The sequence below is a fragment of the Pseudopodoces humilis genome, chromosome 4, assembly GCF_049639895.1.
Source record: "Pseudopodoces humilis isolate 2021_Gansu_Grassland_sample_001 chromosome 4, ASM4963989v1, whole genome shotgun sequence".
Classification (NCBI taxonomy): Eukaryota; Metazoa; Chordata; class Aves; order Passeriformes; family Paridae; genus Pseudopodoces; species Pseudopodoces humilis.
The window spans coordinates 59,638,458-59,779,080 of record NC_142203.1 but is presented as its reverse complement, the minus strand read 5'-3'; the positions used below and the strand labels follow the sequence as shown (position 1 = coordinate 59,779,080).

The 140,623-nt window shown below is 38.6% G+C and overlaps 3 protein-coding genes and 1 long non-coding RNA gene across 6 annotated transcripts; 3 read left to right on the top strand and 1 right to left on the bottom strand.

Moving 5' to 3' along the window:
- Window positions 1-24,989: 24,989 nt before the first annotated feature.
- On the top strand, window positions 24,990-83,737 carry MAP3K1 (mitogen-activated protein kinase kinase kinase 1). 2 transcript variants are annotated; one of them, XM_088054430.1, is made up of 20 exons: window positions 24,990-25,172; window positions 60,031-60,181; window positions 62,183-62,389; window positions 64,167-64,367; window positions 65,132-65,248; window positions 65,799-65,947; window positions 68,201-68,322; window positions 69,040-69,121; window positions 69,242-69,419; window positions 69,809-70,099; window positions 70,539-70,660; window positions 71,685-71,776; window positions 71,985-72,174; window positions 72,477-73,743; window positions 74,616-74,768; window positions 76,234-76,396; window positions 77,782-77,913; window positions 78,988-79,130; window positions 79,608-79,739; window positions 81,083-83,737. In XM_088054430.1, exons 2-20 carry the CDS (start codon window positions 60,038-60,040, stop codon window positions 81,230-81,232), a joined length of 4,035 nt encoding a protein of 1,344 aa, XP_087910556.1. In that variant the 5' UTR covers window positions 24,990-25,172; window positions 60,031-60,037; the 3' UTR covers window positions 81,233-83,737. The 2 variants fall into 2 exon arrangements, with proteins under 2 accessions (XP_087910556.1, XP_014116657.2); XM_014261182.2 differs by lacking the exon at window positions 24,990-25,172 and adding an exon at window positions 25,816-26,288.
- Window positions 83,738-87,017: 3,280 nt separating this feature from the next.
- On the top strand, window positions 87,018-94,594 carry SETD9 (SET domain containing 9). The gene is made up of 6 exons (XM_005532642.3): window positions 87,018-87,121; window positions 87,834-88,198; window positions 89,853-89,976; window positions 90,922-91,037; window positions 92,144-92,249; window positions 94,448-94,594. The coding sequence occupies exons 1-6, from the start codon at window positions 87,036-87,038 to the stop codon at window positions 94,533-94,535; spliced, it is 885 nt and encodes a 294-aa protein (XP_005532699.1). The 5' UTR covers window positions 87,018-87,035; the 3' UTR covers window positions 94,536-94,594.
- A 6,281-nt stretch (window positions 94,595-100,875) lies between these two features.
- Window positions 100,876-123,368, bottom strand: MIER3 (MIER family member 3). 2 transcript variants are annotated; one of them, XM_005532643.3, is made up of 13 exons: window positions 123,264-123,368; window positions 122,584-122,608; window positions 120,272-120,417; window positions 118,323-118,457; window positions 116,819-116,939; window positions 114,559-114,644; window positions 114,307-114,379; window positions 112,029-112,180; window positions 111,496-111,577; window positions 107,157-107,251; window positions 105,202-105,329; window positions 104,868-105,013; window positions 100,876-104,787 (listed from the first exon to the last, which is right to left on the bottom strand). In XM_005532643.3, the coding sequence occupies exons 1-13, from the start codon at window positions 123,270-123,272 to the stop codon at window positions 104,330-104,332; spliced, it is 1,656 nt and encodes a 551-aa protein (XP_005532700.1). In that variant the 5' UTR covers window positions 123,273-123,368; the 3' UTR covers window positions 100,876-104,329. The 2 variants fall into 2 exon arrangements, with proteins under 2 accessions (XP_005532700.1, XP_005532701.2); XM_005532644.3 differs by having other exon boundaries at window positions 107,157-107,248.
- A 263-nt stretch (window positions 123,369-123,631) lies between these two features.
- LOC148184512 (uncharacterized) lies at window positions 123,632-125,783 on the top strand. Its single transcript, XR_015772411.1, has 3 exons — window positions 123,632-123,779; window positions 124,199-124,304; window positions 124,660-125,783. It is a non-coding gene; the product is annotated as an uncharacterized LOC148184512 (long non-coding RNA).
- The last annotated feature ends 14,840 nt before the right edge of the window (window positions 125,784-140,623 follow it).

The following is a 140,623-nucleotide window of genomic DNA, read 5'->3' as shown; positions in this document are numbered from 1 at the left end:
CTTCTAGCACCTTCCCTTCCCGCACCATCCCTTCCCACACTTTCCCTTCCCGCACCTTCCCTTCCCGAACCTTCCCGCACCTTCCCGCACCTTCCCGCACCTTCCCTTCCCGAACCTTCCCGCACCTTCCCGCACCTTCCCTTCCTGAACCTTCCCGCACCTTCCCTTCCCGCACCTTCCATTCCCGCACCTTCCCGCACCTTCCCTTCCCGCACCTTCCCTTCCCTTCCCGCACCTTCCCGCACCTTCCCCCACCTTCCCGCACCTTCCCTCACCTTCCTGCGCCTTCCCTTCCCTTCCTTTCCCTTCCCTCCCCCCACCTCCCTGCACCTTCCCACACCTTCCCATTAAAATTACTTTCTCCATGAATTCCCAAAATACTCAATATAAACTCAGGATGTTGTTAAATTCCTGGTGAATCTCATCAGTGAAATAGTTTGGAAAATTCTCTTTGAGGTGTGCTTGTACAGGTTAGACCTTTACCAGAATTTACGAACCAGGGTGTTAGTGAATCGTGTCCAGCAGGCATCCTGTGAAGGGAGAAATACCCGTAGCAAGATCCAACTCTTCCAGTGGTTTTAGGTGCTGGAGAGGATACAGTGTTACTTGTCACATTTTACTGAGGTGAGATACCTTGTCTTCTGCCTCACAGCTTGTGCGAGCATGCAGTCCTACAAAGAAGCTGCAGCTTTTGGCTCCATTCAACAGTACGTGCATCTTAACACATTACTTTTGTGTAAGATCTTGGCTGAGGGCCCAGCCTTTGGGTCACCGAGGGGATATTGCACGGAGGATATTTTCCTGTATTTGGTTACACCAGTTTTTCTCATAAACATATCTGTAGTGCTAAATGCGCTTTTCATTTTTCATATTCCATATTTTCATATGTGCACCTCAGTGGATGACATTGTGTATATAACAGCAGATCACCTGTGAATGCTGATTTGCAGTGGCTTTCCTGAAGTCTACCGTTTCTTCAGTTCCATTTGCAAAAATTTGCTGCTCAATATGCCCCAATTATGTACCTCCACTCCATGGTACTCCACAGTAGAGAAGTTTCTGTGCCATTTAATGGCATTCTGTGTCATTTGGATGACACTGCTTGAGCAGGGAGGTTGGATCAGATGATCCACTGTAGTCCTTTCCAGTCCTCCCCATTCTGTGATTCTGTGGTCTCACTCCATTTCTGAGTGTGTTTCAGACTGTGCTTTGGAGTGGGTAGCCCTGCACCTCAAACCTCTCCTGTATTTTGTCTGACATTTTATCTGCAATAACTAATACACTTTGACATTCTTTTCCCTTCCTACAACCTAGTTCCATGCTGTGTGATACTTCCTCCTCCAGTCTCTACAGGAATACTGCATCTAATAACACACTTGAATTCAACTTTCCTTGAAGGCAACAAGGAAAGAATTAGTCCTGAGTTGCTGATACAGAACAGATACCATGAATGATACACAGCATACCTCAAAGAGCTGCACAAATGATTCTCATGCAACTAAATGCCTCCTTTTTAACAGATTAGGAGAATTAGCATTGTAGCACATGTAAAGACAGAAGTCTTCATCAGCTTCCTTTTAGTGCAGAAGTCCTGAGAGCTTGAAGACTGTAAAAAACATCACAAGAAAATTACCAGACTCAGCTGTTCTCCTACTGCTTGAGATAAGAGTGAGATCAAGAGCTTTTTTACAGGCTAAATCCTGCTGTATTAATTCGCCTTTTACAGAGTTTTGTCATGGGATGCAGCTCATGAAACTTCTTCAGAGCTAACTTTTCCAGAAGCTGGCTGTGTACCCTCACATCCTTTAGCTCCCCACACTTTAGTTTCACCATCACTGAAACAGGGCTAACAATATTTCCTTGTGGCTTTAACATCAGCTGCTGAAGAAAGGTACTTTGCTATTATTTAGGTAAAAGTCTGTATGACTCTGTGAGAGCTATGAAAAAATACAGAGTACTTTCCCTGAAGTGCCTAACAAAGGACCTGAATGTCTCCTAGGCAGGGAAATACTATTGTCAGCCTGCAGCAGGTGGGCAACTGACCAGAGGCTAGCACTGCTGCTTTCTAGGCACAACACCTCACAGCTCCTTCACACCGACACACAAGCCTAAAATTCTCTGGACCCCGCCCTCCCACCAGCACCTTGCTACAAAGTCACATTGCCTCACAGCTGACCTTGATCAAGATCCGGGTCCTTGTAGCCATAGAATAAGATGGCATGCACTGGCTTCTACTTAGGATTCTAGTCCAAAGAACACTTGGCTGTGCAAAATTACGAGTTCAGAGGGAATCGTCAGCCATGGTAAGTGTGCCACAGAAGCACATAGAAAAGGGGAGGTCAGATAATCCATCTGAATCAGTCAGTGGCAGGAGAAGTGGAGTCTCCCTCGTAGAGCAGCCTACAGCTGGCTATAGCAAAGTGAAATTTGAAAAAGAGAGAATGACAAAGTGAAAGAAAGTGGTTAATTTAGATGCCTTCAGATCTGAATTTCAGATGGAAGACATTGTTTCCCAGCAGACAACATATTCTAGAAACAATGCTCCTCAGCTCTTTCCCCTGAAGACTCACAAGTATGCAGCATGCTGACCTTCATGAGTTTAGTTTTGAGTGACTTGGTTGTCCCTTGGGAAGAGCCTGGGCCAAATTAGGACTTAGTAAATGCACTAAAACTATCCCTACACTGAAAGTACTTCCTGCAATACCCAAGAGCTTCTTAAAAATCTAACTTCCTGTTAGCTTGGGTACACTTGACCACAAACTTGTGTAGTACTTACACAGATTTCCTGGTGCACTCAAGCACCACAGCTGGTCTGCGAAAAGGGAAGAGTTAAATAGAACTTCCCCCGCCCCCTTTTTCCCTCCATCTTCAGCTTTCTGACTACTCACAAATGATCAGGAGGTCTTGCTCTAGAAGTGAGGTAATGCAGTTAAGTCTTCCACAGAGCTTCACAAAGAAAATGCTATCACTATATTATGAAGTGAATATAATCACTGTTTTTAGTGAGTCCTAGCTACTGACTTGTGGGAAAAGGAAAATAGTGCTATGTCCCACAGCACGGTAACCAAAACATATTTCATTTTGGAGTAGACTACTATAAAAGCAAACACTAAAAATTGCTGTATGAAAACATCAAGGTATTCACCAAAACATTTTTTATCTTATTTTTTTTTTAATTAAAATGTGGTGTTTTTCTTCCTTTCATATATAGAGAGACTTGTTTCCCAGGCTGTCTTCCTGGGACTAGGTCTTTGGGATGCAGATGGAATTTAAAATTAGGCTTATTTATTTATTTGTTCTGGCTAGATATATGACTGGCACTTGGTTGCATTGTTTCCTCTTACAGTAAATAATCAACATTTTTCTTTCTTATACAGCATTTAATTCTTCATTTGATAATAGTTTAAACATATCAGTATTAGCAGTTGTAACCATATCCTGAAGTAGACCCACTGGTGTGCAAGATACCTCCTAGTCTTCTTTTAATTTCAATTAAAAGTTTAGTAGAAACTCTTCTGGAAGGAAACATAATCACAAGCAAACTATTTTAATGCTGTAAGGACTAACACTCAGGCAAAGCTAAACACAGCTCACTGTAAATTACAGGGCAGACTTTTCAAGAGTATGAAGGAATATAAGCAGACTAAATTGACTTTTTTAACTAGAAGAAATGACAAAAAAAAAAACACAAGACAGAAAGAGAAGTCATCTAATGGTGAAATGAAGACCCAAAGTAATGTTACTATGACTACAATTGTGAATATTCTCCATATAACCATTCCAGTTTATGCCTGTCCTTGCAGACAGATTTCCAATGTGCAAGCACAGAGGATAGCAAGCTCTCTTACAGAAAAATCTGCCATAAAAAAAGCAAAAAAAAAAAAAAAAGAAAGACTGAAAACTCCACTTCCAAGTTGTCTTACAGTAAGCAGGGATAGACCTGTAGGTTTACTGAGGTCAAACAGGAGAGAAAGCAGACCCTGTGGGGCCACTGCTGTGTGTTTTATATAAACAGATATTCCCTTGTCCCGACCTCTGGGGCCAGGAAGATATACTTGTTCAAGGTCACAAGGAGAAGAGAAGATGTAAATAGAGCCTGGCAGTTTTTGAAGGAGAAAGGCCCTAATTACATGGAGACAGAAAGACAGCCTGTGTGTGGAAATCTAGCTCTGCTAGCTAAGCATGGTAGAAACTGGGCACCTCCTGAAGAGCTTTCTCATTTAGTATTCATATACAAGATAGCTAACCAAAGTGAAATCCCCTCTATTTCATTAGCAGATTCTGTTACTAAAATGAAAACAATTTCCTGGATTCTTTTCAATACAGCTACCAAAAATAGTCTTATTCCACTGCCAAAAAATCAACGCAGTCCAAATTCCCATGGAGAGAATCAGTGTGTGCTTTTTACTCTGTATAATTGCTCACCAAATTAATGCCATGTACCTCACTTGGAGTCCAGGAGCCACTACCATCATCCATAAAAAGAAGGCTGAGTAGTACACTCTTTCTTTCTGTTTGTGTGTGTTGAAAGAATGCTTATAACAAAAAGGTATTTGAGACAGTGTTGTACAATTAGGATCATTACATGGATCAAATAGAATACACACTATTCTAAAGAAAAGAAGTATTTGTCAATGTCTTTATATTAAAACTAAATAAGGTTAACGGAAGTATGTGTAGAAGTGTGAGGAGTCTGAGGGCCAAATCTCACAAGATGTCTCATCCTCCTCAGAGAATTAGGCATTTTTAGTCTTTGTAACCATCCTCAGTGACTTGAATAGAATAACTCACAGTATCAGATCAAAAAGATATATTATTTCTCTTTAAAATTTCATCATAAAGAAAAAAAACCAACAAATGAATCATAGTTTCTTCAGTGTCCTTAACTGATCCAGTCCTTCAGTCTACACTTATGGGACACTACTCTTTAACTGAGAACAGCTTTTTCAGTTGAATTTCAGTAAAAGCAATCTTTGGGGTATTCTGGATGAACCCAGATGCCTCTTAAGAGCTGCTTTAAAATTGAGTACTTGTAGCTGAGCTTGTATGTTCATCTCTGTCAGCTGAGGAAGTTTATTAGTGTGACAGGCTGTGCTATGACCACTCAATTTCTGTATCTTTTATCAGCTTCGTGTGAGGTGCTGATCTGTGCCTGCCTGCCTTTGAAATAGGACAGAATCAATATTGCTTCAATTGTGATTTGGTTCACTTTGTGTGCAAGATACACAAGAAACTCTCATCCTTAAAACTACTTCCCTACAACACAACACTGTCTTTGTGAAAGGGAACAGGAAATGCTGTGAAAATTGGAGATGGTTAAAGTCAGAAGAATGTTAATTATGTAGTGGGAAATTTGCTGAAAAAATGCTTTTCAACCTTGCCCAGTTTGGAAGGCCACAAAAATCTGCAAGTGCATGTAAACCACTTTTCAGAACAAGAAATCTACTTGCTAATGTATTTGTGTTCGGGTTTTCTTTCACACTTCAGAGGAGTAGCTTCTGAGCTACAACACCAGCATAGAGATTCCTTCTTCAGCATCTGGGATATGCCACAGGTTCTTTATGATGTCCCGTGGTGACAACCTCAGTTTCTAGGATTTTAACCACAGAAAATGTATTTCATTCAGCAACAGCATGCTCAAATAGCCTCTCTGTTTTAGCTGTTGCCAAGAAAAGCCATACTAGTGTGTTCTGACAATTGTTTGGATTTTTCTTGACTAATTGCTATACAGCTTTAACAGTACTTAATTTGATACTTCCTGTCATCATAGATGACCTATTTCCAACATAATCATTCTTAATTCTCGGTATTAGCTATGGGATCTGATGTTCAATGGTTACAAAGCTATGACCTTGCTTTATTTGTATCTTAGAACACTTGTTTGTCCATTTTTTAAATATAAAGGGAAATAAGGTCAGTTTCTGTCTCCTTTCTTTACTCCAGCTTTATCTAGTAAAGGTTATATTTGCATTTCCTCCCACTCCATATCTGAAAACAAAGCTATAAGTTCTGTCAGAAATATGCAACACACATGATAATTGAAGTATCACCTATGTGTAACCATTCCATAACCAAAGAAGAGCCTTGATCTGCTTACATCTTAGCTTCTTTGTCTTTAGTAGAATAGAATTCCAGGACAATTTTCTCATGTTTTGGAAGATTTTAGACTGCAATATTATTTCTTATTCAAGTACAGGAAGCATCTACATTGTAGGCATTCTTTCTGTCATAAATATTCAGTGAAGATCTGTTTCTTGCATACAGATGCCCTGCTCCTCTTAGCTTTGGGAAATTGTGATACCTTCCCAGGATGAATCATAAAAAAAGATTCTTGCTAGATTGAATTTCAACAATGAGAGCCTATAGCCATCAGCATAAGTAATCAACCTTGGTTACAAAAATATTTTATTATTTTTGGTAATATAATGAAAACTTCTGAATTTACACTTCAACAAATTTTTTTCTCTTTTCCTGTATCTCCATGTTCATACCATGTTTCATTTCTGGTTGTATCAACGAGGCTTAGAGAAACTGGAAGGAAACAAGTAGGAAGGCTTATAGTTTACAAGTACTTCGTTGTATAAAAATACTTACATGAATCATAAAAAAAGGTTTAAACATCGTGTGTGTGAGACATGAATGCATATTTCTTGATTGTCAAAAATCTGCATCTACTAAAGCAGTCATTAGACGTGGTTTCGAAATAAAATTTAATCACTTATTCAAAAGTTATTGAATAATTGTTACTATTTATTTCAGTATAAAATAGTATTTCCCATTTAACTTCTTACTCACAGCCTTAAACTTGTGATTTGACTCTCTTTGTGTGCAAGATGTAAGAAAAACTGTCATCCTTTGAAGTTATCTCCCCAAAGTGTGGGCAAACGACACCCTGAATTCTGTAAACATATGCTTGTAGTTACTGCACATGGGTTCAAACCACGTCGAAATAATATGTGTACACCCATAAAAGATAAGGCTCAGACCTTTTGTCTGCTTGCTCTCTTGATCCAGTCGTGGATTTTTGCTTTTGTGTCATGGCATTTTATTGCCTCAAAATGACATTTATCTGTGCTGCTATTCCTCCTTTTATCCTTAAGTATTGACTATATTCTGAGTGGCTGATGGCATTGAAGCCCTGAGGTAACTGCTTGTCTAAGGACAGAATAAGATGAGCTGCAGAAGGCAGCACAGGCACGCAATCCTACAGCTCAGCACCAGCCTCTGGTTTGTAAGGCTGTCCCATCTTCTCTGTGATCAGGGCACAGCAGCCTAGCAAGTGTGCGTTGTGCCCTGGCTACAGCTTTGCCTCTAGAGCAACACATGGATGTAGAGTAACGCACATTTTGAACAAAATTTTCCAGTGTTCACACCCACAAGCCTGCAAGAATAGAATCTGAAGTGCAGCCATGTAATGGATATACTCAAATGTGCTTCCAGATATTTTTTTCATTGTAAATACTGAAATGCAAATGATAGGGTTTTACTTCTGCTGAAAGATTAATGATACTTAAACATGCATGTACGTCAGGTAACTTATAATCCAAGAAAGTGCCTTTGTTCCTTTGAAAGTGATTCTGTCCCTTGGCTCACAGCTATGGAGGGTGCTATGCTTGGGTCCATCTGAAGTCCTCAGCACTGTTTTCAGCAGAGCTGATAAGAGTAGTGAGTTTCCTGAAAGGTAAAGTAGTCTGTTGTACTGAAATTGCAGCTAACCAGAGAGCCCTCAAATCACATGGAAGAAATACATATATGACAAGTTCTTCAATCCCTCAGGACCTGATGCCCCATAACAGATTCCTAGTCAACCGTAAAGACTTGGCAGGGTCAAGTTAAACTCTGTATGCTTATGTAGTAAGCACTTCATAAGTATCTGCAACATGATGAGTTTCACGGCCAGTTGAGTGACCTATCCAGTGTTTCCCAGACAATAGGACATGAGGAGGCATTCCAGCACAGATATCACCATCATACCACCATAAGTGCCGGTGTATTTAGGTTATTTCATCACCATAAGGCAGTGATAAAGCTTTTTATAAGCTGTATTTTGGAAAATATATCTTGCCCAAAAAGAAAGATCCTGAACTTTATATTCTCTTTTCTGGTCCATGAAAGTATGTTTTACCTTGAAAGATCACTTTACTATAAAAAACCTTCTGTTTATATTAGATACCACTGACTTCTCCCATGTCTATATTCATGTGTTACTTTATGTTTTCAAAAGGAAAATTAATCTTCCTTTGCCTTTAATATAAGTTCTATAGGAATATATTTTCCCATTAATTCCAATGCAACTTTTATTCCAAACTCCATAGTGAAGACAGATATTCCCTAATCTCTGTCTCTGCCCCTACATTATAGAGGAGCAGACCCAAAACTCTGACAGTAGAGTTCAAACAAAGCATCACATGCTGTATAGCAGTAAGAACAGCCTGATGGTTTATAAACTGTAAATTACTTTTCCTGGACATAAGGCTTTCTAGTGTATCAAGCTAAAACAAACAAACAAACAAATATATATATATATGTACATATGTATGTATGTGTGTATGTATGTATGTATGTGCAGATATATATGTATATATATATATATTGAGATTTCTTGGGAGGAGGAAAGGGGCAAACCTTTCTTTGATCACTGTTTTTTCTAGACATGTAGATAATTATTCCCCCAATTTGTGCAATGAGAGGCTGAGAATATACGCATTAAGCCTGGCATTTTCCCTGTTATGGCAAAAGGTCATATATGGTTTTACACAAAATAAACTAAATTTAGGCTATAAAGCACTTTTTGAAAAAGCCATTTCAAATTTCAAAGAAGTACTATATTATTGTGATGGAAGCAGTTATAAGGCTTCCTCATCTAAGCAGTATAGCACAGGTTATATATGACAACAGTACTAATTTCATACAGTGCTACTGCTGCAATCCTCTCCTGCCCTGGAAAAGATTGCAGAACCTCCCATTTAGAAGCATAAACTTTTTTTGTGATCGTTCCTTAGTCTCAGACAGTCAGCCATACGAGATGAGGATATGTAACCCTTAAGAAATGTAACAGTATTGGCATTTAGAAATCACTCTTCTTTAGTCTTTTTTAATTACTACCACAATCTACCCAAAAACTGAACTAGAAAGTGTTCTTACTGATCTAATTATTCTAACCCAATCCAGCCTGCAAAACGACCAATACTTTTTATTTTCAGACATGGACAGCCATCACTGACTTTTGTCCAACAGTTTACTTAATTGACAACCTCTGTATGAAGAAAACTAATAATAAATAAAACTCTTCCACAAAATGTTTTTAATTCTTTTTTCCTTCCTTGTCTAATTACAAGTGTCAGAGGGTGTATTTCCATAGACTCCAAAAATTACAGAGCTTTAAATTATAAAAACAAGTGTAATCAAACTGTCTGATTTACTGTCAATAACATTCCATTTTCTTTTAAAGTAATATGATGCTATATATACATATTTTGAACTAAGTTTTCCTAAAGAGTATTGAGTGATTAATGTGAGCAAAGGATACAGTATCAATGCACTTGATCAGCTCTCTACAGTGAATAAAGTATCATATGTAGTATCATAGTATCTTTTGTTCTGGGGTGTTCTTAAAAACATGTTTTCACTCCATTTTACACTCAGCACCCAGCTGATGAGTGTTTGTACAGGTCACACAGATTTTAGTAGTCTTTAAAACTGTCCTTATTTTACATAGTGTAGACGGAGGTCATGCATAATTTTTAACAAATTTCCTTGCTGAAATCAGTTCAGTTTATCTAAATGCAAGATGCTTCTTTACATTATTTGTGAGATAAAGATTGCTCTAAGGGATGTAATGCTTATTTCCTTTCAGATCTTGGAATTTTGAGCTCCAAAATGGCACTGGTAGAACTTTTCTTACGTTAAAGAAAATGTTTTCTTACATTGTTAAAATGTGTGAATGCATTGTGTCTGAAAGAATACTGAATTTTTGCATGACTATTCTACATTTACAAAATATACAGTTTTCTGTGCTGTGTGCATGCTGTGTGTGTGTGTGTCCATGGGTGTGTGGGTGTGTGTGTGTGTGTGTGTGTGTGCTGTATCCATATGATCATGATTCATCTCCTCTGTCTTTCTCAGCTGCTAATTCCTTGCCAAGTTTCATTGCTGGGTGCTTTGTTGTATATAAAGATTTGAAGTCAGTATGAAGCTGGCAACAATTTGAGAAATAAGTAAAAAGAGTCCAAAGCATTATTTATTTTTTAAGTCCTGGACAGTTTTCTTTCTCAAGTTAGTAGCATAAATCACCCCTTTTGGGTCTTGTGGGTAGGCCACTTTCAGTTGATGTTTCACAACATCTGTTTCACAATGCTGAGACAACAGACAAACTAGTCTGCCTTGGCAGCAGGCATTGCTATCCATTTATATTTCTTTTTAAATATCGCTGTAAAATTAGGCAGGAGGGGTTGCTGCAAATTTTGATTTAATTTTCCTAAGTTAGAGATGAGATTAATGCTTATCTCTGCTTGAAATTGCAGGAACTTTATATGAGGTATAATTGATAAATCTTGATGAAACTTCAAATGTGTCAAGCTTCTTCTCAGCAAGTACATAGAATTACTTGTGGGAGGCAGGTGGGATAGATGAGGTGATGAACCTGCGTTTAGGTCCCGTGTCATTAAGTCAAAGCCACAGAGAAGGGGATGTGCTGCTGGAAAGAACATATTCTCTGGCTCCTATTACTGGCTTGCCAAGCTGCTGCCTTGGTCTCTTGGCTTCCCAGTGCAAAAAAAAACTGTGTCATGCTTTGCTGCTGAGTGGGTGTCATAGGCCTGCAGTGGGACATGTTTGTAATTTATCGTTACATTTATAAAAATGTAATATAACAAAGACCTGTCCATCCGCTGCAGTGAGCTGTTCTGACACTTAGAATCCTCCCGCTGCTACAGGAAGACAATTTGCTGTTACTCCAAAGCACACAGATATGGTGATTTCCTTGTCTGAAGACAATAAACTGGATCATTTTCTTATTCTTTTTATTTACACAAGGAAATATTAGAAGTCACAAATATGAATGGGCTGACAGTTATATGTATTGCTTCTTCAAGGTCTTTGATGTTGCAGCCTCAGAAAACTCAGTTGTTTTGTGCATTGTGTCTTGAAACCAGGAAAACTTTGATCTACATTTAAATGCATGTACTCATGGACTTTATTTACATCATTCCGATATTAGGGAATGACACTTTTGATCATAAAGGGTGTACCACCAATCTTTTAAAATTCTGCACATGTGGTTACATAGATGCCTTATAAAATGCAAGCAGACCCTCTGTTTCTTACTTTTATTAACTGGTTATTGTGGTTGGGTAGAAGGAGGCTAAGCAGTGGTTGGACAGAAATGATGGTCATGTCTCAGTGTCCCACTGTTGTGTTGCAGAGCAGACTGGACTGTGTCCAGCCTTCTTGTCAGTCTGTGTTGGCTCATTCTCCTTCAGAAGGAAGGGACCTGTCTTATTAACATGCTCCATGCCAGCACATCCTGCTTTCAGTTGTTTTCAAAACCTGCCCATCAGAATATGGCAGCTACAACCAGCCACAGGAGACAGTCCCTCCTTAGAGCGGAGTGAGTTAAAGTATGCAGATCTATTAGGAAAATCTCAGGTCCTCCAAGCCTCATCCTACCAGCTTTTCTACAGAGCTCTGATGGGACTTGGCCATGCCAGGACCTCCCTCAGCTACCATCCTTCATGTACATGTGCCATGGGCACCACTGAGGCTTGCACTGGAAAGAGTCACTGCAGAGGAAGAAGGTGGCTGTAGGCCCTGAAAGCGTCCTGACAGGAGGTGACACTACCAGGGCAGGGACAACGGGGCATTCTGAGATCAAGCTAGCAGGTTCAGAAATTTGGTAATGCCTTGAACAGATCTGCTCCCAACAGAGAATCATGTTTAATGGTAATCCACTATGGACAAAGAGACAACCTAGATCAGAGTGCAGCTGAGTGTGACACCACTTGTCCAGAAGGATATAAACAGAGAATATGTATGTTCTCCAGCGCCAGTGTTTGGAGGTTTATGCTCCCAAAAAGTTCTAATTTTCAGGTGGTGAAAAAAATATCCATGTTTATAAAACCCCACAAACTAAAGTAAAAGAAACTAACAAGAAACATTTCTTTAATTTAAAATGAGGCAAGGAAAGAGTATTCTTCATACAGAAACATTGTAGGAAATGTTAAATGTGAGCAGGTAAAAATCCATGGCCTATTCCTGCACAGTTTTATTTGCAGCAAGTTTATCCACGTGTATCTTAATTTCCTGTACTGTATTCTTCTTTAAATATACATTGTCACAAAGCCTTCATGTCATTTTATCCTTCTGAAAGTATTTTAAAATATATTCTAGAATTTCCAACAGAAATAAGATTATTGAACTTGAAATTTCATTTAATTTATTGCATATAATTTTCTGTCTTTATCAAGTCATGTCAGATGCATGAGCTGACAGTTTGACAGCTGTTCTCCATTTAATGGTACTGTAAGCATATGATTTTTATGAAAACAAAAATCAGCAGAAGTCCTGACTTAGTGTCTTAGGATACGCCTAATATGTATCTGTTGCTTTGTATGTAGTGTTATTTTTCAGCACAAGTAAAAAAATAGTGAAAAATCTCCCAGAACTTTAAATATGACTTCTTATAATTTTGTCACTTTTCTATATCTGAAGTGATGACTTCTAGAGTTGTAAAATGACCACAGTGAATTTGTGCTCAACAAGAACTCTGATGTGCTCATGTTTGTATAATCTGCTCCTGATTTTGTCTTAATGTACGTGTATTTCTGATAGCAAAATACTGTTCTGTGAATGAGCTTATCAGGAGACACTGAATAAATACCATTAACTTCCACTCTAAGCAAAATAACTTTGATAACTTCAATAAATGCCCACCCTAATTCTGTTTTAATATTACCTTAATATTACCTAATATTCATCATCAACTGTTCTGGGAAAACCCAGAAAAGCAGTACAAGAGAATATTCATAGTTACACAGTGATAGATAGAGATGTGTGAAACACAATATATTTCACCTATCCCCAAAGAAAGGCCTTAAATTTAAGCACTTTGTTGTTTTGAAAATGTAATACTTCTACCCAAAGTTTACTACTGTGGTCAGAGCAAAAACTATATACCAAATATATATGTTTAAGATGTGGTTATATTTTTAGGTAGCAAAATGTTCCTTTAACTTCTACTGCCTTGTTCTAATTAGTAGTAATGCTAATTAAACTATTTTATATATGAAAATGGTACCTTCAGGTTAGCTATTCCCTACATAGCAAATAATATGGATGTTGGTACTTGTCTTGGTTTGTTTTTTTCTCTGAACAAATTATGTAACTGTCTTCTTAGTTCTAATTAGGCATTGATTATAAAATGAAACTGTGGTACCTTTCCCATGATCACATCCTTTTTGCAAATTAGTAGCCTTTAGAAGTCCTGGCCAAAAAAGTTGGACAAAGAAGAAGGTTACAGATTACAATGACCATGCTGATCTGCAATTTTCTCTCTTTTATTGCAAAAGAAAAGAAGAATACTAAGATCTAAAAAAGGGCTAAATATAATTTGTAATCGGAACTCAGTTTCTTATTCATCTGTAAAACTGGGTTAATGACAGCAACCAATTAATAAAATGCTTCTGTGCACAAGACCTGGCTAATATAAAAACCCAATTAATCCCTCTTCTACCGTAACAGACAGACCGTACCATAGAAAATTGAGTGTTTCCATTTTTCTGAAAAGAACTTTCCCAGCTCAGTAATTCTGCAAGGCCTTATCCATTATCATGATGGTGGGTTGGGTTTTTTCCAGGTACTACAGGCCAATTTAAATGCAAGATCTGTCTTACATCAGGACTGTTGAAGTACTGTTTGGAAGGGCTCTCCTGAGAACATGAAGGTCAACCTCCTCCTCAAGGCAAGCCTTTCACCAGCACTAAATCAGGTCAGCTGTGGGGCTGTTTAACTCAGCCTTGGAAACCTCCAAAGATTGAGACATGCCTATGTCCCTCAGGTCCAGTGATAAAAGAAGAACATTTAATAGAAAAATATCCACCAGCAGACCAGCACTTGATAGCTCAGTGTTGGGACGGCCTTACTGAGAATATAAGCTCTGCTTATCTCCACATTCTGAAGACAGTTGGAAAGTGAGGTGGTGTTTCAGTATGAATGTGTTTATTCCTTCTTGCTCCTTGTTAAAGCAGTTGTATGCTCACATTTTGGCTGATTTATATCCTGCTATAACACTGTATTTTTACTCTTAGATGATTTACTTGTATCTGAATAAAATTTCGGAATTAATTATCCGTGGCCTGGAGAATAATGGCTCTATGGAGGAAGAGAGGTTTTAGATATTTTACAGGTGCTTCCAATTTGCATCTTATATTTGCTTTTACATGGCAAATCCTAAAAGATAACCCTAAAAGATATTTTATTTTAAAAATAAAAGAAAACCCCATCACTTTTACAGTACACCCAGTAAGGCCTATTATTTTAATTGGGGTTTTTTAAGTCCAATGTGATTACCATGAAATCACTGGTACATTGTTACTATGTTAGCAGAAATTGGATCCTCAAAGCACATTCATGCCAGAAAAACTTGGAAACCCATGTGGTTTTGTGGCAGACACAGGTTTTTATTCCCAGCTTTCTACTTGCACGAAGTAAGCAAATAATTACATATGTTCTTCATCTGCAAAACACAGCAAATGACAGTAACCTACTTTATAAAGTGCTTCAAGATCTATTGATTAAAAAAAAATAATTGAAAGATTTGCTGATACTAAATAAAAGATCTTATCTCTGGAAATTACTCAAGGGGGCTTCAAATCTTCATACAAGCAGATTACTCTGATTTAAATGTATTCCTTAAACTGACTCAGTTAAATTATTGCAACTTCTGTGGTACAAAACAGACCAAAGAAAAAGCCCAAAGCAATAAGTAGAGGGGAAAAGGGGATGTATTCGTAGGTCAAGCAGTGTAGGGCAAAATTTTCTGAAGCGAGCACTTCAGTCTCAATCAGTTCTCATTAGCTTTCATCTCTTCCTATTTTAGCTTCTGATAACAATGTACAAATGAATGCAGCAAATAAAAGCAAACAAGGTCCAGCCTTTTTACCTGAAGCTAAACCACACATTATTGTGTGCTGCAATATAAACCATATTTGAAACTTTTAGTAGATTGTGTAGGCATGGAAGACAATTAAAAGGAACTGAGGAACAACCTGTGCCAGACATGAACTTCCTAGTGTATTTTAAAGTAAAGATGATTCATTTTGGCAGCAATTCAAAACCTGGCAGTGGGTGGAGGGGGAGACTTAGCCTGAAGGATAGATGGTGTTGTCGCTGTCATCCTTCCTCATAGTTTTGTCTGGAACAGCTTAAGAGCCTTTTCAGCAAAGCATGCTGAATCAACTTATTCTTGGCCAGCTCAGTTTGCTTTTTGCTGAGCCCAGTGCAGGCAAAGAGGAGGGTGTGACCAGTGCAGCCTCTTTATTCTGCAGACTTCCTAGCCCCTTGTCATAGTTTCTGCTACCCAGAACTAGTTAAAATTCATTGTATTCAGTATTCATTGCCCAGGGTGTCTTGTGATAGGAGTTGTAGCTTTTGTGGATGTTTTTTAAGTGCAGAGGAGCTGTGTTACTCGCTATAATGTAAACACTACCCCCTGTGTCTGACTCATATTTCCAAAAAAATTATTAGAGCTTAAAAATATTCATGTGGGGTTGTTTTGCTGTAACTAGAAGACAGAATAAGTACCATGGAATGTAATGACCTAGATGAATTAGTTCAATCCTAGATTACTTTTTTATTTATTTATGGGATAAGTACTTTGCAGCAAAGAGAATTAAACATTCTGCTTTAGATGGGTTGATAAGTGTTCCTAAATGCTCCTGAAGAGCATTTTGGTGCCTGAATCTAAGAGAAGCACTATCTTAACTGTAGTCAATGATATTTAGATTAAGAAATACTGAACACAAATCTCTCTCTCTTCAAAACATTACATGCTGGGGCAAAGAGAAAGGCTAAGGTATGATATGGAAGCCCTTTTATCATTTCACAATGAAATGGGCCTATGCCTGCTGTCCAGAGCACATGGTATTACCTGATATAATTTCCAGCTTAAGCCATGATTTTTCTGAGTGATAGTAAGTTGTTTCACTTGTCTGTGCTTTAGGAGTTGTTGTTATACAAACAGTGCATGGATATTTGGAGAATTACACTGTTACAAGTGTAGAGCAACCTAAACAGTACACCTAACAATGAATACTGTGTTTAAGGAGATCTTCATATCACTATTAACATACCACACACCTTTCAAAAACAATGACACAAGAATTTTAATATTCAGAAGTACCTTTCATTTTTTAAGAGTTTCTTCTGAAACTGAACTTCTCATAGGGACAACATCCAGAATCATTAAAGCTGGGCTTTGGGAAAGAGAGGACACAGATGTTGCCTTCACTGGGCCTAGGGACCAGAAGTGCAGGGAGCAGGAATGGCAGCAGAATGGCAGCAGAATCCTCCCCCCATCCCTGGTGTTTAACCATCAGGTCCATGACTCGTGCTCTGTAAAACCTTAACTGAGATTGCAAAGGAGAAGTAGACATTGCCTCTCTAATTCTTGAGCCTCTGTATATCCTCTTCTAGACCAATGAATGACAAAATACTCACAAAATAGTATGGTAAGCTTAGGCTTACTAGCAACATTTTCATTCATACTTTCCCATCTTCTGCAACAAGACTAGAATGCGAGACATCAGTGGAATTCAGACCTTTGACCTTCTGAATATTCACAATGAACATACTTTGAAGGCATCATACACTTCAATCTCAGGACAGCTTTTGCTGTCTTTGGTGTGGTACAATTACTAAAATAAGATGGTTGGAATGCCTTTCCATGTACCAAAACAAACACCTTCACATGGTTCTGTAACATGCATCTGCACCGAATATACTATGGCTGTGGTTTTAAACAAATTGTTTGACATGTTTTTAAAGCTAGTCTGCTTCATATATGAATCATTACTATTCCAAAAAGTAACAGTTTATCTCATGCTTTGTTGAGAGCAGGGGAAATAGAAACATTTTGTCTTCATAGCTATGACTTTGGCTTTCTTGACATCATCAAAATGCACTGGAACTTAACTTCTCTGTTTTCAATACTTTTAAAAAGAGGGAAGGATGGAGAAGCCAGGAGTTTACTATACATACTTCTTTAACATGCTGTCATTAGTGATATTTTAGAATGAAAAATAAGAAATAAAGGCAATACTAAGAAAAAAAGATTACATACAAAAAATTTTGTTTTTATTGACTGATTAACATACATGTTCACATGAATTAGATAAATGGTCCTGTTTTATTTTAGATGTAAAGAAGTTGTTTTACACCATTTATATTAGGGGGAAATTCTACATTTAAAAAATAGGATTATTTAACTTTCTGCAGGCTTTTCCAATTGGCCATATTCCTCTTTCATTATTTTCTCCAGTGACACTTTTCAGATGCTCTTTAGCTTTCTTCAAACACTGGATTACTTAATATGGTAAAAAGATGAGCTGTGTTGTTCTTTGATACCTAGACACTCATGGAATAGTGCATATATTACCCCAAATTCTTCAAAATCTGAAAGAGAAGCTTGTGGTGGACATGTATAGTCTTCCACAGAACAATATATTATATCAGACCACTGCATTGAAACTGAAGATTCCCAGAATACAAATGTGAGTCTTAAGAATCTGGAGGGACTTTAGAAATATTGAAAAGAAAGGGACTCTCAAAGGAAAAAAAAAAAAGATAGCTATGTACTGCTTAAAGATGCAGCAAATGGCAATCTCCTCTAGTAAAATTTAGTTTAGTTTAGGCAGGATAAGAGAATAAAGGATTGACCCGAACTAGAAGGGTGCTATAATGTATGAAGACAAAGGTACCTTTTCTTAAGGTTTAGAGAGTTTACATCTGTAAATGGATGTGGAAAGCTAGACTTTCCTCATATTTAAAATAAAATGTTGTTGAAATAATATGTGAGTGCTTCTACTGAACTAAATCCAAATAAATTTGAGTTCTCTGTGAAAAAGAAGGAAAATCTTTTGTCACAATTCATAGTAAACATGGGGAGTTAGAATATACTGTATTTGAGAAAAACTCAGAAAGTTCTGGGTTCGGGAACCTAAAAATAAGAGGGAGTATTATTTTCTTTATTTGGTATCATTAGTCTGCATTTTATTGTTACATTTGGTATCTCTCCATTATATTATACATTATATATATATTTACATATATACATGCATACATATATATATATTCATTATACATTCATATGTACATTAGTATATTGCACTAGAGGCTGAAAGAAGTTATTAGAAAGTGCCTGCAGTAGTTCTGAAAGGTATGTTACCACCCTGTAAAGGATCCTTTGTTCTGGTTAAACAGAGCAAACAAATAGTTATAATCTCAAGACTTCAATGACTAATATGTAAATATAGTCAATAATACACATTCTTATCTTGGATAGAAATTAAGGGGGAGACTGTTTTCTTCAAGATAAAGCAGACAGTTCATGTAGCTTATAATTAAGATGTTAGAAACCATCTAAAGACATCAATATAATGAAATTGGTGTATATTTGTAAACAAAATCACCTTCCAAATCTTGTGTCTAGAGGAATGAAACTAAATGCAGCATCCTTTGTTAATGGAGTTCAAGGGAAAATTGTGACATTTGTTTTTTAACTGATCTGACTTGCAGGTTTAGTGTCATGCACAGAAAACTTGATTAAGGTACTATCCTTGAGAAGCAGTTACACAACTAACTGGAAGTGGTTTGCATGGATAATACCTTCAACTGTAAATCGTCAATTATGCTCTGAAGACCATATTTAAAATGCTTTATTCAAAATCTAAGAAGCTTTGGCTTAAACCACAAAGAACAAGGAAGATAGGCAATCAGTCAAAATAAATTGTGTATCCTACCTTGGCAAGCATAAGAGTAATGTCCCGTCCCAAATCCACACAACATATTCTGTCAAGGTCATTCCTTGCTTCTCAAAGCCTTTCACAGTGCAAACATTTGAAGTCAGCTCAGCTTTGTACCCTGATAATATTTTTAGGTTACATCACTGAGATGAAATAATCAAAATGAAAACTGCAAAACCACAAAATCTAATCCAAATCTGTTAAAGAGGCAGCATATTTATGTAACACATATATTTATAGGATCTGAATGTATTTATGTTACATGCAAAATAACTGCGCAAATGTCAAAGATCACCAACTAATAGAACAACAATTTTCCATGATTTCAGTACCAACAAAAGGATGGTAAGCATGCAGAAAATAAAGGATTTTTCTATTTGTGATTCAGGCTTACTATCCAGACATCATAAAAATTACAAATTAATTTGGTGTACCAAAGGAGACTATGATGTCGAACTGCTAAAGCTCTATAAATGACAAACCTCAGGAACAGCAATCAAATTCAACAGGTATTCTTACATTGTAGAACTGATAGAATATTTTTTAAAAATATCAGTGGAGTAGATCTTAAGAACGGTCAGAAATTTGTTTTGCAAAAATATATTGTATTTCTTTATATATCTTTTGGAGACAGCTTTTCATGAATTATGAAAATATTAATGAAAATATAAGATGATGGATTTTAATACCAATCAAAAAATAGAAATGAAATGTTCTTCAGAACATTTCTTTCTTCAGAATTCCCCAGTGCAATTTTCTCTTTCCAGAAACCACATGGGAAACTTTTTTATGACTTCTGGACTCTTACCTATGTATGCACAGAAAACATTGAAGCAACACCGTGTTCAAAACACTTTCTCATTAGACAGACAAAGGGCTACTAGTGATGTCTAGATCATATGGTTTTTAAAGATGTTTAGTTTAGATGATAGCTTTGGACACTATGATTAAATGGCTTTGGAAATACTGTTCTCAGGAACTGTGACTGGCACACAAGCAGTAAAGCAGTGTTGTGCCAACTAAATTGCTGGAGGGAATAACAGAGATTTAAAAGCCTAAGGAAAAAGCCAAGCAGCCTTTTCTAAAGAGGTGGAGATGATAAAGATCTGAGTGTTTGGACATAAAGGATCCCAGAACTATTTTTAAGACCTGTGGATTCCCTGCCATTGTTACAGCTAATAACTGTTTGATTCAGTTCTACCATGGTGCCAGAAAATTGGCAGACTTGGCATAAAGGGGTTGCATGATGAGCTAGGCATGGACGTTGCTGTTGAGTTTTATTTCCTCCAACAGCTGTGAGATCCTTGGCAGGTCCACCTGCTGGATTTAGGAAGGGGAACAGCACTGCCATCACTGCTAGCCACCATGAATGGAAGCATACAGACATTACGACTGGAGGGCCAAGGTGGGATGAACAGAAAATAAAAGGAGGGAGAAAATGTGTCAGGCTGAACGCCATTACTGCACCCAGAAATTATTATTCAGATATGCCCTGGCACTGGAGAAAGCAAGCAGGGTATTTTGTGGAGAGTGTTGCTGCCAGTTCCTTGTCTGTCTGGCAATTATTCAGGGAGACAGTTATCCAGAGGTCTCTGTCAAACTGTGTCACTCTTGTCTGCTCTTCTTTTACAGGATGCTCAGAAGGATTGTGTGATATATGCTGGATGTATCCATCACACAAGACTGTTGTTTTACAGCCCACAGCCATGCTGAGATATACCAACAAGGCTTTTAATGTTTGCTGGTGGCTGAATGTTTATGTTGTTTTCAAATTACTGTCCTCTAGTAACTGCAGCTGGCACTGTGTGATTCTGCTGTTGGCAGAGCAAGGGTGATGAGCAACAGGCAGAGGAAAAGAATAACTGCAAGGTCCTCTTCAGTGGGAGTGAGGAAGTGGTCCTTCTTCCATCCTGTTCAGACAAAAGTAAAAGTGAAATTCTTGCATCTGTTTCTCTGAAATTTGGAAATCTGTAGCTTCCAGTAGGAGGGGGGAAAAAAAACCTGCCACAATTGATTAAAAGCTGTACCTCTATTTATACCTTTGACTCAGAACAGAAGGAATAACAAGCACCTAGGCTGAAAGAGATGTAACGGCAGTAGCAGCAGGGTGAAGGAAAACTGAGCTATCACTCCTTTACAGAGTGTGAAATGGTAGAGTTGCATTCCCCCAGAGAGAGAACAGATATGCTTACAATAGGTGGGATTGCTGATCCAGATAAGAACTATGCTGTCAATTTACTAGTCTGAAAGAATATAAGAAAAAGAGCTGATGGCTGCAATAATTTTGGTAGATCTTTGTAAATGATGTATAAGAAGAGGTTTAACAGGTTTTGCTCAGTTCATTAATATATTTCTTTTGAGCAAGGGTTCATCTTGAACCTCAATAATATTATATCCCTCGGCATTGTGTTGTGCCTTAGGTAGGTAAATATATTTGTTACACAGTTACAGTTGGGAAAAATTGAACCATGGAAGGATCATGACTTATTCAAGGACAGAAAAATCCTCTGTAGTACAGCCAAAAAGAATATTCAATCAAACTATCAATATTCTAAAGATTATCTGAGGTCAAAAATAGAACTGATTTCAGTACTTAATGCAAGATGTACAAACTAGTGATAAAAAAAAAAATCAAGGGAGCAGATATAGTGTACAAGGACTACACTCTTGCTTGCTGATTGCTCTGTTGCCTGTTTGTCTTTCATACTTAAATTGCAAACTCTTTGGAAAGAGATCATCTTTTTGCTTTGGATCATATGGTGGACAGACCAAAAGATTCACCATTTCATGAGTAGATACTACCGAAAAAAAATCCTGTTAAGTGTAAGGAATGTGACTAGACAATGCAGGAGTGTTATAAGTAGCATCAGCATCATTAGTTCTTAGAAAGATTCAGGGAACTGTTATTACATGTTTTGGCAGAACAAGGAGGTTTAAGTACAGCTCTTTCCTTATATTATGTGTCTAACACTTAGGTCAAAACATCACCCTCAGTTTCATGGATCCAAAAAACATTTCCAACAAAAGTTCAGTTCCACATGGATTGAAATGTGGGGGGAAAAAATAATCTTTAAACATGTTTTCCATTGAAATAATGAAGAAAAGCATAAATAAAACATTAAGAAAATAAATACATAAATAACAGTAGACTAGATATTCTCTGTGTGTAAGCAAAACCCCTACATTTTCTGTAACAGATTCCAGTTTTACCTAACATTCTCTCTCCTGAGAATTGGTACAGGATCCTGCTTTTCTGAAGGAAATTTTTTCTGAAAAGTACACCTGTTATGCTATAAAGTAAGAACAGTGCATCAGCAAGATGGCAAAGCATTTCTGCAGAAAACAGTGATGGCAGCAGGTTTTCAGTGGGACCTAGGAAACAAGCATGAGAAGGTTCTCAGATTGGTCCTCATTTAGCTGCTTGACTTTTCCATTACATGGAGTAAACAGGAAAGGATTTTGGCTTAACAGCAGGTTTGTTTTCCCTTTCTCACAACAGAAAGAATGAATAGAAGATCAAGGTGGGGATAAGTCTTTCTACACAGACTAACGAGACAGGGACAATCCCGTTTATATTCAGTATTAAAGCACTTCTTGCATGTTTAGTCAAGACCAGAAACTATGGACTGTGTTATCTCTCATATTTATTCTGTTTTTGCATGATGATGCCTAGGTTATGTATTCAGGGGCACAGCAGATTCCTATCTCTAGCATGTTGAAAATTGTTGATTATTCATTACACTGTTACAAGTTTTGTGCAACAAGGAAACTCCTTGGCTTGCAAAATCTTAGTGTGTTCCCAAACAGAAGTTTCTTTGTGTACAACAGTAGATGTTCCAAATATTGCATGATGCTAATTTGAGGCCAAAGGCCTCTGTTTCATAACAAACCCTGGGTGCCGTTACTTGTGACTGAAAACTACTAAAAGTTTCATGTTACCTTCTAAAGCTGTGTTTTAGATAGACTGAGAAATAATCTGTGCAAGAGGTAACTGAGTATCTTTCAGAGCTCTTCAGTAAGTTTTGTACTTCTTTTCAATTGGGTCAACCCGTTTGTATAAGTGCAAAAAAAGTTTTTAAGAGCAAAGGAGAGAACACATATTTCAATCAGCATGTTCAGCTTCTGATTTCAAAGCAGTAGAGCCTAAATCTGTGCATAAATCTGTGTTGCATGCCAGCAATGCACTACATCGGGTTCTGGAGTGAGGAATGGAAGGTGGGTTTGATTAGCCATTGTGCCTCCTTCTCTGGTCAAGGCACTGTGGAGAAATACAAATTTGAAAAAATAAGGTGAATATAAGGATTATAGGGAGAAAGTAATTTATTGGAATTGAAATATAGAATTGAAATTCAGCCAATAATCAGGGGATAAATAACCATTATAAGGCATGCCATGCATTTCTTAATGACAGAATAGTAAGGGTTTCCCACTTTGCATCTTATCCAAAAGTAGCTCAAAACCTTGACAGCAGTGGCCTTACTCAATGCCTTAACAGGAGTGGTGACAGCCCATGTCTCCTTTTAGCTATTTCTTATACTTACATATTTCTTATACTCCCACTGTCCCTGTATTTTATGTTTTGCCCTGTTCTTAGCTGCATTCCAGAAAACATTTCACCTCAGCGTACCTGGACATTCCTCAGTCCCCACTTCCACCCTGACATTTTCCTTTAGTTTCCTGTTTCCTTCTCCCTTGTTGGAGTCACTCTGGGAGAGCTGCTCCCTAGAATTGTCACAGACATTGTATACATCCCTACCTCCTAGATTTACTTTTATTGAAGACATGCTTTTTCTTCTCTGTATTTTATTCCAACCACTTGCTTTTCAAAGGGATATTCCTCTTCCATGTCATGAGTATTTATAAAATACCAAAAGTCATCTTCTTGTTCTGTTGAGATATTTTTAAAAGCATAGGGTTTTGTGTGGTTATTTTCTTTCCTTTTTCTGTCAATGTGATTTTATGGAGGAGAGGAATATTTGAAAAGATATAATAGTGCACTGATTTGGGAGCAACTAATTTCATGCTGAGTCTACAAAGTGGATACTTTGTTGTTATTCCCATGAGTAACTGCCTCACATTGTCAATATGTCTTGGTCTAGGAATCTTCCAGGAAACTCTCTAATTTATAGCAGAGGCTTTAGTTAAGTGACAAATGCTACCTTTATGAAACTCAGAATTAATTTACATCTGAGTTGTACATTACAAGAGAATATTAAGTGATCTGCTTATCCCAAAGAAACCATACTTGCAAGATGGCAATGAATGCAACTTTCTCACAGCATCCTTCACTGAAAAACCTGCACGAGACTGGTGTAGTGGTTGTGGCATCTTGACAGATGACCTAAATAATTCACTCAGTGCGACCTCAAGGCCTACTGATACTATTCTGCAGGTATATAGAGTACAAAGAGTGTCCTCAGGCTTTTGTTTAGAGGTAAAAACCTCTTCCTATCTGCTCTTCACATCCTCCAGCAAAGACCCTACATTTGATCAGCCTCTGATCATATACGTAAGGCAAAAAAGAATCTGCTTCTCACTCTACTAGTGCTTCAGATCAAATCACTGATCCCAGCAAACTGACCATTTGAATAATCATTGTTGAGACACTTAGTTAATGTTACACTTGGATGCCTCAAATTCTCTCTCAAATTCTGAGAAATAAGCCTGAAATATCCAGATGAAGTGCTTTGAACTGTATGACTTCTACTGTATTTAAATATCACATAGTGTCCTGGAAACAGACTTGTATGCATAGCAGTATTCAGTTTTTCCTTTTCTCATCTCAGATCAATAAAGCAAAACCACCCCAATGTGGTCGAATGAAAATCCCAAGCAGAAAATTTACTTGAACCTCCCCAAGGTTCTGGTCATGTGATGTCTCCTGCCTTTCTTCTCTCTCGCAGTCTCTCAGGAAACAGCCGCAGCGGTAGGTGTGCGTGGCAGGGTATAATCTCATCTACATGTGCATTCCTGCGCACACATGGAGCCGGCTGTGCTCCGGCAAGACATTAACACTTCTCCGTCGTTTACAGACATGGAGAGCTACCTGAGGACGAGGGGAGCGGCGCCGGCCAACTGAGCGCAGCCCGAAGGACGCGCGGAGGCTACGTGCGAGAATGTGCATTTAATTTCCTAACTCCAGGGAGGGACGACCAGGTGAGCAGGGGCACACCGGAGAAGCGATTTCTCGGCTGCACGCAGCGAGGCACCGCGGGCGCTCCGCTCCTCCTGGCCCCTCGCCGGCTGCCAGGGAAATGCTGGGGAGAGGAGAGGCTCAGGTTACGGGGATGCGAGCTGGGAGCGCTCCGAGATCCGGAAAAGTTTCTCCGCGCCTCGCACCGGGGAGCCCAGCGCAGCCGGCCTGCCGTGCCTTACCCCACCCCGGGGCCACAGGCGCCTCCGCCGCTCTCCCGCACATGGGGAGGGCCGCGTGGGGGCGGGGCCGCGCTCCCCGCTTGGCGCCTCCACCGGCCCGGGCTCCGCTCGGCCACAGGGACGGACCCCGTCCGGCTGCGGCTCCGGCTCCGGTACTAGCCCCTGCCCCGCGGAGCAGCGGCGACAGCACCCGGCACTGCTCCCGCCTGGCTCCCTCACAGTCCCGACACCTGCGCGGGGGCGGGCGGGGCGCGGCCCCGCGGCACCTACGGGCGCGGCCCCGCCCCCGGCGCCCGCTGCAGCCAATCCGCGCCCGCCGTCCGCCCCCGCCCTACGCCGTTTGCGCAGGCGGCGCCGTTTGCGCAGCGCGCTGTCCGCCGGCGGCCCCCGGTGCTCGGGAGCCCGATGTGACCCGACAGAGAAAATGGCGGCGGCGGCGGGGGATCGCGCCTCGTCATCGGGATTATCCTCGGGCGGCGGCGGGGGGGCGGGCGCCGCCGCCGCCTGTGGAAGCCTGAAGGGCGGCGCGGGGGCGGGGAGTCTCGCCGGGAGCGGCGGGGGGCTCTTGCGGGGGGCGGGTGGCGGCGGCTGCCGGGAACAGCGCTCTGACTGGAGACGGAAGCAGCTGCGCAAAGTGCGGAGTGGGGACCGGGACCGGCTGCCGGAGGCGCCCCTCTCCCTCCCCGCCGCCCCGGCCGCCTCCTCCTCTTCCTCCTCGCTGGAGACCCCCGAGACGTTGCTGCTCCACTACCTGCCCGAGCCACCGCGCTCCAGCCCCGCCAGCCCGGCTGCCTCCCCCAGCCGCTGCGCCGAGCTCCTGGAGCCGCTGCCGGCGGGGAGCCCGGCGGGGACGGGCCCCGCCGCCGAGCGGAGGGTGGAGCCGTCCCCCGCCGCGAGGTGAGGGGCGCTGGCGGCTGGAGGGGGGGGGAAGGGGCGGTCCGGGCGGGCGCTGTGTGGCAGCGGCGGGGGCGGGGCTGCTCCCGCGGACGGGGCTCGGGGCGGGCTCCTGCGCCCCGTTCCCCGCTGGCCGCGGGCCGGTAGCGGATGCGGGGGCGGCGGGAGCTGCCGCGGAGCCCAGCGCTGGGGCGCGGCGGGCAGAGCCCGCCCGCCCTCCGCCCTCCCCCGGGGCACCTGGTACGGGGCTGAGGGAGGGGCACGGCCGGGCCGGGGTGCCCCGCCGGCCGCAGCTGTCAGCGGTGCGGAGCTGCGCGGGAGCCGAGCCGCGGGGGGCGGCCCGTCTGGCTCCGGGGTACGTTTGTGTTTGACTTCTGCCGGAGTCCCGAACGGCTTTGAAGTGTGAGCTCGGGGCGGTGGCGGGGCCGGGGCCGGATGTGTCAGCAGCCATTGGGGCTCGGGGCGAGCGAGCGCGGTGCTGTCGCGGAGCTGGGGCCGCGCTGCGGACGGCGGCTGAGCGCCAGCCTTAGGTACTCCCCAGGCGCTACCTGCGCTGCCCGAGCACCTTGCTGCAAAACGGAGTAATCGACTTTGTTTTATTTTTATTTTCCACAACACCACTCCCCCCACACACAGGACTTCTCCGAAGTCAGTTTCTAATTTGCAGCTTCGCAGTAATGCAGAACTGATTTTTTTTTGTAGGAGAAAGTCTTTGAAGCATAATATCCTCTCTTTTTGTCAAGGAGAAAGTAATTTTATCGTGGCTTAGACTAGGTGATAAATTTCGGTGGTAATAATCAGTGCCCTGCTTTTTGCAGCCCGTATTTGCCTTATATATGTATTAATCGATAAGTCCATTTTCTTGTGAACTGCCAGTATTTCGCCTGTTTAACATTTGTGCAAGTAGTCAGAGGGAAAGCAAGCTTATGCCCGTGGTGGAGCAGTTCAGATGCTTCAGGACACATTTCAGCTTTAACATGTACTCACTGGGTCTTACTGGTTTCTTTCTGTGCATGTGTAGGCACTGCAGTATGACCATGTAATTTTGATGTGGAGATGACAATTTCACCTGCATCTCTTGTAAGGTTTTATCTGATGTGGACTCTGTTGTTTAAGAACTTAGTATTTAACATCCAGGCACGTATTTTAGTGATGCCTTACAGTTTGGCTAATCATTTAAACCTCATAAAAATATAATTCCTGTTTGGACTTATGACTTGTGTGTTCTTTTCAGTTGTGTCTTATGTCAGTCAAACCTCAGGAATATTTTTTAAAGGTTAAATTACCATGTGAGTACTGTAATAAGAACTGTTTTATAGACCAATGTCCTGTTTATATATATTCTTAGCAATTCAGATGGATTTTGGCCTGTTCCTAGGACAGTGTAAAAATACTTGTTGTGGTGTGGTTGTGCAGATAAGAAATGGCTCTGTACTTACAGAAGGATTAGCAGGAAATTGTAAATGTTTATGGGGAAGGGGAATGATGTACGTATTTTAGTGAGTGCCTTGTCTTTTTATAAACTCTTAGCACCATCTTTGTTTTTATAAAGTCATGAAATTATAATGTACTCTGTATTGTAATATAGTTATATCAAGTTTCATGGCTTTCAAGAAGAAAAAGAAGCTGTATCAGAATATGCATAAAGCAGTTGAGTCTCATGGTGATAGCAAGTGGGAGTTAGGCTTGACATTAGAGGTGCAGGAAGGTCAATGTATATTGCATCAGTGCTGAAACACTGCATCCGTCCTTGGTAGCTGGTCCCACAGCAGCAATGACAAAGCAGCTGTGGAATTTTTTTTCCTTTTCACGTGGACAGTTTTCTTACTGTTAAGTACCTGCATTTGGGTAAATCAGTGTATTGAGTGTATATACAAGTTAAAATACTTGTAAGTGCTTTGTGCTATTTGACTAGGAATGTTAACAAATCTTAAAAAATACTGAATGCCAAATGCTTTTCTTTTCAGTATTTGAGTGAGCCTACTCTGAGTTTATTATAAATGCAGTTGAAAATACATGACAACTTTAACAATGATTGACCTGCAGAAATACCCTATAAACACTCATGTACAGTAATCTCAGTAATTTTGTGTGCTGTGTTACAACTAAAAGAATATTAGACCAGGTAGTACTTTATGAAGCTGTTTAAAAAATTTAAAACCTTTATCTGCCCTCATTTTAATATTGACTTGTTTTAGCTGGAGGAGAGAGGCTAATTTATATGCGAGTAAAAGTAATACACATTAAATTTGCCTGGGCAGCTGTTGGATCTACTATGAGTTAGAAGATACTGTGCTTGCTCCGAAGTCCCCCTATCAGTCTCTTTGGTATTACAGCTACTTCCTTTTAAATAGATTCTCTGTTTTCGTTTGTGCTGGTAGACCTTCCTGAGCCTCAAAATGAAGCTGAGAAGGGAAACTGACTGCTGTTGAATTATGGATGTAAATATTACCTTTTTTCTTTAAGCTCTCAAGCAATTCTGCTTGTCAGGCAGTAGAGGGAATATTTTCATTAAAAGCAGGTGTAAGCTTTCTTATATCATTGTAAGAGAGGAAGGGAGCTGTCTTCCTAGGAATTACATCTTCAACGTGATAAAGCACTTCAGGTCTCTTATCCCATGTTTACTGTCAGTATATTGTTTTTGTTTATAACAAGATCCAAATAGCAAATTCAGTGATAACTGTAGTGTTGTTTTTTGTAGCGTAAGGGAAATCCATGGAGGTAAAATGCACCTCCTTCTTTGTCAGCTTAACATTATGCTCTTGAAACATTCAGACCTTAAAGTGATGTTTGTGTCTGAAATTGGTGTAGATACCTTATTACTTCCCCTAGTACAGCATTAGTTTATATTGTCAAAATCATATTTTTATGAAGACAGAAGGAAATAAATGGTGCAGTTCATCTCTTCTGTGTGCAGAAACCACATACTTTGTGACTATCATAAAATTAGGTGTTTGGCATGTGCTAGATAGTTCAGCTGCAAAGCAACCCTTGTAGATGCTTATACTGTATTTTTCTGCAGTTGCTGTTTGACACATGCTAGAGACACCAAAGTCACACTCTTAAACTGAAGTTTTGTCAATATATACAGGTGTACTAGTAAAAGCTCATCAGTTTCAGTTCTGTAGCACCTTTGATGACTTTCAAAGGAGGGCATGAATGCTTTTAACAGAGCACTGGGAGATGGAGTGGGAACAGAGGGAGGGTACCTACAATGACCACACAGCACAGCCAGAGATTTTTCTGTTACTAAAATGCTAAGTTTCTCTGTTCTTGTCAGAATAGAGAAAGCTAAGGTAAAAAAATACAGCTTATTATTGATCTTGGCTGTTCCCAGCTAAGGTAAAATATAATTTTGTCTTTTATCCAAGTCTCTCTCTGCTTCTAGTTTAAGTGGATACTGCAGTGAAAGATGATTGCCTTTCTGCCTCTCCTGTGCTCCGTGGCTTGAGAGTACTTTTGGAAGAGGGTCACCCTCTACCATGTCTGATTTTTATCACTCTTAGTTATTGCAAGTCGTAGGGTTCTGCTTAAATGGTCTGATCTGGTATGGCAGTTTCTTTGTTCCTGTGCAAAGTAAATAGATTGTAACTAACTAATCTGGAGCTTTCTGTCTCATTGGATTTAGTGATACTAAAGGTTCAGTCTCTACTGTCACTCAGTGGAGTCTAAGTACTGCTCAGTGCAATACCTGTGTGTAGACATGTGCAGTCATATCTTACCCAAAGGTCAAACATGTAGAGCGCAAGATTTGAATACCAGTTTTTCCTTCTGTATGATGGATTTGAACTTCACAAGACCTTTTAGAGTATTAACACTTTCAAAAGTAATGATGCAGTTGTGCAGAGATTTATGCTGCTGCAGGGGAGCATGAGGCAGGAGTAGAAGCAAGAATCTGGGGGTGGAATGAATGTGAGAATGCTTCTGTTGGCTTTCACTGGCTTCCAGTATTGGTGAAACTTGGCTTAAGCTTGTTTAAAATACAAATTATATGTTGCCATGTAGCTGTTTCTTAAACAAACTTGTAAAGCTAGTTTCCAGCAGAAGTGGTGATAAGAGGATGGATCTGGTTTGAGTTCTGAGTTACTAAGGCTAATCTGAGTGTTCTCAGAGGATTCTCTGCAGAGACCCAAGGGTCATCTTAATTTACTTTTTATCTGCTCTGCGCTCACTTAAAGCTCTAGAATTACAGTTCATTCTTTTGCTTAAGGCAGAGTGGACAGAAAGCTTTTTAAAGGGCTTCATTACTTGTCTCTGTGTGACTAGGAGAACATGGTTAAGTGGAGAGCTGCTTTCTGTTGCTACCCTCCCTTTTTATCTTTAACCAGAGGCAGAGTGTATTGCCTGCAGGGTTGCTTCCGCTTTCCAGTCTCACAGCACTACACAAGTACAAATGGAGAATTCTGGTTGGTGCTGTGAAGTGTCTTGACTATTTTTTTCCTGTATATTTGGAGTTCTGAGGGGGTTTTGGTGTGGTTTGTTTTGGTTTGGTTTTTTTGGGAGGGAAGGAGGGGTTTTTTTTTTTTTTAGTTTCTTGGCTTGTAGTTTTGGGAGGTTTTGTTGAGTTTTGGGGGTTTGTTTGCTTTATTTTGTGGGGGTTGTTTGTTTGTTAGTGTGCTTTTAGAAGATGAGTTTTGCCTGTAAAATGTCCTGAAAACACAGCAGCTCTATTTACTTGCTACTTAAGAGCAATTTAAAATTGGAAATTATTTGCTTTCTGTCTGGAAATTGATGAAATAGTTTTCAAATTGTCTTAATAAAATATGATAGAGGCATAACTCCCTCTATTTTTGGCTTATTAATGCCCAGTTGTATTGATAGTGTTCAGCATGTGATGATTTTAAAGAAATCTTAAAGATTTTAAGATGTTTGCAAAAAGTGTTTTTTCTTCCTTTAAACTTAGAATGTCATGGAGTATTCCTATTTCTGAGATTAAACTGTAATTCAGGTCAGTCTGTTTCACACTGTTTCCATATATTTAATTTGTGTCCCTGAAATGTAGACTATTCAAATCATTCATGGAAACATAGCATAATGGTGTCTGTTCTCATCTCTCTTGTCCTAGTATTCGAATTGCTAGTTAAATGACTGCTAATGTGATTATTATGCTGGACAATTTCAGTTCTTTCCTAGTATTTCCCATCAACAGATTTCACCCTGCTCTTGATACTGCTGCTCCTTGTAGCTAACCCAGGGTCACTGTGGAAGGTGGAAATAGTGCTGGGAAGTGAGTTGCATCTGCTTGACCTCACTGACATCTGACTGCATCTGACATCTTGTTTTCTGACCTCTTCCCCATCCTCTTCTTGAGCCTCCAGTCGTCTTGAGCAAACTGAAATGAGTTCTTACTCGTTTCTTACTGTCACCAGTGATGAGCAGGTACTTTTGAGAGCCGGTAGTTTACCCTCAAAGGTCTGCATATATGTGTTTCATTTCAGTAGGTATTTCTCTGAAATACCATCTTACACCCTGAATTTTTTGCAGTCCTGTATAACCATCTTGTTTCTGTCTCCAGGGCTGTTCCTTTCAGATGCTGAAAGAGCTTGGTCTAAATATTGAAAATGCTGAAAGGGGAAAAAACCCCTAACCCTAATTTGTTGTAACAAATTGAGAAACAGTTTTGGGTTTTTTTAGACAAATTGTTTGTGTTACCTCCCATTCTACAGCAAGTAAAATGTCTGCACAATACTATTTTGTTAATTCTTAGTATCTTTAAAAGAGAGGCTTCTAAACTCTGTGGAGAGTAAGTGCTCTGCCTTTGGAGATGTATATAGAAGTGTAAATATCTGTCAAAGGAGTGGTGAAACTTGCAGTGACAACCAGTTTGCAGTTCATGTACAGTTTATTGAGCTTGTCAGATTAAGACGGTCTAGCAGGCTAGTGTTTATTTACCACCATGGCTAAGACAATATTCTAATTGCTTTGAACTATGATGGTAATTTAATTTCTGGTTCCAGAATGTGTAGTTTGAAAATTCTTGTGTAGTCAGTGACAGTTTCTGCACTTACCAATATTTTAGTACTTTTTTTCTTTTTTTTGCTTCCTTCGTGGTTTTAGATCATGGAATTGCAAGGTCTGATATTAATAGTCTTTTCAATCTGGTTACATGTTTTAACTTTAGCATTAGATCTATAATTAGTGTCTTAAATCTTTCCATAAATAAAGATCTGAAATGTTTGTTATTTCACTAAAGGAAATACCTCTACAGAAGTCTGGCTACAATTACAGATTTCTTTGCTTAATATAAGAAATCATTGCATTTTTAATTCGCATGGAAGCTTGCTGAGACAGTGTTAATGTATTCTTAAAAACTTGGAAAGGATCTTCCATATTAAGGATCTGTATTGCATATTAACTTTGTTAGATTATTTATATAAAAAAATTATAGGGGATGGCTTCTGTAATTGGGTAAAGTTCTTTCACAGCTCATACATGAAATGGAAGTGTGAAGAATTAATTTTTTATTTGTATGGAGCTGGATGGAGTTATTCTTAAAAGTGTACTAATGTGCTTAAGTTTCTTTTTAAAAAGATAATTCAATAATGCCTACATATAGATCCAGAAAATGGTTCGTCTGTAAAGATAGAATTAACATTGATTTTTTGGGTTTTTTTAACTGTAAATTCTGAATTGATTTGTAAGGAAAGCTTATTACAGTGGGTCTCCTGATCTCTGCAGGCAAATCGAATGCCCCAGCCTGTAGAAAGTGCAAGGGCTTTGGGGTTTGTATTAGGTTTTCCATGGTGTGGAAACTATTTCTATAACAAATCAGTAAATGCAGCCAAGCTCTTCACTATCTGCCTGGCAGGGGTGGGTCCTGGTTTCTGGCAGGGTCACAGTACCCAGGAAAATTTGCTTTCTCTTTGAACCTCCAAGGTTAGGGTAGGACCAGCCTTGTTTACACACTTCCTTAAACATCTTCCTAAAATTAACTAAAATCTAGAGTCTGTTCCCTTGAGAAGAATTTACTCCGAGTTGCAGCTGCATGTTTCTTACCCTTCCCAGAGGCTCTGGGGAGGAAGAACAGGGGTACATGGAAGAGAGATCTTAAAGACATGCAAATTGTTCTGCATTTGCTTTAAGCCAGTAGTACATGAAGAGGGAGAAGAAGCTCCCACTTCACCTCCCCTCCAGCCTTGTGGACAAGAAAGCATGAAATGAGACGCCTTAAGCCATGCAGAGCTCTGGCAGAGAGCAATGCAGGTGGCCTTTGGGGTTGCCATTTTAGAAATGCCTTGTGCCAAACCAATACGGAAAAGTTTGATTTGTTTGGTTTCTCTCACTGTGAAGATTAACATGCAGACTGAATGCCCTTTTTTGTGGTAAGAGGGCACATAATAAAATAATAAATATTTTGGATTAAACTAAGATGTTTTCCATCTTTTCAAAGTTGTAGGTGCTTTCTTGTAAGGATGTGTTCAGCACTGTAAACCAAGATACACTGATACACTAAGCAAGCTGAGTGAGGAAAGGTATGGACTGGCAAAGTGTTTGACTTGGGAGATTCGTGCCTGGTCTTTGCATTTGGCTTATGCTGCACACCAGTATCCTCTGGACCAATGTGGTTACTGTTGTCACTCATTTCTGCTATATTGCTGGTAGCAAAGGATTCAATTCTGAAAAATAATGCTTTTTTCGTGTATTGATACTTCAAAACCAGTGGGTCCAAGTTGACTCTCTTAGGAATGGAAAATATAGGAAAAAGGCTTAGAAAGTACCAGAATAGTAATATAAAAAAATATGAAGTGTTCCCTGTGCCTGAGATGCTTATTATTTTAGACAAGAAGAATTTCTCAGTCCTAGGGGGTTTTTTATTACACAAAGGGAGAGAAGTCTGGGTTTGCAGACTCCTAGACTGTCCTGCAAATCCTGTCTCTTTTCTACAGTAGAAGATGGACTTCTCTTTCTGAAGAAAAGGAAAAAAAAAAAAAAGTGTTGGAAAGATTTGATGTGAACATTGCCCATTGACATGTCCATGAAAAAGGTCTTGATGACATCTCATTCAAATGTTTACTGTCTGTTCCAAATAAAGCAGTGACAGTAAATTTCCTTGGCTGTTGCTCTTTTGGATACAATTTACTAATAAGGTCACAAACCTTAGTGAAAACAGGCATTTCTCAGAAAAAGAGTGTCCTTAACCAAGGCTTAATTCATGATAGTAAACAAATGAAACTGCTTACTGTTCATCTTTCTAAACTCATTTGAAGTACAGTTATACTTGATCTTGAAATTATTATGTGTATTGAAAATTTTGAAGTATAATGTAGCTCTTTATGAAAAGTTAAGTGTACATATGGTAAGCAGAACTGTGCTACTGTCAGATTTGTCTTTTAAGCATGTGGTTAAGTTCCAGCATGTTCAGGTACAATGGTAAACCGTCTTGTCCTGGTAAAAGTGCTGAAGTATTTAATTCTCCCTGGTGTCTCAGCAGTAAATTAGTATGCTCTACTGTTTGCTTGTTCTGACCTGCTCCGAGTTGCATATTTGTGGCAGTTCTTTGCAGTTCTGCTGCTGCTAGTGAGGGTGCCCAGCAAAGCCAAGTGGAGAAGGAAAATTGCTTTGACATTTTGAAATCAGCTACATATGAATTGCATTCCTTTATTTTAAAATTGACTGCAAATGAGAATATAGGTCCAGTGCCAGGGCAAGCCACTTGCAGACCCTGGGAATCAAGACTGCAGGGGAGAGCACAGCCAGAATATTTAGATTTTTGGCTTCCTTTCAGCCTACCGGGTGGACTGTTGAGGAACTAGCAAGAGCAGCTAATAGGAAATCTGCCAATTTCTGTCATGTAGACAGAGTTCCAGAAGCTTCATCAAAACAGGTCTTTCACTTTTTCTTATTTGACAAATAATTTTTTGAAAGTACTTCTTCCCAGGAAGCAGCTTAACTGTGTGCATTAGGATTTCAACTGTATTTAATGTACTTGCATGTGCATAAATAGTTGAGACATAAATAGCTAGGACTTAGACAAAACTCAGATTTTAATCCTGTGAGGGAGCCTCCAGCAAAAACCTGAAATAGACGGGGAGCCCTATAGGCTTTATTGGTATTCTTTGTGAACAAATGTTCACTTCATGTGTATCTATTATATTTGTAATGCTGGTGTCTTAGTCTGAAAAAAAACAAGGCATTTATCACTAAGTATGTGACTAACCACTGTGGGTTTTGTTCAAAACATAAATTCCACTTCAGAGAAAAATCAGCACCCAAATTTACCACTACACCCTCCTTGGAGTTACATGTGACTCTGTCAGGCTGTGTCAGAAAGAGTGTGCTTTCTCTGCTCATCAGCTCTGTGTAGCAGCTGGCAGCAGAATGAAGCTACCATACCTGTTGTACTCATACTGGCTAAGTAAGTTCTCTGCACCTTGTGGCACTCAGCTACATAAAACTTGTTCCAGGACTTGTAAAGCTGGACTGTCTCTGATGCTTCAGGCACTACATACCTCTGTAGAACTTTGAAGGGGGGAAAAAAGGGTGCAACATCTGCTTGTAGTATGTGCTACAAAGTGCAAGACCTCCTGGCTGTAACAGAATCTCTTCATAGAAATGTGTGTTTCAATTAGCACACTTAAGCTGCTTTTGCCTAGGCTATGCTGATTGTGTTTTGGCGCATGCTGATTTATTAAATAGTTAAAACCCATGGGTTTGTCACGATTAAAACCTGGTTTCAAAAGATATAATGTTGGAAGTGGTCATAAGTAAGACTGTAACTGTTTCATTTTAGGACCTTTAGCTATAAATAGCTATACTTAAGGAGCTGAAAGATTTTGAAAAAATACTCAGTTTGTTTCATCCAGCTTATAGGGAAATAGTTCAGGTCTCTTCCATTAATGTTTGTGAGGGGAAAGACTCCTGAACAAATCTACGTTTTCTGGTTAACATTGGTACAAAAGCTACACTAAGTTTCTCTGATCATAGAGCCAAAAGTGCTAAAGCTCTGATTTGCACAACTAATAAGTGGGCAAACTGGACTGGGACAAAGCTAAAACCAGATGGAGAACTGATTTATACTATAGCAGCGTTTTCAGAGATGTGACATGTCATCTGTAAGAAAGCTCAAGTGGTTATACTACATAGGACCAGCTGTGTACTGTCTCCCCTCTGTGGGGAGAGCACAGCTCATGGGAGCTGATGCCTTAGGAAGGGACAGACTCTTTTTTTCATTAAGTATTGTCAGTTAATCTCTGGTCGAGAAGACACCATTGCCTCAAGATCTCAAAATATTTGTGCATCAGACATGATGACAAATACATTTCTGATTTGGTGGAGGTCCTTTTTCCGCTATTACCATTTTTTAAACTACTGATTTTTGCTTGAAACCAAAAATAATTATGCAGTCAAAGTTTTCAATGTAGTTATTACCAGGCGAGGTTTTTGGCATTTTTCTTAACTGTCTGTCCAGTCTTTCCTCATGTTTCTTTATAATCACGTTGAGGGAGGAAAACTTGCTCTTTTTCCCCCCGTAAATTCATTTTAGAGAACTGACATTTCACTTTATCTCCTGAAGGCCCAATATATGCTTCACTGCATTTCTGAATCTCATTGTGAAAAGACCTGCATTTTGATACTTAAAAGGAAATAGGAAATGAGACAATATGGGTCTAGCACTGTTACTCCCTTTCCATGTTCAAATAAATGGCATGTTTTTATAACTGGGAGTGGATGAAGCTGGCTCTTGCAAAGGAAGTGGTTAGTTCTTGCCATGGTGACTTTTGATAAGGATTTGTTGGGCTACTGTATACTTATTTGCACTTGCTAAAATAATCTAAAGTTAAAGGATTCTTAACCCTTTCTGTGTAACTGCATTAGTTCTTCAGTAGCTGTGAGTGGGCAGCCAAGGAGTAAGAGTTTAGAACTCTGCTGTTCCATATTCATACAGCAGCTTGTTTCTAATTTTGTGTAGGTGCATGACTGGATGGCTAATGCTTAACCCAGATATACTAAATAAGTACGGGAAGTGTGTCTTCTGAAAGCAGTGACCTTTCCTGTCGAGAGTCTGAGGCTGACTACGCAAATGTCTTTTGGTTTTCCAGGAGAGGATTATGTGACAGTGTGTTCTTCACTGGTCCTGCACTGCAATCAGCCTTGTTCCAACATTTCAAAGGCATGTTTTCTTTCTGATGCTTGCATGGACTTGGGGCTCTGTCACCCTTTGGTTGTCCCAGACTGTCTGACATTTTAATGTAGCAATTACTTAAATGGATGACATGAGTCTTCAGCTTCTGGTTCACAGTCAGGTCACTCTAGTACCTAGTAAAATATTAACTTGTTGAGAAAAGTATTTCTATAAACAGTCCATTAGTAAGTCACAAGGTCATGATTTGTTTCACATGCAGACTTTCCCCCAGCTATAGTTATACCAGTGTGTCCTGGAAACTAATTTTTATTTCTGGGTTTGTATATATTATTGTGGTTTCATTTTGATTTGAAAAGCACTTTCATACCTCCTTAAAGAAGTGAGACTGCTTTCCCAGTTACTGTCCCATATTTGAGACGCACTACTGTCGTACAAGTTCTCATGGTAAGAAATAAAATTAGTTTGACAACTTTAGTGATCACAAATGTTTGCCTAATCTTTGAGTATTTTATTAAATATTATCTGTGTGTTATATAAAATACTTTTTTTGTTCTCTTAGGCATTTGCTTTGTAAAGGTCTTTCAGAATAGTATTCTTTTGGCTGTAAAATGAGCATATTGCAAATGTGTTTCAGTGACGTTGGCTAAACTTGTAAGATGTCTGATCATATGTTGATTTTACGTGAGTCCTTTTGTAATCTCTGAATATATGGAAATGCCATTAAACTGGAGCACCTTCTAGAGTTGCAAGAGGTATGGACATCTTTTCCCCCACTTTTTTTTCTTTAAAGTAAAGCTTACATGGTGTAGATAAGTAAATAAAATTAAATCGGGTTATTAAATTGTAATAATCAGACAAATTCTGGGACAGAATTATTTCTATGTCAAGTTGCTTCAACTGAGCTTGAAAGTCCTTTTAGAGAAGTTATAGCACAATGGGTAATCACAAGTGGAACTCTTAACTCAAACAGCTGCCACAATGCTCAGACTTCTTGATAATCACCTGTTTAATTTGTTGCTGCTTTACGATTTCATGTGCTTAATCAGTGCTGATGAGTTTCTTGGTAGCACCTCAGGGAATTCAGATTCAGTTGCTGTTACTGATTTCCTTTGAGTGAAAGATACTTCCTCTATAACAAGTGGCATCACTTACCCTTTCCTAAGTTGGTTCAGTAAACTCTTGGGCTTTTATTTCCCAAATTTTTATGATTTCCATTACTATCACTTCAAGTCCTTGTGTTTCTTATGTTTAAATGTGTTGTTTAAAAAAAAAAAACAGCACTGTGGCTTAGGCTTTTTTTTGATGTCTTTTTGTATGGATTCTGGTATTAGGTCCTCTGATAGATTATGGAAGTATGGCCAGTACAAAACTGACTGAGGTTTCACTTATGGCCGTGCAAAAAACACTCATGAAACTTGAAGGGAAACTTTTTTGAGGCAGATGGGACAATCTCATCTTTCCAAATAAGAATTAATGTTCTTGAATATAATTAGCACTCCATTTTCCTTTAATTTGATTTTGAATAAAGGCAGTTATGGCTGCTGGCAAATACATTGTCACTTTAAAATCTGTAGATTGGTCCAATGAGTCTAATACAAAGAGTGAGGAATTTTCTTCAGAAGGAATTAAACAGTAAAGCACAAGGATAAATACTCTTTTGAACTGTGCAATTTAGATTTTTACTTCCTGAAGGTACTTTAACAAAACTGTGTGTATAGAGAATTACAGAAATCAGTTCTGGATGAGTTTGGCTTCATCAAATCAAAAAAGGATTAAATGAGCTGGGCCTCACCTGTGCCTTAAGTACTTGCTAGCACTTGAAAAATTCTCAGAAACCATACCATAACTTCAAACTAGAAAATTCTTCTTGCTTTTTTTTTTTTTTTTCTGCATTTTTTTAAAATATCATCCAGTTTGATTCTCTTTCATTGTAGTCTCATTTTTACAGTGAACTTTTTTTCAAAAGTAACTGTCATATCCCTTATTCAGTGATTTGGTTTTGGTGGTATTTGGGTTTTAATACAGGAGTTTGAAAACCTTACTGTACTGTGTTGCGGCTTTCTAGGTTGATATGCTTCAGTCTGAATGTTCATACAGAAAAGAAACCCCACTTTAGTTACTCAATTTTTTAAAATTAATTTTTATCTTTTAATTTTTAATAGTTCTGAATTTCTAATGTTGGTATTTGATTTACATGTCCTCTGGAAAGGAATGCCTCTTCTATTCCTTTTTCTTTACTGTGCCGTCTTTAACTAGAATTGCTTATGGTGAAAGTGAAGGTTGGTTTTGAATACAGCTGAAATACAGATTTAGCTACTTAAATGTGAAGCCTAAATTTGGAAGCGCCTTTGGGAGGCTTGACATTTTTTAGAAAATGAAACTGCTTCTTGGATACTTTCATATGAATTGGGAAGCTATTTTAGTGTGAAGGCAGGGATGGGAAGGGAGCAATTCAGGAAAATAGTCACTAGTAGACTTACACCTTTTTCAGAAATATAGTGCCCTTTATTTTCAAAGGTGAAAGTGGGAGCAAAGCAGAAGAGTGCATTTATCAGCCAGTTTGCTCCAAGTGATGTGGTTTATTCTGACTTGTTAAGGAATGAATACACAGTATTAAATGTTATTTACATAATTACTTAGAAGTTGGAGGTAGTTAAGAATCTTCCAAGAATAATGCTTGGATAAGAACATATGCAAAGATAATTTGCTTTTCTCAAAATACATATCTTTCTTGAGGTGCTTTTGGTTAAATGTTTGTGATGACAGACTTTCATCCACCAATTTCAGCCAGTAAGTTTTGGTGCTTTGCTTGTTGCACAGAGAAATTGAGATGGTTTTTAAACAGAAAATTCAGTCAATGTTAGTTTAACCTTCCTTTAGAACCCTGAAATAAAATGAAGTGGAAAAGCTCTGGAAACCAAATTAAGACACACTTGAAAGCACAGAATTCACTTACTGCCTTTCCAATTTTAGAGCATCGTGATGGTCAAAACTACATGAGATTTCATGAGAAACTAGTAATAAATTGATGTAAAAACTCACTGATATGCATTTAGTTTCAGAAATTCCTGTTAAAACTACAATGCAGAAAGAATATCTCAGTGAATTAAGTGCTGTGAAGTTACTAGGCATGGAACTTTTAGGTTAGTTCTGAAGTGAAATGATGACACTTGCAAGCCATCAATCTGCTGGACCTTTTGTAAGACAAGATGGTTTCTCTGACAGCCTTGAAACTTGTAGTCTGTGTTGGTAAGGATTTGTGTCTGCCAGTGAGATCAGGAAAGGAGAAGGGACAGGGCTTGGCTTTGCTGAAACTCTGGACCTCTTCAGCATTATCATTTATGGCCTCTTTGTGTTTGCCTTTGTTGGTGTTTCACGTGTTTTCCATTTGTTGTTCCTCACTGTACTAAACAGTAGGGAGAAGAGGAGGGACAAAATATTTCTGTAGTTAGGTTCTGTACTAGATTTTGGGAGGTGGGCTCATGATTCTGGCTTCTTACCAGAAAGCTCAGACGCTCATGCTTTGCTAGTTCAAATACAGTTTTCTTGTAGGTGCACAATTGTATATATTACTTTCAAACATAAGATTTAAAATTAAGTGCATATTCTTTCCTTATTACACCTATGTTTCAGTCTAAAACTTAATTTAAATTTATTGCTTAAATTTATTGAATTCTCTTTAACAGTGTCTGTTACCCAGGAAGTCCTGAAAAGTACATACATACTTAGATCCCATCATTAATACCAGAATAGCTCTAATGTATTTTGATTTTATGACAGCTTAACAATGTTTCACACTAGAAACTTCTTTTAATGTGCATTGATTAAAATATCACAGTTTGCTGAAAATGGTACTAACTGGTGAATATATGAAATGAGAAAAAGATTCAGACAAAGATATAATTTTCTTCCCCATCCCCCTGCCTCACCCCACCAGATACTAGTGGCATTTGTGCATTTATATTTTAAGTTAGACATAGACATTTTTGCTTACTTTTCTTACATGTGTATTTTGCTGCCCTTCATAAGGGAGGAAAACAATGGATATGTTGATTGAATAAAGTAAAAGTTCAGATAAGTTGCTTCCCACATTTTTTGACAACATTTCCATTCATGGGCTAGATTTCATATTCTTTTTTCTTCTTAGTAAGAACATTGTTTTTAAATTAACGCTGTTACATAAATGTGAACACCTCTCCTGGCTTATTGGATCCTGGACTGAAGAGAGAGTACGATATGGTGTGCTGTGGATGAGAGATATCCATAGGATATGGATAAATAGCTTACTTTCTAATGCACCATGAAACTGGAAATAAGTTGTAAATCGAACATCCAGCTGGTAGTTACACAGTAACATCTCCTAAATTAGATGATTCCTTTATTTTGGACTTTCAACTAAATGTATTGCATGTGAATGACACTAGTTTGCTTTTGGTGTAAAGACAGTAAGTTTATAGGATAAATATCTGCATTTTATGAACTGAAAAATTACTTTCATTAAAAAAAAAAAAGCAGATCTAAGGTTGTTTTTTTTCTCCTAAATGACTCTTTAAAATTACTGCTATAAAAGTCTTCTGAGATAAATTACAGGTAACAAGTACCTTGCACTATTTTTAGCTTACCTCATGCAGCTGAATCTTTAGCAGATGTTGAGTTTGCTGTGGACTTAATGCAAAGTCAAAAGGTAACACAGAGTACAGTCCCAGTGAGTGTGTTCTGCAGTGCAGGAAAACAAAGTCCTCCAGTGAAACACTTCCTGTTGTGTTCTTGACAGCTCTGTTGCTGTAAATTGTTTATTACTTAAACAAGCCATCTAAGGAGAGCTGAACTGTGACATCATATAGTAAAATTCAGTTCTGTGCTGATCATAACTTTTAAGTTTATTTAATTATGCTGTTACGCAAGTCAACTAGTGTAGTATGGTATTTGGAACAATTCAGTGCAAAAGTGATGCAAGGCTAAGTCACACATGCATTTTCCTCTTCTAGTTTTTGAAACAAACTGCTGTATTTTTACTTCGTCTGGCCATTTTAGTTTTCTTAATGTAATAATCAAATTGCTTTGTCAAACATGCTCAGGTATTTTAACAGTGCCTGACTGTTAACTTCTGTTTTTCAAATATCTGCCTCTCAAGAACTGTTTTTCATAGAAATTTTTGCAAGCTGCAGTGCAAGAAAAGAGAAGGGCTTTTTCTTCGTCAGATAAGAGAAACCAAAAGCATGCAGCTGACTTCAACAAAATGCTTTTTTGTTCACTGGCTTTGCAAGAGGAGTCCTTATGAAGCTTTCTTAAACTTTCATTAGTAAACTTTGTCTTAATGCTTCTGTGTTATGACAAATACCACTTTAATGTGTGTATTGAATTTTCTGTTTGAGAGATTATGAGAATGCATCTTTCTTGATCAGTGTGTGGTCATGTTCTTCCTAAGCTTTGCCTTTTTATTGTAGATTCCCTCAGAAATCTGAGGTGTTTTTTTGTTTTGTTTATCTTAAATTCTGCTGCCAGCTTCCCTTCATAGCTGAGGTTCCATTTCCGGTGTGATAATAAAACACTAGCACCATCTGAGTACAGTAATCTGTTCCTGTCTGCTTGTTAAATGCTGAAAAAGTGACAGTCGTTTTGATAGTTTTGCAAAGCAGGAAATTACAGACTTCTTTGTCAGAAACTTCAGTGACTAGAGCAGGAAGAGCTACTGAGATCCCAAGGAACAAGTTCCAGGACACAAAATGTTTCTGTTTTAACGTTACTGTTTGGGAGGAAGCTAACTGGACACTTGTTTAGGTTTTTTTGGTGGGGTTTTTTGTTCAGGTTTGTTGTTTGTGAGGATTTTTATTGGTTTTTTTTTGGTTTTGATTGGTGGTGGTGGCTTTTTTGGTGGCTTGGTCTTTTGTTTGTTTTGATTTGGTTTTTGTTGGGTTTTTTATACTTTTTAGTAATTATAATCACCTTCTGATTTCTTTTTGTATAACCTAGAAATCATTTTTTAACATGCCATGGTGCAAACAGATCTTATTTTTAAGAATTTGTTGCTAATATAACTGCCCAAGGGAGAACATTCATAAAGTTGAACTTGCCTTTCTTCTCCTCTTCTGGGTTGTATATAATGATAACCCTGACAGATGTGTGTGTTGAATGTCTGCTGGCACAGACAGCTTCCTTAAGAGTTTTGACATAAACTGTAGTTCTACAATTTCTCCTTCCGTCCCCAAAAGGTCAAGTAGGTCACTCTGTTTTTTCTGTCTGCCCATTTGATTTGAGTGGAACTTACTCATTGAATAATTCATTGGACAATTCTTAGTGTAGTTTAAATTCAGTTACATATAATGGCATTTCTGGTGTAACATTTTTTGAGCATTGAAACAGTGGAATTTCTTGCATCATTCTTGTGTAATAATGCTGATAGTGTGGCATTAAGTCAAAGACATGCAGTGTCTTCTGCCTACAGAAGTCAATGACCTTTTCAAGATAAACTTAGTCAAAGCAAAAATAAGGAAAACAAAGACTGTACCTGTAGACAAGTGTGTTTTCTCAATACCTCAGGAAGATACCTGAGCACTCTCCTCTCTTTTGACTTGCCTACAGGATCAGATTTGATGGTTACAGCTCTTTTAATACTTGCATGAGGATTTTAGAAGAAGCAGGAAGTTCAAGGGTGGGTGTGTGTGTGTGACTTTATGCTAATTTTTTAAAGTTATTGTATCCCCCAGCCTACAGTCTTTCTGATTTGTAACAGTGGGGGTTTGTTCTGTGACCTACATTTGCACACAAAGGTGGCATATATATTCAAATAAACAATGGGGATTTAAGGGGTTTTTTTTTAGTTTTGTGGTGTGGTGAATGAACACAATTTTTACTTTTTCCCTGAGGTCAGCTCAGTCTCTTTTAAACCTCTTAAAACTTGGGTCATTTCACATGGCATGCCTTCAGTTTCTAGATTTCAGTCTACATAGGAACCAACAGATGAAAGATACAGCAGATAAAAAATAAATCAGACAAATTAATGTGAAGGTACCTTCCTCTCATTCATCCCTGAAGTCATGTATTGGCTGCTGAAAATGAGAAAGAATCTAGTGGTAGGAGTTTCTCAGAGATTGTTCTGTGGTTTTATCACAGCATGCACAGATAGTTGCAGTTTGACATAGGATGCTGGGCTGGATGGACTTGGAGCTTGGATTTGCAAAGATGCTTCAATGGGGAGGTCCTGTGGAGTGACAGACTGTGCTGCTGGGAGCCTTATGAATGCACAGGGTCTGCACTTCTCTGTAAGCTCAATTCTTATGCTTAGTCATACTGACATGTTTCCTTTTTGTCCTGGAAATGTAGCATTTTCTTCCTACAATAAATAAGAAAAAAAGGAAGGTGTTACTTTTGGGGTAACTTCTTGAACAGAAAAGGGGAAAAAAGAGGTAGTATGACTTGCTTTCATTGTTAAGCTTTCAAATACATTTAAATCTCATGGCTGAAGGTCATAACCTCTGCTGTCCTGCTGGGTTGAAGGAAAACAAATTTCAGCTTTTGAGGACTGTTGCTTCTGCTCTGGCAACTTTATTTTAGTAATAAAATTTTCTTCATCCTACCGAACTGTAGTCTTCAGTATGGTAAGTCCCATTTCTGAATGTGGGGGATCTTCTCCACTGGAATAAATCTGTGTTACAATGCATATGTACTGTAAAAGAAGCTTGTTTGTCAGAAGTGTCATCCTGGTTTTTTTTTTCTGGGAAATTGTTGAAGCACTATATGAATTAGGTTGGAGATCAAACCCAGACCAACAGTTTTCCATTTTCTCCTCTCCAATTTAAAGTTTCAGAATATGTGGTGGTGTTCTGGGGTTTGGTTCTGAAGGCAGATCAATATCAGTAGGGATAAATAGGAATTAATAATTTAGGTAGGGAATGGGAACTCCTTAAACTGACCTTGTGTCTGCAGAGATGGTGTATGGAACTGTTTCAATAGGTTACCTACACAAGTTACAATAGCTTCTGGCCCCTCCTTCCTTTGGGTTGGCATAAATAGCTGTTTTTCAAAGCCTGGGTATTACCTAAAGTGTTTCTAGTCTTGTTACTGCTCTAGTTCTGATATTAGTGCTTGACCTAAGAGTACTCTAGCAGCAGGTTCAAGATTCTACTTGCATATAAATATTTTCAGTACTCTTTGCTGTTTGATTATTATTTTTTTAAAATATTTGGTATGTTTTTTAATGCTTAAAAGCATCTTAATCTATAAATCTTAGATGTTTGTGTCTGAGGTTGAGATCCATTACCAAATTACAAATTACAAAATTACCATTACTTGACAAAGTACCTTGGCTTTTCTTTAACTGATACAGAATGGAAGAAAGGGAAGTAAGAAGAAATGAAATTTGGGTGTGTTCCTTAAGTAGGTTTGCTTTCAGTTTAATATTCTGAAAAACCATTTTAACTTTTTTGCTTTTGTTTCCTCAAATTTTTGAAAGCTGTTTGGTAAAGAAATAAAAAACTTGCAATTTTTACTTTTTCTGTGTTGTCAGTTGGAATCTTCCAGTAACCTCTTTGAACCTCCAGTTTACACATGTTCTATGTGACATTCCATTTGATAATATCCCCTGAGACTCATTTCAGCTTTTTTTTAAAGACTACATTATCTCTAAAAATACCTTAATATCTCTTGTCACATTCTGCTTTTATATAGGAAGGTTTTAGAACTTTGTTGCAGCCTGCTGGAAGCTGCTTTATGTGGCAGAAAAATGCAGTACTTCTGATTTTTCTGTTTTATTATCTAGCTCAATTCTGGCCTATAGGGTAGACTTTGAATTTCCCCTTCGTTGTATGTGTACATGATTGAGTTGAAATATTCAGAAGAAAGTTATCAGTTGTACTTGAGTTTTTGAGGCAACATTCAGCATTCTTACTTAGTTGATTTTGTATTTTCAAGCGAGATAATTTGGGAAAATGTTTTATCTTTTTTTATGGATGGCAGATTTTAAAAGATTAATTACACTGTTGTTTTTTTCTTAATTGCCTAACAATATTTCATAATATGTTGAATTTTAGGAAGATGAATTTAAAAAATTGACCTTGGAAAGTAGTTATTTTGAAGTGAACTGCATAGAAAACAAAGCTTTCAAATGCAGCTTCAGTTTGAAATCTTATGCTAGCTTTATATGTCAAGTCTAAGTGTGCCCTGCCCTGAGAAGGGGAGCACAGCTCTCTTCATGAGTCTAGATGCACATCATACTGCTGTAACTGCATTTTCTCACACCAACTTTAAGTTTAAGTGTGGCATTCGGCAGTGGCATCGTCTCCAGTCCGTGGTTTGTCTTCCATCCAGTGCTGAATTTTGTGTCACACTGGTTGTACTGACAGTGTTAGATGGTAAATTAAAAACCAGTCTGCTCTAGGAGATGAGGGCTGCAATTGTGCTATATCCCTCTAGAGCAGGTAGATAAGTCCATAAACAAGACTGTATTTTCTTACCTTTTGTTGTTAAAGTATTAATTGTGAATTAATTGTATGGAAACTATCTGAAATCCAACATTGCTGCGGGGCAGCATTAAAGTTTAGTACATAGGGAAATCCAAGTAACTGGTAAAACATATCTGTGCATTAAAGCAGTACTCATGTTAAAGTTTCCTTGTAGGGAGAAATATATATATGATTTGCTTGCAGCAGCATACAAAGTTCTTTTGCTTTGAAAGTTAAAAGAACTATGAAAATACTGTCCTGTACATACAGCTTTGTGTAACAGGCTTTCTGCTTAACATGTGGATTTTTAAAATGCTTTATGTGTTGGTGGCAACAAAATGGAACATTAAATACCTTTATTTCGTGATCCTTTTGTAAATGAGACACCTATACCAGGGATTGACAATGCACACGTGCTTTTCCTCTACAGCTTTAACTTGCCCTGAAAGTTACTTTCTTTCTTAACAACCACCACCCCCCCCAATAAAAAACAAACCACAAAACCCCTGAAATATTCCAAGTACAGTACATGTGAAACTGAAAATCAAAGTTCTGATACTTCTTTACAAAAACAAAAGCATGCTGGCACAATCTGAATAAAGCATCTGCTATTCAGGACTGAAGTTTCTTTTGAGCAATTTTAAGTAAATTACAGAAATGTTTTCATTTCCACTGCTGCCTGAATCATACTCTCTAATTCCTTATCATGATTGTTGTTAATCAGTTGGTAGAATAAAACCAAAATATTTGTATTTTGACTTTTCCTTATTTTAGATTGTTTATTTCAAATGGATGGTAAACCTGGCATATTGTTTTTTTAGGGAGGCATATTGAGACTGTGGAGAAATTGTAGTTGGGATAATGAAGTACTTTAAGTTGAGGATGTTTTTGAAAGTTGACTTCTGAGCTAAAGGTATCAAGGGACAAATATAAATTAATGAAATGTAGCCACATGAATTATACTAGCAGCCTCCAAATCTGCACATTGAGGGAAGACATCTTAAAAAAAAAAAAAAAGAAAAAAAGGTGGATGTTGACATTTGACTTGATCAGTTTCTGTTGTAGAACAAGTACTTCTGAACAATGGACCTACATATTTCTCTGGGAATGAACTGAGCACAAATAAGAAAGGCAGGGCTTCTCTGCACAAAGGTATAGTTTTGAAATAAAGTCTGCAAATACAGACTTCTGAAAACCAAGCTGTAAAATTATTTTAGAAGGCTTTCTTAACAAGCCCAAATTTACTTAACTTGAAATTCTAATTTCAATATGGCCTTACTTCTTATGTGTAATAGTGAAATGTTCTCTTCCAGACAAATGTATGTTTATACTGGTTTCTCAAATAATGTTCCATAAGAAGTTTGAGAAAACCTTGGAACTTCTTTGCTTATATGTGAGGTTAAGTGGTGTTTCAACCTATCCAAAATGTTTGTAATTATTTTAATTTTGGCACACTGAAAAAACTTCACTTTTATGCATACCTTAATTTTATTAGTAGAGTTAATGTTATAAAAACTTTAGTACATTCAGCCTTTCTGGTCTCACAGAAGCACTACACTGCTTTCATGTCTCTATAAAGTTCAGGTAAGCCATAGTGTTTCATGGGAGCCTGACCACGTGTTTTATATCAAAATTTTAAACTAGTTCCTTTAGGTGTGGAGGCAGCAGTGAAGCAAGGAAGTGTTGTCATTACAGTGCACGAATATTTAGACTTTGTGAATCTCAGTGTGGGATGCTGGGAGCATCCCAGCATTCTTCCATATATTCCGAATATTCATGAAAGCATTTTGTTATTAGAATTTTCATTTTCTAAATGGAAGCTTAATAATAATGTATAAATTTCAGAGAACTGCTCCATCAGAATTAATTTGTAGAGGTCAAACACAGCTGTGGACAGGAGATGGATCTTGAAGATTGCATTGATGAGCTTACATGAGTAGTCCACAAAAGCCTAGTGTATAGTATTGCAGAACAATCACAATGTTTGTCTTTCAGACTATGTGGGAGAGCAGTTTAAAAATCTGAAAGTACACTTGTGTGTTAGTGGTTTTTGTTTTTTCTTTAAAGTTATGGACTTCACTGAGTGCTGCTATCTCAGTTGAAGCACTGCTTGAGGGTACTGCACAAATAGTTCTGATCTATAATTTTTCAGTGTCCTTTAGTATGGATGAATTTCATGGCAATTCTTAATCATATTTTTCTTGGTTGCTGGTTAATGGCTTGAAGTCTTTTCTCGAAGTTGTGCTTCAACATTATAGTTGAAAAATTTGGATGGGCAGAGATTTGCTGCCAGTTACCCAAAAGATGGTCTGAGTAGTTGTTGGTTTTAAGTGACTAAAAAAAAATACATCTTAAATGGGAACTGGTATCTTAACTGGTCAATAACATTTAAAAAATCATACCCTTTTGTCTTGAATGCTGACAGTCAGTTTCTGATGAAGCAAGCAGTTTAATGGGCAGATAAAGAAGAATGTGTCATCATACACTTTTTGACATACTAATTACTGCATTTATGATGACTGTTGGTATTAAATATTTTAATCAAATCCCATATAAAGCTAAACTTGAATTTTAAGTCCATCAGTTTCATTCTGCTTCCTAAGTTCCTTTTTTAAGTTTAAATAGGCGAGAGAAATATATTTATAATTGAAAACATGTTTCCTCTGCCTGAAGTATACATATATCTGTATATTCCTGTGCTCCAAATAATCATGTTGTCATGAAACCCACTGAAAATCCCTTTGGTGCTTGTCCTATAAACAAACAGTGCAGTAGTTTTCTCAATGAGAAAGTAAATGAGCTCTTTTGGAATCATAGTTATTTTGTAGCTGCATCAATGTGAGGCTGCTTCTTCAAAGACATGGGTTATTTTTTCTTTTGTGCTTGTGGGTTAGGACAAATGAAGAAGCTTTTGTTAAGTTACATTAATGTAATACCTATCCATAGTAATAAAGCAAGCAGTGAGTGCTGCTGTTAGTATTTTTGCAATAAGCATTTCAGAGATTTTTTCAGGTCAATCATTTTAACTTTTTGCAGTTGTTTGAATTCCTTTTTATGTCCACAAGGCTTGTGTTCCATGATTGCCTGTGCTTATTCCTGTTTAGAAATTTCACAACTTTTTTTCCTCCTTCCCTGATTCTTCTGGATGAATAAAAAAAAAAAAGGTAGATTTAGTTACTCTGATTTTATTTAACAATGATGTATGGAGGTTTAAGTTATTGTTGTATCTCCTTCTCAGCCAAACCCCATGCAGTTACCTTTGGGAGGAGATCTCAGAATATAGTAATAAGCAGTAATTACTCTTACTCAGTTGTGGTGCTGATCAGAGAGGACAGTAAAATACTAACTATCCCATTCTGGAAAGCCTTCCTCCATTCCTCTTCAAAAGTGTTTTGTTCAGCAGTCTGCCAACTGCACATACAGATGACATGATCATTACTCGTGTTACTTAATGTTTGTTACTTGTTTTAAAATGTTAATATTTATGTTCAATATCTTTTGTGGTCTCAAAGTCATGTATGAGGTTAGAGACAGATTTGTTCCAACTACCCTGTAAATATATATAACTAGAATGTTTGAATAATGCAGCAGTGGGAGATGAGTAAATATCTGTGTAAATTTGGGGTTATTCCACAGTGTGGTTTATACTTTCCAATAGGTTATATATTTTAATATTTTTGTACTGCCTTATGCATAGAGTAGCTTTCAGTGTGCAAAGTTGTGGTGTAATCAGTAAAGTGATGGTATTTTAGGAATTTTTGCTAAACAATCACTCCACACAATCCTGGAGGAAAGATAATAATTCTTAAAGCTGGCAAGCGTGGGAATACTAAAAAAGTGCTTGAATCAAAAATTGCCAAAATAAATGCAAGAAATTACAAGTAGCCAAAGCGTTTTCTTCTGGTGGACTGCTGAAAGGCAAAAGTGAAGGCACCACTTGCAGCTTCCCGCACAACATTTTGAATTCACATTAAGTGAATATTCTCTGATGTCTGATGACATTTTGCATGAAGTGCAGTTTAACTTCCCCCCTCCTGCCCCCCATCTCTACCTACTACTTTTTCTGTTATTAAGGAAGCCCTAGGTTTAGAGAACACAGGATGGTGGTCAGAATGAGATGCAAGAAGTTAATGTGTAGAGCTGTATGTTCTGAACACTGGTTTTTATAAACAGAGATGACAGTTTTTGGTGGCCCACAAAACCTTCAGCAGGTTGGGAACAGCAGTCAGTATGCTAACTGAAATCTGAATAATTAAGTCATCTTTATTCACCACTAGGATCTCTTTAAAACTTAGTGCTTCATGTCGAATGTTGCTATTCTTTCATGAATCTGGAATTAGAAGGACCACATATATGTTACTAGATAAAAATTAATTAGTTTCTCAAGTTTCATTGTTTTAAGAGTGTTTCAGAGATAGGAAAACTGATACCAGCTGACCTAACAGCTCTTATCCTTACATCATCCCTCAAGTACTGTATGAAGCTTCATACTGCTTCTAATTCCTCTTGCATGGTGTGTCTTGATGAAATCAGGCTATTCCTTTTCACATACTAGCATGCTTCGTGTGAGTGCAGTTTCTATCTATACAATTCAATTCTGACGCATCTTTGTAGTGTTATTTTTCTCTTTTTATGGAGGGGTGCTCATGTTTTATGATAATGTTATTCGCAGTTACTTGTGCACAGGATGTATTGTGCCTAGGAACCTGGGATTAAATGGTTAATCTGAAAACCTGAATGCAAAGGCTTTCTGATCAAATGTGGCTCACATGTAACAGTGTCTTTTGTCAAGTCACTGGTGACAAGCTGTAATTCTCATAAAGTAATGCTTCTCTTGTGTTATGCTTTCACACTGCTATGTGACTGAGTATGCAATTTTTAAGTCAGTTTTTAAACAAATACTGAAGATACCCATTTTCCTTTACCCAGATCCATATATCATATGGAAATGTGCTCACTGCATTTTTATGCTGACAGTGTGTAATTTCTAGTTAGTATCAAGAATTACATTTCATAAGGAGCATGCATTACTATAAATTAGAACTTAAATACATTGCTAGAGATATGAAGCAGCAAAGTTTTAAAATAAAATCTCAGGAATACACTGAAAATGATAAGAAAAAATGGTGCGTTTTTAAGGAGTATGCTTGCTGTCCTGTATTGGCTTTCTTGTTTTGTTATGGAGCCCTGGTTGATTATTATGGAAAAACATTTTCCTTGCCTGCTAACTGCACAGATTTCTTTTTTAAAATATTTTTTTAATTTGGATTTTTTTTTTTTTTTTTAATTCTTAAAAATTGTCTCACGAAACACTCTTTTTCTTATCTGGTAAGATTTCTGTACTTATTTTCTCTTTATTCTGTAGGCTTTAAAGAAGGCAAAATGGGAGTACTGAGGCTACTGAATATAATTTTTATATGCTCATGGAAGTTTTGAATGTCTTTTCTTGACATTTTTCTTGTTATGATAGCTTGTTGTCTTAAAAAAATATTTGTAATAGTAGCTGCCATCGTAGTTACTGTATGGTTGGCCTGTGGTTAGATTAGCTGTCAGATACCTCCAAAAGGTCTTGTTGTTCCAAAGGAGACAACCCTGTTCAGCACAGAGCACACTATACCTGCAAAGCCACTGCATATGTGAGCATTAAGGATCTACAGAACCTAAATCTGGATCTTCATGGTGAGAGCCAGTTCCCCTGTGGCTCTCTGCTGATAGAAGGTACAGCGCTCTTCAATATATATATCTACCATAAGTGCTTCAGGGTTGCTGGGGTTGTATATTTTTTACCCAGCAGTTACTCAGAATAGGCTTGCAAGGAATTTTTTATGTTATTCCTGCATTGTAGTAAAACTTTTTGTGACAGTCAGAAATCTCTATGGAAACATTTAGTCCACTTTGGCCTTTGATCAGAATTCAGTGTATGCATCAATCTTCAGAGTACAAGGTCTTTTCAAATGAGTCTCTGACTATCAGTGAGCAAGACATATCTCTCTTTAGCAAGTTCAGTGCCTGTTTAGTATGGCTTACTGTTTCTATATCATGATATTTTACTAATGATACAAATACTCAGTGTGATTTGGACTGATAAGTATGTAGACAAGAAATACAAAAAGAGGGGGGAAAATAAAGCTTTAACTTTAAAAAATGAGCACCAAATAACAAAACATAAGTTTTAAAAAAAAAGCAAATTGGGATGCTTAGAATACTAGGGGCTTGCTTCATGACGCCTAATTGCTACTTCAGTACAACTAATTGATAACAATATTAATTGCTTGTAATTGTCAGCAGTGTATGCTAAGAAACAAATATAACCCTGGTGAGAAATAATGATTATCATGAAGGCATGTCAGTCAGCTCATTCTTCAGAGTGGAGCAGGAGAAGTCCTGTTAAATTTCTTTCTGCATCTCTGGTCTCCTTCTGTGAGGTCAGACTAACCAGTCATTAAGACCTAAAATTTGTAGAGGATATGTTTATTTTCTAGAAATAACATATATATAAGCCTTCAGTTTCTCTCATTTGCTTTGTTTCACTCTTTATTTTTATGAACATATTTTGCATATGAACATATTCTGAAAGAACTTTCCAGCAGTAATCTCTGAACATTTGGTATCTGCTGAAAATTCTGCCATTTTGAACAGGGCCAAGACATTCTAAATTTTTTCTCATTTATAACTATACGGCAATCATTTAGTAGCTTGTAGCTTTTAAATTGTGTAGCTTATCTTGTCCAAGTTACTTGTTTGTATCCTATCATATTTCCACCATTCTTACTGAATGTGGAGTATGTAGTGTGCAGGTTTATCTGCTTAACCCTAGTACCTTAAGCTGATTCAAAGCATAATTTTTTTTGTATGAAATATCTGATGTTCTTTACTGGAGACAGGGACGTAAAATTTGCTGAGAAACTCTTAATCTTGTGCTTTATGTGTGGAGATATTTTACTCTTCTGTGACAGTCGCCTAATAAACAATATGAAATTTTATCTTTAAAAAATAGGACAGACACTTGAAACAGTAGGATATGTACCTGACACGTGGACATATAAAAATAATTTCCAGTGAGAACTTTTCTAAGGACTTGTATTTTGGGTTTTACTCTACCTTTAATTCAGATCTTTCTGTTAATGACTTCAGACTTCTGCATCAGCAAGGGCCATATCTGCTCTGACCTGATCTTTTCTATGTGTTGGCCAATCCCATTTCAACTAGTACTCCTAATTTGATCCAGGATAGCCTTGATGAATCTGAGGCAAAAATGAGTTTGGTGCCTAAGAGATCAAACTTCATTCTAGAAATGAAAAATTTGATTCTGTTAAAAAAGGAACATGATATGTGACAAGTGAGAATTTGTTCTTATACTTCTGTAAGAGCTGGATGACTCTGGTCTAAACTGGGGGAAGGAATTCCTAACATGTATGCTTGAGATCCTATAACCTGGTACAGATGAACTAATCATAAAGCTGTCAGTGAGCACTCCTTTTCAGTCTTTGTAATGACATTACAGCTGTTTTTGAAGTAAAGCCCAGTACTGTGTTGCACCACAATGGGGACAGGACTAACATGTTCTCTTCAGTTGGAGTAACATGAACTGGGCATCTGGGTTCTGCTGTCTGCTAGGATGTTGAAATTTGTCATATAGTAATAAATGTATGAACCTTTATAAACTCATTTTGGGTATATTAAGCAAAACTCATAATTGAAATAATTAAACAACACAATTATAATTACCCTTGGGTCTCTTGTATCAATATAAATTATCTACCTCCTGTAAGTTCTAAAAATTCTGCTCAATAATGGCATAAACTTTAAAGGTTTTAGAGATAAAGTACCAAATTCTCTCTCTAAAGCATTTAGTATGAAAGTGTAGAGTCTGAGAGATCATGTAATGTTACTACTGCTTTTCACATCTTGAAAACACCTGTGTGTAAACCCTGATCCATCTGGACTGCAAGTGGCTGATTAAATAATGATAGAAAGAGAGCATAAGAACGACTGCAACTGGCTGACTAAATAATGATAGAAAGAGAGCATAAGAACTTACTGTAATACTGCTGTGAGATGTCTGATAGCTTTTTTAAGAAATACACAGGAGAGAAGCCCATTTTATTAGCTTCATAGCAAGCATCTATTGCAAATAGAGGCTGTCATTTCTTGTTTCATAGGAGGATTTATTTTCTGTGGCTACTGAGTAATATATCTCAAAGGATTAGCTAGGTGGTTTCAGAGCAAGAAATAAAACAAGTGTTTTACATAGGTGAGTTTGACTTCATAGGAACTAGAAAATTTGTGCGGGAAATCTACCTCTGTATGTTTTGACATCTGTCTTTGGAGTTCTGAGCCTTCCTCACTGAGGCTCACAGGAAGGATGGTCCTTCCTGGCCAGGGCCTGTGAGGTTCCACTGAAGGGGATGGCTCAGTCTGTGCAGTTGGAGCTTTGATTGTAAATGTTGTCCTGTTAGCAGTGAAATATTCTTTGACAATTTCACCTTTTGACATACCAGCCTTCAAGGGAGTACTCTTAACAGAATAATACATCTAAATTTCACACTTCTATAACATTCAGCTAAAATCTCTGTAACTATTTTAGGAAGCCATGTACCTTTGTCTCTAGGAAGTAGCACATTCAATTCTGTTGTTAAGTGCCAGTTGCTGCCATTTATTTCCAGGTTGAGAAAGTTCCCTGTGAAAGTTTTCATAGTATGTGCCATACCTAATTTTTGCTTTGTTAGAATGGGTATATATGGTTAGATGATAGACGTAAGCAATGGTGAATCAGCAAGAGAAGGAACATCCATCTTGCTCTGTTTTTCATTACTGATCTTGATTTCATAAGAAGTAGTTAATGGCAAAAGAGAAACTGTGAGCACTACTGGAACTGTTAGTGGCAAGAAGTTACCTAACATACTAGTAGCTGACCTCCTCAACTATTAGTATGTTAGGTAGTTCTCTCAATTCAGGGAATAGCTAACTCTTTTGTCCCTGTTGCTCACATTGACCACTGCTTCTATGTGCCATGCCTCCTGGCCAGCTGGCCAATTAGCTTGGTGTTCTTGGGACCTGCTGACGCTTTGGTTGCATTTAGCTGGGTGACCATATTCTTAACTCTTGCTTAAGATCCTATAAGTGAGATCTTGATATCCCATCTAAGGTCACTTCCAGTTTTGATTGTTATAGTAGATGGCATTTGTATTGAACAGATTATAATATAATGTCTCTGTATTTGTTCTTTCTCATCCAGTGCTCTTGCATCAAACCTGTTGCTAACTTTGACATAGCTGCTTTGTGACCACTTTTGTTCATGATGCTTCTTGTGGTTCCCCATGGTTTGACCACTGCTCATATACAAGTTACTTTTGCTAAATTGCATCAGGTGAATGTTTAAAAGGAAAAAAACCAAAAACAAACAACTCACCAGCCAATAACTTTTTCCTCGCTATGACTGGGTACGTGTGGATATAGCAAATAGAACTTACCCTTCTTGCTGCATTGACTCCTATTTCAGAGCTTGCCTTTTTCCTTTCTTCCTGCTGCTAATAAAATGTGGTCCAGTCTGGCTGTTGGCTAAAGTCTTTTTTTACCCATATAAGATAGCAGAGAAGCCAAGACAATTAACTGTTGAGAAGTACAATGTAAGCAATGTCCAATTTGGAAATGAACCAGAGCTACAGTTGAGCTTTCATATAACATTATATACCTTTGTAAGAAAAATACTTGCAGAGAATTAGTATTCACTAAGCTATTAGAAGTAAAGTTTGCTTGTGTATTTCACCACAGTTCACTAAAATAGCACATGTACTGCATACTTTATTATAAAATACTGAATCATTGATCCACAGAAAATAAGCTGTTAGTAATCTAGCTACTCAATAGCTGCTCACAAGTCTTCAAAATTAAGACATAGAAATTAAGGACATTTTGCCTTCTCTGCTTCATAAGATGTTGCAGTAGATTTTTTCCATGCAGTGTGTTAATCTTAACAGATCGAGTTTTGTAGCTCATGAAGCAAATAATCCAGTGTGAATGATGGAATTATTAAAGTGCAGATCAGTGATCTTATGCATTAAACTCCAGTATTCATCACACTGTTGACCTTGCTCAGTACTCCAGAACTCAATTTAGAGCCATTTCTTTGGTACTTCTTGACAACACAAGAGCTGGTGTCAGTTGGTTTGGAAATACCAATACAAAGAATTCAGAAGATACTTGGAGTTGCCTTAAGGGGGAGGGAAGCAAAATTTAAAAGTTAAAATTTATCCCAAAAAAGTGTCTTCTATCCTTTTTTGTTTGACTCATGGGAAACTGAAATATTTAAGAGCAAAATCCTTGCTTCAGAGGAGTGGGCTGTTTAGAAATGTAAGGCTCCCCTGGTCGAAACATGTTCTCTGAGGTTTGTTTTTCGCTTACTCATTAGCTTTGCACTGTGATTCAAATAAAACACCACCTGAGAGTCACTTAAGTATGTGGCTATCACAAATACATGCTACTCTATGAAGATCAAAATACTCCATACACTGCAGGATGAATTCCTTGGTGGAATTTGCTCTGGATTTCTTGTTTTTATTTTGTGCTGAGATACAGTGGTCTACAGACACTAGACATTGCTGTGTAGATAAACTTCAGCTTGCCTGGAATAGATGAGGGAGAATTGTAGATGTAATAGATGTAAAAAGCAAAACAAAACAAACAAACAAACAAAAAACCCCAAACCCTGCACGTTCAGGGTCACAAGGTGAGAGCATCTTGCAGTTTTGTAGGAGCTTGGTGCAGTCACAGGAAAAGTATTTTTTCCACAGACCTAGCAGACATGAATATTCTAATGGATATTTTAGCCAAGGCTTGAGTTAAAATATGAAGTTGTTTTGATGATAGATAGATAGACAGACAGACATACAACTTAAATTCTGCATAAGAGAACTGATTTACTAAGCAAAAGCTTTCAGACACAGTTGGTCTTTCCCACCTGCGTGTAGAGAAAGCACAAGAGTTCTTTGTGCAGACAAGAGTAGATCGGTTTAGCTGTCACATGAGAGGAGGATAGCTGCTTCTGCTTTTTAGAGAACAAGTAGAGATTGTGAAGCCTCTACTGTTGTATTACATTGTTCATGAATTCAAGTCCAAGGGCCTCTAAAAGACTTTTTTTATATCAGTTGGGAAATTAATCATGGTTATATGAACAAATGAAATACTGTGTCGTTCTTTCCCTGTTGGCGTGGTGTTTTCTATCTAGTATATGAAGTATTCATGCAACTGAGATATTTCATGCACATATTTAGAGTTCATGCCATGAAATAACTACTGTAAAAAATAGAGTAATTATATTTTAACTTGCACCTATATTACTTCAGAGCTGTGCTGTTCTTATCAAATACTTTTTGTCTTTGAACAGATTTTTTTTGACTGAGGAAAAATTTTTTTTGACTGAGGAAAAAAAGAGTTGACTCTTCTTACACAGTGGTTTATTTAGCATTTGAAACTTACAGGCAAGTTTTTCATTTGGACTCTACCTACTGCTATATCTTTGTTTTTCATTAATTGTCACTACTTTTGTCTCTGTATCTAGCAGGCAATGTTATGGAATTCATTTGCATTACTTTTAGAATTAGGCAAGCATGAGTGCTAAACCTCTGAAAAAGCATTCATTCTTAGGTGGATTGTGTTTCTTCTTATAAACATTTTTAAGTCCTTAATAATTAGAATCACACAGTTCAGCATATCTAAAATTAGTTATTAACAGTAGAAGTTAGCTTTAAAGAAAATATATTTTCTTTTCATCTGCTTATTACGTTTCAGCACTTAACAGGAAGAATTATTTCCTGCCTCAAAATCCTTCGTTTCCTTTGTCTCTACAATGAAAGAAGAAGAAAAATAACTACTCTTCTTCTGACCTGCAAAAACTTTTCATTTTCTTTAAAGTACAAATTTGTGATAAATGACCTTAGTAATACAGTGCTGCTGAAGATAGGAATTGTAATTTTAACATCATTTTATTGCAATGCATATTTCAGGGAATATATTTTTAGGTCATCATACAGTACATAAATGCAGTTGTGACTGTATGGTTAAATGTTTTAAAAGCTGAGATTGCATGGAAGAAAGCAGTGGTTGTTGCTAAATTATTATATAGTCTTCCTCTTTAAGTTGTGATTTTATTTTTGGAATAAAATCTCATTCTGACAGTTGGCTTAATAAAGCTTGCTTATTTTTGAAGAGCTCTGGCTTCAAGAAGATGGGTGGGAATCATGTGCTGCTGGTTAAGAATGTGGTTTTCTTGGTGATTTAGCAGATAGCTCAACAGAATCAGGAAATCTTCCAGACTGTTCATATTTGTTTCTCGGTGTCTAACAGTGTTTTTTGCTTTTTTGTTCTTGCCAGCAATCACAAGGAACTACTTTGCTGTAGGTGAAAAAATATAAGCCCAGATGGATTAAGTTTTCATTTTACAGAAAAGAACTTGCTGTGAATTTTGCTCTTATTATAGCTGACTTTAAGAGCTCTTGAGTTATTAATCACTTGGAAAGAGCTCAGAAGGCTACTAGCCTCAATTTTGTGACTTGTGTCTAGTTTAAATATACTTTAGGCCAGGTTGGTTGGGGTCTAGTGGGAGGTGTTCCTGCCCACAGTGACAGAGTCAGAACTAGATGATCTTTAAGGGTTCTTCCAACCCAGGCCATTTTATTATTCTCTGATACTTACTGTGTATTAGTTTACAAGTTCTTTCTTTGAGCAGAGTTAATATATGAAGAGGCACTTGGTACATAGTTTAATGCTTGTGCATCTTATGATTATGGGAAATTTTCATCTTTAATTTATATTAATTTTGTCAGTTATTTGAAAATGGAGATTGCAAGCTTTGAATTGCCAAGGAATGCATGAACCATTGCAACACTTGTGAAACCTTTGAAGAATGGCATGACATTACTTAGAGGGTAATTTTTGTATTGGCTTTATATTTGCCAAGATATTAGTTTTTACGGGGTGTTCAGTTCTACAAGCAGTGGACACATTTTAAAGAACTATCCCTCTAAACAGGTATTCTGCTTCAAATGGCAGAATAACATATTAGTTATAACTCTTGAAAGGCTTCTTGCAGTCTGGTGGAAATAATGTCTTAGCAGCTGCATTGTAAGGAGAGAGAGAATAGGGTGGCACAAAGTTTAAGAATCCTGTGGCATTATACTTTAACTGAAATTAATTGTGTTTATGACTTTTTTCTTTGCTGTAGTCGTGACATGGAGAATAAAGAAACCCTTAGGGGGTTGCAGAAGATGGATGACCGCCCAGAAGAGCGCATGATCAGGGAGAAACTCAAGGCAACGTGTATGCCAGCTTGGAAGCATGAATGGCTGGAAAGAAGAAGCAGGAGAGGCCCTGTGGTAAGTGGCACTGGATGGAAGGACAGTATCTGTAACAGCTATCACAAATAAAAATCACTTAAATGTCTTTCTGTTAGAAACCTTTCTGTCTTAACAATTTCTCTACTCTTAATTATGGTGCTCCTGTCCGTTACCTGTCCATTTCCTACGCGGTGTTTGTAACAGGACAGCGTGGCTGACTTTCTGAAATGTCCCGCGACTGTTGCTGTTTATTTTTAAGCAGAGGCGTTATCGCGGTGCTGCTCTGTGAGCCGCACGCACGGCTGCGGCACTGCTGCCCTCCAGCGGCAGCAACCCAGGGAGCCGCTGCTCACCAGGGAAAACCGGCTAAAGCCAGGCGCAGACCCAAACTCGGATGTTCCTTCAGGCAGCTCTCAGCTCTGCTCAAGTGTGCATGACAGCCTTCTGTTAGCCTTTTGGGTAGTGCTTTGGCATAAATGTCTTGGAAGAGCTTTTAAGAAAATGTAGGTAGATCAAGCCTGAAATATTTTAAGAGTAGTTCCAGTTCTATTCAGCATAATGCTAGTTAATTAATAGCTATTACCTATGAATGTAGTTGCATTGGTTGATGTGACTCCCATGTAATGGGACTCCACTAATGTAAAGTTAAGATCATCTGTTGCAGTAGGCAAGTGTTTGGAGACAGCTTTTCTGGAACAGAAATAAGAAGCTTCTGTTGGGAGAAATAACACTGAAAATACCTACAAGAGCACCAAACCCCAGTACCTCAAAGGGTCAAATAACACAATTTTGACTTAAAAAATTTAAATGCTTTTGGGTTACTGAATAGCTTGAAAGTATTTACTCAGCCCACTTCCCTTGAGGTATCTGAGTGTGTTAATACAACATTTGACACTCCAGATTCTCAATTACTATAATTTGACATTTTTGATGTTTTCAAGCACAAGTAGTTTGTCCATAAGTACATGAATTTGCATTTTGATCTTCTAGACAAGGAGAAGCATTACTGTAATTGGTAGGAGGGGAAGAAGGGTTTTCACTGCCCTTTATATTTCTCTTTTATCCTGTTCACTTTTGTAACTGGGCACTGAGTCTAGATATCCCTTCCTACGCTGAGAAGGGAAAGGTCCTTTAAGTTTTTGTCTTAAAGAGACTGCTGGAACTTTCTAGGAGAGATCTGCTCTGTATATTTGAGGTGTTGCTTGGAGCTTCCTTCCAATGTTAAGTCAGGCCTCTGAAACATTGAGAAATGTGGAACTAAAACTGCATCTTCCCAATGTGACTCTTTTTAATTTGATTCCCAGAGATGTTACTCTTCCTGTGCATTATGTAGGTCTGGCTGGCAGAAAGCTGAAAGCTGTCTTGAAATATTCCAGTTGTCAGTGCCAATTTAAAATTAAGTGTTCATGCAACAAAGCACTGTTGTGTATGTACTCCCTTTGCTTGAGCACCCCTTCTACCCACATTGTGCATGCACAGTCGTTACCTCAGACACCAGACGTGGTGTAGCTATTTTACTTGTATGGCAGACAAAAAAAGTGAGTGGTTTTTACAAAGAACAGCACACTTACTTTCGCTGGATTACCTCCAAGTTTGAAGTCTTTATTTTGCAACAGTGTTGTGCTGAAGAAATAGCCCTGGTATTTTTCAGCTGGTACCATGTAGAATGGATGGATACAGTATTATAGCTTTTAATAAGAACAGTACCTGTAGAGAAGAAAGTTATTTTGGCTTCTACTGTCCAGGTGGGGAAACTGCTATTTTTTGTGGTATATATGTAGAATTATACTTTGAGAATCAAATCATTTGCTGCCACAACTAACATAGGCTGCACAAATGGACTGGAAGAAAGATTCTTGCTTTTGTATTGCATATAGATCAGTAAGCTAATCCCTCTTAGGTCTTAGTAGTCTGGCCTAAGGAATACTTGGATATCTGTATAATAGCTTAATTACAACAAAAGAATAATTGATTAATTTGCTTTGCTTCAATGTAAAATTACCAATTAATAATTTTAACATGTGGTTTAATTCCTGCAAGGTGGTGAAACCTATCCCTGGAAAAGTAGATGGATCAGAAATGAACAAACTCTCTCTAGATCCTCAAGCTGAAGGACAAAACACTGCTTCTTCACCTACACAGAAAGGAAGACGTAGTCCTTCTCCTAGCAGTTCCTCTTCATCATCTGCTAGGACAGTTAAATCTGAGTCACCAGGTGTTAGAAGAAAAAGGGTATCTCCAGTGCCTGTAAGTTTCAAGCTGTGATGTTATATTCAATATGGGTATATTCTACAGTGTTTTGCTTATAGCGCAATTGGTCCTCCCTCTGTAGAGCAAGATGCTGATACAAAGAAGTTATTACAGGTTATCACTTGAGTGACATACATACCTCATGTAGTATTATCATGTGTGTTTTCTCTTTCCTTCAGTCCTGCTTTCATCTGTTATTGCTAGGAAGTAAATGAAGAACTGTAGATACTCAGTCATGAATATATGTATGTTCTCTTAGCTTGATTAGTGTGAAGGAAGTGCTGGGAGTTTTTTTGTTGATGGGCTTTTTGTTTTGTCTTCTTTTTATTTGTTTTTTGTTGGGTTTTTTGTTTGCTTTGTTGTTGTTTTTGTTTATTTATAACTGTTTCTTCTGCCTGTCAGTTCTCGGGGCAGGTATGTTCCATTAAGGATAGGACTCTAGAAGGGATTAAAATTTCTGTAGAAAAGTCTTACTGGTATGCTGTTGTGATCCTTTATTTCAGAGCTTATCTTTATGTACACATTAGGGAAGACTTGTGTATGTACATTATTAGAAGTCTAAAATCACTATCACTGCATTCTAGGGAACCCCTAGAATAGAATGTTTTGTGCAACAGTAACTGGTTTCATTAAAGAAGATCAACAGTATATTTTGAGCAATAATATCTAACATGGTAGTTTGTTGTAAAAATGTTCATCAACAGATAAATTCACAGTGCAATTCACAGTACAATTAGAAGATACATAAGATCTAATTGATTTTATTTTCCTGTTGTTCTAAACAAGTTTTTCCAGCATCAGTTAAAATATGTTTTATTTCTGAATTCCATTCTTCTGAACTAGAGACAAGTATCACAAGTCACAGCACAGCAGCACTGGCCCTTTCCTCTTGACAAGAGAAATTTAAATTAAAAAAACAAATTGAAATTGAAATTAAAAAACCAAAAACAACCGTTTTTACTTGGTTGGGGTTTTTTGTTTTATATTAACTTTCCACATTAAAAACAGTAAAAATTGAATTTATATTTTACCTATATGATGGACAGTGAATTCATTATTAACTTTCATCCTAACATGAAGTTCAATGTATGCAAATAAAATCAGAAGATCTGAAATGGGATCGAACCATTAATGCATCTCATAATGTTAGAAATGTGAAGAATTTAAATGAGACAATCTTCATAAAAGGTTTGCGCCATTGATTTTTGATTATGGGGAAACAATATTAAAAAACCCCAAAAGCATCCTCATCTTAAAGTTGTTTTCATGGCTGAAAAGGGAGAAAGCTGTATCTTTCCTTTTTCTTTGGAATTTTCTTAAACTTTTGATCTTTGTTGGACTTGTATTCTATTTTGTAAACTGTAGTCATAGCATTTTTTCATTTATTAAGTATACTAGCATTAGAGCCTTATAGAATAATATGTTTTATTGATTAATAAGTCTCTGTTTATCTTTGGATTTAATTATATTTGATAACTCAGTAGTAATATGGTAATGCAACAATGATGAAATGAAAATAAGAAGCAATTTGAAAGACTCCTTTTTGTGTCCCAATGTCAGACAAGTTTCAGCTACAGAATTTCGATTTTCTTCTGCCCTTGAGTTTTGGGCATGGGAGAAATGTAATCCTTTTAAATCATATAGCCTAAGAGATTGTAGTAGTTCCATTAGTAGTAGATTTTGGGGACTCGTACTCTATAAATAAATAAATAAACCGTACCTATTTAAACATTTTTCTGTCCTTTGAATGCTCATGACGGAGGCACTTCTGTAGTTTCAGAGTGGACGGATAACACCACCTCGACGAGCCCCGTCTCCAGATGGCTTCTCTCCATACAGCCCTGAGGAGACAAATCGCCGTGTCAACAAAGTGATGAGAGCCAGGCTGTACTTGCTCCAGCAGATAGGACCCAACTCTTTCTTAATTGGAGGTGACAGCCCTGATAATAAATACAGAGTATTTATTGGGCCTCAGGTAGGGAACATTTTTGTCTTGTCTATAGCTTTTATCAGTTCATAGTTAATCTTGGAAAATTGTTCAAAGCCAGACTAGTTCAATTGATGATCACGGTTCTATAAAGTAATGTTTAAAAGTGTAATCTGTACTCATGTAATACCAAAATCAGTTTGTAATTTGTAAATGAGGTTTGTCTGCAGATTCTTTCTTAAAAGAAAAAAAGACTTATTCCTAGAAGTGTCTCTGAATTACATGTCTTACATATTCGCTAAAATTCGGCCCCTTAATTCCTCTAGTCACAGGATGTATATAAATGACAAACACATGACAGAATTCCCTTAAATAGTGTGATAATTTCATTAATACCATAATGAGATCCTTTTCATAGGCTTTCTTGGTACTGTGTGATGCTGTATTGGGACACATCCAGGTTGGGTAAACAGAAGCAAAAGAAGTTTGATTGATGTCATGTTGTGGATTTATGATTATATGCATAAATTCCTTCCAGTATGAAGCTTAAAAATAGCTTCAGTTGATTTAAATAATAAAGGGGAAGTGGGGAGAAAACAAATTGAAAACTGGTGTTGTAATTTTATGCTTTCATGTATGCATTTCTGAATAATATTTTAGGAATTCTCTTTTTTTGTAAGGCTAGGCAAGAGGACATTTATGCCTATCTATGAAATAATTTTTTGTTGGGGGTGGATATGTTCTATGATACACTTAAATGTGGAAAAAAAATACCAAGTCAGTAGAACCTTAGCATATACTTTTCTTTGCAGACTTGTAGCTGTGGCCGCGGGACATTTTGTATTCATCTGCTGTTTGTTATGCTGAGGGTCTTTCAACTTGAACCCTCTGACCCAATGCTCTGGAGAAAGACGCTGAAGAACTTTGAGGTAATCAATTTCTTACAGATGTAATGATGATCTAGAAAACATTCAATGATGTCTTTAGGACACTCTCTTAAAAATGCTGAAAACTGTTGGATTTCAAAGCAACAAGAATATATGTTTATAATGATATCTTTAATTCAGTCTCAGGAGTTCTGTAAATGGAAAAAAATACCTGCAAATATAAGACATAACTGCCTAAATAGAGAGAGCTGTAGTTTAGTGAGTCATTCAACTTGTGGGATTTTATATTAAAATTTATAGATCTGTCTTACTGATTTGCTAAAAGGAAGAAAAAATGTGGGTATTTTGAAGTAATCGTGTATAGTTAGGGCTGTTAGTTATTTTCAATAAGCAGATAAGTTTTTGGTGTAAAATGTTTCTTGTGATCTTTTTAGTAGTAAGACTTCTGAAATTGCTGCTGCTACTGCTAATGCATTATTGTAAAGGCGAAGATTTTTCCTGTTAGCAGTAGTTTACACTTCGGTAATGTGACTTTTAATTACAAGATATTCATAGCATAAATAAGACTGTTGCTATCTTTTTCTGATGTTAGGTTGAGAGTTTGTTCCAGAAATATCACAGTAGGCGTAGCTCAAGGATCAAAGCTCCATCTCGTAACACCATCCAGAAGTTTGTCTCACGCATGTCAAATTCTCATACATTGTCATCATCTAGTACTTCTACATCTAGTTCAGAAAACAGGTTAGTATTTTTAAAAGGAATTACAAGCTTTATTCAGAATCACCTACATTCTTTTTGTTCAAAGCTACTTTCATTTCAAGCCACATTAAGTCTCTGCATTTGCAAGCAATCAAGTCAAGCATACATTAGTCACTGTGGTACCAAGTGGGCATATTTGTTTTGTAACTTCTTTTTGGAAAATGTTAAATAGAGTTGTGAAAAGATTTTTTTTGACCCTTTATTAATTTTGTGAAACAAACTTTTGAAATCTTGAGTGCAAGACTGAAGCATATATAAACTTTGGAAGCCTATTGTGTGCATTTTTTTAAATACTGCATTTGTACAAACATTAACAAAAGAATAAACATGATTTTTTTTTTTTGTCTCCTGTCCTGCTTGTGCCTTGGACAATACACTGAAAAATATTTAGGTAAAGGTACTCTATATAAACACATAAATATAAAAACAGAAGCAAACATATGTTTTTAAAAGGGTGATTAAATTATTTTAAGAGAGCTATTAACACATTAGTTATGCCTTGTCTATGAATTAATGCCTTCTCTGTGAATTTCAAGTGATGTGTTATTCTTCCATTATTTTTTCCCTGACTACTTCTACTTGAGTTCTTCTGTACGTTCTTTCTATGGTTTTGAAAAGATACTGATTAATTTTTTAAACAAATTATTTGTGCTTGCATTATTTAATGGGTAAACTGTACATCATTTAGAGAGGTTAGACCAAAAATGGCTACCATAAATGAGGCTTTGTTTTATGTGAAGTGGAATCTAACTTAAGGAGTACCTTGCTTGATATGTTACTTTGTGACAATGAGCATATAGTAAGATGAATATATTCAGACAGGTTTATAATTCTGATATACAGATTGTGACTTTAATTTCACTTCATCTTTTACTTACTATTCCAAATTGTGTCACTGTAAATAAGTTGCAAAAATAAAGTTGTTAAATGTATAATTACTCTGGAACTACTTTTCTGGCAAGCCAGTTCCTTTTATGTTGATACTTCATGTAGGAATTTTTTTTTTTCCATAGGATTGTGAACTTTTCTGCATTAGTTATCACTTTTGTCTTGTTTTGTGCAAGTCTAAATATGTATGGTATAGGTATTGAGGAACACTGAGCATCAGATTCATTTGAGATAGAAATTTACTCAGTTCTGATAATTCCTGTGACTCGCAGTTACGTTTTGCTTACTGCTAATTCTTAAAAAATGAGTTTCTAATTTATATATATATATATACACACACACACACGTGTGTAAAATTATTTTTCATTGTAAGCTTACTTTAATGCATTTTTCCAAGGAATAAATGGCTTTGCAAACATTTGCAGAGAAATAGAAAGGAATGCATGTGTATAGAAAGAATGCATGTGCAAATTAATTTTATTTTAAAAATATATTGTTGGTGAACAAACGAATGGTGTCTGCAAAGTTTTTGAATCACACCAACTGTAACTTAAATTTTTTGCAATGGGTAATTAGAGTTTTTCACATTTAAACAATATTGCAGAAGATTAAAAATGTGTGCTTTTCATTGAATGTATAAGTTTAGAAGCAATTTTTTGGTAAATCTCTGGTTATATCCATTTAAAAATTAAAGTGGAGAAAAATAAAATAGAAACAGCAAGCAAAAAAGGGAAAATAGGAGTTTTTTTAAATATCTGTGTGGGACATGTATGTTAGTGTTCATGTGAATCTATTCCATCAGTTTCTGTTAGTGGCAGAAAATTCTTGAGTAGTTCTTTATTTTTTGAGTTTTACTATGTTCATCAAAGAATATATGCAGTTTCTTTTAAAGAGCTGAAGACTGCCTTGTGACTCCATACTTTGAAAGGAATTTGATGAAAAAGAATGTAGGTAATTTTCAAAATACAAAAATTCCTTAGTTTTTCAAACCCAAATGATAAATTAAAAAGTTAAGGATGGTTTGTTTAAAGAAGCCTTAGAGAAGGAAATGTTAAGTGCCCAAAGCTGGGCCTTTCAATCTCTAATTGGTATCTGACCTAGTTTGAAAAGATGTCATGCGTTTTGTGACTTTCCCTTTCATTTCAACAAAGTGTTGTCTGTACTCGGTGCTTCTAAAAATCTAGTTGCTTACTTACTCAGACCAAGGTTTAGGAGAATTATTCACGAATAGCCTGTAGTTATCCAGAAGTGATTGTTCCGAACTGGAAGTTAATATTTTTTCACTGTTAAAGCCTGTTCTGAATTCTGATATGCCTCTTCTACAATTACAAATGTCTCTCTTTATAGTATGAAGGATGAAGAAGAACAGATGTGCCCCATTTGTTTGTTAGGCATGCTGGATGAAGAGAGTCTAACTGTGTGTGAAGATGGCTGCAGGAACAAATTACACCACCACTGCATGTCAATATGTATGTTATCCTTGTTTTGTCAAGTTCTAGGGACTCTAAATCTGCAAAAGTACTATAGTTCAGTATGGTTTCAGGTTTATTGCTTTATGTTCAATAAAAAAACTGGAAATCTGCTCGTAAATGATGACTGTAACTCTGAAAATTTGGTATCATTCATGTACTATTGATACACCTTACTTTATCAGTTATTCACAAATCAAGTGTGTAATTCAGTGCTTTGATAGAGAAGTTACCTGCAGGTCTAGAGGTTTAAGCCTCTCTTATCTGAGTGAAAAGATTATGTCCTATTAGAACAATGTTAGGAATGGGCTTTCAGCTCCTTGTGACTTGTCATTAGAATGCATAAAAGTCATCTAATGCTAGCTAGGATTATATAATTAATTATGAAGTATGTTCATATAATACATCAAATAAAGTATATAAATATTTACAGTTTTCATTAACAAATAAGGTTTTTCTATATTTGAGTACAAAAGGACCAGAATTTCAGTTCATAACTTAAAATGTTAATCATAGTACTGAAGTGAAGCATTTCTTCATGCAGAAAAAAATATTTAAGCACCTATATTTTAATGCCCAGACTGTTGCAAGTGGTTCAGTTCAGAAGTATTAATTATAAAACTAATGTTCTTCAGTAAAACTTAGAATAGTTATGCCATCTTATGTTTTTGTATACTGTAAAACTTAAGTGCATATGATCCTGTTGCTGTATTCTAGGGGCAGAAGAATGCAGAAGAAACAGAGAGCCACTCATCTGTCCACTTTGTAGATCTAAGTGGAGATCTCATGATTTCTATAGGTGAGGATTCAGTTGGTTATAATAAACTATCTATTTCTGGATATTTAATTGATATTTCTGAATATGCTGAATTATTTACCTCAGATGTTTAATTTGTTAATCTGTGTTCTTGATCTGTAGTCATGAATTGCCAAGCCCCGTGGATTCTTCTGTTCTCCGTGTGGTTCAGCAACAATCTCAGCAGCAGTCTGCAGTTGGATCACAGAGAAGAACTCAAGATAGCAATTTTAACCTTACTCATTTTGGAGTCCAGCAGATCCCTTCTACATATAAAGATTCAGCTGAGCCGTGGATTCAGGTAATTGTATTTTGTAAAAGACCTAATAGCCTTTTGAGTGTAAAGGTGGATTCATCTGAACATGGGGTCACACACTTAAAAATAAGATAACTTACATTTCCTTTATTTTAGCCATTATTTTTATCTGACATAGACAGACCTTGATTTCAGGACTGTTAATATCAATGTCTGGAAACCAACTTCATACTTAATATGTAAAATTCTCTAAATAGAGTTTTTACTATCACAGAAACTTTTTAAAGACACTGTAACTTCAGACATATTTTTGCTGTCAGCCTTGGTGATTTTTAACTAGAAGTATCTTTCCTCTTTTTGATTGCTCTTGTCAGGTACTTAAGTTGGAGCATTACTCATTTTGACTCCTGTAATGTTGCTTTCTTCCTCGGCAGGTATTTGGGATGGAGCTAGTTGGCTGCTTGTTTTCTCGAAACTGGAATATACGAGAGATGGCACTTAGACGTCTTTCCCATGATGTTAGTGGTGCTCTATTACTGGCTAACGGTGAAAGTACTGGAAACTCTGGAAGCAGCAATGGAAACAACACAAGTGCTGGAGCTCTGGGAGCAGCTAGTGGGTCGTCTCAGACCACTATCTCAGGAGATGTGGTGGTGGAATCCTGCTGCAGTGTGCTGTCCATGGTCTGTGCTGACCCTGTCTACAAAGTGTATGTTGCTGCTTTAGTAAGTAATTGTTTACTTGTTGTATTCTACTAATTTCATAGTTACTTCATATTTGAAGAGGGAGGGAATTGGAGAAGATATGTGAAATCAGGAATCCTAGTAACTGTTGAGCACCACTGATGACTTTTAACTATCCTTTGAAAGTAGGATGATCAAAATACTCATCATAAGTGAAAGGACATAATTTCACTGGCACTTGTCGCAGTGCTACGTATTGATAGTATTTGTATGTCTTTTTACTCTCAAAGAGGAATTGACTAACTCTAGCAGTGAATATGTAGTAAGCTATTCATCCTTTGAACATTTCACTGACATTTTGAACACAATTTATGTAGAACTGAATTTACAACTCTTTAATGCTTATTTACGTCTCTTTAAAAAAGTAAAAATTGTGTAGCTAGTTGGATTTCATATGTACTGTTTTTTTCCTTTCTCTTAGAAAACTTTAAGAGCCATGCTAGTGTACACTCCCTGTCATACTTTGGCAGAGAGGACTAAACTACAGCGACTTCTCAAGCCAGTTGTAGAGACAATATTAGTTAAATGTGCAGATGCTAACAGGTATGATGTCTCATGAATTTCATTTTGGATTGTTATTGAAATATCTTAAAGCTTCATTTGTTGCTATTCATGTGTAATTAGCTGGTGTTAAAATAAAATGTGTGGATTGTAGATATATATCATTGTTTTGCTAGCCTAACTGCTGCTGGCAAACTTATGGCTTGAAATAGGTAGATTTTGAAGGCAAATGATTGTATACTTTGTTTTCATAAGGGCTTCCCCCCACTTAAAGTAAAGGAAGATGTTAGGTACACTAATGAACCCATCCTTTCCATTTCTGTTCCTATTGCTTTGGTCTAATTCTTGTGACTCTCCTTAGAGCTATTAGCAAGTACTTCTCAGTATTCTTAATACTTCAGCAGAAATTGTTACACATCTTTGCTATGAAGTAATAGCAGCAACATAACATTTGTGATTTTCAATTCAGAGTGTAATGATAGGAAATGGCTATGTAGGGTGAATTGCCCTTGGTTTGAGTCTTCCTATCATAGGCTACCCTGTTTGTTCTGCCAGACCAGCCATTTCTTCTCCTGTGGTGTAAACTAGATGCAGAACTTCACCAGCTTGAGTTTTGTTTCTGGAGGTTTAGTTTCTAAGCAGCATTTTTTCTGAAACTGCAGCTAGAGATCCCACAGCAACAGTCTAGCAAGAGAATATCTAAAGTTAATAGTGAAATTATTCATAAATTAACCACAGAACTGGTTTTATGCATTTGGCCACATTTTGCAAGAGAACAAGGCAGTTTGGGGTTTTGTTTGTATATTAGTGATAGACGTTACATTTCTGGAAGTCTCCTTGTAAAAATGTCACAACAACTGGTAGCTTACAAAGAGTGGAATAAAGTGATGTGAAATAATTTTACACGTAATTGCTAGCTGATGATTTTTTAAATATAAAATATAAATAATATTTATAAAACATAAATATGTTATAATTATTTATAAAAACATATATAAATATATGTTTTTCCTTGAAAGCATTTGCTAAAGGAGTTCTTTTTTTTTTTGGTTCCACTTTCTTACAGTCGAACAAGTCAACTTTCAGTCTCAACACTATTGGAGATGTGTAAAGGTCAAGCAGGCGAGCTGGCAGTTGGGAGAGAAATACTTAAATCTGGTAATAATAACTCTTCATATACAATTATAATTACAAGTAAATAATGCTGAAATTTATCAAGTACAAGCATAGCAAAGAGAACAGTATTCCTCTCAACAATTTGGAAGGGGACTAATTTGGGCAAACTATGAGTAATTCTGTATGATACAGTTCTTTGTGTAGGATGTGAACATAATACCTAATCTTCATTTTATCAACTTTTTTACAGGATCCATTGGTATTGGAGGTGTTGATTACGTCTTAAATTGTATTCTTGGAAATGAAATTGAATCTAGCAATTGGCAAGCACTGCTGGGGCGACTTTGTCTAATAGACAGACTGCTATTGGAATTTCCTGGTGAATTTTATCCCCACATTGTCTGTGGGGATGTCTTGCAGGCTGATACCGTAGTTGACAGGTACTTGTTTGTACTATGCATATGTTGCTCTTTGTAGTTGAATTTGTTGGTGGTGATTTCATAAAAATAGTTGTTCTAATTCCTGTAAACAAATAACATATATTTCTATGCAAAGTGTGCTTACTTTACAGAGTAAATAGTTGTCATCTTAAAAACTTCTGACCTGTGAAGCATTTTTGAAACACCAGTGCAACAATAAATCTCCTTCCTACTTCAGAAGTGACAACTAAATACATTATCTTGAAATGGTATTAGTTAACTAGAGCATATCAGTGTATATAAGACCTCTTTTCTTTTTTTAGGTATAAGAAACTTCTCTCCCTTTTAACTTTCGCCTTGCAGTCAATTGACAATTCCCACTCAATAGTTGGCAAACTGTCACGGAGAGTATTTTTGAGTGCAGCAAGAATGGTAGCAAGAGCACCCCATATTTTTGTAAAGCTGTTAGATATGTTGAGTATGACAAGCTCAACTCATTATGCAAGGATGCGTCGACGTCTGATGGCAATAGCAGATGAAATGGAAATTGCAGAAGCTATTCAACTAGGCATGGAAGAAATGCACTCTGGGGAATGCCGACATGAAGACTTTTTACAGCTACCTGTGCCAGATAACTCTCCAGAAACTACAGAAAATAATACTCCTAATAATACTGTTCAGTTATCAGGGAAGAGTGGGAAAGGTTTAAGTGACAGAAAACTGAGTGCCAGTCCAGACGACATTTCTGAGATGCTAGCTGGCCTTGCTATGGGACTTCCTGTTTCATCAGTAACCACTGAGCAACCAAAACCAGCCATTCAAACAAAAGGAAAACCCCACAGTCAGTGTGTGAACTCTTCTCCCTCATCCAGTCATTCCCAGTCACTATTCCCAACACTTCTGTCTCCATCAAACCCATCTGTACCAGCTGGCACTGTAACAGATGTCTCTAAACTCAGACCTCAGGGATTTGTTCCCTGCAAAATCCCCTCACCTTCTCCTCAAACACAGCGGAAACTTTCTCTCCAGTTTCAGCGAAACTGTTCTGAAAATAAAGAATCTGAGAAACTTTCTCCAGTTTTTACTCAAGCCAGGCCATTGCCATCCAGTCATGTACATAGGCCAAAGCCATCACGACCCGTCCCAGGTGATGTGAACAAGCAAGGAGAAACCTTAAAAAGCAGTATGACACTTGACCTGAATGATATTTCACAGTGTGATGGCAATAGCAGTGCAGTTATCCCAAGTGAAGAGACAGTGTTCACGCCAGTAGATGAAAAGTGCCGGTTGGATGTTAATGCAGAGCTCAATTCCAGTATTGAGGACCTACTTGAGGCTTCCATGCCAATGAGTGATGGCACAGTTACATTCAAGTCTGAAGTTGCAGTTCTTTCTCCTGAGCAGGCAGAAAATGATGATACTTACAAAGATGATGTAAATCATAATCAAAAATGCAAGGAAAAGATGGAAGCTGAAGAGGAGGAAGCTTTAGCTATTGCTATGGCAATGTCAGCATCCCAAGATGCCTTGCCAGTAATTCCCCAACTACAGGTCGAAAATGGTGAAGATATCATAATCATTCAGCAGGATGTAAGTATACATATGAGAATTTAGGTTAAGTTTCAGCTGAGGGTCACTGAAATTATAAAGCAGTGCTGTTATATTTCAAAAGTGACAGAAAACTTGAAGGTGCTTAAAACCCTTTCATAAGAAATTGAATATAAACAGTCTGCCACTTGCAGGTGCTAAGAGAATCCTTCCACGTTATTAACAAATGTAGAGAGAGTGTTTGCAAGAGAAACACTATCATGTATCAACATTTAAAGTGACAAAAAAGAAAGTGTAAAATTGGGGAAACTGGGAAATAAAACCAAAAATTTTAAGCAGGAGTAGAACTGTAATGAGTCCTCATACTGATTTACTTTGAAGGCAATTGCACAAAACCAAACTAATTTTCAAAAGAAAGAATTGGAAAAGATCTTTTCCTCCTATCTTGAGAGAAGATGAGAGATACTTTATTAGTCAGAAAAAAAATACATATATGCAAATAAAAAGCACAAGAAACAATAATAGAGAAAGGGATATTTTATTTGTGGTCCTTGGGGGTAACAACTTGTAAAGCATAAAATAGGAGGGAAAAATTAAATAGAAAACAACCTGATTTTGGTTCTGTTTACTGTGGGTGCAAGCTAAAGCCTTAACTAGATGTGAGACAAGGAACAGAAAAAAAGTTGTGCTCCGACTTGTGTCCTCGAATCTTGCCTTTCACCTTCACATAGTAACACAGAGGAAGCTCTGTTTCATGTTACAGAGTATGTGAATTACAGAATAGTGCTCTCATCTCAGCTGACACCTATATAACAAGGAGTTCAAGAAGTGTAAGGGAGAGGAGAGGCATATAAGCTTGGATATTTTAGAAGCTTATTAGTAAACTTGGAATTCATTTTGAATTTAATTTGCAGACACCAGAAACCCTGCCTGGACATACCAAAGCAAAGCACCATTACAGAGAAGATGTAGAATGGCTTAAAGGTCAACAAATTGGTCTTGGTGCTTTCTCTTCCTGTTACCAAGCTCAAGATGTGGGAACAGGGACATTAATGGCTGTAAAACAGGTAAAGACTACAGGAAAGTAACTCACTATCTCGCTTTCTTGTGTTTGCTCTCTCAGACCTCTTGTGTTCATGCTTTTTCTATTCCTTGTCATGTCTTCTGACAAAACACATAATTTAGAAAACCTTTATGTGTGCATGGTATTAATTTAACATGTACAAGTTTTTTCAATTCTTCTTAGAGTGAAAAAAAAAGGTATTTTTGGTATTTTTTTCTATGCCCATTTTCTTCCATAGTTCTTCAAGTGTGTTTTTGCTTCTGTCAGGTTCATAAAATGGTGACTGTTAGGAATATAGCCCAGACATCTTGATTCCAAATTAATGACCTATTTGCAAAATGGCTATTTAAAATACTTTGTCCTCACTTGTCAATAATATTTTTCCTTAACTTTAAATGGAGGAAATATAGTTTAATATTTGTTTCCTCTGATACAACTTTGCTAACTAAATAAAGGCAATTTGGAGGCAAGTATTCTTACTATATAAATTAATAGATACAGAACTGTGGCTGAGAAGAGGTACATGCTTCCGTCAAGATTTTTGAAGGTTTCAGGTGTGAGTAAATTGTTCACACTAGAGCTGCCCTAGGGCTGAATCAGTGGTAACAAAATAGAGGGAATTTTAGTCCCATAACTTTTGCCAGTTCTACAATGACCTTATACCTTTGGAATAGATTGAATGTTTTGAAATTGCTCAAGGAAAGAATATCTTTATAATATATATATATTTTATATATCTATTTTATGTATATATATTTTATATATACACACTAGATATTCTATATAATGTACTGTATACATAAATATATATATATATAATACACCAGGTATTCCTCCTTCGAAACTTTTGCTTGTGAAAAAGTGGGACTGTTCATGTGGTCTTGGAGACGTAATGGTGATTGTGATGCCTAGGGAAATTCCCTGCCAGGTGATCATTTTTAGTTGAGGTATTAGGGCATTGGTTGGACTCTATGATCTTGGAGGTCTCTTCCAGCCTAGTGATTCTGTGATTTTGTCATATTTAGTATGGATCAGAGCTGAGATTGGCTGCAATTCCATGACTTCTGATCTGTCAAGTTTCCCCTCAGCTGAATTTCTGTAAGAGCTTTAGTTATGAAACATTTATCATTTAACCAGTAAGATTATATAAGTGACACTCAGGATCCTATCTCATGCCTTTTCTTTCTTCCTTTTCCTCAATATCTGGAAATTAAGAGTTTCTTCCTAGTTTAAACAGAGGCAAAAAGAGGGATGTTTCCCCACTCTATACTTGGAGAAGTTTTTGTTTGTTCCCTAGAAGATCACTCTTAATTTTTTGTGACTGTCTCACATGGAGATATTTCTCAGCTGATGGGGTTGGAGGTAAAAATAGAAGTTACAGATGGTGATGAAAACCATCCATTCTTGTTGCTGTACTGAAAGGTGATTACAGGACTTGTATTTAGGTTGAATACCATATTTCAAAACAGGTGACATATGTCAGGAATACATCATCTGAGCAAGAAGAGGTGGTTGAAGCACTGAGGGAAGAAATAAGGATGATGAGTCATCTGAACCATCCTAACATTATTCGAATGTTGGGTGCTACATGCGAGAAGAGTAACTATAACCTTTTCATTGAATGGATGGCAGGTAAACAACTGGTCAAAATACTATTTGGAAGTGTTGCATTGTGTGAGGTTGTGAATTTATACTTTCATTGCTGTGTTGGCAACCAGTATAAAGGTCTATTTACAGAACAGCTGAAGTGGTCATAGCAATATTCTTAATGGTGCATCCTTCTGTGACTGGGAATTTTCCATACCAAATCTGTCTACAGTGAAAGCACTTGGAAACCATGAAGAAAGATCACTCTAAGTGAGAAGTTAAAAACTATGCTTTATTTCCAGCTGAAGTGACTGTCTCTCAAACTGTTGCATTTTCAGTGTATCTGTGCAGCTTGAGGTTGTTATTAAAAATAACTTTGCTAGAAAGTTTGGAATTCCTGTCATTTATTTTTGTCCCCAACTTTTTCATAAAAATTGTGTCAGGTGACATGCAGAGGCATTTAAGAACTGAAAAGTAAGTTTCAAATAATAAGTAGTTTCAAATAATAAGTTTCAAATAATAATAATAATAATAAGTTTCAAATAATAATAATGGAAAAATTAATTCAAATCTTAGATCTCTTAACTGGTAGTCTAGTAAAAAAATTTGAAATCTTTTCATAATTGTATAGAGCAGGGACAATAAAATCTCTCTGTATTTTGAAAAGTAGTTTTATTAATTTTATGAATGTGATTATATATTGCTGCTGTCCAGTTACAAAGTGGTGCTTTATACATCCTCATTTGCTGTAAAAGAAAGCATAACACCCTAACTTATGGTCAGAGTGCTAACATAGAAAGCCCCCAAGAACATGTCATTACAAGAAGTAGAGCAAGATTCTCAAAATTTAGTGTTAAACTTCTTAAATGTAATTTTTTTCTGAAATATAATAATGATAGTTAAATGTCAGGAACTGGGTTTACCTCATTCAAGCCCAGGTTGTATTACAGTACTTTCAGAGACAAATTGGAAATCCAAAATCTTGATAATCTGTTACCAGTTTTGGAAAATAGAGGAAGATACTGTTTTTCCGGGCTTGTCTGCATAGTTCTATGTATTGGATGATAACAAACATAAGATATTAAGAGGGAATGCTTGCTGGAGGTTGCACTTACCTACTGCCTCAAAAATAGTTAATGTTCTGCTGCGTACATGTCAATGTGAAGTGTGGATAAAGTGTTGTTTTTAAGGAAGTACAAAATTACTAGGAAGCATGAAGACTTTTGTCTTTAATGTGTGCAATTCCATTTAAAAAGTAATTGAGGAATGACCTACATCACTTTTTGCCCATTAAATTATTTCAATTTTTGGGGGTAGGGGAAGGAGAAATAGAAATTAGAATTAGTAATATCAAGTTCCAGTTTTAGGATGCAGTGTTGCACTCTAGTAACAGAATGTGTGTTGATAGAATGTACTGTTTTATCTTTTAGGGGGTTCAGTTGCTCATTTGTTAAGTAAATATGGAGCCTTCAAAGAATCGGTTATTATTAATTACACAGAACAACTGTTACGTGGCCTTTCTTACCTCCATGAGAATCAGATAATCCATAGAGATGTTAAAGGTGAGAATTACTGATAAATTCTTCTAAGAAGGAGTATTCAGAAAGCAGCATTTGTTTTGGCCTGAGACCATAGATACCATCTCAGGAGTGGTATTTCTACTGGGTTTGTCTGATCATTTTTAAGAAACTCTATTGTTGAAGTTAATCAAATTGCTACTGAAATTAATCAGAATGTTTGTGGCAAGCTTATGGATATTTGCTATCTGTGCTAACAGTTTAGAAAAACTGTCTTTCTCAGCTGGCTAAAATAAGATAGGAAGTTGCCATACAGTTTTAAAACTACTGCTGCTTAAATTAATGTCAGTGTTTACACTGAAATGATAGTAAAATCTGTGAACAAACCAAGGCAAAGAAGCCAGATTTCTAATGTGTGAAAATATTGTTATGAGTCTTCTTCCTTCATCCTAATTGAACATAAATACAGTTGTACCCTGAGTAACATGCAAACTTTACTGGGAAATACCAATCTTACTGAACTTTTCCCTTTAATGTCACTGTAGCTGTCCATGAACTGGAGATAGATATATTATATAATATATATTCTATAATATATATGATATAATATATATTATATATGATATAATATATATTATATATTATATATTTAGAACATATTGATGGTAAATATTTGTCTTTATTAATTCTTTTTGAAATAGTAAAACTTTAAATTGCTTGTAATTATCTTTAGAGCAACTCAGGGTTGCTTGATAATGAAATAACTTTAAATTTCATGAGGAGCTGCAGGCAATGAAAGCCTCCAGGGCTTTAGGTCACCGTTTTCTTCCGTTATACCATCTCCAGGCATTGTTCCAGAATTCTGTGTGTTTGAAAATTTGATTGCCTCTCGAAATCTTTCAAACAGCCTCAAGCTGTGTGCAGTATCATTCAGGCATAACAGGAAAGTGAGGTTATTAGACTGTATCCTTGATTTTCAGATTTCTTTGATACTGGGGTGGGGCGTGTCAAACTGTTTAATAATTTTGAAGTGCAGGAAGGAAAAGTGTCCAGTGTCTGTTCATCCTTTTGCCTTTAATAGAAAGCAAACTAGTAGTATTTTTATTGTGCTGTTGACAGGTGCCAATTTACTAATTGACAGCACAGGTCATAGATTAAGAATTGCTGATTTTGGAGCTGCAGCCAGGTTGGCATCAAAAGGAACTGGTGCTGGGGAGTTTCAGGGACAGTTGTTGGGAACTATTGCATTTATGGCACCAGAGGTAAGAAAACAATTTTTAAAGTTATTTCGAAAAATTAGTTTGAACTCTTTAAGCTAATTCATGTAGCCAAAAACCAGAAAATTGTTGTATATGCTTCAAATGTGTTTTAAATGCCTTTGTTCTAAAGATTAGGAATGATTCCAACACGGCAACAATGACATTTCTTTCTTGCTGTCAAAGTTGTTTTAAGTAGTTTGCTACAAGATGCAGTTATCACAAGTTGTTACAAATGCCCAAATAAACATTTGCTCAAAAGCTCGCCAGTGCAAGGTACTTTGCTTGCTGCTTGGACAAGTATTTTATTTACTAGATCTCTAGAACTGTGTAAATCTTCTGGCATTGACATCACTGGTTACTCTCTTAGCCTGAAATGTTAATCATAATACATTTGTTTGATGATATGTTGAGGTCTACTTCTAAACGACTTAGAGCTTAGAGACTTTCAAGCATATAATCTGATTTTTGGTGTCTGTTCAGGTCCTGAGAGGTCAGCAGTATGGAAGGAGCTGTGATGTGTGGAGCGTTGGCTGTGTTGTCATAGAAATGGCGTGTGCTAAACCTCCTTGGAACGCAGAGAAACACTCCAATCATCTTGCTCTGATATTTAAGGTGAGGTATTTTGTTATTATCAATATACTACAAAAGATGCCAAGTAATCTTGTGTATAGCAATGTGAATTTTAGAAAAGCGTGCACGTAGCAGGGGTTGTTGCAATAGCTTGTTTTTGTGTTGGAGCTGTTAGTACAGAAGCAATACTAGGACTAATATAAACATACTTTAAAAAAAACAAAACAAAAAACCTGAACAAACTGATACCAAAAAAAGATACTACATACATGATATTCAAAATCATAGAATTTCAGAACAGTGTGTGTTGGGACCTTAAAGATAATCTAGTTCTACCTTCTCCACCATGTGCTGGGGCACCTTCCACTAGAGCAGGTTGCTCAGAAATGTCTGTTCTAAGATATAAAAATACAGTGTTAGAGTTCATTTTAAATTAGGCAGAAGATTGGGATTTGAACTTTTTTTACCATAAACCAATAAACAATATACATAAACATATTTGTGTATGTATTCATATTTCACGGTGAGGAAAGTCCTTTTGTAAAAGCCTTGTGTTCCACAAGCAGATTTTGCTGAAAGATGTTTTCCATTATGGCATGCTATGTATGATTTTTGCCCCTTCCTTTGCTAGATCTTTCATCTTGGCATTCATGTTTCTTATTAAAATCTGTTATATTTAATTCTTAAAGTCCAGTTGAACTATAGGCATAAACGAAGAAAGTTACTTACTGCTGCAAGTAAATGAAGTGTTGCAGAAAACCGACATTGTATAGTAATACTCAGAGATGTTCTAAGTAAAATCACTTGTGCTAAGAGATGTCTTGGTTCTCTGTGTCTCTATGAGTCTGGTGGTGCCACTCTAGTATTCCCAGTCATCCTGCTTTAATGCATCTCAATAAAATGACAATTAATTTGGCTGGGAGAGATCTGTGTCTTTCTGAGAAATATTTACCTTTGGGGTAGTAGCAGAAATACAGTAAAGGCAGTGCACACTCAGCTTAACTTGTAGTGAAACTTCACTCAGCTTAGTCTCTCTCTGTGGTGAATCATGTCAGCTAGCAGTGAAGGCAGCTAGTAGACTGAAGAATGTCCATATGTGTGCTGTAGGAGCTTTTCCTTGTGGCTTAGAGATGATCACTGCAGGATCTTGCTGTGAGAAGAACTTTTCAAGAAAAGTATCAGGAGGGGGTCAAACTAAAAAGCAATAGGTATAAGGACAATAAACTAGAAGTAGTAATGTAATCTTCAAACTGCATTAAGAAACATGCTGAATAGAGAAAAGTTCAGATATTTAACTCATCAGCTGAAAACAGTTTGTAGAATGTTTTTGGGGTAGAAAGGGGGCTTAATCACTGACTTCTAAAAAGTTATTTCCCCTTGCTCAGATTGCTAGTGCAACTACTGCTCCATCAATCCCTACACATCTGTCTCCAGGCTTGAAAGATGTGACTCTTCGGTGTTTAGAACTTCAACCTCAGGACAGACCCCCTTCAAGGGAGCTGCTGAAACACCCAGTCTTCCGTACTACATGGTAGCTACTTGTGTGTAAGGCTGAAATACTGAAGAAAATGCTACTGAATATACAATAACTGTCTTGCAGTGCAGTAAAATGCAGCAAATTATATTATTCTGCTGGCCTCAATGATAGATACATCAAAAGCATAAGGCCAGTGGAGGACCCTACCTTAGTATGTGATTGACAAATCAAGATCTTTACCTAAACTCAGTATGCAATATTTGACAACTCATGCAGAGATTTGTAAACTGTGCCTTTTCAAACATCTGGCTCTATGTTAACATAAAGACATTTTTCCTTAAATCTGCATGATTATTTAGCAGGTAAGTGATTTTTATTTTATTTAGAGCACTTTTTCAGCAGTATTAGAAGCTGAGAGGCTCAAGATCTATTTTAATATAGCAATCACTGTTCAATTTCACATGTATATGCTCTGCAATTAGTAAGTTTTCAGTACTGGTTAAAAGGACATTCTGTATCTGTCCCTTGTAATTACATGATGTTCTCTGAGTAACAAATCCAAATATTGATGAAAACTTTAAAAAAAGTATTTGCCTTCCTATTAAAGTAAGAGCAGGCACTCATGGTTCATTGTGCATTTACTGCTGGCCATGTAATTTCTTTTGAAATCAAAGTTTGTTTTCTTTGTATTTTTAACTTTCATGAAAAGGGGATATTTTAAAATAGTCTTTAGAAAAAAAGATGCAAGCTGTGTCATGGAATATTTTCCTGATACAAGAGTTTTAAAACCAGATTTGCTGGAAATCTGGGATAAAATGCCACCTTCAACAAGGATATGTTGAAGGCTCTGATAGTATAGATTATTTAATAAACAAGATTGTTCTGTATAAAGCAACTTAGTCTGAACCATGCTAGAAGTTGTTGAGCCTTTTTTTTCATATAGCAGTTTCTTCTGGCAAATTGTGTAGAGAAGTTTCATGTCAAAGGCCCCCCAAACCCAGCTCCCATTTAAAGATTTTATGGGAGACTTTGGCATGTACTTCAGCGTGAGCAGGTGCCAAATGAGCAAATCTCATTCTTTGTGTAAAGAACTGAGGTTACATTCTCTACTGATAACAAGTTTTACCTGCTGTTTTCCTTCTGCCATACATCATCTATTTACTGTAGCCATTAGTGATAATTTAATTTGAAAATTGTTAAAAATATTACCATAAGAAAGGTATTTATTTTAACAAGAAACAAACTTGGACTTGAAGATCAAGATAAAGTAAAATGTGAAGTAAGGCTTCACCTGTAGTGCAAAACTTGTCAGTTTTTAGGAGGTGTGGGGTTTTTTTTAAACAGGTTTTTAAAATTATTTTAAAGGCAGGTTTTTAGATTCTGATGCATGTAATTCTGAAGGAAAATGGCAGCTTTTTCTTTTGCTTTTTTAAAAATGGGGATCTTTTTTAATCTAATAATGATTGTGTTTAATCCATTTTGAAAAGAAATACTGTTCATGTTATAACTCTTCAGAAGCCAGTTGGATTGTTGGACTCAAATAGAATTGGTTATTTTCAAAGACTCAGGACAAACTAAATAAGCTATAGTACCTTAAAAGTGTAAAATACAAATTGGAAGCAAGACATCTTAAAGATAAGTTTACATGAATGATAGTGCTCATACTAATAAAAGAAAAAAAAAACATGTCATTAGTTGTGAACGTGTTTCTTTTGGAAATTTTACATTCCTTTGTTTTTGAAGATTGGCAGACTTTGAAGAGTTAAAAAAATAATACCGAAATGTGAAGTTTGGTAGCTCTGTTTTGTACTTGATTTTTTTTTTTTTTGACCACTTTAGAATTTTTCATTCTAATAAGATTGTTTCCAAGTCTTTCTTATGTGCAAGCTTTAAAGGATGCACTCTTGCCAATTCATGTACTGGAAGATCAGTTGTCAGATTAATACTGTTTCTGGCAGAAATGTAAACTGTATAAACTGATGAACCTCAGCTAATCAGTATTACTATGTAGATCACCATACCTACCACATTTCAAACTCAAACTGCCTCTTAGGTGTCCAAATGCATTTGTTTGAGTTTGCATTTCCCTCGGCTTGCTGGTAATTGTGTTTTTTAAAATGGAGATGTGATGTAATATTCTTATTTTCTTTGGATCAAAGCTGGACTGAAAATTGTATTGTGTAATTATTTTTTTTGTGTTCTTAATGTTATTTGGTACTTAAGTTGTAAATAACGTCTACTGCTGTTTATTCCAGTTTCTACTACCTCAGGTGTCCTATAGAGTTTCTTTTACCAAAGTTCACTTTCACAATGAAATTATATTTGCTATGTGACTGATTCCTAAGACTTCCAGGGCTTAAGGGCTAACTTCTATTAGCACCTTACTGTGCAAGCAAATTTTACAGAAATCTCTGGGTTAAGAAATTTGGCTTCATTGTATCCTTTGTTATTTTAAAAATATCAAGATATTTTAATTAAAAATTTTTACCCCATTGAACCAATTTTATATAGTATAATTTGTACGTATTTTGGTGTTTTTTGTCTTCATAGTAAATAAAAGTTTTTGAACAAACTTGGTCCTTTGCTTACTGTAAGACAAACTCATTCCTTTACTGATGAAAATAAAATATTTCTGTTACAGTTTACTGTTTATACACCATTTCATACACTTGATATATCAAGAGTTAGTTTCCAATATTAAATTACACAAGTAAGTGAATATTAGTTTCCAATATTAAATTACACAAGTGAATATATATGGCCTATATATATATATCTTGGGTGAATTAATAAAGTGCTTAGATAAAGGGCGGCAATAAAGACTAATTTCTTTTCTTTAATCAATGATAAAGGAAGAAACTTCTCTTATGACAGCATTGTTATATATGAACCTCATTTGATTATGCCTTTAAGACAAGCATTGTTTAAATTTTGCATTATTGCAAATGTAGCAATTAGCTAGTCAGGTGGGCTGGTTAAGTCAGTTCTAGAGCCGTCAAAGTGTCTGTTGGAAGTTAATCTCTTGGTTTATGTTTCTGCTGAAATTATTCTGTTGCTTGAGATTTTAATAGCAAACATAAGCCTTTTCTTAATCAGGCATTCCATATATTGCAACACTAGGGTTTGTTTCGGTTCTTGTCTTTTCTCCAAATATTTTTGAAATTTTAAAAATTCATATTTTTTTTATGGAAACAGATTTCAACTATAGATTTTCTTGTAACTATAAATTCTGTTTTTCGAAGGACTGCACTTTTTATTATTTTCTTTAGGCATGAGCCTTTCTGCTGATAGATACATCAATTCACCAGAAAAAACTGGCAGCAGAAATCTTCAAATAAATTGCAGTATCTGATTTCTCAAATCAGGAAAATGTACTACCTGAAATGTTAGAAAATACATGGCAAGGATTAAGTAGGAGATAAATGGGTTATAGTGTTTTTTTATCTGATTTACTACAGAAGTTCTGAATCCTGCAGTACTGTGTTGTGATGTTGCAGCCTCCTTTTCAGGAACAAGGGATGGCAGAGATCACTGATGCCCAGCAGATGGCAGTAAATTTCAAAGACGCCTACTTGGGGAACCACAAGTATGTGCTCAGGGCATGTTCAGTTCTTCCACAGGGCAAAGCTCTTTGCCTGGTGTGACTTCTCTGGTGGGAATAAAATTACATTTCTGCATACTGGTCATAGGTTAAAGTCTAATGGTGTTTTTGCAAGTTCTCACTCGAGGCTAAGGAATGCCTCCAGGACCTGTTAGAGTGTCACAAAGGCTCACGTATGTCATTTCATCACAGGAAACTGGGCAGCTTGTGTGTGTGACTGTTGTGACCTGACAGCCCACCTCCCAAAGCTCTCTACTTCCCTTAGTAATTTTTCACTCATTCCTTAGTCTTCCTTAATGACCTGAATCATGCTGTGACTGCCTTACTTTTAAGAGCCACAATATGCATGTGTTGTTGTGTGGTGGACATGTGTGTTGTTTTCTGTTTATAGCACACGGCTGCGGAAACCAGAGTTGAAAGTACTGAAGTGAGATCTTTCTTCCCTGTAATTACCGAGGAAGGCCAGGAGATGTCAGGGAAGCACCTTCCTGGTAGCCACTGTGCCTTTTGCTGCATTTTTCCTCAATTTCTTCAGTTCACAATAGCCCATCGCTCAGCTCCTGTTCTTGAAAAAGATGATCAAGCCAGCAGTAGAATTGAAGTGACTATGGACACAGCTTTTAAGTGTTTGTAAAGTTCTGAGACGGGAAATTAATTCTGATAGTTACATTGCTTTGGCGGGCCTGTCTCAAATTCCCAAACCCTTGACAAAATTTCAGGTCCAGAGGAGGCAGTGTAAGCCCTTTGACTGTTTTGAGGTCTGATTTCTCTGTTTACTCAAAAACCAATTCTCAAGTGCTTCATATATTTTTAGCTGCTTTCCAAAGTAAAATACATGCATACATGTTCTTACTTTCCCAGTTCATTGGCAGTGTTCAGCTGAGCTGCAGGTAAGGAGTAGCATCCACAGATAAAAGTTTTATGAAACTAAGTATCCAAGCAGGCAAAGGACAACAGTGGCCAACGATAACAGTACCCTTATCTTTACACCTGTAGTGTTTGTAGAGAATTACTTGGGGACCATTGCTAATTTTTGAAGACCAATTGCTGAGTGATTGTTTTCCTCACTAGATTTTTTTTTTTTTTTAATTACCTTAGAGATAAGTGATGGTAGAATGTGGCACCAAAATGGCTTATGGCCCTGTTTGTAAATGCTCGTGATTTGTAGTATATCCCTTCAATCTTCATTAATATACTTTAATGCTGCTGCTTGGTGTACATCAGTCAGTGGGAAGCACCTTTAAATCTACAGAAGCTTATGATGCTACAAAGTACAACTCATGTCTCTGTTATCACAGTCAAATACTAGTTAAAAGTGTGGACAGAAGTGTAACAGGTCTCATGTCTGTAACTGAGCCACTCTTTTTATGACATGGATCACAACTCTGGAGGACAAATCTTAAGAGGAGCAGCTGAGGGTTGGGGATAGTCTCAGCTTGGAGAAAAAGAAGTTCAGATGTGACCTGCCTGAAAGGAGGTTGGAGCCAGGTGCGGGTTGGCCTCTTCTCCCAGGCAACAGGACGTGAGGACGTGGCCTTCAGCTGCCGTGCAGGAGGTTCAGGTTGGTTATTAGGAGGGATTTCCTCAGAGGGAGGGTGATTAAACATTGGAATGGGCTGGCCCTGGCTGGCCTCCCCACCCAGGGAGGTATTGGAGTCACTGTCCCCGTAGATGTTTAAGGGAAGATTGAACAATGATACAGTGGGGTTTCATCGAAGGTTGGACGCGGTCTGAGGGGCCTTTTCCGACCTAATTCGTTCTGTGACCATCTGAGGTACTAACAGTCCTTAGCATCGCTAGAAACAGGCACTGGATGATTTTGGAGAGGTGATCTAACAGTGTTAGGAGTAGTCTTAAATATCCGCTTCTAGGTAATTTTTAAACCACCCTTAAATCTGATCTTGTCTTTTTGGATTGTTCAGTACAACACAGAAGGTGCAGTGTAACATTGCTCCGAGAGAAGTGTGTGTATTTAGGTCTGTACGTGTGCACCCAGGAGCCATGCGTTTTCATTCCCGGCACCTGCAGTTATGGGTATTGCGCGTCGTTACCGCGGAGCGCGAGGGCCTGACCCTCGGCCCTGGCCGCTCCCCCCTCACAGCCCGGCTGCCTCTCGGCGCCCCGCCGGCCGCTCGCAGCCAATGGCAGCTCAGAACACAAACGCGCCGGCGTGTGTCCGGAGCGCTGATTGGTTATCCCAGTTCGCGCGGGCGCGGCTCGCCGGGGTGGGTTGTGCCGGGGCCGGGAGGGAGAGGCGGCCATGCTGCGGGAGCTGCGGCGGCGCTGGGGCTCCTACAAGTACCGCTTCGTGCCCTGGCTCGCCCTCAACCTCCGCCGCCAGCGCAGGTGAGGCGCGGGGAAAGGTTCCGGGCACCAGCCTAGACCCCGCTGCCCCTCGCCGGGTTGGTCTGCTGTGCCGCAGGAGCTCACTCGGGTTTGTTATTCAGAAGTGCTTCAGCATTGGTCGCCCCTTGGCTGGCATGAAATTCTTAGATACTTTAAAATGGTGTTTAATGTGATTGATTGATAGATAGATAGATAGATAGATAGATAGATAGATAGATAGATAGATAGATGATTTCTTGTTGGTAACGTGTATGCCCTATTTTAATTGTAGAAGTAGTGTTTGAATTTAAATTATTATGACATGGTTATAAGTAACAAAATTAAAATAAGTAATAAATTTAAACTTTCCTTGCCTGTGCAATATTTGTCTCGCCTCATTTGAAGTGTAATGAACTCTTTGTATTTTATTTTTTTTAATAAACATGATAATTATGTTTCATTTTCAGTGCTGTTTTCACTGAGCTCAGTAGGATTTAACCTGCTCATGGTAAATACACAGAGATGATTTATAGTAGAATAGTTACTGGTTTTAACTAAGCAGTCTTTTTTAGTGTTACGAACAGTGGCTTTAGCTAGAACAAGCTGAATACAGCTTGTGGTTATCTAAAACAACAGTGTATCAAAGTTACTGGTGTTGCAAAGTGTCTCCTCTCTATTTAGAAAAGAAAGTAATATATGTTTCTAATTTTTAAGTATTTTATTTTCTTTACAGGACCCTTCGATATGTTCCTGACAACTGTCAAGACAAAATTATTGCTGATGAAGACGTCTTTGAAACACTACTCAAAACATTTAAAGCTCTGTTCATAAATGACTTCAGTAGACAAGCAGATATTCTGGCCTTACTTCCAGAAGTCAAGTGTCAATATCTGGAATTACTTACTGTGGAGCAGAAGCGGTCAAAAGTAAATTCTTGTAACCATCAGAGTCAGCACCTATTTAGTCCTGAGGAAGTTTTGTTTAACACACTTGGGTTCACTGTTAGCAGAGACCGGAGTTCCCTGGTGTCTGCTGGAACTGGAGTCTTTGTTACCAGAGGCTTTGTACCGAAAGGGACAGTTGTGTCTATGTATCCTGGTAATGGAATGTTCTTATTTTTGATTAAGTTAGATGGGACTTCTAACCACCTGATCATGGAATGCCAGAGATATACACTAATTTTTATTTTATGGGGTTTTTTTCTGTCATTCCTTAACAAAATCACTAGTTAGGCTGCATGAGAATATTTATAAACTGCCAAGAGTTATTTTGGAAATACAAAAAAACAATTGGGAAGGATAATTTTGTTTATAAAAAAATTTTAGTACTTAAAGCCTGGTTTTCCAGCAGCTGCTTGTTCCAGATTCTTGAAATGTAAATGCAAGGGAGAAATTTAAAGTAGATCAGCAGTACAGTTTAATTCCTTGGGGTTTCTGTTTTGGTTCAGGATCTGAAAAATGAGGTTTTGAGATCTCCACTGAGGTTAGTAGACAATTGCATGAGATTCTTCAAAGTACAGAAGTAAAAAATGGAGAATGAAAATAAAACCTTCATTTAGCAGAGCTTTATTCCATGAGGTATGTTTGGAGGAATCAATACTTCTCTATTCCTGATTTCTTGGAACTGTATTTGCATACATTTCTTAAAAAGGTTTGTAATTCTGTCAGTATGGCCAAGCTAGCAGCTCTGCTGAGTTGCTTTGGGTTTTTTTCTGTTTCATCTGCCAGCAAAATCATCTCCCGTGGCCTCTGTCTTCTGCCAGCAGTGCAGGATTGGAGCAGCCCAAGCATTCACTGGGCAGTGGAGTGTGTTTTTTGGAGTGCCTGGCCATTGCCATTAATTACTCATGAACTGACTAATTGTCAAGTGACAGCAAGAGAGCCTACTACTTTTGCAGCTTAATTCAAATTTCAGGCAGATACTAGATGTGAGCATAGGCTCATGCAGAGTCCCCTGTAACAGCTCTTACAGCAAAACAAGAGGATTGGCTACTGAAATGACTTTTCAGGGTAGAGAAGGAACCTGCTGGTCTGGAGATGGAACCTTGTGTAAAGGGACTCCAGCTTGCCTGTGGCCTTTGCCTGGCTTCTTGTGAGACTGCAGTGCATGATTTCTGCAGAGAGGTGCTGAAGATGTAGTGGGTGTGAGGGATGCAGTACAGCAATTTCATGAAAAGTGGCAAACCAGTCAGCTGTTGCTTTCTTGTGCTTTGAAGTCGTGGCAGGTTAAATCCTTTCCTTAGATTTGGGAAACAGTGTGCTGAAATAATTTTTTCTTGGTTTGTCATTTTCCATCTCCTGGACCTAATAAAATCCCTGGGGTAATGCAGAGATAGGTTTCAGATTCTTTGCTGAATCTGTGTGTGTTTTTCAGAGTCCTGACTCAGTACTAATAAAACAGCTTAGTATCTTAAAGTGTGTTTTCCTGAACGAATACCATGGGATGTTTTAATCTCTGAAGTGCACTAGCTGGCTGTGGGGCTTTATCTACCTCTCCCAAAGATACTCAGTTCAGGCCTTCTATGATTTCTTGTGAGATCTTTCTCTTTGGACTGTATCAGCTCATTTAGTTGAGAGGGGATTTTTTACATCCCAGAAAGTTGTCTGAAAGCTTGTAGGTTTCCAGATGTCAGTGTCACTAAGTGAGAGGGGACTTCCACCCGCTGCCTGCGCTTTGAGTTTCTGTGTGGAGGGGACTGAAAGCCCATTCTGGCAGTTAACTTACTTCTGAAATAATATCTGTCTTGCAACAGGTACAGTATACAGAAAGCATGAGCCCATCTTTTTCCAGTCCCTTGGCAATCCCTTTATTTTTAGGTGCATTGATGGTGTCCTTATTGATGGGAATGATAAAGGACTGTCAAGATCAGTGTACAGGTAAGCAAAATAAATAGAGGATCGTCACTCATCTGATTTAAAACAGGAATACTACTCAGTTCCCCGTTTCTTACCCTGAATTGTACATGATTGTCGTCCATCTGTGCGTTGCTCATAATGTGAACAGCACAAGAGTGAGAGATGCTGGATGTGACCCAGCATGTACTTGTGTCTTCATCTGTAGGACCAGTGAGATGCATATTGATGTAGATACTTTCCTGTACAGAAAATAGTTCTACCAGAGCAGGATGTAGTGTAAAAGTATTGAAATGTTTCTGAGCTGTTACTCAAACCTGCTTACTTTACTAAGTCAAACTCCCTGTTCCTTGTGGAGGTACCTGAAACTGAACTGTATCACTAAGAGCATCATGCACATGCTCCTTGAACTGTGGCAGACTTGGTGCTGTGACCATTCCCCAGAGGAGCCCTGTGACTGGCCACCCTCTCAGTGAAGAATCTTTTCATAATGTCCAGTCTGAACTTCCCCTGACACAGCTAACTGGTCGATTTACCTTAAAATATAATTTGTTGCAATTTGTGTTTAAATGTGATGTGAAAAGAACTAAGACAATTATATAAAATAATACCTAGTTTGAATATTAATACTAACTAAAACCAGATTTTAATTTCTGGAATGAGTTTAAAACTAATATTGTAATAAATCTTTGCATTTTTAGAGATGAGTGAAAGGTGTTGACACTTCTGTAATGGTAGTATTAGATGTTGATTTGTGGAAGAGTGTGTGGTGGTTTTCTGCAGGTGCTTCCACCAGAGTCTGAAGGACACCACAGAGCAGTGAGAGGTATTGGTCTATGCACATGTCCTCCACCCCAGATGGGTTGGGCAGCTATAACTTTATGTAGTGACTGTGGCTGTTCCTACAGAGAAAGATAACCTATTAGGCAAAGGAGGCATGATCCATGCTAACACTGTTGGGCATTTCAGGTCTTGCAGCAGAAGAGATCAACTCGGCCCTTTGCAAATGAGTGATGAGAGCTGGCTCACAGCCACCCCGCAAAACCCACTGGCAGTGGGACAGTATGTCAACAACTGCTCACATGGTAAGTTGCCAGGTAAATTTTTCAAGTATGAGTTTGGCTTTATGGATATAAATTATTTTGAAGGTAACAGAAAATAGGTAATTGATCTTGGCGTGCAGTAGTACTGTTTAAAACAGGCACTTAGGGAGTAAAACATTTCTGAGGCTTTTTGTCACAGCTGAGTGTTAGAATCCTTCTGTGCAGCAACACTTCAAACACACAAAAACAAAAGTTTTCTCACTGATGCCCCAGTTTCCATCCTGGTATGTAGAATGAAAGGCATACACCCCAAAAGTGAGATGTGGGAAAGGATATCTGGCAAAGTATCAGCAGACTAAGACAGTAGAGAGTTGCAGATCAAGTTTCCCAGTATGGTTCGAGGAGGCTTCATGACAAAACTACACATAGTGACATGTACTGTAAGATTTTATCACGGCTCACTTTGAACTGTAAGACCTTTTTTAGACTTCCTTAAATATATGCACAAATCTAAGGAACTGTTGTTTTAATCTCATTTCTTGGAGCTGAAGAGGGAACTACTTATTCTGTGTCACTGTTGATCTTAAGTAATTCATGGGAACAGTTGTACTGTACAGAAAGTTGAATTGATACTCAGCTTCTAAGCGGCATTCGTAGCCTGCATTACACTAAAGATTCCCCTCCAAGCAGCATTCAGAAAGGTTGCTGGAGGAGCAAACCAAGGGCTGGCACAGAGATACAGGGCTGTCCCATAAAGCTGTTTCTTCCAGTCTTCATGTCAATGTAAGTGGTGATTTTCTCCCAGCCTGTGTTTCTGACATGTTCTGCCACCAGGCAAAAATATTTTTTTTTTTTTTTTTTTTTTAAATTGTAAAAGCAAACACTGTGTATTTGGCACATTTAGCAGTTCTGTAAGCTACACCAGGCACTAAGGAAGTTGTTCCTCTTTGTAGCCATGTTGGTAACTGGGCAAAGCATTGATGCGTACCTCTTGTGTAGTTCAAAATAGTCCTTTGGAGGAGTGCAATACCTCCCAACAGCGGAATGGTTTTCAGGCTTGATGAAGCATCTGGTTCTTCTGTAGCAGTACTTTTGATGTTTTTACATATCTCAAAATCCTACCTAATAACTTTTTTTTTTATTCCTAGAAAAAGCAGCAAATGTGTGTTATCAAGAGTTTGATGTGCCAGGACATTTTCCAGTAGAACTGAAACAGTATCTTCCAAACATCGTCTACAGCCATGACATAGAGAGGTTGGCAGCAAATGAAAGAGCTCATAGTTTTCTCTGATACAAGGCATATTGCATGTGTAAAGAAAAGAAAAACATGGTTGAAAAATAACAAATCATGTGAAGATGAGTTACACAAATGTGTGCAATTGTATGGGAGAGTTACCTCTCTGAATAGACTAATTTTAATTACAAGGCTCTTTATTACTTTTTCCACATTTTCATAAATGAAATCAGCTCTGAAGACAAGTTTTACAAGCAGTTGTTGCACTATAGTGCAATTCTTCTGAAGCCCATAAAGCACTAGTTGTACTTTGTCTTACAGTGCTGAGGCTTTTCAGTATATATCTCAAATCTGTTTCAGCCTTGACTAAAGCCCTTCTGAGAAAATTCAGAATTTAGGCTTCTTACTCTCTTCTCCATGTCTTCTGATTAGGTGACAAATAAGCAGATGAATTTGCAAGAAGAAACTTAAAATTGTATTGAGACAAGTGAAATACTATGCAATATAAAGACATAGACTTACAGTTACAGTATAATTAGTAAAATTACAACATACTGGTTATGACTTGAAAGTACACCTTTTTTCAGAAATTGGAGCACTTGGAAATACATTTCAAGGATGTATAAGAATTTTAGAGCAGATCATCTGAACTTTGAATGTAATTCTAGAGTTATTTAAGTACTCTGAAATTTCACTGGAGAAAGTTACAGTTCATACTGGAAAAGCGGCTTTTCTGATTAAACTTGGAGTTTGTTGAGTCAAGGTTAAAGATGCACTTGGAATCTGCAGATAATTAGGTAATGCTAATAAAATAAGCAATAGGACTAAATTCTCAGGAAGCCTGGATGTTGTACTTGAAGCGCAAAAGCCCATAAACTATGGGACTGCTTCAGGAAGGGGCAATTTTGCTCTTGCTTGGAATCTGTCCAAGAAAATACCATCTTCTGATCATCATTTCTCCCAGTGTACAGCCCCAGATGGAAGATCCCATCTGCTTCTAGGTACTTGTTTCAGTGCTGATGTATACGATGCTAACAACATAGATTATCTGGTTTCTAGACATTTTTGTATCTTATGAAGGAGTTCTCAACACTTAACTTACCTTATTTTGTATTTTTCAAACTGGCCTCCCCCTAAACTTTTAATAGTTGAGACTTGGGTTGATGCTGTTTTTCACTTCCTGGCTCACCAGTATCACCAAAGCATGTACTCTCCTTCCTAGAGAGCATACTTCCTAGAGAACATACTTCAGCTTTAAGGCATGGTCGTTTACTAAAACAAATTTTAGAGGGGTGGGTTTCTACATTTCTTCAGTGATAAACTGCCTGTCAGCCCCTGATTTCAGCTGGCTGAGAGAGCTCGAGGTGTTTAGCCTGGAGAAAAGGAGACTCAGAGGTGACCTTATCACTCTACAACTGCCTGAAAGGTGGTTGTGGTTGGATGGGGGTTGGTCTCTTTCTCCAGACAACAACTGACAGAATGAGAGGACACAGTCTTTAGCTGAAATACAGGGAAAGGGAAATACAGGTTGGATATTAGGAAGAAGTTTTGTACGGAAAGAGTGATAAAGTACTGGAATTGTCTGCCCAGGGAGATGATGGAGTCACCATCCCTGGATGTGTTTAAAGAAAGACTGGATGAAAAACTGAAAAAACTTGGTGCCATGGTTTAGTTGAGGTGCTGGGGCATGGGTTGGACTCGATGGTCTTAAAGGTCTCTTCCAACCTAGTGGTTCTGTGATAATTGACCTGTTGCTGCAGATGGCAGCAGGTTTCTGGTGCAGTTAGGTGCTGTGTTCCTGGGTGGTGGTGGGTCTTAGGAGAGACACTTAAGCCAGCTGGCACCTACGGACAGGCGTGTCCACAGGAGTGGCTTCTGCTGCATGAACTTTGCTGTAGCTTCTGCTCCTGTCTGAGTAAATGTGTCTCTTGCAGTCTTGACTAATTCTTTTCTGCTCTGAATGATTGTGTGGAACAATTGAGTGGAAACATTTTTTGCATACTCACATAGGTGGTGGGGTTTTGGTAATTATATTGGTTTTGCTTATATTTGCTGTCTGTCTTCAAGTGTTGTTTTTCCATGTTCCCTGCCCTGCATTGTGCATATTACTCTAATCTAGGCGAGGCCACTGCTTTAGCTTCTTGAAATGAAGAATTGAAAACAATTCAAAGGAAAATGTAACTGTTCGCTTTCACATGTTTTTCTTCTTCTTTTACAGCCACTTGAGGTGTGTAGTTCTTGTCACTCTCAGAGACATCAAGCAAGGAGAAGAACTTTTTTCAAATTACTACACTATTGTCAGCTGAATTAATAGATTCAAAACTGAAGAAGTCTGTGTCAATAAAATATGTACATTGTTTCAGTATGTACTTCATCATCATTTTTGTAAGGGGGAGCTGTAGTTTTACCATCCAGAGAGAAAAGCTGTAGGCTTGAATTTCTCTTAAAATAGTCTGCATTTGATGCACAGATGAAGATTTAACCATTTGCATCATTAGGTTCTCAGCTGTCTGCTGTTGTTGATATTTCTACATATTGGTGTTCACCTGTCCATGAGGTAGATCATAATATTAAAACCTAATTTCTGGACATACCATTTAATCTACTAGATTGCGCAGTTGTCTGTAACTGGGACTGTCGCAGTATTTTTCCATTTCATTTCCTCTGTTTAAAATGGGCACAGCTTATAAGAATAACTTTCCTCTTGAACTGTATAATAATATATAATGCTAATCCTCATAGTTCACAGTTACTAGGTCTTTTTCTGGTTTTCTTGAAGTTGGCATTTGTCCTAATCTTGTATGAAGCCCATTTTGGAGCCATGCTGATGGGCCCCTCAGCTGTGCCTGCACAGTGCACTGTCGTCTTGAGGCCGTCTTGAGCCACTTGCTTCAGCTGTGTCTGTTGTGGGTTGGGAGGAAACCTGTGTGCCTTGAAGCCTCATCCGGTCCTGATTCCAGTGATTCCCTGAAAGTTTCCTGGCATGTGGCAACTTCTATTGCTTTTATTCTGCAAGAGGACTTCATTAATCAGTTGCTGGTATAAACAGGGCCAGCTATTCCCACATTAGTTTTTGCTGCTGTCTGCAAACTGCTTTCAGAAAGATGAAACCAGTATTCACTGCAAAGGTTCAAGCAAGCCTCCCAATGAATTTGTGGTTGGCATAAGCTCATGAGAGAGGAGGAGTTGAGAAATGCTGTGCTTTTACAAATTGGATAGTGATTGGGGCAGCCACGGTCCCCTGCTTAGCTGCTGGGGCATCATCTTTTCAGAATGCAAAGCTTTGTGGTGTCTGCATGGTCTGCTTCCAGGCCTGAACCTTGCCTGTCACATTTGTGAGTTGTTCACTGCCAGAGAAGCCTGGCTATTTCGGCAGGAGTTAACCAGTAAAGCTCAAGGATAGTGGCATCATGGCTCAGCATGTTTTATGGTGATGCTCAGGGCAACTTCTAGTGACATTCTTTGTTGTCTTCACTGCTTGGTAAGGGATCAGAGCAGTGATCACCAGTCTGCTGAAGGGCGTGACCATGCTCCATGACTCTGAGGATTCCTGCTCTCCTGAGCTGACTCTTCTCCCCAGCTCTCTATGAGGTTATTGAGATCTCTTGATCTGTGGAGGAAGCTGGATGTCAAGGGCACTTGTATTCCTGGTGTAGGGTCTGTGGTTCCCTATGCAGCTCCCATAGCACTCTGGGAGGAGGAGAGCAGGAAAGGAGTGGATGGGTGTGTGGGTGTGTGCTGCTGCTCATTTGTCCCTTTTTCCTTGCTCTTAAAGCTGCATTTGCTCTTCAGACCCTCCCATGAGCTGATCTAAGAACAGTAACACCACCACCACCACCCCAGGCCTTCTTTGCTGTTTTGTTCTCTTCTGTTGCAGTGAGATGAAACGGCTCATAGAAAACAGCTCATAGAAGGGCCATAGTGAGCCAGTGCAGGAAGGCCATAGGTGGTGCCAGAGTTGCTGATTTGATTCCCGGGCCTTACAAAGCTGCCCTTTAGGACAATTCTATTTTGCGCATGAGGGTGACGCTGTACTTGCTCAACATCTCACTGCCTGCCAGGCTGCTCTGCTGCATGCTCCTCTCCATGCCAGTTCTGGAGCTCACCTGGCAAGACAGGACACCATGTCAGGAACTGCAGCAGGAGGGAGTGGTGGGGTTCTGCCAGCTAAAACAACTGTGAGTGTCAGGCCTGTTGGCGCAGCAGGCAGGTGTGTGCCAGCTGCAGTAAAGGAGCGGGTGGGGGATAAGCAGCCATGCTGCAGGGCAGGAGTGGGCCCATGGCTCGACACGAAAGGAGCAGGAAAGTACATTTCTGCTGGGGTATCTTGACCTCCTCCCCTGTCAGAGGGACAAGACTTACTGGGTGCTTAAAATTACTTTCCCCTACAGAGAGGGAAGAGAAATCCAAGAACTAGTAGAGAAAGTGTTTTATCAAACTGAAAGCCAGGGTTTATGCTTGTAATGTTTGCTGCCTTGCAATTTGTCGACTAAACAAGTGATTCAGTGAGGCAGCAGAAGTGTCTGGGTAGGTTTGGGGGTGAGGGTTAGATCATGCTGGCATCATGGTATTCCCGAGCTCAGCAACACTTGAGCAGCAGCCCCAAGCCTCATGTGGACCCAGAAACCCTCGGCAGTCTCTTTGCCAGGAACAGTGTGGCAGATTTAATCAGCTCTAAGGACCCTGAGTAACCCAAGAGAGCAGTGAACAGGAACATGGCACAGCAGGATGACCAGGAAGGGCTCCTTTGGCCATCTAGAGGGCATCAATAGAGGCAGATAAACAGACTCAGTATCTGGTAGAGAAGAGCCCTGAAAAGATCCTTTCAGCCCCAGTCTCATTAGTGTAAGCTAATATTAGCATAAGTTTCAGTTGTGGTGTTGCTGCATCAGCAGCTGCTGGAGTCCCTGACCCAGCCATGTCAGAGGCCTCAGGCCAGCCAGACCTGCTGATGATAGATGTATCTCTCCAGGTCATGGACTGCCAGAAGTGTCTCTCAGACTGGGCCAACAAACAGTTCTTTCGCAGAAGGCTGAAGAGATGTGTCACCAGGTAAAGGAGCAGAGGAAGAAGTGAACAAGTTATGTAGTATTTGAGTGAATGAGTGAGATTGACCAGTTATTTACAGAGATGCTACACTCTCAAGACTCTCAGGAGTCTCAAACCTCCGTGGTAGTGGAGAAGCTGATGGAGTCAGAATCCTGCAAGGTAATTAGCCAAAGGTATGTTGAAGATGAAGGCTGGACGAAGGTCACTGCATGTACCAGGAGGAAGGTTCTTCCTCCTGAAAACAATTAGGATTAGCACCTGCTACAACAGGTGCCCTGGAACTAGAAGTCAAGACAATGGATGAGGTGGATGAAGATCCTTCTGGAATAGTTGAGCCTTGTAAAACACCACCACTGCACTCCACATCACAACCACGTCTTTTAAGAGAAAAAGAGGGGTAGTTTTAATAGGAGACTCCCTTCTAAGGAAAACAGAGGGCCCAATATGCAGTTGGACCCAATGCACAGGGAAGTCTGTTGGCTCCCAGGGGCTCAGATAAGCGATGTTACTGGATGGCTCTCCAATCTAGTAAGGCTATTTGATCACTATCTGCTATTGGTTGTTCAAACTGTCAGAGACAACCAAGAAGTCTGAGGGCCATCAAAAGAGTCTTCAGATACTTGGGACAATTGGGAGTCTGAAGGATCAGGAGTACAGATACTGATTTCCTTGATTCTTCCAGTAACAAGGAATAATATGATGGACCAAGGGAATCTCAGTGCCCTGAGCTGGGGGATCACAACTGTGAGAATGATCAGCTCCCAGCTAGCCCTGAGCTTGTGTGGGACTTGGTGCTCCAACTGGATCCCTACAAATCTATGGGGTCTGATAGGATTCATCAGAGAATCATAAAAGAGTTGAGTGATGTTGTTGCAAAACCTCTCTCAATGATTTTTGTGCAGTCTTGGGAATCTGGAGAGGTTCTTTCTGACTGGAAGCTAACAAATGTCCTGGTTTTCAAGAAGGGCAAGAAGGATGCCAGAAAACACAGGCCTGTCAGTCTCACTTCAGTGCCCCCGTAAAATCATGGAAAAGATTATTCTGGGAAGTACTGAGAAACAACTGGAGGACAATTATTTGATGTAATGCATTTAGAAAAAATGGTATGACCCAAAGAATGTACCCCCGAAAATGTAGAACTGTAAGCTTCTTTCCCATATCTCTTTCTCCCCAGTTCCCCTTATTGGCTGTGTGAATGTAATCCACCCTCTTCCCCCTGCCTTCAAAAAGAGGCGCTTATCAATATTCTTCCTCTTTTCCTCCTGCTCTTCTTCTCTGCAGGACCCCAAGAAATAAAGCTGCACTTCCATCTCAGCTAAGGGAAAGGGCCTCGTTTTTAAGTTCTTCTGTTCCATACTATACTATCTCCCCGGTTTCCCTGGCTGCAGCTGGGCAGTCCATGGTAACAGAGAAGCAAGGGACATAGAAATTAGAGCAGTCACTGGTCACAGCCAGCATGGCTTCATGAGTGGGAAAGTCCTGCTTATTGAACCTGATTTCCTTTTATGACAAGATAGCACACAACAGTTGATCAAGGGAAGCCAATTGATGTGATCTTTTTGTATTTCAGTAAAGCTTTCATTGCTAGCTCTCTGTATCCTTCTGGACAAAATGCCCAGCTCACAGCTGGACAAACACATCCTGGGATGGGTGAGAACTGGCTCATGGGTCAGGCACAAAGGGTTACAGTGGACAGGGTGGTATCAGACTGGGCACCTGTCACTAGGGAGTTCCACAGGGCTCCATCCTGGGCCCTCTGCTCTTTCACATCTTCACACATGACTTGGACAAAGGTCGGAAAGGAATACTAAGTTTGTTGATCATACTAAATTTGGAGGAGCTGTTGACTCCCTTGAGGGCAGAGAGACTTTAAGAAATTAGAAAGACGGGTGATCACCAGCTGTATGAAGTTCCACAAGGGCTGGTGCCAAATTCTGCACCGGGATGGGGCAGCCCTGGCTGTACAGACAGACTGGGGAATGAGAGGCTGGAGAGCAGTGCCATGGAAAGGGCCCTGGGGTTCTGGGGTTCAAGTTGAACATGAGCCAGCAGTGCCCTGGCAGCCAGGAGGGCCAAGTGTGTTCTGGGGGCATCAGGGACAGCATCACCAGCTGGGCAAGGGAGGGGATTGTCCTGCTCTGCTCTGCTCTGAAGAGGCCTCACCTCAAGTGCTGAGGGCAGTTCTGGGTGCCACCATATGACATTCATCTATTAGAGAACAGCCAGAGGAGGGCCGTGAGGATGTTGAAGGGTCTGGAGAAGGCCGATGAGGAACATCTGAGGTCACCTGGTCTGTTCAGCCAGGAGGAGACTGAGGGGAGACCTCACTCTGGTCTACAGCATCCCTGGGAGAGGAAACAACAGGGCAGGTACTGATCTCTTCACTCTTATTACCAGTGGAAGGACCCAAGGGAATGGCCTGGAGGTGTGTCCAGGGAGACTGAGGTTGGATATTAGGAAAACATTCTTTATCCAGAGCATGGTTGGGCACTGGTACAGGCTCCCCAGGGCAGTGGCCACAGCACTGAGCCTGACAGAGTTCAGTAAGTGTTCAGACAATGCTCTCAGCACATGGTGTGACTCCTGGGGTATTGTGAGCAGGGCCACAGCCGGACTTGGATGAACCTGATGGGTCCTTCCAACTCAGCATATTCTATTATTCTGTGACTTGGCTCTTTGTTGCTTAAGCACTGGAAGGACTTCATCTTATCTTTTTAGTGGCAGAAACTAATGTTTCCTACCTAAATGGAAGTGTAAGTTAAGTAACTGATTTGAGAAGAGTTTAGATTAAATATACATATACTAAACTACAGCCATTTTTAAGACTCCATACTGCAAGGCTAACAGTTGCATCACAACAAAAACTAGATGGGGGTCAGTCATTATCATTTATTCTAGCATTGATCCTTATGCTAAACAACTATAAAAAAGAGAGGTGCAGCTTGTAACTGAAGTGTTTTGGTACTTTGTTTTGCAGACTGTGCTGACCATCATCAGAAAGACATCCTTGTATCTCTCCATCAGGGGAAGCAAAGCTCATTACTTGAAAAATTACTTTAGCTCTTTAGAATTATATCAGTTTGTACTCCTAATTAAAAAAAAAAAAAAAAATTTCTTTACCAGCGTCCAAGCTTAATGCTTGTTTTCTTGCGGAACCGAAGAATCAAGGCAAAAAGTATTTCAAATTGTTTTAAGTTCAACATTACGGCTTAAGCCAAGTAAAATTTTTGTATTCACAGCTGTAATCTAGCTTGATAGAGATTTAGAAATTTGGGTGAGTTTTTTTCCCCAGAGAACAGGTATGTGTTCTCCACAGCTTGTAGTCTGAACTCTGGGTTAACTTTGAAGCTACATTTAAGTCCGGATATTTGCTATACTTTAGCCATAATGTTTCAAAAGTAATTTCAAGAACCATTACTCATTAGCTACCTGCATCACTGCCTGCTGCATTTTTCACTCCTCTGTGCACCACCATGTAGATGGCAGCATGTGCTTTGGTTGTACCCAGAGTTCTTAAAAGTGCATTCAGAGTTACTGCTAAGTATCTCTCAAAATGAAGTAGCAAACACCGTGCAGATGCATGAAGAGCTCTACAAATAAAGAAAGGTTTCCAGACATTTATTTCTGGAACTGTACACCAGGTATTAAAGTACAACAAATACAAAATAATGCTCAAAAAAATCAGTGTTTATGTACAAATATTAAAACCAATGCAACAACAGCGACTTCCTCTTGAACATCTGATGCTAAAACATGTTCCGATTGTCACTTGATTTGTTGTTATGCACAGGGTAGTTACTTTGAACTGAGAATAACTGGAATCTCTATTTTATTAGGAAGACTATAACCATTCCTACTTTATTGTACAATTGATAGCATCTTCCTCCTTCTTTCAATGAAAAATATGAATAATAAAAATAGTAACCTTGTCATTATCTTACAAATTACTGTATTTTATTTCCCTGTCTGTAGACAATGTGCTTGTAATGCTGGGCAAATAGCGTCCCTGTTGGTCAGTTTATCCATTAGATTACATTCAAAGTTGAAATACTCATTAGAGACTTTGGTTAAATTAAGTAGTATCACTGTGTCCTACCTGAAATTTTCCTATATTTTTGACTCTCAGTTTCAATTGCACAATTCACTGACCTAATTGTACACAATTTCATATTCTTCAAACAGTACTGTACATCCTTCAAGTAAGTTCAGCAGTTTGACCATTACAAGAGGAAGACTAAACACGTAAGAACCTAGCATGGGAAGATAATGTGTGACCAACTGTGGTATTGCTATAATCACAGCACCAGTTACACTTCTACATGAATCTGCTACCCTCTTCAGATTCCCTGTACATAAAAAGGATACATTTACCAACACTGCAATTGCCCATTATGGAATTTTTGGTTTGTTTGTATGAAGAAAACACATGGCAAAGGACAAAGAATTCATCACAGTTTGTTACAAGAATTGTGCTTCACAATTTGTGTCATTTTTACACAATATTTGTGTAATAGCCAAGGCATTGTAATTTCTTCATATGGTTGAAATTCAGTTATCTCCATGCTGACTTTAAAAACACAATTCTTTTAATAAACAGTAACAAGTTCTCCATCTGAATGTTTAAACTGAGAGCAAAAAACTTAAGTCCAGCTTTTAAAAGTAAAGTTCAATAAATAGCTATTTTACATGGATAAAGTCATAGTGGTACAAATTTATGAATGTCACATCAAGCATGCACAAAAATGTTACTATACACAGAAGTAGTCAGAAAATATTGAAAGAGATATCTAAAAAGATATGAAGAATTTACATATTTACGAAATCTTGCAAATTATTGCCTCATTTTAACAAGGAATTAAAAGTAAACGATACCAGCTAGCTAGCCAACAGGCTAAGTAAGATCAGCATTTATATTAGACTACCCGGAAATCATTTTTCTCTCATACCATTTTCTGAATTTTGGTCAAAGTCTTTATTAAATAACTAAAGTGTCCATTCAACTTGCTGACAACCCAAACCTTAGACAAGTCTCTGCCTACATTAAGAGCCCAGCAATGCATAGATAAACTGAGTATATTACTGCATCAACTAATGAAAATGGGCATGTTCATTTAAGTGCAACTGGTATAAGCATTCAGTCATCTTTGTATGATTTTTCTACAGACCAGCCACTCACTGTAAACCCATAAACTTGAATGTATAACAATGGAAGATTATGGCCAGAATTCTACAAAATTCCTTATAATGGGTTGATTCATAAACAAAAGAAACAAGGTACAAAGTTCAGCACAAAACACAGCAGTAAGAAGCTGAGAACTTGGCTAAGAATGTCAAGAGTACAACACAGGGCCAAGGCTACCCGTTATTTACTGTGTACTTACTAAAGTTAAATATTTCAGATGTTTAAGTTAAGAACTGATTACAAAATCATATCTACTTTTGTCCACTGTGCTAAACTAATTTGTTTTTAATATGATAAATGTGCTATTGCATAAACACTTCAAAGCAATCTTCATTACAATGCTGTAAAGAAAACTCCATATGCTGCATCTGAAACTCGGGATGTCAATGCAGTTCACAGTATGCATAATAAATACCCTCTTCCCTTTCAAATATTAAAGTCACTAGTTTCTAATTACTCAGCACAACCTTGAAGCAACTATTAAAAATATCAACAATGCAAACTTAATCGCTTGAATAATGAAAACAAATTAGTGGCAATTAAATTTGTATTACAAACAGTGCAAAGAAAAAGTATGGAGGGACAGGGGTAATCCTACTGAAGTGGGGCTCAAGCTTTCATTAGAACACCCTGCAAGTTGCATGCTATGATGTGTCACAAGCCAATACTATGCTTGGTTCCTGCAGCAATTGAAACAAATGTTTGCAACACAAACATCCTGGATGGCTAAATTGCACTCAAGGTTCAAAATAAAGAAACGTAATGAAGTTAAATACTTGCTTTTATGGGATGCATTTTTACTCATCCCATAAATTTTGACCAAGGAAGTGAAGTGCCATTTTGAAGCCAATGACTTGCCAAAACAAATAAATGCAATCCACGCTAAATAAAACTTTCAAGCATGTACTTCAAGGTTCTACTATTACTACATAAACTAGATAGTCCCTCAAAACTGTAACACTTAGAACTGCAGTGCTCCAAACAACTTAAGATGTCTTCCAAATGTAGACTGTTTAGTGGTAAATCCTAAGCTGTGCAGACTGTAGTATTATACATCAGCTGCCTTAGGAAAGTTAAGGTACACGATTGCATTACTCTTCAAAGTTGTGGACAAATCCTATCCAAACACAATATAGCCTAAAACTCATCTGTTTAAGCTGCTAAGTTTGAAGTACACAGACGTCTATGGCAGCATGATTACTTCTGTGTAAGGTAGCCATGACCTTTAATTTTGCAACAGCATTCAAGTGTAGATCTTCACTTTTCTCATCTTAAGTCCCTTGTGCTAGCTTCCACCAACATGAATTTGCTGTTTTGTAAACTGAAGTGCTCTAGTTTAGTATCACATGAGAGAAGGTTCCATTTAAAAAACATCCTTGTATGTTTGTGCAGTTTAAAATAAAGAAACCCATCCCTGCCTTTATAAGGGGGGGGGGGGGAGGGTGGGAATGCTACATTGAGCAGGGATCAGGATTGGTACCTGTAAACATTGTTATTCCACTGCATCCATTACGGTAAAAGTAACTTAAACTAAAAAAGCCACTCCAATCCGTTCAGAACTTCTGTGCTGGTTTTGAAACGGTGGCCTCTGTCTACAGGCTTTAGGAAAAAAAAATGAAGCAGAGCTTAAAGCTGCACCACAGAGTTCTCTTAGTCCCAAACTCTGCCACACATCCTATGACATTTCCACATTTATGGACTGAAAAAAGAAATTACTCTTGATAAATCAAGATATAGTTCTATACATACAAAGACATCACTGATGTCATAAAGTTCAAACTTCCAGTGAAAGACTAAGCAAACCTGATAGCTCCCATCAAGTTTACTACTACTGCATAAAGTACCCACTGTTTCTTTAGTTTTCCACAGTCATTCTGAATGAAGGGCAGCATGTTGGTGGAGAGTGTGGGTATTGATAAAACCATTTGTCTCATTTGAAGATAGACTGCTGAAGTCAGCCACTGAAACAGCCATTTTGGCACTGGTAATATGGTGTGTGTGGTTCTCAAAGTCCACACCAAGGTTATTTACAGAAACATCATTCATGAAAGATTCTGGGACAGCAATCCCCATTTTCAATCTCTTCGCAGGTCTTTCTGCCTCCTCACTGCACATGTTCATTTGGTTTAGCTCTGAATGATAAAAGCCAGTCTCAAATAAATTAAAACAATCACTTTCACCATTGCTAGGCAAGTTAAGTAATTCTTCTGTTCCAACAGGCACATGATTAACTGGTGCTCGGGGTAAGCTGTCCATAGGAGGAAAAGCGTCATCCAGGCAGTTCACATCTGAATTGTGGCAGACTGTAGCTACACTGTTTGTCAGTGCTGGAAAACAGATGAACACAAATGCAAATGAAATAGTTGTTTGTGTAGTTCCAACCAAGATTTTTTTTTTCTTGATTTACCTGTCAACTCATTGGCAGTGATAGAGTTCAGAATGCTTAGTTGTTGATCAGGAATGGTTTCTGTTCGACTGTTAGATGTTAAGGCTGAAGAATGCACTGCTCCTCCAAGGGATTCTGCTTCATCTACTAAGCGATCCATGTAGTCTCTAAAATAATATTGCATCCACAATGTATTATATAACTGGAAAAAAAGTCCTATAAATGATGATAGATTTAATTTCAGTTGCCATAGCCACTGAAGCTTTACAGTGCAATGTCAGAAGTGAGGTGGGGGGGAAGTCTTCTACATTTACGATTTGCAACAGAAAACACATTCCAAGAACATTTTACTTACGTAACTCCTGGATGATGGTTATATTTCTTCTTTCCAAATCTTGTTTGCTGAGCAAAGTAATCATAACGTTCCGACTTTTTCCACATGTAGTAGAAAGCCACACACTCAGCAACTGTTCTGGTTCTTACCTAAAGGGCAACAAAAAGAATTGACAACATTAATGCAAAGGCTATGGTTTTGTCATCTTCCCAATTCCTACTCCTGCAATATTGTCAGTTTTTATTGTTCTGGAAAATATCTTTGCAGATTTCAAACAGACCTACAGTTTCAAATATTACATCTGTTCTACTCAATGTGTTATTAGACTTCTTTTTAAAACTAGGTTGAAACTCTATCTACCTCTGAAGTACTTATATAAATACATATATAAACATTTTTTAAACAGTAAGAGGTATCCTCTCTTACAATGGAAAAAGCTGAGCAAGTGAATGATCTAAGTGGAGTGAAGCACAAAAGACTCTGGGTATGTATTCCTTTGGGCAAAATCCAGAACTGTGGAGGCTTTGGCAACAGAGTTGTCAAACCACAACAGTAAATGCTTAAACAAAATAATATTGTAGTCTTATTGAGAAGGTATAAAGGACTGCAAAGACTCATTTTGATCTATGTTAACTGTTTGTCTTTCCCCAAAATGGAGGTGCTATGTGAAGTCAGATTCTTGGAGAAAAAGTCATTACTTCCATTTTTATCTACTTATTGATGCAGAAACATTTCACATCATCATAATATCACCCACAGTTCCAGTTTTACAACTCTATCCAATATACAACTATCCAATACAGTCTGGCAGTAAAATATATTTGAGCATTTTCACACATACAGAAACATCAGTGGCAAATCCAAAATGCCTTGGGTGCAGTAGTATACCTTGCTAGTTTAGGCACAGACAGGAAGGGGAGGAAATTAACAGGTGTCCATATGCTAATGCACAAAGGCCCAGTTAACAAAGCTTTGCACTGCAGCAGTAAGGAAACACATCTTGTTAAGCTCCTCCACACATTAAATCTTGTCTAGCTGATACTTGCTGTATGCAAGTCATATCACCTTATGCTGGATCCCAGAACTTTCCCTAAACTTTTCTTCCCTTTTGCCTGGGAAAAAAAACCCAGTAGATTTCTTAAAACTAATTCTGGTCCATAGTGACAGATGCATCAACACACATGTTTTGTTCCATGTTGGAAAACATTTTTAATCTCTGATGCATTAATGTTTATTTGTAAAGGCCATTTGATATCTGAACTATCTAATTATTTAGAATGGGTTAAACCAGGTATTGGGCACGACCAGAAGACTACTGTTGAACAGCAACCACAACCCTATAAAGTTCACCTGAAATACAGTAAAAACACCAGACTCCTAAAGAAAAAAAACCTTTAATGTAGTATCACAGGTATAAAGGAGGTATACAGGAAATTTGGAAACACTGATATTGTCAACTATTGCTTTTTGATAAAAACAGCAAAAAGCCTGATTCTTCAGGCACAGAGGAGTCAATCAGAAGCAATCCAAACCAAGACTCCTTTTTGGAGTCAGAAAAGAGAATATTATGGATGACTATACCTTACGAGAACACAGAATGCAGCCAGATTCTGTAAACTAGCATCTTCCTGGTGACAGAATAAATTAGGCAAAAATGCATTCTCCCCTCCTATAGCCATGGCATAGAAATACTGTTCACTCCTAGGAAAGGCATGAATTTAAACTGAATTGTAATACACATGCATAAAGAGAAGTAATGCCAACTGATTTCAGAGATAATATATTAACACAATGCCTAGTATTTCCAATGATGTTTGGAAATACTACTGCAAAGTACGGAAAAAATAGTTCAAAAATGCCAGATTTATTTTAATATGGTTCTTATTTCTCTCTTCTGTATGGCTTCTGACAAAAGACTGCCTTCATATAGTACCATATAATTTACCAACTCTTCCATTTAACCGTAAAATACTAACCTTGTTTTTCTGTATGAGATGAAAGTCTTTTCCATACATCAGAAGTGCATTTTCAAAGCTTCTGCATTCTTCTTCTGTCCATGCTGTCATCTCTTCTAGACAATTATAAAAGTAGCATGAGAAACTTGATTTTCCTCGCTAACATTTTACAAAGAATAAAATTTTGTTCCTAATGCATGAATATCCAAATGCATTCTAAAAAAACTGAAGTAATTCAGTTATTCAGATCTTTAGATTTTATTTCCCCTACTGAGAAACTATCCTACCTGAAATTTAACATTCTTCTTTATAAAGAACGATCTAGCAGAGTTTGATTTCAGAAATTTTTCATCCTTGAAAGCAAAGGATATTTCAAAAGTTTTTTGGTCTCAGTAAGTTTGTCATCAAAAAATAGTGTTTGATAACATCACTGAGGTGGTTGTGTGGTAATTTTTCCCAATATTTCTTGTTACAAAGGACACAAGGAACAGTGGTTGTTGGAAAAAAAAAGCCAAGGAAAACCCTATTTTGATGGATGGCCCTGTTCTGACTGTGAGCATCACAGACAAGAAGGCCTGACAGAGCTCAGCTCTGCTGTGCAAACCACAGGAACAGTGCTAGACCCATTCTCTCTCAGGCACTCAGCAGTCTAGGCCATGTCTTACCCAAGAGCCAACTACCAGCCTGGATGCTGGCCTCAGTGCATGGCTCTGTAAATCACAGCTGAGAAACAGGGTGGGATGAACTGTCATCAGGAGGGCAATTCCAACCTAACACAGCCAGCCAATGGATCCAGCATGAGGCAGACTGCCCAGAACATACAACACTTTGCCTGATTTCATAAACCCCCTGGTGAGGTAGTGCACTCCTGGAAAAGGCATAATGCACCATGGAGGAGTGCCTCAGCACTAAGCCTAGGTCAGGCGGCCATGCAGGACAAACTGACTGGGACTATACTTAACAGGATCCAGGCTTTTGAAAAATAAGGGCTATCAAGGAATCCAGAAAAAAACAACCACCTGGTCCTAAAGAGCCACAGGCCTCTTCCAACCCCTTCAGATCTCTTAAGGAGAAATGGTACATTTCTTTTCTTTTTTTTTTTTTTTTTTTACTGATTAAACCTGCATTTTCTAAAACTGGATTTTGGTTTGACAAACAGCAACAAAAATTGTTCATGGCTCTTATGAATTTCCAATCTTAATTGTAGCTTTGGGTATACATATGTATGTAAGGAGGGATTTTTCAGATATCTTACATTCATAATGGTGATACAAAAAGTTTCCACTCGAAAGCCAGTGGGGGAAAATGCATTCACACATTTCAAAGTATCTCTGGAAGCACACACTGAAAACAAAACCTTTATGCTCCCAGATGAAAGCGATAATCACTCCACCTCACAGCTGGTTTTTTTTTCTTTCTCAACCCCATTAATTTTGCATTCCTTACTGCAAAGTTCTCAACCTTTGAAGAGGAGAAAATACCCCCATGTAAAGTCTCACTGTAAGAAACTTGCCTGGGAGTGGTGTATTTTTGATTTCCATACTGAGAACAGTAGTGAGCTTCAGTGGGGTAGAGCACATCATAGTATAATGGCTACTCTAAGAGACAGACACTGACAACATTACAAAATCACAGAATCATTAAGATTGGAAAAGACCTTAAAGATCATGAAGCCCAACCTCTGAGCAAACACCACCATGTCAACTAGACACAGCACTAAATGCCTTATATCCAGTTGTTTCTTAAACACCCCCAGGGATGATGATCCTACCACCTTCTTGGAAAATCTATTCCAATGTTTAGCAACGCTTTCCATGAATTTCTTTGCAATATCTAATATAAACTTCCCCTGGTGCAGCTTAAGAGCATCTCCTCTCATCCTGTCATTGGTTATGTGGGAGAAGAGGCCAAACCCCACCTGGCCACAGCCTCCTTTCAGGCAGTTGTGGAGAGTGATAAGGTGACCCCTGAGCCTCCTCCAGACTAAACACCCCCAGCTCCCTCAGCTGCTCCTCACAGCACTTGTGCTCCAGACCCTGCCCCAGCTCCCCTGCCCTTCTCTGGACTCACTCCAGCCCCTCAGTGTCTTTCCTGCAGTCAGGGCCCAGAACTGGACACAGCACTCCAGGTGTGGCCTCACCAGTGCCCAGGACAGGGGGACAATCCCTGCCCTGCTCCTGCTGGCCACACTATTGCTGAGCCAGGCCAGGATGCCATTGGCCTTCTTGGCCACCTGGGCACAGCCTGGCTCATGTTCAGCTGCTGTCACCAGCACTCCCAGGTCCTTTCCAGCCACTCTGCCCCAGCCTGTGGAGCTGCCTGGGGTTGGTGTGACCCAAGGGCAGGACCCAGCACTGGGCCTTGTTGAACCTCACACCATTGGCCTCAGCCTGTTGATCCATCCTGTCCAGATCGCCCTGCAGAGCCTTCCTGCCCTCCAGCAGATCAACACTCCCACCCAAGCTGGTTTTGCCTGCAAATGGACTGAGAGTGCACTTGATCCAGATTATTGATAAAGGTACTAAACAGAACTTCCCCCAATACTGAGCCCTAGGGAACACACCAGGTGGGTCTAATTCCATTTACCACCATTCTCTGGGCTCAGCCATCCAGACGGGTTTACCCCAGTGATGAGCGCACCTTTCCAAGCCATGGGCTGTCACCTTCTGCAGGAGAATGCTGTAGAAAATGCTGTCAACGGCTTTACTGAAGTTTAGGCAGGCAACATCCACAGCCTCTCCCTCACCTGTTAGGCCTTACTCCTCCATCTATCCCTTACCATTTTAATGAAGGTGTAACATTCCATCTGAACCTGGGGAACAGGGTATGGGTAAGGAGTACCAGTCCTTAGGATGGAATTTTGGCCTCTAAGGCACAAATGGACAGAGGTATTCTTCAATCCTGAAACAGGAACCTAAATTCCAGAGAAGTACTGGATGTAGGATACAGCCCTGCAGCTGATACTTTAAGGTCTACACAATCTCTTGAAGTTTTTAAAGCATTCTTCTTATAGTCTTTATTTCCTCCTTCAGCTTGACCTTAGTGTCCTGATTTTGGCTGAGATAATTTTCTTTCTAGCAGCTGGTACAGTGCTGTGTTTTGCATCCCATATGAGAATAATATTGATAACACACTGATGTTTTAGTTGGTGCCAAACTGTGTAAGTAAGGACATTTCAGTGTTCTGTGCTCTGTAGTGATCAGGTGCCCAAGAGCCTGGGGGAGCATGGCCAGGAGAGCTGACCCGACCTGGCCAAAGGGATATTCCACACACAGACCAACATGGCCAGGGTATGAAGTGGGGGAGCTGGCTGGGAGTGGCCAGGTGCTGCTGGGGGACAGGCTGGGCCTCGGTCAGCAGGTGCTGAGCAACCGCGTCACTGTGCATCACTCACGTCTTTGGGGTTTTATCACTCTGTCTTACCCTTTCACTAAAATTATTATTGTAAGCATTATAATTAGTTTTCTTATTATATTCTTTTATTTGTTTCAATTATTAAACTGTTCTTAGTTCAACCCGAAGTTTTACTTTTTTCCTCTAATTTTCATCTCCACCAGGAAAGGAAGTGGTGGGGCAGAAGGAGTTTGTGTGGTACTTAAGCTGCCAGTCAGCATTCAACCTGATATTCACTTAGATACTTGTCTCTCACAGCAGTTAATTGCATACACTCAACTTCCCTTTGGATCCAGTTCTGAGTAGAGGACTATCTGCCAGAATATCAACTTACAGCAGAGCTGATAACCCATTCTGCTTCACACAAAACTTACGCAAAAATAAAGGACAAAAAAACCACCTTTGTTAAATGACAGCCTCTGGTTTTCATTTAAGGGATTAATAAAAAATAAGGACAAACAAGATGGAAGCCCATTTTCCAATGCAGACTCAAGCAGAGCTCTCCATGCCCTAAGGAACTATACAATAGAGCCCGTTTAGGGCTGGCATAACACAAAAGTTAGCACAGAATGGGGACTTATTTACGTACCTACATATATTCTCCTGATTTTGGTACAAACGTTATCAGACTGTAATCAATCATGATCTCCAAGAGACACTACATATAGTGGGTGAGAACTACTTTATAGCAGCAGAATCACGTCTCTCACCACCCCTCTCCTCAGTCTGTTTCACCATTACAACAGCTGTGGAGGAAAGAAGGGAAGGTCGAAAACAAATTGTCAGCCTTTCTACAAACTGCAAACTTCTGTAGCAGAACTTCCAACTGGACAACATCAGATTATACCTAATTTGTGCTAAAGTCATCATGACAGGGATGTGCTTGATAATCTGATTCTACTCAAGAACTTTCCACAGAACTTTTTTTTTTAACCACACTTTACTGAAAAAACATGTATTCTCTTACCCTGAGATGCCTTTCCATTTGAGCAGTATCTCTCAATTGCTTCTTTAACATTATGGCTACTTTTAAGAAGTTCATACAGCGCCTATAAAATAAAAAAAGTCTTTAGAAAGGTCAAAGTTTCATAATATCTAATCTAGACCTCCAAAACTAGTATTCCAGTGAACATATCTAGTGAGGATTTATCTTTACATATGATGAAAATTTAAAAACAAGAGTCAAAACCAAAACCACCTAAAAGCTGAGGCTGTTTAACTAAAAAAAAATGTAAAACACTATATGCAATTATTAAAAAGGCTGAACTTGTCAACGGTATGACAACCAGAAACATCACAGATCACAAGGCTGCCAACATTCAAATACTCAAGATTTTTAAGAATGTGCTTAAAAATTTTAAGTAAGATCTTGACCCCATAATATTCAACTAAGGAATGAAGACATTGAGTAGTGGTGCCTTAATAATACAAAGCAGAGAAGGAGACCACATGTTAATTACAAAGTGCTGTGTCACAAATGGAACAGGATATAAAACTTACTTGCTCATTGTCCCGTGTATGTAGTCCTTCAGGAATTCTGCCAATCATTTTTTCATTTCCTGTTCTTAAGGAGGTTTCAAAAAGGTATTCTTTAACTTTACTTTCTGAGATCACATCAGGTTTCCAAAGTAAATGGTCTTCATTTTCATAAGCTGATAAAACAGAAATCCATTCATGCCAGGTGTAACATTTTTAAGGCTGTAACATTGAAAGCTATTTCACAAATACAAAGAACAGGAACACAGAAGTAATAAAATCGAGCATGATCACTTTGGCTATTTACTAATTTTCAACTAAACTTTGCCAAAAATTACTTAACAGAGTGGCAATCTGTATGGCAATGTGGTGATTAGATTTTCCATTCAGTAGAAACTGAATGCTGTTAAGAATTTGGTATGCTGAATGCTTTAAGTGATTACGATGTAAAGTCTTTCACAGTACATTGAAATGACATCTGCAACTCCCAGACAGCTTATCTCAAAGACAATATATTGGAAATGCACAGGAGCTGACAGGAGCTTTGCCAGTCTTTGCATCTTTCAATACTAGATTAAACGATAAATCCTTTATTTTGATCAATAGATGTGATTACCATTGCACATCATGTTTCAGGTACTCTCTTGACAATACAGAACTTGAGTTATTTAATTCAAACACAGAACCATAATGGCTGCTACAGCAGAAAAGATGGATGTGCTTAAAGCTTTCCTAAAACTGCAGGAAACAACATTAGGCTAAGGTGAGGAATAAAATAATACCTCTGAAAGTTCTTTTATAGGTTAACAACATAGAAAGCTTTCAGACAGGTAAGATACAAGTGCAAAGTTTATAGGAGTGCCGAACTGCTTTCTAGCTCACATCTGGTAGCTGGACTACGTAGTACAAATGTAAGGTCCTATTTGCCATCACTAGCTCTTCAGGGCATACAGGAAAGGCTTTCATAGAATTCTCCACCCCTACAACTAAGCCCAGCCTTCCAGAGTGCTGGTGACACTCCTCTTCAGCTTTCTTTATTAACCAAGAATAACCTCAAAAGATGCTCCTTGAGCTCTCTGATCTGGGAGCTACTTTGCTCTTGGCCATGCTCTCAGACAAGACTTTCACTATTTTTCGCTACTACCACCTCATTACAGAGAAAATTGTTAGATTAACCCCTCCTTGGTCATCTTCTGGTTATAAGGACTTCCTTAGTTCTTGGCTGAGGAGAAGTCAAGATGTGGAAATTGTAAAAGAGTTACCCATGTAAATCCAGTCCTTACTCCTCCATTTCTTGCAACCCATTAGCATCATGCTTGAATCTTAAGAAATTGGAGGCTTTCCTAGATCTTAAGCAACAGAAGAGATATTCACTTCCTGACACTTCCAGCTCCATTCCTACCAAATGGTATGTCATTTCCTTCTTCTCTATTGCAAAGGATTACTCCTCAAAAGAGCAGGTGGCACAGTTGAAAAGACTCAATACAATTCACTCATATAATATCCCCATTAAATGCTAAAGAACACAGGCACCTTACAGAATATCAAAAATTTGCAGAAAAAAACCCACAGAATGCCCTTCATTTACTATATCACCCAACCCATTTCTTAATTTCCTAGCTGTTCCACCCATGAGCAAATCTTTTTGCATTATTTGCCTTTTCAATTCCATACCTATATGTATTAGGTTTCTAAAGAAACAAAATAAAACTCTATTACATAAGGCTCTTTTTTCCACTCTAGCACAACAGCAATTTTTAACATAAATTTGTACTGGAGTAACATCATATTTAATACATTACATTTTTAAGAGACAATATAACAGGACCTATTATATAGAATAATAGGATAAATACCAAGGAAATTTAAAATAGTTTATTGCTTTGTTTTCCATAGCAATTTTATATCTCACATGGTTTTACCAGCCAAAAAAAATGAGCACGGAAAAAGACTGTTCTGAACATCTTCAATGTAAACTAAGTTCCATGCTCACAGACCAGCTATGATTCTCCAAAAAAAGTACTCATTCTTGACCTACAGTTACTTGACACCTACTATTAGCAGACACATCAGAATTAACCCTCAAATTTTGTCTTAAGAATGTCCTCTCCAAGTTGGAGAGTCACACTTCTGAGATCTAAGTATACAGTTGTGCTGCTTCAATTTTCTAGAACCCTTTTTTAAATGGTCTCTGAGACTTTTGCTAGGTAATTGAATTGACCTTACAAATTTAAATAACATTTTTCCACTAAGTGCTATGTATAAACATAAAATAGGAAGTAAAACAATTAGAAAAACATACGCTTTTCATCATCACTGCATCTGCCAAGGCAAGCTGGAATTTCAGCCTGGTATTGTGAACCAACCATTATTTCCTGAAAATATAATAAAAATAAAAAGTTACTGACGATATTTTGTGTATGGAAGTATTAAAAAGCATCATTAACCTGGCATGTGACATAGAATTTCTGAATGAAGGTACAACCTTAGATACATACTAAAACTCTTACGGGATTTTTCTTAAGTTCTAACTTTTAAAAAATATAATTATTACCTTTCTCAAATCTTCAGATGAATTACCATTGTCTGTCTCTACATCTTCACCATCAGATTCCTTATCTCCGTCACATGTGGTATTTGCTTCAGAAACAAAGAAGTTTCCTTTTAGCTATGGAGAATTTTCTATTCAAGCACAGAACTACAAGATAATATTTACTTTTGAAAGGAGCACCTGCTTTTATTCAGGGAGACACTTATTGTGTGTCTATTGATCCAGATTTCTATCAAAACCGAACTAGAATTAAGTCAGAACACACTGGTATTTGTATACTGCAGAACCGAAACATTTATCATCATTGCAAATGACACAATCTACTGTATTTCCAACAGTCAAAAGGAAATTAGATAATTTTTTTGTTGATTCTCAATAAAAGCTTATGCCTAGAGAAAAAACAGGAAGCTTCCAGGGCTATGACACAGCCTGAGGTCAATCACAGAGACTAAAGCTAAAGGCATGCCTTTATTACCTACTAAAACCTTTCATCAGAAGTTTTAATGGGCATTCAAAACATTCATTTAAACCAGACTGCCTTAGCACAGAATGAAGATAAAGGAGAGACACAAAATGGAATAAGTAAGACAAAAAAGGACTGCTTATTCCTCTTAAATAATTTTTTTCCTTCCCTTAGGAAGAAATACAGCAGAGCCCTCCAAACAATTCAAATACATTACTTCATAGAATAACTCACATTTGATAATCTGGGACGCTGTGGTACTGGGTTCTGAAGCAGTCCTATTTTTATTGTTGTATAATCCCCATCAGAAGGGAATCTACAGCTGTGACATGATTACAGCTATTTTGTATTCTCCAGCTTCAGAGACAACATAAACTGGGCTGAAATTTTAGCTTCATCACAACTAAAACATCAAGAACATCAGAGACAATATCTAAGACTGCATGGACTGAGGGTCTTCTTCCGTAGGCATTACTGAAATCACCAGCCTCTCTCTCTTTGGTTTTACAAGTAGCAAGCAAGGGGCTAACCTGAACGAACAGAACAATACACTTGGACAATCACAGGCAATTATTCTGCCCAATTAATGTGAACTTAGTGAAACAATCTGTATTACGTATTAGATAATGCATATCTTAAAACTTAATGTTATCTTAGAATCTGGGAAATGGACAGAGAGAGACCAGAAAAAAATGGAACTGCCAACAGCACAGAGAATTGGTATCTCCTTCCCTGAAATGGTGGATACTTGATTTTAAAATGTCCAGCTGAATGTTCTAACAAAGAAACATTTTGAAAGAAAACCATGACAGCTGAGAACAAAGATGACTGTTTCTTAATCCTCAGATGAGGGGCTAAAGACATTTTTCTATGAAACTTCCACACTTAAAATGTCATATTCATTAACAGTTCACAAGTGCCAGCATGTTTTGGCATTTGTTTAACTGAGAAAGGGGCATTACAATTTTTTTATCTCTCTTTCAATACAAATGTCCTGCATTTATCAGATAGCAGTATGCAAAGGGCTATGAGTGCTGGTGACTGAGGCAGCACAACCCTTTTATCCTTCCCTCCTCTAAAAAAATGAAATCCTCCATGGAATATGTTAATATATTTGCCAAATTAAAACTGTAATAGAAGTCCTCCCCACTGCTCTAACTTTAGGACACCAGTGAACAAATGAGATGCAACAGGCAACGAGGAATATCTCATCCAGGCTGGATAACTGAACCACTGGTTCTTTCCCATCACAGCTCAATGGACAGTGAAATTTTGGTGGTCATGGGTTTACAGGCCCCATCCCATATAAAACTACTTTGGCTCACCCCTTAAAGCCATATGGAAAAGTGTTGAATGTGTGAAGGGAAATAATCACAAAGACACTGCATCCCAGTTCACATCCACAGGCTGTACGGAGGAGTCACTGGCTTAAAAGCAGCAGCAAAAATTTTAGTACAAAGACACTAATTTAAAAGAATGGGTTACATGTCCATATAATTCACTAACACTGAAAGTCATGAAGGGTGTTCCTCAACACTATATAACTATTGATTATGAAGTTACTGCATTCATAGAGAAATTAATTTTAATTGTGCTTTGAGCAGAAAACCAAATGTAAGTCTTTTAGGTACTCAGTAATGCCAGCCAAAGTCAATGTTCATGTACAACATTTTACAAAGCACTGTTTCTCAACTCCTGGTACAGTGAATAGTACTCCTCAATTTTGGTATTTTAAGGTATGAAGCTATATACAATGCTATGACTTTTTATAAAGCACTATTACAAAATTAGGTTTCCTACATCTTAGTGGCCGAGGAAAGAAGTCAGTAGCTTCATGAGAAGTAACTGATGGTGTCAAGTCATCAGCAGAAGACTGTGTTTCTTCATCATCACCTGACAACAGGTCTTTAGCGATTTCCTCCTGTATCATTAAAATAAAAAAATAAAACCCCAGAGTGACTATAAAATATAGACTGGTAAGCATTTAGATTCAGCTAACTGTAAGCCTCATTAATTAAAATGAGTTACCTTACCAGAAGAAAATTTTGCAGATCATATTCCCTTAAATAAAAAGCTAGTTTGCTCCTACTAACTCTAAGAATAAAGCCATTCATTTCAGAGTCAAACATAGCAGTTCCCCTCTGTCTTCTATTAAAACAAATGCAAAAGAATTAACTTTTGCAAGCATCAATCTCAGATGTTCCTCCAGCTGCTTCCAGTAAGAAACACCAATGGAAACTACCTCACATACTTCTCATTCTGTCATTCTTTGCATCACAGATATACTGAAGCTTTAAAAGCTACTGTGTCCTAAACTCTGTGGAAAAGGCCAACCAACCAAAAAAAACCCAGCCAGGTTTTTTGTAGACTTTTGCTGAGAGAATAGTTCTAGATAACAAAACACCCAAAAAATCACACATTTTTGTAGGTTAAAGAAACAATATTAAGAAAGAAAAGGCATACTTCCTCCACTAGCAGATATGTTTGAACCCCTCTGACAGATACTTGGAAGGGGAAGAACTGTATTAGACAACAAGCTGACTACATTTTTGTAGCCTCAACACAATTGTGAATCCTAATGAGAATCAGATGTGCAGAGCCATCATTATATCCTTCTTTCTGTGGAGTTTACCATTACATCATACCCATAGGAAAAAAAAAGACATATACTTACTACTTGCATACTTTCTAAGCTCAACTACAAGCTGCACACGCTTTGTGGCCAAAAATCAGAATAAAATCTCAGAATTTAAACTTAACTTGCACACCACAAAAGCAGAAATTTCAGGGTTTTGTATCAGCAATTCAACATATATAGTCACTACACATAAAACAATCTCTCTCTCCCTAAAGCTGAGACCTTTCTAAAAGATAAACATTTGAAAAAACATTCAGAAGTGCATTTTCATGTTATTTTCTTTTTTTTTGCACTTGATGTGTGGTGGAGGTCAGAGTCATTTCTGGACACTGCACTTAATATCGAAAAATCCCACTTCCTAACTAAAAAAAACCCAAAACAACTAACAAACCCCCTACTTAAAAGTCCTCCGCATGTGTTTCAGAAGAACTATTGACATACTTAGTTTTCCTTCGTACTAATATAGTGACACACTAAAGCTGCTATGCATCATCATTAGAACTAAATGCCCAACATCCTTGAAAAGGTAGGATCCCAGAGTGACAATGTATATTGAAATTAACAAAGATATATATTTTGTAGCATCAAGAGATTATGACACGTAATTTAAAGCCACCTGTATTTCTGCTTTTAAACAACAATGCAGGTGAAAATGTTCTGACTTACTTTATCTAGAGTCATATCTGGAAGTTCATCTGCAAGTTCACTCGGTGAGCTATTCGCACTGGAACCTGGCATAACTGGAATTGTGGGTTCATAGCCATAGAATGCTAGTAAATCTTCCAACGGCATGTTTCCTTCCTAATACAAGAAGATTTACAACACTTCAACATATTGCCAATTACTTGTAAACAGTTCAGGCCTAAGAGAGTAAGACATATTTTGAAGAACAGAAATAAAAAACAAACATTCAGCTGAAAGCAAGAATAATTAAAGGTTTAAAATATTAATTTAAAATTATTTTATGGTAGCAATTCGTAAATATGTCTCTTGGCATGCAGTGAGTTCTGTCAAGCTGAAGGGGAAAATATTTTACTGAATGAAAATGAAAAGTATTAAAAATCTGCTCCATTATCTGATTGATACTGTAGAACAGGATTTGTCAATAATTCTTCAAGAGAAATACAGAAAACTTTGAAGACTTTGTTCCTACATAGTTACAGCTGCACATGTGAAAACTCCCACAAAAGTAAACCAATACACAACTTCTAAGCCCTTCTTTTCATCTCCTGCAGAACGTGTATTAACCACTGAGAATGTAATAAGAGAAAGACAGCCATGAAAAGGCAAAAATCAAGAGAAAGGCTTGATTTTTAGCTTGGCTTTTCTGATAATTTTTGATCAAACTTCTAATAACTATCATCATATTTGCATCCTAATACAATTAATAGAACAGTGCAGATTCTTTTTCATTACCTGAATCAAGACATCAGGGAATGAAAAATATCTTCAAATATTTACACCTTTAAAAGTTATACCACTAAAAATTTATTGCTGAACTCATACACTGATTAAATTCCATTTTTTTTTCTTTTGCCAGGCAAGGTCTTAGTCAGGCAAAGACTTTTCACAATGGGTAAATGGAAACTCATATCCAAGTCTTTCCAGGATAAGGACCTAGAGTAATAAAGTGTTTAGGATGAGTGTTTCTTGGTTCTTCTTTCTTCTATTATAGAAGCAGTAAGAGAACTTTGTGGAGTAAAAACTCCATTTTGACCATCAGACCTGGCAAATTGCTTCACTACTATAACAGCAAGCTCATCATCAGCAAAAAAGTAAAGGCAGTAAGGCCAAAAAAAAAAAAATAAAATCAGGAGTATAAACACTGTCAACTCTGTATATAGAAAATTTGTTTTCACATGGACTACTGAAACACAGCCTTGTATTTGATGCTAAAAAATACATTTTTTTGGAAGTCTGTTGACCAAAACCTGCAGTCGTGCTGAGTAGTGTAAGTGGGTCATGAAGAGAGTAATGCAAATAGTATCAATTTCTGGGTGTTCAGCATTCAGCAGGCATTTAGAATGCATGCTATACTGCCATGGATGAACAAAAGGTGTAAATAAGAAAAACTTCTTACTAAGACGTGTAAAATGGAATAGAAAAAGCCAAAGAGCACACTGATAATTTTGTATATCCACTGAATACTAAACTGATAAAACTAAGCCATAGAAGTATCATTTATAAAGCAAATTAATGTGACCCATCATGGCTAAACCAGTATTGTTTGTCTGCATATTGGAAAAGTAAAACCTGACCAAGATAATGAAACACCGCTAGATGTCATTTTAATAGTATGCAAAATGTAGTTTCAACATACAAGTGATGTTAGATGACAGGCCTCTAAAACCTATGTCCTATGTGATTTCTCTACCAAAGCAAATGTGCTACTAAATAAAAAAAAAAAAAAGAGCACCAACACTTAGCTTTGAGAAGCTAAGTTCAGCCTTTTCTGTGATGATGGACTGCTGCATCCTAACCTTTCTTTCCAACAAGCTGCAAATGCATTTTTGCAGAAAATTGCACTATACAAATTGAAGGACAGGTTGAATGTTTTTCTCACTAGAAAAGTTACAATATGTATGGACGTTCACAAGGGAAAGAGTTGCTCTTACCTTTTCTAAATCCTCAATTTCAGAGCTGAAATTTTTGCTTTCTTCCATCATTTCCTCTTCTTCAAGAGTTCGTTCATCATCATAATCGTGTACCAGCATTTCAGCAGATGGGTCAAAGTCATGATCCTCAGATGACAAAGAGCCAACTATCAAAAAAAAACTTAATTTAAGAAATTTTTTCCCCTATACCAACATACAAAATTAAATCCCAGCAAAAACAAATTGCATGAACTCTCTTACAAAGAGGGTCAGAATTCTCAACAGGGTAACAAATTCGTAACTACTTGACAAATTCAGCTGCTTTAGATGACCTTTCCTTTTCATATTTTTAAGTAACAAGGACATCTTTCTCTTTTGCTACAAACAGAATAGCAGGGAGAAGTACCTAAACAAGCAAAACTAAATTTCAGGAAGTACTATCCCAAATTAATATTATACTGAATAAAAGTTTGTTCAAAACACCCTTGAAATCATCATTAAGATACAAAGCACATACATCAAAAGATATTAGAATCTGCAAGACTGTGATCTATAGACTGATTTTATTGATGTGATTTTTATGTTAACAAGCATAGTTTTCCAGTGGCAAACAGGTAACTTAGGTTATGAGGTCACATCCTACTAGTAGCAAAATAAAGTGAGACTCGCTTCCAATTGCTTTAGCCTCACAAATGGATCTTCTAATAAAATTAATTGGTAGCACTTCATCTAGAAGAATAAACACAGCAGAATTTTCAAGCAATACTATGGAAAATAAAAATAACAAAATGCATCTAATGGATCACATTAATTAACAACCCAGTGTGATAGCTCTGTGGTCCACTTTAAAATGTGTGGACACTTTTTAATTACTGAAGATGATACTCAGAAGTCATCAAAAAAGTACTGTTATTTTAAACACACTTTGTCATTTGAAACATTAAGAGTCAATCAATTTTCAAGATGAAAATATTCTGCATCAATAGTCAGCGTTCTACAATGAAGAATCACCAATCATAGGGTTGCTTTGCTCTTTAATGTTCACTTCTTTATGATTTTCAGGTTGGAGAAGAAAGATTAGTATATTCCTCTTTCACTTCTGGTTTCTCTTTCACTACTAGTGCTCTGTTGCAATCCTTAGTTTTCAGACAAGGTTTATCAAAGAATTAAGTTCTATCAAGGAACTTCTTCAAAAGTTTTTGAAGAAATAACTACAAATCTTCAACCCTCTTCAAAAAATAATACAGTATTCCTCTATGCACTGCTTTCAGCCTTGAGACAGCTGTTAATAACAACGCTTCTGACTCTTAAAGAATGCAATTTTTTATCATTGATGCTAAGCATTCATTCTGTACATGAAAGTAATTGAACTTTGTTCAGCTTGCTTAAGACAAAGCTGTCAAAGTTTGTTACTGTAGAGAAACATACAGCCCAAAAATGCTTTTTATTCACATGCTATTCATATTATGGTCTCACAGAACTTTCAGCAGAGCTGACAATGCTACTACAGGTCCAATAATGACATTATGTGTTTAATCCTCCTGCTGTTGGCCATTACATCCTGCTCAAGTTTTAAGAAACTATCAATTGCCTTAATCTAACAGGTACTCATAAGGGTATGATCAAGATCATTGCTTCTCATTGCTTTTCTAACTCATTTTCCATTTAACTCAATGGGAAGTTCTGTTCCACAGACTTTACATTAAAAAGCCCCACTTCTCCTGCAGTTCTGAATGATCAATACCCCATTGAAAATATTCAAAACTATACTGAAAAATACAAGCTCAACAAATTTCCTAAGAGTTAAAGATGATGATGAACACTGCAGAATGCATCTGCATAGAAGCAAATTTGTTCCCCAAATATTTGAGAATAGCCCTGCTGGTGTTAATAATGCTTGGTTGTATATTGTATTCCAAAGAACCTTAACAGCATTTAGTTACAGCCTTAAAAATCACTTGTTGCTATGATTTTAAACATTTTCTGCTATTACCAAGAAGTCAAAAATTTAAGCAAGACTGCAGTTAACAGCAATAAGAGAAGCTGCCTTTTTCCAGCCTATCTGGCTTTACTGAGATGCTGACTTAAAAGTGCTACACAACTTTGATTTCATTTTTGGTTCCAAGCAGTCAATTTCTAACTGCAAATGGACTTAAGTGAAGGAATCCGTAGCGCACATCTCCTCTTAAAAACCTGGCAGGCAGTTAACAGCGTGCACACGAAGCCTTAGGAAAACTACGAGGGGATGGATATATTTGGGAAGGAGCGGCAAGGAGAGAACGGCGTGCGGGCGACAGGCTGGGTGCCGATGCAGGAGGTGGGCGAGGACGAACCTGGGCTCGAACTCCCAAAGGAAGCCTGCAGGGGAAAAAAGAGAGCGAGATGAGAGCGGAGTCTCTGCGGCCCGGCAGCAGGCAGGGCCCTTCATTTCACGCAGCCCTCGGAGCTGCCCCGTTTCCCCGCCACCCCGTTTTTCCCCGCTCCGCTCCAGCCTCAGCGTCCCGCCCTGTTGGCCGCTCCATCCCGCTCACCCTCGCCCATCCCTCCTTCCCTCGCTCCCGCCTGCCGCTCTCCGTCCCTCCTCCTCCCCTGGCACAAGGCCCCCACCCGGGGCCGCGCCAGGCCCGGCCGGCGCTCCCGCTCCCTCCGGCCCGTACGAGCGGGAGGGTCGTATCACGAACCGGACCGGCCGCCGCCTCGGCCCCGCACCTAACCCGAGGCTCGCTCCTCCTCCCTCCCTCCGGGCGGTTCTCCGTGGCCCGCGCCGCAGCGGCGACACCGCCGGCCCGTCCCGCTGCCCCTCCGCCGCCCGCGGGCCGCGCACCGGCACCGCGCCCCGCCCCCGGCCCGGTCGCGCCGGGTCCGGCGCCCCGGCCCCGCCGCCCCCGTCGGTCCCGCCGAGCCGCCGCGGGGGCCCCGGCTGGGGGGGCGGGGCGGCCGGGGGGGCGCGGCGGGCGCGGGGCCCCGCGGGGCGCCGAGCGTGCCCCGCGCCCGGCCCGCTCTGCCCGCTCACCTCCGCCATATTGGGACGAGGGGGCCGGGCGGCGGCGCCGCGCCGAGTGCCCGGATGGCGCCGTGAGCCAATGGCGGCCGCGGGCCCGCCGGACCGTCCGTGCGGGCGCAGGAGGACCGGGACGGGCCGGGCCGGGCCGGGCCGGGCGGGGCGGCGGAGGCGGGGCAGCGAGCGCCGGGACCCGCCGGGACCCTCCTCTGGCGGCGCCGCCCCGGCCGGCGACGGGGCTCGGCCCGCCCCCGTCTGGCCCCGCCCGGAGAGGGCGCCCGCCCGCCGGCACGGGCGGCTGGAGGAACAGCCGGCGGAGCGCGCGGGGCCCGCCGGAGCGGCTGACTCGGACACCCCGGGCCGGGAGCGCCGAGCGGGAGCGGACCTGGCCGTGTCACCTCGGTACCGGGTGCTGGTGTGCAGGAGAGCTGGCGTCAAAGCAGACCCCCACGCCGAAGTGTCAGGAACGTGAAACGAAACTCCAAAGCCTTTAGCCTTTCTGGTGTTCTGCTCTGGCAAACCAAAGAAGTAAAATTTTCTGTTATAAATGAAATTAGAATTTTGACAACTAGGTCTCTTGAGCTAATAACAGTTTAATTAAAAATTAATACAATTTAGTAAGTTGAATAGTAATTTGGAATAAAAGAATGCAGTTTAGTAAAAGGGTACAATTTAGTAAAAAATACAATTTATATATATAACTTACCAGTAATTAAGTATGATTAAAAAATAAGCAAAACCGACCGGGGTACGGGGAGGGCTTGTTACCCCACTTCACGTACAAAACTGACCAGGGTACGGAGAGGGTTCCCCACCCTGCCTCACATACAAAACAAAGCACTTCAAGCTAAACTTATATATTGTATGCTTATACATATTCATTAATGTTTCCCGTAAGTTTCCTCCTATTTCCAATTTTTCTGATTTTATGTCACTATTCTTCACAGCACATGCTTCACTTGTTGTTAGGGGGTCTTCAGTCTTCTTTTGGTGGTCTTTTGGACAAAGGCTTCTCCTCTTCCTCGTCCTTTGGATATCCTTACAGGTTTGCACGTGCGTACTAAGCGTTGTGTTATGTAAGTCTACTAATTAGTCTTATATTTACTGATTTTTAGGCCCTATGCCTAAAGTCATTCTAATTTTGTCCATCTCAAGGCCGATTTCATCTTAGGACATCACTTATCTTCCAAACTGCATTCTGTACCTCAATTTTAACATGTAACATCTGTAAAGGAATGCATCTGCCTTGTAACACTGATTCTTTTGATTGCTTCTAATAATAACTTTCCAAATAGTTAAAATTTAGTTAGCACAAATCAATTCCATTTATTACATTTTCTTTGCAGTTTTTTTTATCTAAAACATGTCATGTCTACCATGTGCAAGTTATATCTACTCCTTTTTACAGAATCACAGAATTTTTAGGATTGGAAGGGACCTCAGGAGATTCCCTGGTCCAAAGCCCTGCCACAGGATCAGTGTTCAATGTCTCAAGAGAGGAAGATTCCATGACTTCCCTGAGCACTGCCACCCTCAATGTAAAGTTCTTCCTCGTGTTTAGGTAGAACTTTTTTTGTTTTAATGTATGGCCATTATATCTTGTCCTGTTGCTGGGCACCACTGAAGAGAGTCTGGCACCATCCTGTTGGCACCTGTCTTTGAGATATTTGTACACATCATTGGCATCTCCTCTCAGTCTTCTGTAGGTTAAACAGGTCCTGTAGTCTCTCCTCATTAGAGAGGTGCTCCAGACCCCTCATCATCTTTGTTGCCCTTGACTGGACTGTCTCTGGTACTCATTGTCTTTCTTTGTACTGAGGAGCCCAGAACTGGATACTGTACTCCAGATGTGGCCTCACTAGGGCAAAGCAGAGGGAGAGGAGCACATCCCTTGACCTGCTGGCCACACTCTTCCTGTTCTCTTAGTTGCATTTTTTGTCCCTCTACACATAAAGCTGGATTGGGCTGTCTTTAGCTTGATTCCTTCATCCCAGGCTATGAAGACTGATGCTTCTAATTTTGGATTCACAAGTTTCTGCTTCTGGCCAAATTTCAATTGCCATACTCACTATATTGAATGTAGCTCTTGGGTGTTGGACGTGTCCTTCCTTTTGTTCCGTCTCACCTGTGGAATTTTTTATCCATTAGTTGTGGGGAAACCTGATTGATGGTACTAGTTGAATGCTTGAGAAACACAGGCAGTTTGGCTGGGCCCAGCAGGGAGGACGGGGGCAGCTGGGGACTGGCTGGTTTTCTTGGGCTGGAGAGCGAGACACTCTCTCAGAGCTGTTGTGGCTGGGAGAAGGGAATTTGCCATCACCCAGACGGAGCTGCTGCTGCTGCTTCTTTCTTCTCTGTGTGCCTCGCACCCCCTGTCCTGCCGGGACGTGTGGCAGTGCCAGCCACCGCCGCAGAGCTGCTGATACACCTCGCTCGTCCACCAGCCCAGGATCTCTGCTCGTCCCTGCTGTTCCAGCCGAGTGTTCCTCAGAGCCCTGCAGGAGCAGCGGGACTGCCCACCCGAGGGGGTTGTGAAACAAAGCCTCTCCTCCATCCCTTCCCACCTCGGCTGAGAAGGCTGTCACAGGATCTCTGGTTCTGTTTTGTTGTTAATGCTGTAGTTATTGTTGTTTGTGTGCCTCGTTATACACACTAGTAAAGAACTGTTATTCCTATCCCCAGATCTCTTCCTGAGAGCCCCTTGATTTCAAAATTATAGTAATTCCTGCCCTCCCTACCAGACACCTGTCTTCCAAACCAAGACAGCTCTACTGGAGGGGTGGTATGTGTTACAGCAACACTCACAGGCAGTAGTGAAACAGAGAAATTAATAATTAGGAATCAAGCATCAAGAAATGCTTTGACTAAAAGAGGGAGGGCTGACAAAACCATATGAGATGCTTACTGCTCCCACAAGAGCAGGAAGAGAGCAAGACTACAAGGTAAGGTAAAGAGTTAGAATGCACAAACAGGATAAGGGGATTCTTTGGACCCCTAAGCTGGGAAAAATGGTATAAAAGTCTGAAAGACGGTCAAAGGACTAAAAGGAGCATGCACAAGGAGACAAGGTGAAAAGTTCAATTGCGAGAAAGATTGATTACTTCATCCCAAAGACCCCCAGATGACCACCAGAGTGACCAACAAGGAGCAGTGCACAGTCGCAAAGAGGCATGGAGCTAATTTTAATATGAAGCAGGGACAGGCGGGTTTAGGAAATGGATTATGTATTAGGTGTATTGTGTAACCCTAGTTTGCAGAGAATAAAAAGAGAGGGGCAAGTCTCCAGGCTGTGCATGTTTTTGCAGGAGATATCCCTCATGCACCTCAGAGCTGAATAAATACATACTTACTCTTATAACTTACTCTGTGGGTTATAGAGTTTTCTTTCTGCATATCAGTAGCGGCCCAGGCTGTGTCCCACATGAGACATTGGAGAGGCTCAAGGCTGTACACAAAGTGGATGGCTGCTTTGGATGCACCCTAAATTTGGTTTGGAGACAGTGTAGAGATCTCAAGCTAGTTCAGGTGCTTGAGCAGGAGATTTAACGATGATCAATTCATTTTTCTGGGACCTGCTGCTCTGAGAAACAGAGTAAATTAAATTGAGTCATGCTGCACTGACGAGTCTAATACAATTTCAGTATTCAAAGTGTTTGTATGCCTTCAAACTACACAGCAACTACAATGTAGTCATACTTCTCTAAATGTACCTGGGGTAGAATGCTGACAACATAAAAATTGCAAGTCTTTGCAGAAACACATATTTTAGTATAGTTGTCACAGTCACTAGCAGCTTCATCAGCACCTCAACCTCTGTTGCCTGACCAGCCTTCATGTTTTTTGAAGTTACCTGGTAAAAATGGTCAGCAATAGACAGATGGGCTATGTCAGGGCACACTGCACATACTCAAACATTAAGAAGGAAATGTCAATCCTTTCCACTCAAAAATTAAAAACCAGATTTAATCTTTTCCACCTCTCACTGATCCAGAATGCCATTATAACCCAATAATGCTACTTAGCCTCTCTAAATTTCATTCCCTCTAAATACAACAAATCCAGTTCCCTATTTTCTTGAAGCCTCAGGTTGGATAAGGCAAATAGCTTCTCATGAACTCAGAATGTGTAACATATACACAAGCCTTCATCTTATCAATAAAATTGCACAGAAAATTCAGCAGGAAAAAAAAATCTCAATTCAGGGAAGTACATATTTGCTACTATATATATTTTATTAATAGGAATTCTCCCCAATTGGGATGCAAATACCTATTTCCTAATTCCTGAAGTAGTAGTTTACTTCAAAGTCATTTGACTGTTTAACATGATCAAGCTTTTCGATAGTGCACAATTTTACAGAAAAATGTATTGTTAATTTGCTACTTAAAATATTTTATCAGACTTAGAACTGAGTTTTTAAATTCTAATTCAGTCCTCTTTGATAAAATTGTATGAGCTCATAGTTCTATCACAGCAGGTCATGATGCATATTCCAGAGCTGCCACATAAGGTGCATCAACTACTCTGGGAAAAACTAGTGCTCAGAGCTGTTGACAGAAGGCTGCAAGGAAAATAAAAATTACTGGATTCTAAAGCATACCAGTGAAAAGGATTTGCATTTGCATTTGCATACACATATATGCATATATACATATGTGAAAATACACATATGTATTTTCATTAGCATTCAGTTTTGCATTTGTAAATTGTAGCAATACAGAAAATCATACAAATACATGCATATTCAAGTACTTAAGATAAAGAAAAGGAAAAAATCTGGATCTTGAAGGTTTGAAAAGAACTGCTCTGATCCTGTGTCACAGCGGGTGTTGCGCTTATATTCTACACTGTTAGAAGATGTTTTACCTCCCAGTGGTTTTTACCGAGTGCAGATCAAGATAAAGAGTAAGCATGAGCTAGAATTGTTTTTAATGGAAATGGAAAGGAGGAGGGATATGATTGCATATCATATCCCTGTGCTTTCTTGTTTTTTTTCCAGGAACAGGAGAACCTGAAATTATAAAATCTAGCTTGGAAACAAAAACTTGTACTTGGGTGAAGCCTGGTATGGTGCTGGTGGGGAGCTTCTTCTGGAGCCCAGTGCTTTCATGAGGGGTGTTTTGCCCTCTGCCTTGCCTCCCTGAACAGAGAGGCAAGGTGAGATTGCTATTTCCATTTTACAAGGACTCAGAATTAGACATGGCAGAAGAAAATATACCTATGCAGACATAAAGCAAATCAAATAATTCCATCATTGCAGATGCAATTTTTCATAGCTTATAAAAAATCCATGGAGTTCTGTATTTCAAGGTGTCTTTTCTGTTGAATTGGAATCAAGAAGATGGGACAAAAATCTGCCTAAACTGTACTTTATGATGTAATGGAGAATGATACATTATATATGTGTTTTAGCTATATTTTATCATCTGACTTAATCTCAAACAAAAAACTGTTTCAATTGATTGAAACAGTAAAGAAAGTGGAAACAAGCAAAATTAATTATCAAAAACCTGAAACATACAAACAAAAAAAAACAATGCAATGAAACGGAACAGTTATAGGTGGGGAATTGTAAGACAAAGAGGGCAGAAGCTCTAGAAGAAAAATCTCTTGATCTGTAGCAATTTTTTCTCCTTCACTCTTTAAGAAGGGTAAACTTTAATCTTTTGCTTCCTGCACTCTTAGTGTGTGTTGTCATGGACATATCTAAGACACATATGATGATCAGAGCATGTTTGAAGTCTTAGTTTGTGTCTGGGTGGTATGGATATAGTGCTACTTTTTTACTTCAGTCCACACTCTTCCAGCAAATGGTTGCCCAAATCCCTAGTGTAATAGCTTCAAATAACCCTTTCTGTAGGCATAAGAAAAAAAATGCAAAGCCTGCTTATTTGACAAATGGAGCTGGTCTTAGACCTTTTGGCTGTATCTGTCCTAGAAAATTAAATATGCTCAGGGATGTTTGCTTTAAAACCACCAGGAAGCACAGAACTTCTGTCAGAACACAGAACTTACGTAAAGAACTGCATGTATCTCTGCAGCCAAAACCTCTACTTCTGTCAGAGACAACCTGTTGTAGGTGGACAGTTGAACACAGCAACCTGAAGGGTAATGAGGAGGAAGGCTGCTGGTCAGGAAATGCACAGGAACCATCCTAATAGTTTGATGTCAAGCATGTCACAGCACTGTTCAACTTACTGGAAAAGAAATATAAAAATACAGTATCTCCCACCAATCTATATTCTTTGAGCTGTGGGAGGAGAGGGTGAAAGAAACCCCATCTGTGCATTATGTATATTGCTTACTACTCCTAATCACATTTCTTGTTGTGCAGATGCCATCAATTTGAGGATTTTATTTCAACAGAGATTGGATCTGCAGAGTAAGTTTAAAATCTCCTAGTTGATTGTCATGGTTTAACTCAGTTGGCATCTAAGGACTGTGTAAATGTGTAAGCCTTCTTATTTTCCCCAGATACGGAGAAAAGTCAGAAAAAGCCTGTAAACTTGTAGATTGAGATAGGAACAGTTAAATAATTGAAACAAAGTAAAATATAATGATGCTAATTATAATAATGTTGAGAGGAATGATGGATTTGTCTTTACAAACAAGCTGTGGGTCTACTGATAGATGAAACTAGCACTGAGAGATAAAAGAAACAATGGGATTCCACTGATTGATGAATGGAAAAAGTTTATGAAGCCTTTACAAACAAACTGTAAGTTTGCTGGTAAATGAAATTGGACATTGAAAGATGAGACAATGTGAAACACCATAAATTCTGTAAGAATTAAAAATTAAGAGGGGGGTTATACGTTTGAGCGGAATCTTAGGTTTCAGGCATTCCGGGAAGTCTGGACCTCTCAAGTATCTCAGCCAATGGGGAAAGAGAAAGGGACATGCAGCTGGAAAATTAGGATAAAAAGGAGGCTGCATCCTCCAAAATTTGAGACACCTCAGAGGAATGCTCCATGGCCTCTCCCTTTATTTGAATAAAGTAAAAGGACTCCTCTGTCTCCTTTTTGGACATAAACCTCTGGTGTCTGTGGATTAATTTTCCTGACAATAACAATAGTATCTTCATCATCAACAACAATAATAATTAAACAGAGAGAGAAAGGAATAAAACCCCAGAAAGGCAAGAGGTGCTCAATTGCAGTTGGTCACCATCCAATCATAGATGTCCAGCCTGTCATCATGCAGCAACAATTAGTACCTCGCAGCCAGCTCCCCCTGTTCATAGCCTGGCCATGTCAGTCTGTATATGGAATATTCCTTTGACCAGCTAGGGCCAACTCTCCTGGCCATGCTTTCTCAGCTTTTGTGCACCTGATCGCTGCAGAACATGGGACACTGAAATGTCCTTGGCTATGGAAAGTAAATAACAACAACAACAATAATATCTAACAATAGAAGAAAACAACAATAAACAACAATTTAATTTTAGTTTAAATAAGCAGCTTCCTTTTGGTGAAACTTACAAAAACTGGAAGATTTATAGCAAGATGTTTTATCCAGACTTACAGATATATGACTTACACATGCAAATAATTACAGCACTGCTAATTACACATGAGATGTACACAAGAGATGTTGTAATGTAAGTATTTTAATTTAGGACATTTTTACAGAGGTCATTTAAGGAAGGCTTCCTATTAGGGATCTACTTTAGGCTGCAACCTTCAGCCCTCCTTAGGTTTTAATACCTATGGGATGGATAACCCTGGTGTGAAGGGAATGAGCCCTCTGCTTTGTTAAAGGCACAGCTTTCCAAGGAAGGTCTTCTTGCTTAGAGAAAACATCTTTCTGATTGTCTTCATACTGAAATGGGACTGTCCTTGCAATATAACTGAACACAACTGTCAGCTATCCAAGGAAAAGCAGATGGTCAAGTGCCTCCTCTGTATGCCTTACTGTTGGTTAAGGAGGAAGTTCTTAATGAAAAGGTAGGTATGTAATTCAATTATAAACAATTAAGAGCCAAATAAGAAACAGTTTCTCCTCAGTATTGCACATTACTAATTTTTATTTTCTAACACTGGCAGATGTGCCACACATTATCAAGGAAAAAAACCCATTGTGTTTTTGGTGTCTCTCAAAATATTTTAAATGGAGATAAGCCATTTGACTGGCTTCAAATATCCCTTAGCTTAATACTGCACAGTGTTTATGGAATGTGTTATTGGACATGGGTGTTTTTGACTGTTAAAGGGGAAAAAAATACTAGTCAGGCTATTTTCAGTTACACTATGTGTGAAAAACTTGAAACAGGAAAGCTGCTATTTTAAAATCTTGGCTCCAAAAGAGTTTCTATCTCTGATTAGCGTAAAGAAAAGCATGGCATCCCAGTTCTTGTCCTGGTTTTTCACTAGTGTCACCAAGATACTGATTATTTGAGATAGAAACAGACATTATCTTGAGAGAGGTAAAATGATCTATTTATTTCAATAATATAGTTCAAATTTATATAATTCAAAATGAACACTCAGGTATTACTTCAAAATATAGACTGTTAACTACACCTTTACTGAAGTCTGCCCAAAGTTCTGCTCCCATCAAAGTCAGTGGTAATTTTAATATGAAATTCTTTAGAAAATAAGGAGTCAACAAGCACTTATGTCCTAATTTCCAGACCTGTCTGGTACTTTCTTATTACATTAAATGCATTGGATGCAGAGATGCTCAGAAATCTTGAAAAATCAAATAACTAGTGTTTATACATAATTGTCTTGTGTTGCAATGCAAGATGTAACCAGAAGTATGTATTCTATGAGCATCTGTTAAAACCAGGTGTGGCAGTGTTCTTTATCTCTTCCACTACCCATCCTCCCTCCAGGGGGATATCTTCTGTTAAGGGGCCATTAGTCTCACTTCATGACTGATAAAATACCATCATCCCATTGTGAGATGCTCCACCCAGGGGGAGGAGCCAAACATTCCTACCTGAATATAATTGGAGCTTTCCAACACCACAGGCAGCCTTTGTCCACTGGATTCCCAGAGGAAGACTGGACCCATCTTTACAACCACTGGACCTTCAGAGGAAAATTACACCCTTCTACAGGATCATTGCTTCAACAGAACCACATCTGTCACCCCTGCAGCCATCATTTAATTGGACTGCTACCAACACCCTGACCAGCTGGGTGTCAGTTGTATTCTGACTCTGTCAGAGGTGGTTTTTGTACTACTGCATTTTTATTTTAATTTTGCTAGTAAAGAACTGTTATTCCTATTCTCATATCTAACCCTGAGAGCCCCTTGATTTCAAGATTATTATAAATTGGTGGGGAGGTGAGTGTTTACATTTTTTCATTTCAACGGAGGTTCCTGGCTTCCTTAGCAGACACCCGTCTTTTACCATGACAGTAATATAATGCACATGATAACGGCCAATTATTTACTACAGTCAAATCCCATTATTTATGTAGACAGACACACTGAAATCCAGAATAAATTGGTAAAATCACCTTACCTTTCTTTCCTGGAAGGTATGATACATAAAAATAGACAAACCCAGATATACTTTATATTAGTCTTCATCATGTTATCGCAAATGATAATGACTAGATGTGCACTTTTGCGTACTGCTTCCATGCTTTTAATTTTGCTACTTAAAATATAAGAGAACATGCAGACGAATGAGGTTTAAAACTTTGCAGTAAGGATTGTTCACTAGCACTGTGTTTTTATTGAGGAACTCTCACTGTGTTTGGGAGCTGATTATACAAATAATCATTTGCTGAGAACAACATATATTAGAGTTGGGGTTTTTATTATTAGAATTAGGTGCCCATTTTCTTTCTAGTTTTTAAATATTGGGCTCACTGCACCAGAAGCTTTCTGATGCGGTGCTGGAATTTTTCCCCAGCCAGCTCCCGGCACCAAGCCAAGAGTGGGCTGCTCCTGGAAAGCAGGGCAACTTAGGGTTTATGCTCTACACACTGGCTGTCCAGCGTCGAGGGCAGGAGCAAGGATGAGGGAGAGGTCTTCCATGTGGCTTCCAAAAGGGATTTATTCTCTTGAAGGTTCCAGGAAGTAAAGACAAAAGATACAGGGGTACAGCAACTTAGGTGTGGGGAAGGAGCAAGGGGAGTCTACACAAAATAAACCAATAGGGAAGACTTAGGGGAGGAGCACAAGGTGGGGTCACAGAATACATAATCCAATGGGGAACACCAGGGGAGGAGAGTGGGGCACATGGGCCAATGGGGCTTGGAGGAATAGGGGAATTCCAAAGGGGGCAGTCCAGGCAGGGGTTGACACAAGGGAGGATTGACAACCTAATGGGAGGGGGAAGAGGGAACATTCAGGAACAAGGGGCAGGTGTAAGGGTGGATTGGCAACTGGGTTAGGAGAGCACAACTGGGACTAAACTATTAATGTGGTGGAGGACAACTTAACAATAAAGAATGTAATTGAATCAAATATAATGTACAACAATGCACTGCAACAGCTTTCTGGATCAAATTTGTAATTAATCAGATTTAAAATTCTTACATAAAAATTTTGATTTTGGCTTTCTGCCTGATCCTTTAGTTCAGATTGGTTGTATATTGAGCACACTGGGTTTTTAAGAGAAGGTGAAGTGTGGAGTGACGCAAAAATGTGTAACAGTAGGAAATTAATTATGCTTCTATATTTTTCTATAGCATTTCCTTAATTATCAATCTAAGTGTGTGCTATACTCATGTAAGTACCTTATTTTCCTCTACTATAAATGAAAGCACATTTCAACTGCCTGCCAAAATACATTTTTGGTCTCATACTTCATCCCACTAGGTGAGGAAGGAGAGGTGGTGCAGTGTCTTTGTACAGTAGGGAGGGTTTCAACTTTATAGAGCTCAAGGATAATAATGTCATAAGTTTAACTCCCGATGAGTAGGAATCAAGGGGAGGGCCAACAAGGTAGATATCCTGGTAGCTTGTTCAACACCACCTAACAGGGATGAAGAGGCAGACAAAGCATTCTACAAGCAACTGGAGGATATCTCATGATCACTGACCCTGGTTATTGTGGGAGACTTAGCTTTAACTTGCTGGATCTCTCCTGGAAACTCAGCACAGCAGAGAGGAGGCATTCTAGGAGGTTTCTGGAAGGAAGGAGTGAAGACAATTTCCTTGTAGAGAAGGTGCGTGTGAGCCAGCGAGGGAAGACCTCACTGGACGTGCTGTTTGTGAATAGAGAAGGACTGTGGTGGTCAGAGGCTGTCTTGGATATAGTGACCACAAAATGATAGCTTTCAATTCTTGGTGAAGTGTAGTGGTTTAGATTCGCCAATTTGAGTTTCCTGGCCAATGCACTAAATAATGTGGTGGGTTTTAGCGCTAGCTAACTAAAATTACCAGAGCACTTACTCATTTTTTGCTGTGAGATATGGATTAGGAGAAGGGCAAAAAAAGCTTAAAACTTAAAAGGAATAAAGATACTTTATTAACAGGACTACAAGAATAAGAAACCAGAATAAAACCTGCAGAAACTTTTCCTCCTCCTATCCAACCTTTCTTTTCCCAACTGACTACACAGAGACAAAACCTGGGATGTGTGGGAAGAGGGAAGAATTAGATTGACCAACCGGAAGATGGCGCGCTGTATGAGGAGATAGGGCCCCTTCCTCCCCACCCCCGTTTATGGTTATGCTTATAGCTATAATGCCAGCTGCAGGTGGCAGTGACGTAAGCAGGCGGAAATGACACGCCGAGCTGGAAAATATAAAAAGCAGAATCACTCCCCAATAAATGCCATTTGCCATCCACCACATTGGTGTCTGTGGGCAGTGGTCTGAGCAGGCTTGAGGTAGTCACCGTGTCATTCTTGAACCAGGTCGCCTAGCTGGTTTAACGGCCACAGGGATGGTAAAGCAGTACCAACTACACGATAGTCTTTTCATCAGTCTTTATAGGGAGAGGATTTTGCTCTTGTCATGCCACAGAGACTTCTCCACAAGAAACAGTTTTGTTGTGGCTTTTTGTTTTATGAATAGCAGCCACCTGGGCATAAATTCTGCCATTGTGCCCTCCTCCCATTTTCACAGCCCTCCTAGAGGTGTGTCCATGGGCCATGAACTCATGGGGTATTATTTTAAGGATGAGTTATTCAAAGGCAAAGGTTCTTTGCATCTGTCTCTGTGATCATCTTTGGGAACAGAGGTTTTCTTCTTCTCTCCCTGAGGGTAAAGGGTCTTCATCAGCTCTCATCTCTCTGTTCATGCATCTCATGGGATCACAGCTGCTCCAAAATCTGCTTAGCTTCTTTGATGGATACCTTTGCTCAGATTTATAGCTTGAATACTTCATCTCCCAAGTACTCTTTCATTAATTAAAGGAGCTATTTTCAGAGCATTATTGTCCATCTGCATGGCTCCACCAAAGGAATATTTCAGCCTGTTAGGCCATCTCTTCATTCTCCTTCCATCTTAGGTCCGACTCCTTCTTTTACTGACCTTGATGTTTTTGTGTTGTCTTTCTATGCGTCGATTGTTGTTGTGTGTTTATTTAGTTTTGCTAAAGTTTGTTGGTATGTTCTTGTTTCCCCCTGTTGATTATATTGGTACGTCCCAGTTGTCAGTTATGTAAACCCCTCTTATTTTTCTCAAATATTCCCTGCCAGTCACCTTAGACCTGCCCTTACTCCCTATCCATCATTGTAAACCCCACCCCTTCTTCCAGACCCTTCTGTGACAATCATTCCTCCCTCGACTCCCCATTGATTGTTACCTCATGTTCCCGCCTTCCTTGTACCCCTATTGGTCCTGAAAAATGTAATCTCCTCCCTCCACTCCTCCTCCTGAGAGTTGCCAGTGGTTCCGGATCAGTACCAGCCCCTGAGCACCTTGTGTATAAGACCCTGTGCACAGAGGTCCTCACGGCTCTATTGGACCTGACCCCATACAGTGCAGATACCTCATTTCCGTGTCCTAATAAACTGTTACTGGGAACTTCAGTCCAAGAGAGACTCCTCTACTTTCTTGCCTCCACCTCTGATGCCGTGCACCACAGAGCTTGAGGTGGCCCAGGACTCTGGAGGTTTGACTGAGGGACAAGCGTACTCCCCAGTGATTCCCCACTCTTGGCACTTGTTTGCGCCAGTGTACAAAAGGACACCATAGAGCTAGCTGTGCCAGTGGATCAGTCTTTACTCTCTTTGGGGGGAAGAAACAGGTCTGCAGGTTTCATCTGTGTATTGAAAGGGTTAGATCTTGCCCAGGCAGTGGCAATAGTTACAGTATAGGATTTCAGGCCACATTGGTGCTTCTATCAGCCTGGAGTAGACCATGGTCGGTTCTTGGCCTGGAGCCTTCTGCATGAGCTGGGGTGGGGAGGGTGTCAGATGTCAGCAGCCACGGCCTGGCACTGCCTGGCACTGCTTGGGCCCGGGGACCCCCTGGGAAGGGCTTCAGCCGCCCTGCTGGAATGGGACCCGGAGGGTTCCCTGGGAGGGGCTGTAGCAGAGCCTGGCCTGGGGCCACGGGAAGCCCCGCAGGCTCCATCCCCTGCTCGGGAGCTGGAGTCCAGCCCAGCCGCCCCCCAGGCGACACAGGCCACGGGGGAGTGGGCCAGCTGCACCAGAGCTCTGATACTTTTCAGAGCCGCAAAGAAAAAGGAGGAAGTTCCCAGGCTTGGGTTTTTAAAAGGTGGTATTCAGAAAAGTGAACTTATTTTTCAGTGGTGCAAAATGCTGCCAGTTCTCAGAAATGGCTAGCTATTGGCCTGATCTCAAGCACAGAAGAAACTCCCAGCACCTTCTCTCAAAGAAATCAATTCCATGCGTGGTTCCCACTGCTTTCCCTAAATGCCAAGCTACCACATGAGGGAAGAGAGGGCAGCAACAAACTTCTGCCTTAGCCTACCAGAGGGGCAGACTGACCTGTTCAGGACAGTGGTTCAGAGAGTCCGTTGGGAAACAGTCCTTAATAACAAAGGGATCCAGGAAGGCTGGACATACATTAAGAAGGAAATCTTAAAGGCACAAGAGCAGCCCATCCCTCTTTGCCAAAAGACAAGCCAGAGAAAGAAAGAAATCTCTCTTCAATAAGAGAAACTCTTCTTTCTCTTCAGGGAGAAATAAGACTGGCCTGGCTGAATAGGGGATTTTCCTGGAAATCAAGCTAAAAAAGAGATTTTGTGGCCTCTGGAAGAGAGCAACTCAGGAAGTGTATAAGGATGTTATTAGGTCATGCAGTCTGAAAATTAGAAAGGCAAAAGCTCAGCTAGAACTCAATCTGTCTACTTGTGTGGAAGGTAATTAGAATAATTTTCATTAGAAAATTAACAATGTGAAAAACAAGGTTCACATAATTTTTATAGAATTTAAAAGTTTAATAAAAAACAATTTGGAGAGAAAAATAAAGTAAAGTATACAGATACGGCCGGGTGTCTCTGCATTCAGCTAAGAGACTGTGATAAATGTAACCTTGGATAAAAATTCGTGAAAGAATAAATAAGTATATAACTGTATTTGTAACAATGTAAAAATTATATAAAATATAGTGTGGCCTAAGAATTTCCCCCAAACCCAGCAGTAACTACCCATTCAGGTGGTAACGACCCTAGGCGACGTTCATCAGCCTGAAAGAAAGAGCAGGACACGAACGATTAAGCTAAACAAAGGAAGGAGCCAGGCCGAGATGCCCATCGACTCTACACCGCACCGGGACACCCCACCCTGCAAGCCCCGACTGAAGATGCAATCAGGCCAAACAATAAGAAGAGCCCAGCTGAGATATCCATCGACTCCGCACCGGACCTGGACACTTCACCCTGAGAGTCCAACCGAAGATACAATCAAGAAGCACTCAGAACCTTTCACATGCGAACGGACTCTGCCCAGTCGTCTATTGATTCAGTTCCACGGTTCCAGGAAATTCATTCAACCAGCCATCTAAACTCTTTGTTGAACAGTAACTGCTCCGAGTTTTGGCCTCAGGACACAAAACCCTATAAAAACCCCAGACAGTCTACCCTCCTTCGTGGATTTGGGTAAATCTGTACCGCTGGGTATAGACGTCTCCCTGTCCACCCAGCGCTGCGCTGATTTATTTTATTGTGGTTTTTTCTCTCGTTGTTTGTGATTGAAATTGTTTTATAATAAATCGCTTTTTATATTAACCCTATTTTGCCATTGCATTTATAACAAGAGCACACCTTACTAACAAAGGATTGTCTCTTAAAAACAGAATCTTACTACATATTCATAAATTCTCATACATATTCATACATTCTTCTTAGGATCTTTGGTGTTCTTCTGTTTAGTTTTCTCTTGCCCCCTTCCCAATAGATCAATCTTCTTGGCGCCATTGAGATTTACATTCTCTGATACCAGGAACGCAATAAATTCCTCCCCCAGAGCTCTGGTCACTGCTGTCTTTATCTAGATAAGATAGTTTACAAATGCAGGACTTCTCTAGCTATTTTTTTCCTCAGTCTTTGGGTTATACAAACAAAGACAGTTTTTATTTTAATACTATGCCATAACCTAACATATATGTATTATACTACTATTTTTAAATTTCATCAATACCAGAAATAAAGAAAACTATATTAATACACCAAAATTTCTCATTCTTATACACATAACATTCATCTTAATATTTGTGAAAAGCCAATAACATAAAATGTATCTATAACAAAACCCCCCTTTTTCTTTTCATGAATCATTTGGCTTGAGCAATATTTCTAGTCTTTTAGCCTTTATTATTTGCTCATTTTTTTCTCAAATTAATCTTGCTTCTTTAAGAGGATCTTCTATGTTGTTCTGTTTCTTTGATACCATAATTTTTTGTGTCGTTCTAGATGTAGTCAAGTTTGGATTTATAGGCATTGTTAGCACTTGCATACTCTGAACTACTCTGGTGATTAGCTGAATAAAGCAGGGGATTAAACAAGGAAGAAATATCAAGCTAGTTGTAGCACACAAAAGGAAGAAGCCTAACTTTTTTCACCATTCTATTCCCAATAGATTATCCCACCAACTGCTTTTTAGTATTGGGTCTCATTTTTGAACTGGTACGTGTACTATTTTTCTGATATCATTGACTATATCCAGAATGGCATCCCCGTTGTCATCTATTTTTAAACAACAATCTGATGTATTAAATTTCTTACAAACACCTCTTTCTTCAGTTAACAAATAGTCTAAAGCCAACCTATTCTGATATATTGCAGCTCTGGCTTGACGTTGCTGAGTGGATATTAATTCTATTACACGAGCAGTTTTATTTGTTATTACTTCTACAACTGCCTGGAGTCTTATGATGCGATTTAGCATATAAATTGGGGTTCGGTATCCCCAACTCCCATCTTGTGCCCAGGTGGCTGGCCCATAGGTTTCCAATATGCACTCAGGGGGCCATTCTTCATCTCCCCATTTTTGAAATCCTTCAATCTCCTCCCTTTTGCTTCTTTTTAGGTCTTCATATACTGGCACTCTTAGTTTGTCTCCATTTGGTCCTGGCAGAAGAAAAAATCTTGGCTGTATAATTCCCAAAGTACAACTCCCTTTCCATCGTGGGGGGAGTTTTGGGTATGCTTTTTTTCTACATATCCAAAATAAGCTATCTGGTGCTTTCCAAAAATCAATTTCCTGTTGATTTAAGTTCTCCCAGAGTTTGTAGATTTCAGGTATATTAAAGTAAGGATTCTTGCCTTTATCCTTACATTGAAACAGTTTAGTTTTATTATTATATATGCAATCTCCTTCCTTTGTTTTTCTGGGAGCCCAGTACCAAGTTGGTTCATCTGGGATCTACCATGTGGAAGTTTCATTACTAACTTTATATCTCTTACAGGGAGTATTTCTTACTTCATTAAGGAAATTCCTCCCCGTGCGCCAGAGACATTCTTCTCCTATCACTGTTGAGCTTAAAATTCACTTTTCAGGACGGTTTTCTCTCTTTGTAATTGTTTGGTCTTATTTTAGGAGTTCAATTGGACCTAAGCTGCTGCCTTTCCCTGGCCAGTCTTCTGATGTCAAAGCCCCTCCAAATACCTAACAGTTAGTGATGTTAAGTTTCTTACTGATTCTCTCTCCCAACTCTACAAACTGGTTTTTTTCCCAGTCTTGAGATATCTATTTCTTTTTCTAATTGTTGTTCCAGTTTTGTATACAAATCTTGAAGTGAAACTGACACAGGATTAGATTGCTGTGCTGGTTTTGCTTTTTTGCTTATCAGTTGTTCTTTTACTAAATCTTGGGTTTTGCTCCCAATAATATATGTAAAACAAATCCATCTCTCCCCTTTTGGACATTCACTTCCTAACCTATTACCACTTGCTCCTAAATTTTTCTGTAACCTAATATTTTTTCCCATTATGCATACAGTTACCTAGTTTGGATGGGTTATAACAGTGACTGTTGATACGGGTATGAGTGA

Excerpts from the sequence above, each read along its gene's own strand:
- MAP3K1 (XM_014261182.2), top strand. The coding sequence starts at position 25,816 with ATGGCGGCGGCGGCGGGGGATCGCGCCTCGTCATCGGGATTATCCTCG. Across the intron at positions 72,175-72,476 it reads GCTGATACCGTAGTTGACAG|GTATAAGAAACTTCTCTCCC; the intron begins GTACTTGTTTGT and ends TTCTTTTTTTAG. Across the intron at positions 76,397-77,781 it reads TTTCATTGAATGGATGGCAG|GGGGTTCAGTTGCTCATTTG; the intron begins GTAAACAACTGG and ends TTTATCTTTTAG.
- SETD9 (XM_005532642.3), top strand. The coding sequence starts at position 87,036 with ATGCTGCGGGAGCTGCGGCGGCGCTGGGGCTCCTACAAGTACCGCTTC. Across the intron at positions 87,122-87,833 it reads AACCTCCGCCGCCAGCGCAG|GACCCTTCGATATGTTCCTG; the intron begins GTGAGGCGCGGG and ends TTTTCTTTACAG. Across the intron at positions 91,038-92,143 it reads TGTCAACAACTGCTCACATG|AAAAAGCAGCAAATGTGTGT; the intron begins GTAAGTTGCCAG and ends TTTTATTCCTAG.
- MIER3 (XM_005532643.3), bottom strand. Across the intron at positions 116,940-118,322 it reads CAGATATGACTCTAGATAAA|GAGGAAATCGCTAAAGACCT; the intron begins GTAAGTCAGAAC and ends TTAATGATACAG. Across the intron at positions 114,380-114,558 it reads CATCTGAAGATTTGAGAAAG|GAAATAATGGTTGGTTCACA; the intron begins GTAATAATTATA and ends TTATATTTTCAG.